Source organism: Symphodus melops (assembly GCF_947650265.1).
Source record: "Symphodus melops genome assembly, chromosome: 8".
In the NCBI taxonomy this organism is placed as follows: domain Eukaryota; kingdom Metazoa; phylum Chordata; class Actinopteri; order Labriformes; family Labridae; genus Symphodus; species Symphodus melops.
In genome coordinates, this window is record NC_136698.1 from 19,327,983 (window position 1) to 19,436,975 (window position 108,993).

General features: G+C 39.2%; 12 protein-coding genes and 2 long non-coding RNA genes across 17 annotated transcripts; 7 read left to right on the top strand and 7 right to left on the bottom strand.

The window, feature by feature from the left end:
- Positions 1-2,490: 2,490 nt before the first annotated feature.
- On the bottom strand, positions 2,491-15,348 carry LOC306828051 (nucleotide sugar transporter SLC35D2-like). 2 transcript variants are annotated; one of them, XR_013779696.1, is made up of 13 exons: positions 15,173-15,348; positions 14,908-14,941; positions 14,742-14,828; positions 13,398-13,465; positions 13,214-13,285; positions 10,729-10,797; positions 10,121-10,223; positions 9,406-9,498; positions 6,643-6,710; positions 6,317-6,395; positions 6,149-6,231; positions 3,601-3,870; positions 2,491-2,879 (listed from the first exon to the last, which is right to left on the bottom strand). XR_013779696.1 is itself a non-coding variant. In XM_079350250.1 (12 exons), the coding sequence occupies exons 1-12, from the start codon at positions 15,280-15,282 to the stop codon at positions 3,765-3,767; spliced, it is 972 nt and encodes a 323-aa protein (XP_079206376.1). In that variant the 5' UTR covers positions 15,283-15,348; the 3' UTR covers positions 2,491-3,764. The 2 variants fall into 2 exon arrangements, 1 of the variants encoding a protein (XP_079206376.1); XM_079350250.1 differs by having other exon boundaries at positions 2,491-3,870.
- A 420-nt stretch (positions 15,349-15,768) lies between these two features.
- Positions 15,769-19,808, top strand: aqp12 (aquaporin 12). Its single transcript, XM_079351352.1, has 3 exons — positions 15,769-17,872; positions 19,114-19,230; positions 19,304-19,808. Exons 1-3 carry the CDS (start codon positions 17,278-17,280, stop codon positions 19,426-19,428), a joined length of 837 nt encoding a protein of 278 aa, XP_079207478.1. The 5' UTR covers positions 15,769-17,277; the 3' UTR covers positions 19,429-19,808.
- A 476-nt stretch (positions 19,809-20,284) lies between these two features.
- On the bottom strand, positions 20,285-23,454 carry rpp21 (ribonuclease P subunit p21). The gene is made up of 5 exons (XM_079351354.1): positions 23,104-23,454; positions 22,923-23,023; positions 22,013-22,095; positions 21,342-21,476; positions 20,285-20,472 (listed from the first exon to the last, which is right to left on the bottom strand). Exons 1-5 carry the CDS (start codon positions 23,158-23,160, stop codon positions 20,354-20,356), a joined length of 495 nt encoding a protein of 164 aa, XP_079207480.1. The 5' UTR covers positions 23,161-23,454; the 3' UTR covers positions 20,285-20,353.
- Positions 23,455-25,685: 2,231 nt separating this feature from the next.
- Positions 25,686-36,577, bottom strand: pak2b (p21 protein (Cdc42/Rac)-activated kinase 2b). The gene is made up of 15 exons (XM_079351493.1): positions 36,294-36,577; positions 33,190-33,564; positions 32,984-33,090; positions 32,730-32,880; positions 32,042-32,073; positions 31,842-31,955; positions 31,612-31,744; positions 30,954-31,017; positions 30,419-30,467; positions 30,084-30,196; positions 29,607-29,724; positions 29,407-29,506; positions 28,566-28,762; positions 26,849-26,986; positions 25,686-26,754 (listed from the first exon to the last, which is right to left on the bottom strand). The coding sequence occupies exons 2-15, from the start codon at positions 33,377-33,379 to the stop codon at positions 26,668-26,670; spliced, it is 1,593 nt and encodes a 530-aa protein (XP_079207619.1). The 5' UTR covers positions 33,380-33,564; positions 36,294-36,577; the 3' UTR covers positions 25,686-26,667.
- Positions 36,578-37,601: 1,024 nt separating this feature from the next.
- Positions 37,602-41,115, bottom strand: pigx (phosphatidylinositol glycan anchor biosynthesis, class X). The gene is made up of 6 exons (XM_079351353.1): positions 40,936-41,115; positions 39,810-39,900; positions 39,594-39,729; positions 39,267-39,477; positions 38,423-38,523; positions 37,602-38,318 (listed from the first exon to the last, which is right to left on the bottom strand). Exons 1-6 carry the CDS (start codon positions 40,997-40,999, stop codon positions 38,181-38,183), a joined length of 741 nt encoding a protein of 246 aa, XP_079207479.1. The 5' UTR covers positions 41,000-41,115; the 3' UTR covers positions 37,602-38,180.
- A 209-nt stretch (positions 41,116-41,324) lies between these two features.
- cep19 (centrosomal protein 19) lies at positions 41,325-43,520 on the top strand. The gene is made up of 2 exons (XM_079351280.1): positions 41,325-41,603; positions 42,638-43,520. Exons 1-2 carry the CDS (start codon positions 41,474-41,476, stop codon positions 42,982-42,984), a joined length of 477 nt encoding a protein of 158 aa, XP_079207406.1. The 5' UTR covers positions 41,325-41,473; the 3' UTR covers positions 42,985-43,520.
- Positions 43,327-49,190, bottom strand: ing5a (inhibitor of growth family, member 5a). The gene is made up of 8 exons (XM_079351278.1): positions 48,922-49,190; positions 47,440-47,511; positions 46,232-46,398; positions 46,003-46,114; positions 45,756-45,855; positions 45,156-45,291; positions 45,004-45,065; positions 43,327-44,467 (listed from the first exon to the last, which is right to left on the bottom strand). The coding sequence occupies exons 1-8, from the start codon at positions 48,956-48,958 to the stop codon at positions 44,428-44,430; spliced, it is 726 nt and encodes a 241-aa protein (XP_079207404.1). The 5' UTR covers positions 48,959-49,190; the 3' UTR covers positions 43,327-44,427.
- Positions 49,191-49,818: 628 nt separating this feature from the next.
- On the top strand, positions 49,819-56,599 carry plekhb2 (pleckstrin homology domain containing, family B (evectins) member 2). The gene is made up of 8 exons (XM_079351279.1): positions 49,819-50,001; positions 51,446-51,493; positions 51,905-52,057; positions 52,153-52,255; positions 52,385-52,424; positions 52,511-52,597; positions 53,461-53,575; positions 55,094-56,599. The coding sequence occupies exons 2-8, from the start codon at positions 51,457-51,459 to the stop codon at positions 55,228-55,230; spliced, it is 672 nt and encodes a 223-aa protein (XP_079207405.1). The 5' UTR covers positions 49,819-50,001; positions 51,446-51,456; the 3' UTR covers positions 55,231-56,599.
- A 2,124-nt stretch (positions 56,600-58,723) lies between these two features.
- On the bottom strand, positions 58,724-66,052 carry LOC306828697 (vacuolar protein sorting-associated protein 4B-like). Its single transcript, XM_079351264.1, has 11 exons — positions 65,894-66,052; positions 65,341-65,452; positions 64,890-65,040; positions 64,365-64,423; positions 64,131-64,250; positions 62,053-62,209; positions 61,831-61,979; positions 61,672-61,753; positions 60,575-60,794; positions 60,271-60,411; positions 58,724-59,693 (listed from the first exon to the last, which is right to left on the bottom strand). Exons 1-11 carry the CDS (start codon positions 65,912-65,914, stop codon positions 59,592-59,594), a joined length of 1,314 nt encoding a protein of 437 aa, XP_079207390.1. The 5' UTR covers positions 65,915-66,052; the 3' UTR covers positions 58,724-59,591.
- Positions 66,053-66,923: 871 nt separating this feature from the next.
- ankrd29 (ankyrin repeat domain 29) lies at positions 66,924-73,678 on the bottom strand. 3 transcript variants are annotated; one of them, XM_079351005.1, is made up of 10 exons: positions 73,479-73,678; positions 72,879-73,001; positions 71,667-71,765; positions 70,420-70,518; positions 70,116-70,214; positions 69,700-69,798; positions 69,271-69,369; positions 67,945-68,040; positions 67,449-67,547; positions 66,924-67,352 (listed from the first exon to the last, which is right to left on the bottom strand). In XM_079351005.1, the coding sequence occupies exons 1-10, from the start codon at positions 73,488-73,490 to the stop codon at positions 67,269-67,271; spliced, it is 909 nt and encodes a 302-aa protein (XP_079207131.1). In that variant the 5' UTR covers positions 73,491-73,678; the 3' UTR covers positions 66,924-67,268. The 3 variants fall into 3 exon arrangements, with proteins under 3 accessions (XP_079207131.1, XP_079207132.1, XP_079207133.1); XM_079351006.1 differs by having other exon boundaries at positions 66,925-67,352; positions 72,932-73,042; positions 73,479-73,677; XM_079351007.1 differs by lacking the exons at positions 72,879-73,001; positions 73,479-73,678 and adding an exon at positions 72,082-72,470 and having other exon boundaries at positions 66,925-67,352.
- A 2,091-nt stretch (positions 73,679-75,769) lies between these two features.
- cts12 (cathepsin 12) lies at positions 75,770-78,490 on the top strand. Its single transcript, XM_079350425.1, has 7 exons — positions 75,770-75,865; positions 75,961-76,080; positions 76,744-76,908; positions 76,985-77,206; positions 77,296-77,464; positions 77,843-77,948; positions 78,074-78,490. Exons 1-7 carry the CDS (start codon positions 75,836-75,838, stop codon positions 78,171-78,173), a joined length of 912 nt encoding a protein of 303 aa, XP_079206551.1. The 5' UTR covers positions 75,770-75,835; the 3' UTR covers positions 78,174-78,490.
- Positions 78,491-79,682: 1,192 nt separating this feature from the next.
- LOC306828755 lies at positions 79,683-86,088 on the top strand. The gene is made up of 3 exons (XR_013779778.1): positions 79,683-79,830; positions 85,668-85,767; positions 86,012-86,088. It is a non-coding gene; the product is annotated as an uncharacterized lncRNA (long non-coding RNA).
- Positions 86,089-86,903: 815 nt separating this feature from the next.
- On the top strand, positions 86,904-87,601 carry LOC306828429. Its single transcript, XR_013779742.1, has 4 exons — positions 86,904-86,940; positions 87,034-87,150; positions 87,233-87,387; positions 87,474-87,601. It is a non-coding gene; the product is annotated as an uncharacterized lncRNA (long non-coding RNA).
- Positions 87,602-92,676: 5,075 nt separating this feature from the next.
- On the top strand, positions 92,677-104,523 carry lama3 (laminin, alpha 3). The gene is made up of 24 exons (XM_079350424.1): positions 92,677-92,701; positions 92,784-92,897; positions 94,324-94,488; positions 94,563-94,714; positions 94,977-95,183; positions 95,306-95,454; positions 95,544-95,706; positions 96,490-96,617; positions 96,704-96,854; positions 96,960-97,064; positions 97,152-97,285; positions 97,373-97,490; positions 97,899-98,033; positions 98,117-98,259; positions 98,356-98,478; positions 98,561-98,705; positions 99,082-99,200; positions 99,347-99,527; positions 99,837-99,986; positions 100,077-100,236; positions 100,966-101,093; positions 103,066-103,159; positions 103,234-103,347; positions 103,867-104,523. The coding sequence occupies exons 1-24, from the start codon at positions 92,689-92,691 to the stop codon at positions 104,007-104,009; spliced, it is 3,234 nt and encodes a 1,077-aa protein (XP_079206550.1). The 5' UTR covers positions 92,677-92,688; the 3' UTR covers positions 104,010-104,523.
- Positions 104,524-108,993: the final 4,470 nt, after the last annotated feature.

Consider the following 108,993-nt stretch of genomic DNA (forward strand, 5'->3'; position numbering starts at 1 on the left):
ATACTGCATATGCCGCTCTGAAAAAACAGCATAAAAGACAGACTCTAATGTGACTGGCTACATCACAAACTTCAGTCATCTGTTACTTTTCAAAGGGCTTCATTCAGTTTAACAGATTGGAAATGTAAAGTTAAATCTAATCACATGGCAGCATCTTACTGCATTTAGACATGTTGACATGGTCAAGACGATCTGAAGTTCAAACCTCTGACCGTGTGTCATGGTTGTTGGTACCAGATGGGCAGGAGTATTTCTGCTGCTGCTAATCTACCAGGGTTTTTTACACACTTGTCTCAAGAATTACAGAGAATGTTTAAAAAAGGAAAAAATGTCCAGTTAGCAGCTATTCTCTGGGTGAAAAAGCCTGGTTGATGAGTTCAGAGAATGGCCACTCTGGTTTGTACTGAATGAAGGGCAACAGTAACTCAAATAACCATGAGGGGTCATTTCTGAACGTACAACACGTCCAGTATTGTTGCTCACTATGTCCATCCCTGTACGACCACAGTGTCACCAGCTTCTGATGGCTACTTCTGGCAGGACAACACACCATGTCACCAAGTTCATCTCAAACTGGTTTCTTGAACATGACAATGACTTCACTATAATCAGATGGCCTCCACAGTCACCAGATCTCAATCCAATAGAACACCTTTGAGATGTATGGGGGATGGGAGATTAGTCTCATGATAAATCTGCAGCAACAGTGTGACGCTATCATGTCAATATCACATCAAAATCTTTGAGGAATGTTTCCAGCACCTTGTTGAATCATTAAGAATAAAGGCAGTTCTAAAGGGGTCCAACCTGGCTCGAGGAAGGTAAACCTAATAAAGTGGCAGATGAGTGTATTTTCACAAAACAAAAACATTTCATAAACACAAAAACAATTCACTGAAAGCAAAAATATTTCACAAAATGCTATGAAAAGAAAAAGCCTTGTGCATAATTATACTTCACTTTTTTTAAGTTGACATTTGAGACACTTTTGCATTGGTTTCCAATATTCAAAATATGTTTTTCCACCCATATTCATACTGTAATTTAGAATATCCAAAAAGAACATTATGAAAAGAAACTACAGGATTGTAGATGTGTCAAATGGGGGCATCTTACCAATGTTTGACAGAGCTTTGACAAGAAATGCTGTTATAGATATATATATATAAATATAAATACTTTTAGAGGCAAGTTTGCTCATATTTTTAAAAGTAAAACATGTTATCCATGAAATGTCAAATTTACAGTTTTACAAAAACAAAATACTGAACAGAAAATATTCATTCAATCGAGGTTCATTGTTATGTTTGATTAATTGTTGACTTCTCAGAGAAGTCCAGTGAGCAGGCTCAAATGTAGGTATAAAAAAGGGGAATTCAGTTTGAAAATTGGGTTCATATACCAACAAGTCAATGAGCCTAAACATATTTCTAAGCTACTCAGAGACTATTGGACCAAGCAATAGGAATGTAGAGGACTGTGGGTAATGGACTGGCCAAGTCAAAGTATGGATTTAAATCCTAGAACACACTTACTGTAGTAGATTCAAAGATGGACTGCACACAGTTAAATCTAAAGCAAGTCTGTGGAAACAGCTAAAAACTATTTGGAGCTCAATAACAACATGGACTGTTGAAAAGTAAAGAAAAACACAATGCCAGTAAGAATGCAAGCTGTTCTTAAGGCCAAAAGAGGCCATATAAAATGTTTCTTGGTTATAGCGTATGAAAAAGGACTACTTAGTTGTTTCAGTTTGTTATTTGGCCAATAATAATAACAAAAACAAGTTTTTGAAATATTTCTAAAATGTGTTTTCTTAACAGGTTGTCTAATAAATGTGTTAAGCACAGTAGGTCTGCACTTTCCTTTTCTCTTTCCAAAATAAATAAAACGGTGATAAAACGCCACAATAAGCTACTAAAGAACTGATGACATCTTTAAGTGTCATCAGTGTTTCTTTGTTGTAAAATGTAGGAAACCCAACATTTGGAGTGATTGACTTGGAGAGACTCAAAATACACCTAAACATACTTTTGTTTCAGGTACTCGTCTCTCCATTAAAACAAGTCTAATTAGAAATATACATTTACATGTGTTAAATAGGCCAGCCTTACAAAGCCTTTTCATGTTCACTATTTTAGATATAGTAAGTTAAACGTGTAGATTACAAACTGTTATAAATCTGCAAATTGCATGAATAAGGCATAAATAGGCCAGAATTATTATGAGTAATGAAGTTTCACCGTGCATGAAGGTGGGTCTGGTGAATTACCTGGTTAGACAGAAGGGGGAGCCACTGCGCCATGAAAGCAACAGCACATGTAGCGCCTCTGGAACAGAACGAAAGATCTAACAATTCATTATACATTTACAGACCGGTCACATCATCAGTGTACAGCAAACAAGAGAAATACACAACAATCTATGAAAATGTTTTTTAACAAGACGCTTCATCTTGAAATGATTCAAGTTAAAAACCACAAAAACACATTGAACAGATTTTCTTTTAATGTAAAAATACATAATTACAAGAAATGCATGGTTACTGTTTTAGACGAGCATCAACAGTTCACGTGCCGCTCCACCTACAAAATGAATATTAGTCTAAAAAAGTAATAAATATAAAACGATGTTGATAAAAATGTAAAAAAAAAAAAAAAAAAAAGAAAAGAAAAGAAAAAACTCTTGTACCTGACTATTAAAAGTTTTGAAATGTTTCTTTTTTATAAATACTTAAAAAACCTGAAATATCACCTCAGGGAAGTTCAATAATCTCAAGCATGAATGAAACAGTAACACAGTCTCACCTTCAACAGGTGTCGCTTTAGTTCAAAGTGCCAGAACATCAAGAAACAAAACTACAGAGACCCTGAAAAGGACTGAAAAAAATAAGAAATAAAAAAAACATCTGGTGCATAAGAAAATACAGCCTGCTCATAACAGACGTTTACGTGCTCACTTGGAACTCTTTGAGATATCCCGGCTCACAGAGGTGACAGAGCATGAAGCTCATCCAATAACACAAAAAGAAACTCTCTGTTGCACTATTTCCTTACAGAGGTTTTCTGTTCCTCAACTGAATTTAATTTTGTCCCCTTAGGACCTCCGTATAAAACAAATGATTCCTCTTATGAGAATTCAACTAAAAGTTCTGTTTGTTCATTCTGCATAAGAGCCACGCTGAGCACCCTGTGAGACTGAGGGAGCAAAACGTAAAATCAGCTCCTGCACAGAGGCAGCAACATTATTAAGGACCTGACAGACCAACACATGTACACTTTGGTTGTTTGAAAGATGAAGTTACATCAAAGTCACAAACTTTTGCAGTGTGCACAAAAATGTAAAGAAACAGACAATGAGCGTGTCAGTGCATCTCTGCTTAAAAGGCATCTAAAGTTTCATTCCCTGTAAACAGCAAACCAGAAAAAGGCCGAAAAATAAGGATTGTGCCTTTAAATAACCTTTATGTTCACTGATTCCAGCTGTTCATTACGTCAGCCCAACCTCAGGCAATGTTGTCGTATAAATACAGTTTCCCCTCATATACAATATCAAAATACAAATATTCATAAAGAAAACATCGGCTAAAAATTCACCCACAATTCCCTCTGGAGGGTTCGTAACCATGGCAGCAGCAGGGGAGGCGGAGTGACGATGACGGTGCAGAGCCGCTCCCATCACGTCCTGCTCAAAGACTCCATAAATAAACTTTAAAATACAGTCTTGCGTTTGACAGAGTGAACGTTGAAAATCCAGTGTCTCTTTCATACGACCACCTTCCCCTTGATGTCCAGCTTTGTGCTCTCGCTCGCTTTGTTGGTCTGCTCCTCGGTCAGAGTGATGTACGAGTACACCAGGCTGCCCGCAATACTGCCCCAGAAACACAAAACAGACACAGGATCTCAAAAATGATCAATACTGTATGATGTTTTAAAACAAACAAATCTGTTTAATGATCAATGATAGCTTGAAAAAACTTCTGGTCCCATATTCACGAAGCCTCTTAAATACTTAGAGTTGCTCTAAGTGACAAAATTCCTAGAAGCTTCTTCGAATCACAACATTTTCCCCTCAAAGTTCAGACTACATTCTGGAAAAGTGATTCCTAAAGTCTCTTCAACCTAAAATGAGCTCCTAAGGTGTCCAACTTTTAGGAGTAGTGAGGAGGACTTCTAACAGGCTCACGCCACATTCACACATGCTGCGTCTGCACTGTGGTTTTGTTCCGTCGGACGGCCTGCGCCTATTCACACTGGACGCCTTTCGGGAACTTGAGCGCACCCATCCAGCTGTGCGCGTCATGAGAGAAATACAAGAACATGCAGACAACATGTCTCTGTCTTTCTGAGGAGGATTTATTGTTCGTTTGGTGCCTTGACGTTCTGTTGATAAAGTGAGGAAAATACGATCGCGAGTAGAATTGACTAGAAGCTGTTTGTGTCTAGCTTGACGCGTCTGCAGCTTACTTTGTCGAAAATAGACTCACAGCTTTTTTTAAACTGAGCAGAGCGACATGGTGCTGGTGGCGTGCTCCAGAGACAGACCGCAGCGACCTCTTGTGTGAACACGACTGACTAGAGAGGCAGCTAATTACCACTTTCCTTTCCTGACCGACTGAATGTGAGAACGCGCCTTGAGAGCTTCTCAAGCTGAGGAGAAAATGAGGAAATTTGTATAAAAACACGACATGGAGTATTTTTGACTCATAGCTGGGCAGAACAGACAAATTATTTGTGCAGACTTTTTAATCCATCTCTTTTTTTGGTGCAAAGTGACACATGCATGTTGTGTTTCTCGATGCGTGGTCAGCTCCTCGGGTCACTTAGTAAGGCTCTTTACCTGCTGATGTAACGATCAGCATGTGAAGAAGCTGCTGCACAAGTCGGCATGTGATTTCAATAATCTTGTAAACTCCATACGTTTAAAGTTCGTCTGACAAGTTATCACACAGATGACAATTTCAAAGTGTTCACAGTTATGCCATGTCTGACTAGATTCTATGTTTGATTTTATTTCTCTCTCTCTTTTTTTCTTTTTTCGGCCAATCACAGTAAAATCCCTCCTGGGCAAAAACTCCTTGCTAGGAACTTTTCGGCTCAGTCTCTCTGAGACGATTCTCTGATTGTTGGTGAATACGGGCCCAGATCTTCAGTCATGTAAGTATGGAAGCGCAATGCATTCACCGAAGAAAACAAAATAGACAATACCTATTAATTATGAGATCTTGTGACTTTATGTTTGAGAGGCTCTAAAAAAAAAATTTAAAAAACACTTCTCAAAGCTGCTGGATGATTCAACGTGCCAAATGTGTGGTTTCATTCAGTCAGGAGCTGAACATGTTGCAGCACATATTAGTGAAAAGATCTATTACATTTCACAACATGATCCAGCAGTTTGAAATTCCTGCAGCTGATTGGCTCTTTAGTATCAGATATGTGTCAGCACTGCTCTTCCTCTTTTGAAGAAAACCCAAGAGTTGATCATTTCAGTGAGGAGCCAAGCTGTGAACTGTGTCCCCCCTCAAACACGCCACGCTTGTATTGAATATGTGATTTATGAGGCTTTTAATGAGCAGCACCGTGGACACCAATAGATCCTCTGCAGCATCTTAACCGCAGGGTGATCATGGCACAGCTGAGTTTATCAAGAAATTAAAAACAGCCCACCAAATTAAAACTGACAAGCTCCTAGTTGTTTACCCCATAAATTATTTTTTCATGTCGGAAAAATGAATCTGACAATTCGCAATCCTATTTTCCCATGTCCCATCAGAGTGGGAGATGTTCCCCTGAGGGAATGTGAAGTTTCAGGAAATAAAAAAGGATATTGCCGAAGTCAAGAGTGTAATGATTCAAACAGAGTTCAGCCTTCATTTCAATGCTACGTGTGACTGGACTTATTCAGTGTGTAACACGAGTGGTTAAGAACACGTAGACGCCATCTCTCCCTCTCGCACACTTTGTAGTGCTTTCACACTTGCACAAAGTTTTCGGTGGCTTTTTCCAGAATTTCTCCGGCTAGCCCTTGGTAGAATTTCCCCGTGAAGTGTGAACGAGTAAGCTGATGTGAGAACGCAGCAGGATATAATCAGGAGAATTCTCCTCGAATGAGTGGGAGGGGGGGGGCGGTGATCATAATGAGTCCATACCTGATATTTAAACCTATGAAGTTTGTCCAGGAGAAGATGTAGTCTCCACTGAACACCATCCCGATGTACGTCACCAGCACATTCTGCATCAAGACAAGACATTCATTAGCCGACTCGTTGGGCGTGTTTGTGTATTCACCTGTTACCTGGCATGACTCTAAGGTTTACCTTGACGCAGCCGACAATCGTTGTTGTTAACGCAGAGTTGTATTGTGTGCAGAGCACAGTGGAGTACATCAGAACAAACCTGCAAAACAAAATTTTTTGTACATGAGCCAACTGGAATAAAGCAGCCGCAGCAGCCAGATTTCACAACATTACACAATGTTAGTAGAATTTTTAACACAAAGAGCAACTGTGAGCCTGAGAGGGTCTAAAAATCTGTGACATCACGAAAAAAACTCCACACAGGCTTCATTTATTCCACGTTCAGTTTTCAGGTTGCGTCTTGACACATGTCACACACACCCAACACAAACAAGACATTCTCTTACCCCATGATGCAGGAGAGGATGAACTGTGCAAGGAAAAACATGTCTGACCAACCGTCATACTCCACCGCCTGAAGGGGGAAACACAAAATCAGAACGCGACAACTTTCACAGAATACACACAAAGATCACACACAGTTGGTTTGGTTGAGTATTTCTTGTCTATGTGTGTGCTCATTCGTAAATCATTCTGGTCATGGTTCTATTTGATCTCCACCCTGCCTTTTAAAAGGAATACGTCACCCATTTGCATCAAGCTTTGTATCAACCTGCTGGTATTTTTTAATGGTCGTGCATCCCGCCCTCATTTTCCCCTGAGACAAGAAAACTCCTTATTTCTTTGCCTGAAAAGGAGCCTCTGATTAAGCAAAAAACGGCATTTTGCGTCATCAGAGGCTGCTGTGGTTAGAGGGAGGCAAACTATATCGGTAGTTCCTCATGTTTTCGGCCCACTGAAGCTACAGACCTATCACAGGTCAGTGGGTGACCTCACTGCCAGAATCTAAACAGACTCTGGGGAGAAAGCTGAGAAGAACCGACAACAGCAAAAAAAAAAAAAAAAAGTATGTTTCAACTTCAAACTGATGTGGATGAAGGGGATTTTGAAGGTCTTGTGCTCAAATCGGATGTTCATGCTTCTTTATACGAGCCGCAATATAGCGACAAGCTGATGGAGGAACAGGAGGCGGCGGTGAGGAAAAGGAGCCCGGGCCGGCTCGAGCTGGGGTGGACTGGTGCCAGGAATTTCTAAGATGCCTCTTCCTGCTGAAACTCAGGAGGAAGTCTTTTGAGTTTTGTGCAAGTGTGAAAGCAGCTATAGAGGGGCGTCATCAAGAGACCGTTTCTTTAAGACTAGTTGTAGTGACTGATTCTTCTTGCCAACTTGTGTTTGTCAGGTTTCAAGCTGTGTGGAAAGAAGCTATGCTAAGGACATTCCTGAAAGTTTAAACCCAAGCAACCTTTTACAAAGGTTCTCAAGAGGACGATTCATAATTAAAGAGTTCAAATATTCCTCCTCATTTCTTGACCACCATGAGCTCAAAATAACTTCAAGCTCCCTGCAGTGGTGATTCAAGTTATCCAATATCATCATCACAATACTGAACACCATAAATCACTATTAAAAGATTTTTATCATCTCATTGAGACCGAGCTCAAAGAGTACTTTAATAAACACTCAGGAAACTATTTATAAACCTTCACATTCAACAGCAGCAGGACTCTGTGTCCATACTGAGGTGCTTCAACCAGCAGAGGCTGTAGTTTCGGCTGTAATAACTCGACTGGGTGTATAAAGGACGCTTTGTGCCCCTGAGGCTGCAGGGCCCCAGCTGGTCCAACCACAGAGTCTCTGCCAACACACACTAACATCACACTTACTGCGCACATACATGCTGCTGCTTACACATTGAAACGCTCGCTGCTTCAGCTGTTCAAACTTTAATACTGCACACAATTACACTTTAATATTACACACAATAAAATCTCTGTTGTTTAATACGCACAGTGTCCACAAGTGTAAAAGCTTACAAAAAAGCCTTCAGATCTTCAGCCATTTCTTCTTCCAAAAAGGAGAAACTGCACTCGTCTCTAATTGGCTAGCAGCTTTTAGTTAACATGATCAAAGGATGACTTTTTTTTAAGTTTATGACGACTTCAATTAAAACATCAGAGAGATCTTTAAAAAATACATGGTCTGAGAAAGTATAAAAAATGTTAACAACTTTAGCACAGAATAGTCCACAGCAGTCTCCTCATCGCCAAACTAAAGGAGCAGTATGTAAGATATCTACTGAATGAATCGTAAAATGACCTCATCATATGATCAGATATTAAGGAAACGTGTTATGTTCTCTGACAACAACGCAGCCACTGTCACCTTCTTAAGTTTCGATTCTTGTGCTGAATGGTTTGTTTTGTTTTGGCCAGAGAAGGTATGCGGTTTTTATGGCACCCCCAAACGGCTTAGATTGCCAGATATGAGAGCCGTTATCAAACCAGCAAACCAGCAGGTGATGCAGTGATGGCCGTGGACTCCTGATCTTTCTAAGAAGCATCATGTTTAGAAACTTGGTAAAACTAGCATAACTATTGGAGATGCTTTTAAAAATGGTGAGGAAAAATGGTTGGAGCGCAGAAAGGTTTCAAGTGTGATGCAGAGCTGGCTAAACACTGAAGCTTCCGTGACACAGGACTGCACTGCATATTTATTTTTCTTCTGAAGTTGGATCACACAAGTTTTTGTGAGATCTCATGACTGTGGAATCTTTCTTTCCCTCGTCTCGTGTGCAGTTCAGAGGATCATAAGGATAAAAATCGGTTGAACCTTTCCTTATGTCGATGGTCTCCCACATTTTGTCCACTGTGTGAGCCATAAACTGTGCTCTCACCCCAGATTGAAAATAAGACAGAAGCTCTGTTGTTTTTTTTCCTTTTTTAAAGACATTAAATTGTTTTTATACTGAAACATTGCAAATGTCTTTGTGCAAAATGAGAACAATGACTTACTCAATATTGGTAGCCCGGGACTTCTACTTTTGTTTGTATTAATATTGTTTTGATTTTTACAACAGTCACATCCGCGTTAAAACATAATGACATCAAGAAAGCCCCTTCTCTCTACCATCTAAAAAAATACACCCTTAATAACGGATCAGTAACATAAAGTAATGAAGAACACCAACCTGATAACTTTAGGATAGAATATTGCTTTTTAGGCTTATTTTACTGATCATAGTGAACACAAGCTAAACTCAAACTTCTTACCTTCTGCACATCTCCAGTCAAATGAGCCAGCAGCAGAGTAGGAAGGATCATAAATAATGCATTATAATACAACAATCCATATTTCCCCAGCTCCTGTATGAGAGAGGGGAGGGGGCATGGAAACAGATGAACAGGAAGGGACAGAAACATGAAACATAAGCAGGACCAGAACAGAGTTATTCACTCAGACTCTCAGTGCATTCCTCACTAACTAACATACAGATGTCATGCAAGGCCACTATTCACTGCACGACCTGGAACCTTGGGGCCGACTGTTGCTGCTGCACGTGCCTCCATCTTTTCTCCCTCACACACAAACACACACACGACTCTGTTCTGATGCATGTGAGGAGCTCTACAGTCGTCACAGACTAAATGTGGACACAGTTCTGCCTCTGCTGTAATGTGAGATCTGAGCAGTTGAGTCATGTGACAGAAAAAAAAACACTAAAATCAGCTACATGCTATAACTGGCTGAACATGACTGGTGAAAATGAAGCTGAGATAAGATCTAATGCCGTTTAGAATTCCAGCAGATTTATAAAATGAAGGTAAAATCCAGTTCAGTTGGAATAAAAGTCACAGTGAGTTCCTTTATGGCAGACTGAAGCTGAGGAAAAGGTTGGGTCCTTGACATTCACCAACATCAGATCAAGGCCAAAAACAGCTTCAACTCAACAATGCTCACTATTCATCCCACTGCCCTGCCACATACCTTCGCATCTAATTTTTGTTTCATGTAGGCGCCGTTCGCTGCAGTCAAGATGTCGTTCATGAAGATGAACACGTAACCTTGCAGGTCGAAGGCCAAGTCAGCACTGTGAACGGAAAGAGGAGCCAGATGAAAGGAAGGTTTTGGCTTTTTGCCACGCGATGATTCGTCAGAAGCTGCAGGAGACGTTGTTCACTAAATCCTGCTTTAACCAACAGCTGAGACAGAAGTTCAATAACTCAGAGATGTTTTAGGTTTTTAAGATCCCCGTTCAAATCATTTCAGGAGTGTAAGAAATATTTAATGTGTCTGTATCTCTACAGTTTAGGATCAATTTGGTTTGTGTTTAAAAAGCAGTATTTGTGGAGTAAATCAGATTTATGACACACATTCAGCTAACACAGGTTAGCGTAGGTTGTTCAGATTTAGGGATGTGAAGTATTTAAAATGTCTCCATGAAATGAAATCAGTGTCAGACTGCAGGGCAGTCATGTGTGTAATGACCCCTCAGACAATTTAACTGTAGTGAGGACATCTCTCAGGGTTGGACAAGCCTTTGTAGTGCAGGTTTGGTTTACAGCCGGGGACACCTGGATGCAGCAGGACTTTACCTTGCAGCTATGAACGCACCGAGGATCATCGTAAACACTGTCAGCTGCACCGGTCGGGAGAACTTCTTCCTGTGAGAGGTCAGAAAACAGCAGAGCAATGAAACTCAATCCAGCTGCTAATAAAAGCTCAAAGGAAGCGGCTCGGTGTCTAAGTGAAGTGACAAAGAAGACTGAGTGATCAATGACGTCGGGCAGGGTGATCAAACTTTCTCTGCAGGGGACGTGTGGGGAATTTTGATGAAGATAAACTTAGGAAAAATGAAATCAATAAACATAAATGAAACAGCTGGCAGCCGGTCAGCCCAGTTTCATGTGTTAGTGCAAAGTACAGAAGTACACGCCCACTTCCCAAAGCTTTGTTTGAGCTGCTGGCTTTAAAACAGAGGGTGAACTCTTTTTTTTTTTTCCTTTCTTTCTTAATCGTTCTAGAAAAGAGCATTTTAAACAGCCTATCATAAAGTAGATCGGTTGGGTCGTGTCCTCTACCCCCATTCCTCATGCTCCGTGTGTTATCAGAGCTGTGATGGCTGAGCTGTCATTGTTAATAAACTCACCGTCCAGACAAAGTAGGAGGAGACGCATCCTCCGTTTCATGCTCATAGTGAAGAAAAAAAAAACCTCAAGTATAAACTTCTGTGGACTAGTTTTCGACATTGATAATACTTCAAAACTGTTCGCTATCATGATACCCCCCCCCCATATCTTCAATTATATTCTTAACAAAGAGCTGCTGAGAGGGAAAGAGAGAGCACTACATTTCTTTTTTAAGTGTGTACGATATAGAGTCATTTTCTTTGAAGAGGACGTGGCTACATGGTATTTTTTAAAACAGGTTTCATAAAAGGAACAAAAAATGATCTTGTCCACACGCTAAGTCTACCAAAAACATCTTTGTCCACATGAAAACACACTTTTCTTTTACAGCTGTCATGAGCACGCCATCGAAACATGTCACCCCTCAACCAACCACCGCCCCGATGACCAGCCTCCCGCCCCCCTGAGTGTCATCCCAATGTCTCCAGATAGCACAAAAAATGATTGATTGACTGAAGTCAAAAACGATGTCCATGACATGCTTTAAAGTTTTTGCTCAGCAATGACCATTTCATTTACAAAGTGGTCCATTCTGGCGTCTCTGCGCGTCAACATAGTCAGAGAGTCACTGTCTACGTATGTGTAACCGTGTAAAAAGTCCAGTTATTAAGACCAACACGAGGTGGTTACGTCTGCTTTGACACTAATCTCATGTAAATAAAAGTGAGTGTTGCAAGATGGATGGATACTTTATTGTTCCCGCCGGAAATTTGAGGCATCTAGCAGCAGTATAAAAGACATACAGGACATAAGACATTTGTGATGGTGACCTCCCTCCTGTTGTTGTTGTACTCGTCCTTTGAGTCAGACCTTTAAGTTCCTCCTGCACACGCTTCAGCTCCAGTGATGTTCTTGACATGTTTGGTTTGGTACGGTTCGTTTTCACATTGCACTTTTCGCAAGAGGCCCAGAATTCGTAAACAAAACCACATGCGCAAAGATTGTTCAATCATTGGACGATAAGGTCTGGGGCGGGGTAAAGCAGTAATCCCAAAATAAAAGTAAACATCATGGAGATCTTGCGTTGGCTGTCCTGGTATTGAACATTTTGAGCAACAGTTACATCCGTTTAGTACAGGTACGAAAATATTCCATTGTGTAAATAAAAATGTCTGTCGATGTGTGAGCAATCAACCGGTGTTCTGAAGAATGTGGCCAAGGTTATCGATGAAGTATGTGGCGCAGGGGAAAGTAGGAGGATCAGACTGCCGCGGGGGAAAATAAGAAGTGAAGCGCCAGGAAAACTCTGCTGCAGCTGCTTTTCTGTTCATAGTCTGTTTGAATTAGAAGTATTGGATAATAAAAGAACAGAGCGATGGAACAGCTGTGAAAGTGTCTGAAAGACAGAAAGAAGATTGCCTCTGCGTCTTATATCAAAGAAGTAGGCGATAGAAACAAACAAGAACACTGTGCTGCTAATCAAACAATTATTCCCTTAATGTGTGTGGCAACGGGAGCCTGTTATGTCCAAATAGGCAAATGATTTTTAGAACTGGGTCTGACTGAGGTCTGGTCGCTTTCACACCTCATACGAACCGTACCAGGGTTCGAACCGTACCATGGTTTGTTTGGAGAGGAACCGAGACCACCTCTTCGGCTGGGTCTGGGTCCGGCTGTTTGGTGCGCACCTGAGTTCGATGGTTTGTATTCACACCAACCCAAAAGGTCAGGGCTTTAGTTCGTTTCAAGCGAACTAAACAAGGAAGGTGTGAATACATCCTAAAAATCTGGCTAAAAATGTGCTACCAACAGATCCAATGAAACGTGTTACCGTTCAACTATGTGACTTCTCACCAACAGTATAACTTTTATTCTGACAGCATCATCTAATTATAGACAGTAATCCTGTTTTTGTTGAATGGTTCGGCCCTAAAGTGATGGAAAGTCTTACTTGAGCAGGAATCCTTCAGCTATCATTGTGAACAAGATGGAGAACCTCCTGAGGACAGTAAACATGGGCAGGCTGGAGGGAGAGGACAGAAATCACATCATTAGCAGTCATGCCCGATGAGCTCATTTCCAAGCTTCACATTGAATCGTCATTCAGCTGAAACGGTTTACAGACGAGGACTTACTTCAGCCTCTTTGTCCCAAAAAGACCAGTGATTTGGTTTCCCACATAGAGGAGAGGTAGAGGAAACGTCTGCAGAACAAAGTAGAAGTACATTTTGTAGATAAAGATCAAGAGGGTTGTCCTAGTTTGACAAAAAAAACGAGACTCCAGGCAGAAATCACTTTGTCATGAAGGTGGTTATTAACTTCCCTTGGCCTTTTTCTTCAGACTTTGTGTTTGCTCACAAAAAAAAAACTGTAATACGACTCTTTTGGCTCAAAAGGGAAGAATCACAGGGAACACCTGCTTCTGTAAATGTTATAATGAATAACAATAAAGAACAATAAAGAACAACAAAGAGTAACAATCTGGAAAAAGAAACACTGCTACCACAAATACGGCCAGAGAATTTCTGCAGGAAAATTATCTTGTTAATGCATAATGTAATGTTTATTTATTCTAACACCTGATGCTGTTTTGGTGCCTCTGTACTCGAGCTCTCAAACTTATGTCAACAGTATCATCTAGATATGCATTCAGCAGGTCTACATCAGATACTTGGAATAACTTTTAGGTCCAAATCTTAGCAAGTAAATATCGATTAGCCATAAGGGTAGTCACAAGACTGGAATTTTCAATTTCAGTACTGTTCTAGTAAAAAAATCAATTGACACAGATAAGTGTTTTTATCCCCCGGCAAATAAAAATAAAAACTCCTAGAGACCCATTACTGGCCAATTTTTTAGTTTTAATCCAAAGAATTACAGGCAAACTCCTGCACATGGTCTAAATTGCAAAAATTGGGAAATCTGGAGGAGATTGTAGTCATACTGATTGTGTGCATACAGTTTATGATTTTAAAACAATCGCAGGGAATGAATGGCACCAGCCCCTCCAACTGGGTTGAGGGGAAATCCCCCTGATTACATCCTGCTCATTCTTACATTAGTGCAAGTGTGACAGAACGATTAGCATCAAAAGAACATCCACAGTGTCTTTAGCGTCTGTTCAACATTTATAAGTGGATTATCTGCAGTGTGACATTTAAAGTGAATTAAATAATGACAGGAGGAGGACAAGGGCTCTGACTTTCTTCAGCACTAACTGAATGCATGTTTGTTCCCATGAAGAAAACCTGCAAACACACAGCTCGTCTCTGTGTCACGATGCACCAGATCAACAAGTTTCCATATAAAACACATCTACTTCATTCACAGACAGGACTGTAAGATCCATATTTGAGCCTAAGAGCTGATTGAAATCTATAAATCTGAACCCATAGAGTAGGCCAGGTGTGCAGGTTTTAACGTATACTGTTCAAACATTAAAATCACTTAGTAGTGCACATCTCTGGTTTATATCTCACCTTACGAGGTATGTTCTCATCACAGTCCGGGAAGCTGATCACCCTCGCAGCCCTGCCCACCCACAGCACGACCACAGTGGCCAACATCTATACACACACACACACACCGTATATAAGTTGATGAATGGATACCTGCACTAAGGTACACATGTGTTTCTTAACTCACCTGTCCAATGCCCACACATATTGAAGAGGGGAACCTGAATAGTAAAGAGGAGCTACTTTAGTCACAGTACAAACAAAGCTAAAATTTATGATGCTAACATGCTAAACTATAACCCTCATTTAGATGACCGATCAGCTAGCCAAAAGTTGTCCGTTAGCTAATGAAGCTCCACCAGTCGCTGACTGAACTTCAGCCGATAGCTTAGCTAACACGTTAGCATCCAAACTAGCGTGAAGCCCGTTAAAGAGGGCACGGGAACAGTTACCTGTAGTTAGTGAGAACGCTCTTGTTCACCACGACAATGAGGAACGAGCTCACACCGTAAAAACCGGCGGCGAAGAGCTTCACGAACAATGTGAGAGGTTTGTCCTCCATCCCCGACCAGAGCTCATTCCTGACTGAGACACTGCTGCTGCTCACCCGCTGCTGCCATCACTGAACACGCACACACTGACACACACATGCGCGCGCGCGCGCAGAGAGAGAGAGAGAGAGAGAGAGAGAGAGAGAGAGAGAGAGAGAGAGAGAGAGAGAGAGAGAGAGAGAGAGAGAGAGAGAGAGAGAGAGAGAGAGAGAGAGAGAGAGAGAGAGAGAGAGAGAGAGAGAGAGAGAGAGAGAGAGAGAGAGAGAGAGAGAGAGAGAGAGAGAGAGAGAGAGGGAAGGACCCTAGTAAAAAAGTTTAAAACAAAAGTCACACTGAGTGGATATAATGCATCATATTGGTAAAGTTTGGTATGTTGATGCAGAACAATTGTGTGTAGTAATGCGTAATAATAATAACTCCATTAAAGTAATATAAATGATACATTTATAATTTTGATTACACTAATCTTAATTATTTCAGCCAGTCAGTCCTTTACTTCACAAAAGAAACAGATGCACGAAATGCTGCTTTAGAAAACTTATTTTTCTGATACAAGCAAGACTTTAATGCAGCCTGCAGCAGGATCCTGAGGCATTATTATTTTTATTTTGCTTTTTAATCCATCTTTTCATTTGCAGTATTATTCCTCTGCCTTGCAGCAAAAATCACCGGCACCACCCAGATCCAACTGTCAGAACTTTACATAGGAGCAGCAGAAAGAAATGCAGTCTGCGTCACTGAGGACTCTTCACACCCCCTTCACCACTAATTTCAGTACCTTTAACTAAAAAGAAAACGCCCTCATTCCCACTGCATTTTTTCTCTGAACATTGTTTGTGGAGTCCCCCAGGGGTCAGTGTTGGGCCTTAAACTGTTTATATTGTATTAATGATACACGTAAAGTGTCAAATGTTTGAAAATTTGCCGATGACAACGACGTTTTTTGTTCTGGAGAGAACTTAGATAAATTATTAATGCGAATCACTTCAGAAATGAGTAAATAAAAAATCTGGTTTGATAAAAACAACTTATCCTTCAAAATAAACAAAACTAAAATGATGTTATTTGGTAACTGTAAAACTAATACTAAGGTTCAAATACAAATAGATGGGATTAACATTGAAAGAGTTCATGAAAAAAAATCTTGGCACTTTAATAGATGAAAAAATTAATTGGAAATCACAAATACAACATATACAAACCAAACTGTCTTGGAGCATTTCAGTATTATTCAAAGTAAAGCAGGTTTTGGATCATCACTCATTCCACATTCTGTACTGTTCACTAGTTTCCCATATTTAAGTTACTGGTCAGAGGTTTGGATCCTCATATACAAGAATTCATATCCACTTTTCACACTTCAAAAAAGAGCTGTAAGGATAATTTACAATGTCAGATATAGGGTTCACACACACTCTTTATTCATACAGTAAAAACTATTAATGTTAGCAGATTTTATTGAATTCGAAACAGCCCAAATAATGTACAAAGCAAAAAACAATAAGCTACCTTGAAACATTCAGACATTGTTCTATGACAGAGAAGGGGGAGACAATTTAAGGGGTAAACTTAACTTCAAAACGGACAACCACAAAAAGTTTTGTATATCAATAAGTGGAGTGAAGCTGTGGAACAGTTTGAGTATGGAACTTAAGCAATGTCCAGACATCAAAAGATTTAAAAAGGGTTATAAAAATATGATTTTCACAACATACAGGCATGAACAGGGGCTTTGAAAGTCACCAGGTTTTTACAGGGATTATTGCTTACATATTTGTTTATTTAAAAAAGTGTTTTTGTCTTCTTCTTCTTTTCTTCATCTGACTGAAAGCCAGCTATCTGACCTGACCTAGCTCAGGCCTGTGTATTTTGGCAGGTGGTTTGAGATAAAAACCTGACGTGTCCCTGATAAGAGATGTGTCTGAGCATGTGCCACGTTGCCTGGACAGACATCCACTAAGTCACTGAGTGAAACTTTCTTTTCTTTTTGTGACTCAGCACCTGACATGTCTGGTCTGAACGCCTCACTTGGATACTTTGTGTCTGTGGTGATCTTTGCAGCCTCAGTGAGAACTCTCCTGAGAAAATGGCCTCGTTTGGGGTTCATGTTGGAATTTGCGTCCTCCTTCATGCTGGTGGCCTGCTGGCTGGAGGTGCAGACCATCGTGGAGGTGGGGGAGTGGGCCGGGGGTCTGGGTCCTGATGTGACCGTGACCATGCTGTTTGTGGTGCTACTGACTTATAGTGTGGTCTGTGGTGGGGCATCAGGTAACCCCACCTTGGTGCTGCTGAAGTTCTTGCAGCTGGAAACCCCCACCCTGCCCACCCTGCTGGCTGTGTTGGCCCAGTTTCTGGGAGCCCACCTGGCCCTGTTGGTAGCCGTGTACTACTGGAGTCTGGAGCTAACAGACATGCACATGATTAAGAACCTGATGGCTCGGGAGTGCAGTTCATCTCTGCTAGTATCTGTGCTGCAGGGCTTCTTCACCGAGTGTGTCTGTACACTCGTCTTCCTTCTTGTCCATCTCAACCTAAGACGCAAGTCTGCTCTGATCAGGATCCCTCTGATCGCTGCCCTCCTCACGTTCCTGTCCCACACTGGTGAGTCTAAGGAAAATAACACTCCTACAGGCTCTATGTCTCAAAGCATGAGATGGTGAATGCATGAACACTGAGCAAAAAAAGAAAGAATTAAACAAAAAAATGATGACCCTATTTTCACCTCTGAAAAGGCAGGCCACTTCCTCAAAAAACAGATTCAGCCAGTAAGTTTACATGCAGTTAAAAAACTGTGCTAGTCTGACTAAAACAAGACTTTACAACTACAAGTCAAGATTTTATAGTGGCCGAAATTGTACTAAAGTCGATTTTCTCAAAGTCGGACTAACGCACCTAAATAAAAAAAATATAGTCAGATTCAAACTGGACAATGCTTTCTGCTCCAGTCTTAGACCCTGAAGTCAAACAGCATAGCAGAAGTCATGTTGTTATCGGACTACAGTATCAACATAAGCCAGAGGGATAGTCTGAATCAAAGTAATGCATAGAGTAGGTACGAAATGTGCAGAGCTGGGAAGTTATCAATGTTTTAACCTTCCATTCACCAACAGTCAGTTTGCTGCATGCTAACATTTTAGCAAAGTCAACTGCAAGAAGGTCCAATAGTTACTGGCTGAAAGGTGGGTTTAACACCAACTACTGCAGAAGAATTGGACATACTTCTCTCATTCAATCATTTCCCCCTCAGCGCTTGTATACTGGGACAAGAGCAGTAGTCCAATTCAATTCCCTAAGGAAGATGTAACTGTAATTTGACTCTTCTGTGCATGTTAATATAAGGACTGTATCTAAACACTACAGTGGGCCCATCCCCCACCCCAATGATCTCAATCCTAAAAAAGTAATAGATCAGCCAAAACAATTTCTCGCAAAAAAAAGGTTTTGAAATAATCAGTTCCTCAAAAACAAAATAAAAGGAGAAATATTTACTGATATCTCATCTTTTTCGCCAACATGCAAATTAAAAACCTATATGATAACTATCATATAGCTCTCTATAACTCTCTTTTGGTGGCACCTACACAAAAAGTCATAGAGGCCAAAACTTAACTTTACTCCCTTTAGCTTGCAGTTTAGTCCTTCAATTTCGTCAGAATTGTTCATGCTCGGTGAAATGTAATTCTCTTTAACTTTTTTTTATGTTGAGACATGCTTCAAGTGTGTGCAATTTACAAACTACATTTATCACCTGGAAAATTTCAACATTGTTTTTAATTCTGAGACACTTCATCAGTTGTGTGAATCAACATAATAAACTTCATTTTCCTCTTTGATTTTTGCAGCCAGAGGTTACACCTCAGCCTACATGAATCCATCTCTGGCTTACGGCCTTACCTTCCACTGTCCCGGATTCACTTCTGTTCAGTACGCAGTTGTTTACTTGCTTGGGCCTCTCACAGGTATGTCCCATTAATATGAATTAAAAGTGCAGCTTTTCAAGTTTACACCGTTAGTAATTCATTTGTTTTACAGGTATGATTCTGGCTCTCCTCCTGTACATGGGTCACATCCCGAGGATTTTTGCAAAGAACCTTTTATACTTTCAGAAGACACGATTCAGAGTGCCCAAAGGAGACAAAGGAGAGAAGAAGAAGTAGTGAAGTTTTCATTTTTATTAAATCAACCTTTTAAATACCTGACAACAGATGGTTAAAAGTCAACATATTCAGCTACAGAAACATGTACACGCATGTACAGAGATGTAAAGTATTCATGATGAGAAATAATTAAATTAATTTAATTTTTTTCCTTCCTTGTTGTGATTTTTAAAGAAATCTTTAACGCTTGTGCTTGCTCCTTCCAAAAATGTGTTTAGAACACCCCCTGCTGGTAGCGTTATGAATAAAATAGAAAAAAAACAGACCTCACAGAGGCCAAAATCTTACTCAAAGGAACACATTCAAGTGCATATTTTCTGCCATCAATGATATGACTGAAAAAATTAAAAAGGTTTAAAATAAACTTCAATCATATTTTTCAAGCCAAAGAAGACAGAGCTGTCTAATCGTCTGCATTGCTAATGTGCGTTTCTAATTTAGAGTGTGTGAATTTTTTGTGTGAACAAATTCAATATTGTTCAACTTAGACTTCTAGTTCTGTAGTCATGGAAACAGGTATCCATATCTTTGGATTTTTACAGGCATCATACGTGTATGCATGTTGTATATTGTGATATCATGACAACTATAACACTTATTTTTACAGACTGATGATTTCAATACTGATATCTTGACAAATTTCTCCATGATTGCAGAGACCATCAAGTCGCTCTGGTGTGGAATCAACAAACGATTATTTCAACTGCATTTGTCTGAAGTGTCATACGGACAGAAAAAAGTTATTCAAATATTCATTCAACAGTCAAATAATCTAAATACTTTAACTAAGAAAGCACGTCAATGTCACAGATTTAAATTCAGCAATCAGCATTTTAAAAAGCAAACCATTTAAGTGTTACAGAGGTCATAGTATCAGCAAAGAAATTAATTCAGGGCTGATGTTTTTAATGTGAGTGTTTGTGGATCAAAAACTTAAGAATGACTTTAAAGCTGCACATTTTCCAGAGGAGGAGAGCTGCTGCTGTGCTGCCCACCTACCAGGCTTTGGGTTTTTGGGCGTCTTTGTAACAGGAGGGGCTGGATCTGAGGGTGAAAAATACTTAAAGTTAACAGTCAGTACAAACAGCTGTCTTCAAGTCATCATGTCTTCAGTGGAGGTTCAATGTCTTAACTCTTTAACCCTCCAAAAGGTTTCTTTGACGGCTGGAGATATACTTGCTTTTAAATTGGAGAGTGAAAACTACTACTTGGAAAAAATTACCTATCATTCATTGATTCCTACTCTAGAATCTGGAAAAGCATCCACTGAACATTTCATTCTTGGCTTCATGAATTTCCATTTCATGACATGACATTTGGTGCTAAAAGGAAGTGTGGCATGTCACACACGTGCGATAGCCTGAGCTCTCTAGTGCGCCCTCTAGAGGTGCAGTGACACGTGTAATGCATCGCAGTGTATGTGAATATTCTATCATTACAAAGCCGGTTGTGTACATAACAAAAGGTTAAAAAAAAGAAAAAGAAAAAAAAAGTATATATTGCAGATAAAACATCCCCTTTAAGCCTTCTCCTGACTTTAACGTATCATGACACACTAGATTAATTAACAAGTAAATGCAGCAGGCCATGCTCACTCCCTTTTTGTTTGTTGCAATATGCAGAGCTGCTGGATATGCTGCTGACTACTCCTTAGTGTTGACTAGAGGTGCATTATTGAGTGAGTAATCGGTTGGTGAACATATATCCTCTTGTGCATATATGAGACTATTAAGAGTATTATTTGATTTATTGGTGAGGCTATCATTAGGCTTTAAAAATCACAAAGACAAAATGAATGCTGAGCTTAGTTATGACGATTTTGTGGTAATGCAGTCTGAAAAGAGGCCACTGATATTATGCTGATAGCTAATAGTCCTCTGTGACATAAACAGTGTGAAGCTAAAGTTCGTCACCTGGCTGTTTCTGATTCTCCAACTGAGCCTCAGGACGATCCACCCACAGGCTGTAATCTGGATTATTCAGCAGCCTCTTGCTTTTCCCACAGTTGAGACACCTCATGACGGTGAAACTCGTCTTTTTGTTTTTCCCTGCAGATACAAAATCAACATAAAGACGGTTTGTGTGTCAGAGACTTTACATTTATTCGATAACAGCTGAGAGACATCATTTTACGCCAAGAGCTGCAGTAGGGAACTTTCAGTTTCTGTCTTTTTTTGGAACCCTCTTCGGACAGAATGTAACATCTATTTATTCTATTTGCTAATCTAGGTTTGTAAGTATGAAAGTAGAAATTTCTGACAAAAAAATCCCTGTTATCCTAAATAACAATCAAATGTACATCAGTTAATATTTACTATGGAAAATGTAAAAAAATAAAAAAAACTAGCTTGTCGTAAATCTCATCTTTAACCAATCCCCTTGCAGCAGTTAAAGGCAGTAAAAATTGTATCACAGAAATAGTCAGTCTTGTTCATTATACACTTGTTTACTTTTCTAGGTCATAAAAAGGCATCACTACTCATTTCAGTCAGTTTCAAACCAGTTGAGAGGAGCTTTAAATGTTTTCTATGTGGTTAGGAAACGGGAAAGATAAAACCCAGGAAGTCTCTTTAAACGGACTCACTTCGTTGTCTTGTTGTCGCCGTCACTCCGGGGATGAGCAGGGAGCTGCAGTTCTTACATATTGTCCTCTTCACTGATGGGTCTCTGCAAAAATAAAATTAACATGTTAGAACATTTAAGAAAATAATATTTCAACAATAAAGCTGCTTTTTGTGCGTTTTTTCTAGCTGTCAACCAAACTTGCTGTGCCATTTCTAAATCAGGGATGTGAATAACATCATCTTAACACAATTAACATGAGCTAATAATTTGCAGTTAATCAGTTGACAACATCAGGTCAGGGAGGTTTGGGGGTCTCCTACAGAAAAAAAAGGAATGTGACAAAAATATGGAATTGCCCAATGACAGCAAACAATTCACTTTACATAAAAGTACATTTTATTCATTAAAATATATGCACCTATATGTTGAGAAAGTAAGTAGTTCAGTAATAAAAACAAGTCTAAAAACTGCAATCAACAACAGAAAAACTCATATTAAATAATATTATGCAGTTGTGAGGATGCAAAATCCAAGTTTATAAAATGTCAAATTATTTTTAGTAGGGTTAAAATTTCAATAGAGGTAAAATACATAGTTTTAAAACAAGGGGTAGGCTTATTGATGAAATTATTTATTCGTAGGCTAGTATTATTTCGCTAAAATTAAAATTAATTGAATCAACTACGATTGACTTGGCATGGAAACTCTCTGACGTCTTTGATTTAATTATCGTAATCTATTTTTAAAATGGGGTTTTCATTTATCCAAGCTAAGCTTCCCATACATACTTTTGTAGCAGGTTTGTAGAAATAACCTAGAACGTGATGAATTGTGCCGAGGAAGGTTTTTAATAAAGTTTTATGTTAAGATAGTAAAAAAATAAAAAAATAAAAACACTTGTTTGTAATATTTAGGTGAATTTCACTTACTGTCTGAGGACCAAACGTCTCGTTATGGTCTTCTGTGTAAAACAGTAGAAACGAGCCAGCTCCGCATTTTCCGGATTTTTGGATAAAACACAATGAGCCGCCTGGCAAGAAGAAATAAATACATCAATAATAATAATATCACCTGCGGAGTACAAATGTTCAGTTATTGTTTATTTATTACCTGATAAAGATAGTTGAGTCTTTCGTAAGCTTCTCGGTCTTTCAAATTACCTGCCATTTCAAAAAAGGTCCAAAACTCACACACTTCTCCTGTAGCTTCTCCTCGTCCCTTTAACGTGCTTACGCTTCTACTTCTACTATTGACTTTAATGGCAGTTGGTATCTACAACACCTGCATTACCGCCTCCTGCTGGATTGTAAAGGTGTTACAGCAAAAATACAGTTCTGGATAAAACTGAGAAACCACTGATTTTCTTGTTGTTGCCTTTCTCTGGTTCCTTTATAGGATGACACAAACCTTTAAATAAAGGAACCAGAGAACCAGGAACCAGAGAATATATATTTACACGGCTCAAAAAAATAAAGGGAATACTGAAACAACACAAATGTAATTCCAAATCAATCACACTCCTGTGAAATCAAACTGTCCACTTAGGGAGCAACACTGATTGACAGTCAATTTCACACGCTGTAGGCAACAGGTGGAAATTATAGGCAATTAGCAAGACACCCCCAATAAAGGAGTGGTTCTGCAGGTGGTGAGCCCAGACCGCTTCTCAGTTCCGATCCTTTCTGGCTGATGTTTTGGTCACCTATGAATGCCAGCGGTGCTTTCACTCTCATGGTAGCATGAGACAGAGTCTACAACCGACACAAGTGGCTCAGGTAATGCAGCTCATCCAGGATGGCACATCAATGCGAGCTGTGGCAGGAAGTTTTGCTGTGTCTGTCAGTATAGTGTCTAGAGCATGGAGGCGCTACCAGGAGACAGGTTAGTAGATCAGGAAACGTGGAGGAGGCTGTAGGAGGGCAACAACCCAGCAGCAAGACCGCTACCTCTGCCTTTGTGCAAGGAGAAACAGGAGGAGCACCGCCAGAGCCCTGCAAAATGACCTCCAGTAGGCCATACATGTGCATGTGTCTGCTTAAACGATCAGAAACAGACTACATGAGGGAGGTATGAGGGCCCGACGTCCACAGTTGGAGATTGTGCTTATAGTCCAACACCGTGCAAGATGTTTGGCATTTGCCAGAGAACACCAAAATTGGCAAATTCGCCACTGGCGCCTTGTGTTCTTCACAGATGAAAGCAGGTTCATACTGAGCACATGTCACAGACATGACAGTCTGGAGACGCCGTAGAAAACGTTCTGCTGCCTGCAACATCCTCCAGAATGACCGGTTTGGCGGTGGGTCAGTAATGGTGTGGGGTGGCATTTCTTAGGGGGGCCGCACAGCCCTCCATGTGCTCGCTAGAGGGAGCCTAACTGCCATTAGGTACCAAGATGAGATCCTTAGACCCCTTCTAAGAACATATGCTGGTGTGGTTGGCCCTGGGTTCCTCCTAATGCAAGACAATGCTAGACCTCATGTGGCTGGAGTGTGTTAGCGGTTCCTGCAAGATGAAGGCATTGATGCTATAGATTGGCCCGCCCGCTCCCCAGACCTGAATTCAATTGAACACATCTGAGACATTATGTCTCGCTCCATCCACAAACGCCACAATGCACCACAGACGGTCCAGGAGTTGGCGGATGCTTTAGTTCAGGTCTGGGAGGAGATCGCTCAGGAGACCATCCACCACCTCATCAGGAGCATGCCCAGGCGTTGTAGACGGGCACGTGGAGGCCACACACATTACTGAGCCTCATTTTGACTTGTTTTAAGGACATTGCATCAAAGTTGGATCTGTCTGTAGTGTGTTTTTTCACTTTATATCACTCACATAGCAGCAAGATGCAGAGTGCAACAGCCTCAATATAAAGCAGAGTCTTCATGATGCTGTTCTGATGATGTTCTTATGTCTTTGCTTTGATCAACTCTGATCACGGCGTTTCATTGGGAATTTGAAATGTGTTAAATCTTTAAAATTCCCCATCAAGTCTCTGTTCCATTAAAAACACTCGCATCCTGTAGGGACTTATACCAGTTGCAAACATTTTCTTCGGTGATTGAGGTCAAAAGATTTTAGTTCCTTTTTTTTTGTTGGGCAGGTTTTCTGAGCTTGGAGAATTTTGTGCATTACAGAGGAATGCCCCCCTGTTTTCTCATAGCTTGAGTTATTTGTGCTTTTGGCTCAAGCTATTTTGTTCTTTCGTTGAGACATCATGCAATGCCAGCCCAAAGAAAAACGTAGCGCTGTATAGACAAAACATAAAATCTTCTCTGACTGCGATAACCTAATGCAGTCTATTATAAACTGAGTTTATGGTCTTATCAGAGTATAAATTAGCTGACAACTTTTTGAACTTTTCAAGCCCCAAACTTTGTTTCCATGGTAGCACTGGACTAGACAAAAAATTGTAGCTCTAATTCATTTACATCATGGTTTTTGGATTTTAAACTAACAAACCTTTAAATGCTGGATGCTTCTGAACACTGAATGCGTTAATCATATTTCTGTTCTTGTTTCTACTGTTTTTTATCTTGGCTGTGATTGCAGCGGCAGTAACAAAGCATGAATCTGAGTAGTTTGTTTTAAATAAGATTCAGAAATCATTATCCAGGTTGATTAGACCTCCAAATCTTAATCTGGTCATTTTTGTTCCATATCGCTACACACAAATCACGTTCACTCCCAAATCGCAACAGTTGTATTTATTCGAATGTGCGACAGGGTTGTTAGTCATCCAGAAGAGACATAAAAAAAAAACAGTCAACAAATTGTCTTTACAGCCTTCAACAGCTAACCACGATGATATGGCATTTTTTTTGTCGAACTAATCATTAAGTACACAATATACACTGGAGAAAAGAGCTTGTTTAGTCCAGAAGAACACAAAGGACAGAGATCAACATACAATACTCATTTTTAATAACAATAGAGAAGAAAGTATAAACCCTGTCATCTAATATCTTCATTTGCCTGTAAGGTGCACCACTGGTATCAGGAGACCAATGACAACAGGAGCTGGTACAGTGGGAGTGTTAGCTCAAACACTGACACCATCACAGCACATGTTCAGAATGAAGAATGTACTGAAAAGTTTCCTATAAAACTGGGAAGAGGAAATGTCCGTAAAAAAAGGTTGAAATAGTGTCGAGAAGAACTACATGACGAGGAGGCGGACATGTATGAAAATTCAAGTATCAAAATAACTAAGACACTGACGAGCTGAAATTACAAAGGTAGTAAAAATCACAGGAAGAGGAACATTGACACAATCAACAATACATTAGGCAACATTTTGCATTTGTTTTTAAGGCAGTTGATTAAAAAAAAAAACTAAACAGAACTAGGCGTCTTCTTCATTCCAAGTTAAATACAAGCCTAGCCCCGACGTGTCAACCGAAGATCTGTTATAGAAAAGAAGTGCGTCGGACTCGAAGCACTTTAGTTTGACTTGTCTTCTGACGTATGACAGAGAGTACAGTTCATGTGGACAGCGGTGGAGTTGTGCTCAAGATTTTTGGTCTTCTTCACAGTGAGGTTTGTCAGGGCTGATAAGGCTGCTGCATCGAGAGTGGAGAGTCACTCTCAGCCTATTGTCTGGCACAGAAATCTAAATGGTTGGCACTTCATCAGCGCACAGCATGGGGAGGCAGGGAGCTCTCGTCTCATCCACTAACGATTGCCCTTCATGGCCTCCTTGGCTGCCAGGATGAGCGGCGTGAGGCTGGATAGCGGCTTAGCCAGCTTTAGGAACGGATGCTGCAAAAAAACAAAACAAAAAAACACACAAGGGAAATGATTTAAAGAAGAGCAGATTTGAATGGATACTGAAGAAACAGTAAGAGTTTCCAACCTGCAGCAGCTCTTTTCCTCCACCTCTTTTCTCTACATCCATCTCCAAGCAACGGTTGAGAAAATCTCTGAAGACCGGAGACAGCTTCTCAGGGTTCTGCAGCTCAGGCGTGCCATTAGTGGCGATCAGGTATAACGCCTGCACAACAGGAAGAGGAACACACAAAAGTGTGAAATATTGTTTTCTGGACATAATCTGAAAAGCTGACAGTAATACTAATAACTTGATTTAGACGGTTATCAAATGGGCGTGCATGGATTTGCAGTATAAATCAGTGTGCATGGACTACACACCAGAGCGCACGCAGACTTAGAAACTGAGGGAATGCATTTTCAAACATTTCTTTTTTTCTTAAGGAAGCCTCGATGGGCTCTGTAGAGAGATGCATTAATATGAGGAAACAGTCTTTTCATTTAACCAACAAATACAATGTGAATTCCACATGAATACATTTGTGAAGTAGAATGTGTATTCCAGCACTTCGTTTCTATGTTGTTTATTCCTTGTTTATTCAACTAGAAAACAAAGAAAGCGACAAGGCAGCAGAAAAACTGGACAGAAATATTTGTTTCGCGACATCCAGTCAACTATTTAGAACCCAACATTTTTATCTGAATGCTGTTGTTGTTGAATGTGGAGGGCAGGACGGCCTCTCATGAGACTCCTGACTCACTGCAGCTGTTAACGTGATCCTGACTCAGACTCAGCAGGGGCATGGATTCTTTAACCACCTGTCACCTGCATACGTTCTCTGATGACTCTGTCATTGTCGACCTCATCACCAATGGGAACGAGGGGGAGTACAGAGAACTCAACCTGGACTTTGTGGACTGGTGCCAGCGGAACAGCCTCCAGATCAACGCAGGTAAAACCAAAGAACTGGTGGTGGACTTTTGCAGGCACAGACCCACTTCCCCCACACCAGTGAACATCCAGAGAAAGGACATTGAGATAGTGGACTCTTATAAGTACCTGCGTGTTCACCTGAACAATAAACTGGACTGGACTGATAACCCACAGGGTCTCTAAAAGAAAGGACTCCTGTCCTTTGGAGTGCAGGGAGCACTCCTGAAGACTTTTTATGACTCAGTGGTAGCATCAGCTATCTTTTACAGAGCTGTCTGCTGGAGCAGCAGCACCACGGCTGCAGACAGGAACAGACTGAACAAACTGGTGAAGAAGGCCAGCTCTATCCTGGGCTGCCCCCTGGACCCTGTGGAGGTGGTGGGAGACAGGATGATGATGAAGAAGCTATCATCCCTGATGGAGAACGTCTCCCGACTCCCTGCATGGTCCTGTAACAGCACTGGGCAGCTCCTTCAGTGACAGGCTCCGCCCCCCGCGGTGTCTGAAGGAGAGACACTGCAGGTCCTTCTTTCCTGCTGCAGTCAGACTGTTTAACCAATCAGCTCCCAGTCGATCACACCCACAAAGCGGACAATTCACTCCTACCTCTTGTGCAAAAATATTGTTATAAGCTGTCACCTGATCTTATTTGTATTTTTAATGTCATTTCATTTCATTTGCATTGCAATGATTATTTATGGGACAAATTGTGCAATAACATGTCCATCCTTATATGCACTGTGTTCATACAGTTTATATAGACTTCCATCCTGAAGTTCCTGGCTCTTTTAAATATTTTTTTATGCATTTTTACATGCTTATATTTAAGAATGGTTTATTTTGACATTTCCCATCGAAGTATTTAACTCACTCGGAGCGGGTTCTCGTTCAGGTATGGAGGTTCTCCTTCCACCATCTCGATGGCCATGATTCCCAGAGACCAGATGTCCACTTTGGGCCCGTATGCCTTCCGGGTCACCACCTCAGGAGCCATCCAGTACGGCGTGCCCACCATGGTGCTGCGTTTGCTCTGCTCAGGAGTGATCTGGGCACAGAAGCCAAAATCGGCTGTGGAGCAGAAAAACACGAGTTCATCATATAAAACTGTCAAAGTTCAAGTGAGGTTTTCCAAATTTTCCATAATTTTTTTACTAGAATGTGTTCTTTAACAGGATACCTTCTCTCATTTTTTATTATCAAATAATTTTAAAAAACTTTTGATTGTCAGTCATATTCAAACAAGCTGCAGCTGGTGAAAGAAAGACAACACAATATGTTGGCAAAGTTTCCGTACCTAAACAATGCTTGTGTTTTTTTTAAATAAAGAAAATGTTGCAGGAGTTTGTCTGCTGTTTTTCGTAACTGAAAACAACAAATTACCCAAAAAGGGTCACAAAGGAAATTTTGTTCTCGTGGTATCAAAACAGATCCAGATATTTTATTGGTTAGCACGCAGGAAGTCCATTTTAAACGTGAGCTGCAAATGGCACAATTTTAAACCCCCGACTTTCTCCAGAAAATGTCATCCCGAGTGAAGTGGGCAGGGTGACTTTTTTCACCTTGGCAAGGATCTAGTTTGTGCACGTGTGCGTGTATTTTAGCCTATGTGGAACAGAGTGTCAGGATGATTCGGCTAATGTGACTGCCCTAGTGGACAGACACAGTAATGACAGTTTAGCGGCTGCACCTGATCACATTACGGCAAGACTCACTCAGCTTGACGGAGCCGTCCATCCCCAACAGCACGTTGTCACTCTTGATGTCTCGGTGGATGACCTGGTTCGCATGCAGAAATTCCAGCGCCTGTAAACACTGCAGACAGAAACACGAGAGCACGCAGGGGAGGATGATGGGAGTTCAGTTTGAGTTTTGACTTTGACAGAAGATGGATTTGATTAGTATAGGAGTTTACCTCTCTGCAGACAGCAGCTATCTGAGCCTCGTCCATACAGGTCTCTGTGACCACGTCTGTCAGAGAGCCTCCAGCGAGATACTCCATCACCACAAACAGCTCCTCCCCCATCAGGAAACTGACACACACACACACACGCACAATGAAACACAGTGTAGCACGTTGAACTACACATGTTGGATTGTAGCTCATACACGTGACAACATTGATGCCACAGATAGCTTAACCTATCAGCAGAAGCTGGCAGTCACTGCAGAAAGTAAAGAATCAGCCGGCGCTTAAAATGTGCGGGTGAATCCACAGCATCGAGCGGGGTTGAGCTTTCGCTGATTTAAATGTGGAGAGATGAAGTGTCAGTGGAGCGCAGAGCGACATGAAACGGTTAGGATCAGAGAGGATAAAACAGCAGAAATGTTCACACTCCGCTCTTCTAACGCCTCCTGGTCTTCGGCCATGTCTGAACATTCACAGTCTCACCTGTCTAAAAAGTTGACGATGTTGGGGTTCTTCAGCTCCTTCATCACCAGAATCTCGTTGATGATCAGCTCCTTCTTCGGCTGCTTCTGCAGGTTGATCTGTTTGATGGCAACCTGCGAACAGAACCAATATGAAGAAGAGTGGAGATTAATGAAAACACGAAAAAGAAAGATCACACATGTCCAAAACAATAATATGAGATTTTTTCAAACTTTCTGTCATCTTTGTAATACTGCTGGGTTGTAAGTATAGTGTGAGCGATAGATTTATTTATCATACAAAGCATCTAAAAACCAGAAGAGAGAGACACACACACACACACACATGCTCTGTACCTCTTGTCCTGTGGCCACATCAATGGCTGTGAAAACGGTTCCTGACGCCCTGCGAGAGGAACGAGAGGAGCATTTTACTTGAGTGATCATTTAAACAAACTTTACACCAAAGTACAGAATAACCGCTCTTAAACTAAATGTGTTCAGATCTGCCTCATGCAAAAGATTTATTGTCGCTGGATTTTAAACTTTTGAAGGTTATGTTGGGAAAAGAAAGGCCATGATTTGATTATGAAAACAAGTAGCACACAAATAAAACACACATTTATTTCTCAAGGTGATGAGGTCATAATGATGCATTTAAAGGAAACATGGTACTCGATTCAGTAAATGAAGCTTGTGGAGGGCTGGTTTGATTGAAAAGACAAAAAGGGAGCAGAGGAAGAGGGCAGAGAGACTCGCAGGCTGAGGGTCTGTACTTCACAACTATCAACGTTACCGTACTGTACGCTCAGAGGTCAGTTAGCATACAGGAAGCTAGCAGGACTACAAACTGAACAGGGTGAAACTTATGGTGTTCTGTGTATAAACTCACCCCTGACCAATTTTTTCGTATCTGGTGTATTTCTTCTTGGGATCTCCGATGCTGACGATGGTTCCTGTGAGACAAAAGACAACAGCACATTTTCAGACTTTAACATGAAGCTTAAACTTTGATGCAAAAAGATCCAATATTAATACCCATTTCTAAACCAAAGTCAAACTCATCTGTATTTTACATTTTTCAACGTGCTGGACATACAAAAAAAAAAAGAAAAGTTTCTCCCTGAGCCACGGTGTAAACTAACAGTAGAAAGATTTTAAGAATGTATACAAAATATAAACAATAAAAATAAAAGTACAGATTTACAAACATTTTAAGATACTGTGCAACAAAGTGCACGTCAAAGTGCATTTTGAAAAAGAGCAACAAGAATATAAGTACAAAACTTCCAATACATGATTCATTTCTTGTTTTCATGCAGACAAACTCCGTGTTGACACATTTTCAATGTTGTTGTACAATTTAGAAAGTGCTTTATCTATTTGGGTTAAAAATATGAATGAAATTGTACTTTTTTTTAAAACTTCATGTGGTTTGAAAACGTGATTTAAAAAAGTATCAAAGCATCGACATTAGTGATCTCTTCAATGGAAAAAAAGTCTGAATTCAAATTGTTGTAACAAAGCTGAATGATTTAAATATAATTTACTCAGTTTGTCCATGATCTCCTCATCCGACATCTTGCCCTTCTTCTTCTGTCTGTCTGCAGCCTTCGAGGCGACGTCTCCGTCCACGGCTGTGCTCGGAGCGGGGAGGGGCTCGATGACAGAGCGGGTGTACACCTGCACGACAAACACATAAGCGCAAATAAATCAACACGTCCTTAATTCTCACACGGCAAAGTACGAGACGAAAATGGGGGGTGGGGGGGGGACTCACGCTCTTTGTGTGTTCTGGTCTGGGAGCCACGATGGGAGGAGGAGCTTCATCATCGTCATCATCATCGATGTCTTTGATGTTCGGAGAGGACGGTTCGGTTCCTTTTTTGACCGGCTGATTCAGAGAAGTCGTCTGTTAGTCGTCATAACAAACAAACATAGAGCTGGGATATAAAAGCATGTGTTTTATAAAGTACTCACAGACTGAGGCCCGGGGCTGAACGCGTCTTTTTCTGTCAACGACAAAAACAAAGAGTCAAAGTTTACAAAAGTCTCCCATCAGAGCGAACACACTGTACTGTCTGTGAGAAGAATTCCAATGTTTCATAAAGTTGACTATTATATACTTGATCCATGAAAAGGGAAAACTTTTTCAATCTTGGGGCTTTACCCAGCTCTAAATGTTGTCAGTCAAATCAGCTAAAACTCTACAAATGTGCTTTTTGGTTTGTTTTTTTTGTTAGGTGCGCTGGTGGGGGTTCGGTGCCTTGCTCAAGGGCACCGAGAAGTGGTCTGGCACCTCTCCAGCTACCAGACCAACTTCCATATCTTGGTCCGCATCGGGAATTGAACTGGCGATCCTTTGATTCCCAAGTCCCTACAGACTGAGCTGCTGCGGCACCCAAACATGGATCCAAAAAAACAAAACAATTACCCGGCATGTTGTCTACATGCCAGAAGGCCAGAAGTCAGCAGAGTGGTGAGGCGTTAAATAAAACGTTACTCCAACTGACCCTAAACTACAAGGTAACATTTCGAGAGAATGTTGACTGGGAGTGACCCGCACAAACAGATGGCTGTTGTCACGTAAACAAACAGCCAACTTTACTTTTTTTCTGAGAGCACTGCTGAGTGATGAGGTCTTTAAGGTCAAAGGTCATTTTCTCACCTGAAGAGGAGAAGCTGAGGTACTTCTGACGGCCGTTGCCAGTAGAGTCGTAGAACTTGAGAACGTCGAGCACTGCCTGTGGGTTCTTCTTCTGCTCCGACTTGGTGATGTTTGAGGTCTGCAGTAGTCGAGCCCATTGCTCCGGCATACCCTGTGTGTGACACACGCAGCATGGTGGCAACAGGGTGAGGAAGAAGACGAGATGAAAGGAACATCTATTAACGTGTGAGACGAAGCAGACGCTGAAAACTCACGGTGAACTCTCCTGTGACAGCATCAAAGCCCACATGTATGGTGTGTTCAAAGTCTGACGGCGGTGAGATCTCTGGTCGTTCTTTGTCTCGGTCTTTCTTTCTGCCACCTGCAAGTTGACAAAACATTATCAAGATTACACATAAGGATTTGCTCGATCGCAAACAGACAAAGATAAAAACACATCATTTTTCGGCCTTTGTGTCACCTTTTTCTGCCCCGGAGAAGATTGAGATGATCTTGTTGCGAGGTTTTCTCTCCTCTGGCACCGATGGCAAAGGTTTGGAGCTGTGATTGGCTGAGAGTGAGTCTTTCCCAGAGCCCGTGCTGAAGATGGTGCTGCTCATCCTAACCGGGGGTGCAGGGGGTTTATCCTCGGGGTCTCCGTTATCACACATCCCTGGAGGTCTCTGTGAGGCTCACAGGGCTGAGAGGGCGGCGGGGCGAGGAAGGAGAGGGAAACAAACAGAGAGAGAGAGAGAGAGAGAGAGCAAGGCAGGGCTCACATCAGCATGAAGCACCGCTGTGCTCATACGCCGCGGGAGGATTAACAGCAGAGCAGAGAGGAAGCACCGAGGGATACCTGCAAGAAAAGAAGACAAACATTTCAGACTACTACGACATCTACATGACTGCATTTCCCATGAACCACTTCCCAAAGCGGAGTGCAGTCAGCACATTGTCATGAGGTGGTCGTTTATATGGTTAATGTAGAAACCTTGATTAACACTGAACTAAGTGATTTCATTATACTGGCAAACCTATATAGGCAAAATACACTACACACAGTAAGTTAGGGATCTTGTGAAGTCCTCACTGGGTTTCATACATAATGTGTTTGTTTCACTTCAGTGATTTTTGGGATAGGGAGGCAATTGTATGAGGATGATAGACACCTCATTTTGTCTTTTCCACCTAATGGTCTCACTGTGTACAATGTGCCTTACATATTGGAGCATATTGTGGCATCAATTTCAACATTCTGGGGTATAAAAAGCTGGTATTGTTAGTAATTCCCAGTTCATCATTCAAGCAGCCATGAACACACGTCGTCACTGAACAGACGAGCAGCAGCACCTGGCCATAGCACGCCTTCAGCTCGGTAGCAGGCTTCACCACCTTGGCTTGAATGCCAGACGACCGTTGCAGGTGACTCCACTGACATCAAGACACTGCCGTGACTGTTAGCAGTGGGTACAAGACCATGGGACCTGGACAAAGGAGCAGTGGTCTACTGTCCTGTTCACTGATGAGTGTCAGGTCACCTTGCATAGAAATCAACATGGTCCCCAGGGTTTGCTTTGGTGGAGGAGGTGCAAAAGTTTGGGCAGGCATCAGTCAGCGCAAAACAGATTTGGTGATAGTCAATGGATCAGTCACTGCATGTTCTTGCCTCAGAGACATCATAGAACCCATCATCATCATCATCATCCCCCAATTCATCAATTACAAGCACACCCCCAACTTTGTGTTCATGGACGATAATGCTCTACCACATCGTGCCAGAATTGTCACTTCAGGAAGTCGGAGTGCCACATATGGTATGACCAGCAATGTCCCCTGACCAGAACCCCATAGAGCACGTCTGGGACCAGCTGAAGCAGTGAATGGATGCTCGTACCCGACCCCAACGTGGCCTCACAGAACTGCACTCGTGGAGGAGTGGAACACATTGCCTCAGACCAACATCATGAGACTAGTTAGAAGCATGAGACGTCGCTGTCCAGCTGTCATTGTGGTAAATGCTGGAAACACCCGCTACTGATTTTGTCAAGTTTGGTTATTTGGGGTGATCTTTGTTATTGTCTAAATTGTTGGGAAATAAATATTGCACTGATGAAAATGGCGCTTCTTGTCATTAATTAATAGTGATATCTAAGGGAACCATTACTTATTTCAGAGCTAATAGGAAAAGCACTCATGTAAATAACAATATCCCAACTTATCTGGTTGTAGTGTGTACACTCTTGGAACACATCTATTTCAGACTCTTTAAACACTGGAAACAACACGAGAGAAATGGTACCACTGAAGCTGTGCAGTATTTGGTAACACAACAGTGAGCTGTGAAAACACAGCAGAGATAAACACAGGCGGTAATGTTTTCAGTCTCTTTATATCATCTATAATTATAACACAGACTCAGCACAACACTGGGCTTGTCAAGATGCCAGCATTTTAAACTTCAATATAGCACTGGTGAAAAAAAAGCAATAGGGACATTTGTTTTGATACCACAGCAACAACAATACAAGTCCGTGACATCAAATATAATTTATTGACTTTAATTTCCAAATATTAAAATCAATTGCAGACAAACTCCTGAATGGATCTATCATGTTGCAGCAAGCCTATTTTTGAAAATACGACTTAAGATCTGAATCTTTATTTAATGATTCAATAATTTTTTGATTATGTTGACCACTAAAACAACTGAGATTGCATCATTTAAAAATGATACAAGAATAGAAAAGTTTTTGCACAACGCTAAAGTACAAACAAACACTCCCCCATACGTTTAGGAACCTTTACACAATTTGACTAATTTACGATGAAAATGAAAACAAAGACTTTTTAGTTTCAAAATAGAAATTACAGGATCAAAACATTACAGCGTATTTGAGCACATTACGTAAACCTCTCAGTCGCCATGGAAACCACTAAGGATGTTACGACTGGATTTTTACCTGCCAACATATTGTCAACTTTTGAATGTGATTGTTTGTCGTTTCTAATTTATTTATACCTCTTACTACCTCCTATCTCATCAAATAAGACGTCATTTTCTCAAAGCTTCGGTTATTTTCGACACCATTAATAACAGTTGGCATCGCTTTAAAACACAACAACCTTACAACAAGTGGAGAGCATTTTCAGCAACCTCAGACTTCTTTTGTGTCACAGCAGAGATTAATAATGAACAAATACGGAACAATACATGTTGATATTAAAACAATAAACAGAGGCTATCACTTCAGTACGCCTTTCCAACATTTAAAATGCTGAGATATTGAGATCTGGCCCTTTACTTGTACTTATAGGAGTCTTTATGTGTCCTTCAAATGAGTAACGGGCGGCTAGCGAGCTAACGTTAGCCAAGTACTTGGCCAACAAGTGTGCTAGCTACGACCTAGCATTAGCAAGACAGACTACACTAACGCTTGAAATATAACGGGACTATTATTTAGCCTCATAATGTTTCCATGGTCTGAACAACATATTAGAATGTTTCACGGGACAGGGAGTGAGTCAAATAGAGAATAGCCTAGAAGAGACAGGCTGACTCTTGTGTTGAAGCTAACACAGGCTCACCGGAGGCTCCACAGCAGCTCAACTTCAACACAACTTTATCAACACTGGACGGTCCTCGACGCTCTGGAAAGTGTTTGTTAATCCGGTAAAAGTACTTCCTGTATTATGTGGGGTCGTGGTGGTCCAACACGAACAAAAGTAACGGAGTAAAAACGTGACTTTAACTATTTACAAAGCAACTTTTCGGGTGTCTCCGCGGCCCCGGGACGATTCCGCTATGGCGGAGGGGAAGCGGAACTAGAGACCCAGCCCAGCCCGCTCACTGATGTCTCCCATCAAGTGTGTTCAAACCATACCATCCCGGTTATCACAATAATAGAAAAGTACACCATCTTATATTTATTAATAATTTATTATTTTAACGGTTTTGACAAAAAAAGTCTACCATTTAACAAGGCAGACACGTGAATTTATATTATCATACATTATTTGAATTTATAGGCTACAGTATAACACTTCAGCAACGAGGCAATTCTAAATGCTTCACGGAAAACATCATAAGAGGATACATCACAAATACAAAGCATTAAAATAAGTACAGACCGAATAAAGCCAGAAAAAAACCTAAAATAAAAGAATGCAATGATACGCAACTGTACAAGTAACAGTGCATAGTCTTAAAGATAACAAATTAAGATCATTTATTCAAAATCTTTCATGACAGCAGCTGTGTTGTCTAAGTCTTCAGCCTTTATTTAAAAGAACTGGGACTTCAGTAATCCTCATGTTATAGAACAGTAGATACATTAAGAAACCAGGGTGCATGGCATGCATGAAAGGAGCCATGCACAGGTCGGATCTTGGACCCAGGCTGTCCACTTGACCACTAAAGTCTCTGTGCACGTAGCATGACCCAATCACTAGGTCATCTGGGTCCCTAATTTACTGGACATGAGACAAGTATGGATTAATGTTATAACTCATTACAGCCGTCTGAGGACAGGACATTTATAACATTTATAAAACGGTTGATGACGGGAATCATCTTCATTTCAACATGATATGTTTGAATTTGGGATAAAGAACACCCAGATAATCTCAAATTCAAACTATGTTAAACTGCTATCTTCATTAATTTTCTCGTTAGTATTCCTATATCTAAACCTTAGACAAACCAAAACAAAGATGTAACTACTAACAAAGTCCTACTTCATGAAAAACCCAATGGCATTTCCTAATGATATAAAAAAGTATTATGTTTTTCTGTTTGAGTCATCTCTGAAAACAGGAGGTTGTCTGTATTTCTACATTTGTCTCACCATCAGTTTTATATAATGGCCAAATGCAAAAAAGTTCTTGAAAAGCAAATACATTTCATAAAATGTAAATAGATTTAATGACACACAAAACATTTTTTGAAATACAAAAACACCAGAACCAAAATATTGTGATGAAAAGTTGTTGCTTTTCTAGAAATACATTTTTCATGTCAACGCACAGTATGTAAAACCCACCACCAGGGGTCTCTTAATCAAAATAATAAGAAAAGATGACGACATGGCTTATGGGGAATCTCTCTGAAAAATTGGTCAGAGTTGGTCATGACAAATCTTGATTGATTAGAAGATGCTGAGTTATTGCTTTTTTAAGATATTTTTTAGGCAATGTTTGCCTTTAATGGATCCGAATCCGACCAGCCCCATTTGCTGCATGTCATCCGCCACTCTGTACTCCCAACGTGTTCCTGTCCTTCGTCAGCTGTCCGATCCATTAAAGGCAAACATTGCCTAAAAAATATCTTAAAAAAGCAATAACTCAGCATCTTCTAATCAATGGTCACTGCAATGAGGACTATAGCTTCTGTACATGGGGCGTATGACATAATCACTAGGCTAGTGGCGCCCCAGATCCTGAGATGTTAACACAACAAACATTGACTGTCCCTAGTTAAACGATCCGATGTGTCCACATGTATTTAAACAGTCCTACACAGCAGATCATTGTGACGAGAATAGTTCCAGCACAAACGGGAATCACCAGGGACTCGTCTCCAACTGGAACCTGTAAACTCACAGAGCCTTGGTCCTGCAGGATACAAGAAGAGAAAAGAACTTTAAACGCCTCTGCTTGTAGGAAGTTGAACTTTTTTCTTAAAATTTAACTTAATGAGAGGATTTATCAGTAACCACCTGCTGATGAAGAAGTTGAAGCCATGCACAGGTGCTATGATTTGTGTGAGTGCACGGAGCTTCAATGACTGTGAGAGATTCAAAGCCGTGGAGCTGCGTGCCTAAACAAAGAAAGAAGTTTCGATCCATCAGGACAAAAGAGCTTTAATATCCAAGTTATTCTTTTAATGTTCCACATTATTCTTATAATCTGATATTTAGTCAAGTAAAAATTAATTGAATAGTTAAATACACAAGTACAACAACATATTTCTTTCACAAACTCTCAATATTAGTATTAGATAGTCCAACAGACAAGTTAAACACTACACAAAAAAGTAAATTTAATTTAATCACAGCAGCATTTATCTGGCAGGTCAGACTACTTTAGTTCACATAATAAATGTGAGGGTCTCTCTTTATGGAGTTTGCATGTTCTCCCTGTGCATGCATGAGTTCTCTCAAAGAACTCTACCTTCCATCCACGGTCCGAAGACTTGCTTGTTAGGTTAATTGGGGACACTAAGTGAATTGTAGTGCATCTGTTTGGAGTGTGCCTTCGTTAAAAGAGCCAAGAAGCCCTATGCTTCACCCTCTGCTACAACAAGAGTTAAGACACCCTACCCCTACATGTGAACGTGCAAAACGTAGGGGTACAGTGGTAGGGCTAAGGGGTAAAATGGGACTGAGCCTAAAATTGCCTGTAGGTGTGAATGTGGCTGGTTGTCTCTATATGTCAGCCCTGTGACTAACTGGTGAACAATCCAGGGTGTACCCTGCCTCTCACCCAATAAAAGCTGGGCTCATCTCAAGCTGATCAAAAATTCTGACAATCTTACCTCAGAATACATTTTTATAAACTCACATTTTTCAGCCCGTAGCAAAAGTTTTGGAGGTTCTATTTCTACAGGTGTAAAAGCCTTCCCATCAAATGATGGCTCGTGGTATCGAGCATGAACGGGGATTGTCACTTTTATCAGTCTGGGAGTTTCCTCAGGGGCAGGATACACATAGGTGATGAATCCTGATGTCTTATGAGCAGGAAGCTCCAGGTCAATGGCTGACTCCATTAATATCTTAAATAATAAAGACATAAATATTTAGGTTATTACACTATGCGCATTCCTGGAGTAAATAAACACTGATTGTAATATTTATTCCTACAAATATGTTGCGTTTCTACGTTTCTTACCTTCCAATCTCTGAGATCACTCAGAGAAGCAAGCTGGTATGGATCGACATAAACCCCCCTGGGCCAACTGTGAACCAGCAGGACTCTGACCCACCTGAAATCATCATGGCTGAGCTCCACTGAGGTCACCAGCTCTCTAAAATACATTACAGATCATGTCTTTATTTGTCTCAGCGAGCCAAGAATACAATTGTTAATCCATGTTTGAACACACACCTGTGAAAGCCGTTCTTTCTGAGCTCCACTGACACAGTGGAGGATTCAAGCAGCTGCTTCAGTACACCACAATGGTTCTCTTTCTTCTCATCTGGAAACATCATCATAAAAACAACCTCATTTATCTTAAAAATGGGTTTACAAAACAGGATTTTCTGATACCAGATCTTTAAACGGATATGGTAGAAGTAACAATATTTATTGTTGTTTTTCCTGGGCCCCTTTGCCTGCTATGGGTGGGGGATTAAAGACTGCTTCTGGGCAGATGCATAGTGAGGAGTTCATCCTTTTTGGACACAGATTATGTTTGTATACTATTGACCCTGAAGTGTTGAGGTTCATGATCTTAAGCCCCTAACTCATCATTGTACTCTTCATGATCGAGTTGGCTGGCCTGCATTTTCTATTCCTATTAGCATTTCCCTATTCATTAGGCTATTGAAGGGAAGGATGGAGCAGGTCACAGATATAAATAGAGGCCTTATCATGCATGGATTTATAAACAACAAAAAAGGTTTTCAAAATGTTTTCTGAACTTTTTTAGAAGCCAACGCAGAAAAACTAAGATGGGTGTAATACGAGTGGACCTGTTGGACCTGCTTAACAATCTTGCAACAGCATTTTAAATTATAAATGGTCAAGTTCGGACTCATTGAGGCAGGTGAAAGGGGAACTGAAATAGTCAAGCCGAGAAGATACAAAAGCATGATTTACAATCTGTGACTCAGCTTTAGAGACTACTGATCCACTCTTTCTTAAATGAATGAAAAATGTAAGAAAAAAATAACCTTGCCAATTCCCTCTATATATCTGACAGGTGCAAATTTAATTCACTGTTCATATGTTACACATTAATTCAAAATAAGAAATAAATATATAAATAAAGAGCTATAAGGTTGCAATTGTGGTTGTTTTAAATGTTTTTTTTTTTTTTAAATAAACGTTGCCTTACAATCAGGTGAATAATCTTACATCCCAAACGTTGTATCAATTAACTACTGACAGGACAAGCAGTAACAAATTACACTTTCCTAAATTTAATTAAACGTTCAGACTAAATCCTGAATCAGAAAAACTCAATACACCTTCATCTATGTCTTCAACATGCAATATTTACCAAACTCACCCTCTTCGACTGAACCACAACATGTCGACAAACAAGCTAAAACTGCAAACAGTGCAAGATACATAAACACAATAAACGTGAGCTAAAACAAACTTGTAACCTCCTATAAGTCTGTTAAACTTGTGTGATGTGTGAATCTGTTGCCGGAAAAGACTCCCGAAGGACCCCTTAGTAGTTTTACGTCGGCTGTTGTAGTGCCTGACTAGAATGATTAATAAACGGAAAATGTGGAAACTGTTCCGACAACAATTTCCATTATAAATGTTTAAACATTTTGACTAAGAGAAGTCATTTTGTGACAACCCGACGTTGAAGGGTAAACAATGGGCTCTTAAGTGTTGGCTCTAAATTCACAAAGGCACGAAGGTTCGACAGCTACGGACGTTAAGCGCCCCGGCAACGGGTGACGTCACTTTCCCCAAGAAAGTCAACTAAACGATGATTTTTTTAATTCAGTTTGATTGTGTCCATACAACGGTAAATAAATGGTAAATAAAGCGAGTAATTGACTGCTGAAGTCAAAAGTAGTGAACAGGAGATGAGTTTCGAGGCGAAGCGATGCGGAGTGCAGTTCAGTCCTCCCTCTGTAGTTTTAATTTATCAACATAAGGAAACCAAACATGTGCGAAAAAGAATCATACCTGTGCGAAACTTCTCCAAATATTCTGGTAAGCCATACTTCTATACATCTGTCCTTATTCAAAATGTATTCATTAGGTTGTTATGCAGCTATGAAACAAGAATCCGACGCGTTGTTTATTTTATTATATTTTTTTCATTATAATTTATGAAAATGTTGCATCGAGGAAAGAAAACAAGGTGGAAAATATGAAGGTGGTATAATGTAATATTTTAATACTGTTAACACTGTGTGAGGGCTAATTGGACTCTTTACTCCTCCATAAGTGGGTCAACAATCTAGTAGTAGAATCAATTTATGTAGAAGCGTTTTTTGTCATTTTGGTTAACAAAAGCCCTTTATATTATATTCAATATTACATTGGGAAAAAATGGGGGAAAAAACAAGAATAGCAGAAGGCCCAAAAGAAAAATGACAACATTTGTGTGTGACTCATCTTCCAGCATCCAGCCATGACACCTTGATGAGAGATCAAGGGAGCAAGGAGGGTGAATTATATCAGTCTGATAAGATCAAATACTTTTTGTGAAAAACAACATAATACTGACATATCAGACCTCGCAGCGTGTGGGTGATACTTCTACATATTGTTTCTGTAGCCGCAGTTAATAAGAATCAAAGTGTTTCCAGATCAGTCATGAAGATTGTTTACGTTAGAAGTTAGAGACCAACACATCTTTTTGGTGTCTAAGCTGCTCTGGGTTGAATTCTGCCTTGAATGTGCCCTGTTTTGTTGCTTTTGGAGCACAGGGCAGGGATAAAGGGATCTAGGGTATTTGTTTAGTGTAGTTTTTGTTGGCTATTGAACATGTACACAATAATGAACAGGTGGAAACTTCTTATTTGGCCCAATCTAATTTTAAAGTTATATGCCATTCCAGGGGAAAAACAATTGTGGTTTATACAACCACCATGTTCAGGAGATATAGGCGTTTTCCAGTTTTATTCACTTGCTGAATTTCATTCTGACAGCTCTAGTAACCAGTGTGCACTCTACCTGAAAAATACAGATAAATGACACATGATGCTCGGGGACTGAACTTTTCATTCCATCTTGTCCAGACTGCAGCCTGGCAGCTGAAGGGCTGAAGAACAACCCCCGGCACAGGGACTACCTGGACTCGGTGTCCCACCGTCAGCTGGAGAAGCTTCTCATCGTCCTGCGAGATCACATGAAAGGCTTCAGCCTGGAGCACAGCCTGGCCTCGTTCCGCCTGGACCCAGAAGAAGACTTGAACAAACTGGATGATAGTGAGCTGAATCGCAGGAAGGAACAAATGGATGAACTGTTTGAGAAGAACCGGAGGCAGAAAAATGATCCTGACTTTGTTTACGACGTGGAAATCGATTTTACAAAGACAAGCCAGGAAAAGTGCAGCTGGGACGAAGAGTCTGATGATGGATTTTAAAACTCAGCGTGTTTTGTTGTAACTTAGAGGCTTTATATCGTAGTTATGTTTTATGATTTGACATCTGTAGTCCCCTCTAAATATTCTCTTTGACAGACTTTGGCAAACTGACAGTTGAAAAAAACAAGTCTTTACTCATTTCTAATTTGATATGGGGAGTAAAGTGTGAAATCAGTGATCAGAGTTCATTTGATGGCTATGTCAGATGATAAACATTTAGTACTAAGGCTGTAATCCACTTAAATAACCAGTAACGCAGAATTAAACTGCAAGCAAGGGGAGCTGTTCGTTTGTGTGAAATCAACATTTTCATTCCAACAGCAAACAATAAAAATGCACTGATACTAGTGAATATTTATTTGTTATAAAATACTGCATTTTACAAAATACAAAGACTTTGGCTCTTTTATTTGTGGCTTAAACCTAAATGAGTGATATTCACAGTCGAGTATGAATGAAGATGCTAAAATCCCATTAAATAAAACTAAGTGTACACACCAATAAGAAAGCAATACAAGTATATCTTTGGAAGAAAATGGTGTCCACAAAATATTGTTTTATATCATACAAAATATATATATATATATATAGATTTTTTAAATATATTTTCATATGGTTCAAAGTGATGGCAAAGTTGAAACAACTTAAAGTTTTCCATAAAACCAAGCCTGCAGGTTTCAAACCTCTTGAGGGGAAAATTTAATTCAAAGTGCAAATAAACCTCATTCAGCTGACAGGAATCACAGACTGACTGACAAGTACCACAATACATTCAAGGATGTCGCAGTTTTTTCTTTTCAAAATCAAATATTAATCGTTTGGTTTGAGATGATTGGAAACGTTTTTTCATTGATAGCAGTCATCCATGCTATGTCATTATTTTCCCCAAGGAGGTAGGTAACTGAAATCTGATATCTAATTCCTTTTATCAGTAAGGATTAAGGTGTTTAAATTAAACTTCTCAGCAGGCTTATCATTTGTTTAAAAAATACATCTTTATAAAATTGACATTTCAAGTATGTTAAAGCCACAATCCAGGATTTCTGAGGATGTCAGTCCTGACAGTATTTACACTATGAGACTGAAAGTGGAAAGGCTCTCTGATTGGTTATAACTTGTGCATCATTTAGACTAATTTACAGAGTACTCAGGTATGACAGGTGAATCCATTATTGTAAAGATATCGGACAAAGACAGCAGTTTGAAATTCTTTGACACAGATAATGAAACGTATAACAAAAGCGTTTGTTGGTGCCACAGATATATCTGAACTCTTGGTCAGCTTCAGGTCTTAAAATATGAGTAGTTATAGGGACAATAACACACACACATATATACACACATATCTATATATATGTATGCATGTGTTTATATATAACACTAATAACCTACATTAAACATAGACACATTATTAGTTGAGTACTTTAAAAAAAAAAAAAGATTTCATTTCTTTTTCCGATCTTGGGTGCACCTGGGACAAAACCTGAAAAAAATTGAAAGAAAGGGGAAAGGATATCAGACATGGATATGTCAAAGGACAAAAAAGCAGAAAAATGATTAAAAGGATTTTAAATATGTCAGATGTATGTTGACGACATCCATAAGTTTGACTGTTTGATGGTCGAAGCGTCTTCGGACGTGAAACATGTTTTAACAGGTCACGTTCTGACTTCTTAGAATGAGCATAGTTGACATATTTATTGAGAGTGTTAAATACTGCAGAGGCTAAGTGAGTTTGTATCAGTGACTCATTCCTATAAAAAAATACAAAAGTCCAGATCGTAGATTGTTTGTAGATTTTTTTTTATACAAAAAAGGTATTTCAAAACAAAATGTCTAAATATAATGATGATCATGATGATAATGACGTTCAACACGATATCAAACCCATATATAGAGCAAAATATAACAAAGTAAAAACACACATTATGGCTCCTACAATATTGATGAGATATGACACTTAACATCCTTTTCTGACCCTCATGTTAACATTCGATAAACTCTTTAAAAAGTTCTTACCATTTTCCTTTGGGTTTGGTGGCGAGATCCACACAAGCAAAGTGAAACCACTCAATTGGACACTGAAGGTAAAAAAAAACAAACACTCAATATTTAAAACAAGAAACCAAATGACTTCTGATGAGAAAGAACTGTAATAAACAAAAACTTACATCTGGGTTATCACATCCGATCATCTCTCCGTACGACACCTGGTGGCACAGACAGTACGTGGGCTCGTTGGGATCCACCGGCATGTCCAGAACGTCTGACGGCTGCATCGGCAGGAGAGCGTCGCTCAGGTCAGGACTAAGAGGAGGGAGATTAACGTTTGTCAAGATTTCATTAGGAGTCGCTTTGCTTCATAATAACAATGGTTTCAGTGATACAATACTTTCAGGTCTGACTAGACTTGTCACAAATTTTTAGTTTAACTATGTTACTAATAAATAGCGATACCTGATGGTTTTAATACCACAGCAACAAATATAGAAGGCCCAGATTCCAATATTGGGTAAATTGTAATTGGAAATACAGAAAATTACTGTCCAAACTGCACAGACCAAATTGACATGCCAATTTTTTTGTGTAATTTAGACAGCACGCTCTCTTAGTTTAAAATGTAATTAAAGATCTAAAGGTTGTAGTTTAGTTTAGTTTAGTTTTTTTTAAACTGCTGTACTTTTTAATACCATTATTAAAATTAAGGTGGTATTGTTATCAAAAAGTGTTGTACATTTTGACAACCTGAGGTCTGACTGAGCCAAAGGTACCTGCTGATCTTTTTTTTCTTTCGAGGAGAATCTTCATCAGAGCCTTTCCTTGCTCTTCCTCGAGAACTCCGCTTTTCTCTCAGCCCCCGCGACTCAGATTCTGTTGGAAATGTTTTAAGATAAATGATTAGCAAAAAAAAAAAAAAGGAACAATCTCAACATCTCTTGTAGAAATACGGCTACATGTATGCATTTTTACACTAAAGACGTATTTCTGTGAATGTCGTCTGTTAGGCAGTGAACTCACTTTTCACACCTCTTCCCTCTGAACTCTCGTGGCCACTCAATTCCAGTTTCTCCTTCAGCTCATTTTCAAACCGAGCCAGATCTGCATCCAGCCTGCGAATGTGTTTGTCCACCTGCAGGACAAGAGGACCGTGACTTAAAACCCTCAAATCAAACGTTTCTCAAACCACAACCTGGTAGCAATGGCAGGAAACTTGAAGGTGACCAGCAGCTGCGTTTGTTCGACTGACCATTTCGTAGGTCTGCATTGCAAGCTGGACTTTGTCGTCGCTGAACTCTTTGCACTTGCTGTAGGCATTCTGGATCTTCTGCAGGTGTTCCACTCTCTGAGCTGAAGCCAGGTTCTTCACATTTGCGATGTACTCTTCAGCCAGTTTGTTGATCTCCCCTTTCTTTTCTGCACATCAACAACATTATTACAGAGCAGGAAAACAATTAGGCTTGTCTGGCAGGTTTCAGTTAGTCAACATTTTGATGCGTCTAAGCAGAAAGCACAGGTGTGACATCAATAACAAGTTAAGTGAGGTAGAGCCAGGGTCCTCCCGATATCAGTGGTGCTGCCCTATTTGGACTTTATTAACACTGGCTATGGGCACATGGACACAAACAATCTGAATAAAAGCCTGATCCGAATAAAAACGCTGCATGTAGACAGAGGGGTGGTTTAGGCCGATTGTTCAGATCAGGATCCATGTACACACTCGATCTGATTGCGTCTGTCTGACTGGGGTCAAACGGTCCTGACTGCGCATGTGTGCCCCAGTAAAGTGATGTGTTTCCATCAGAGCCTGCTTACAGTCTGTGATCAGAGCGCATGACTTCATGAATGATCGCCGTGTATTTTAAAAGTTTAGTCTCCACTCTTGATCCATTAAGGACTACTCTCTCTCACCTGTCTCGTTTGGATCTTATTTGTGTTTTATGCATTAATGTATCGTATAAATGCCTTTAATAGATTTTATAAAAAATCTTACATTGAAGGAAAAAAACCCACTTTGGAGCGATAGTTGGCGTCTCTCCAGCAAGCTACAGTAACATCTCTGATATCAACAGATTCATTGTAAACTGTTCATTCATATGATATCATATTCATACGTTGTCGCGCTAGCATTAAAACTGATTCTGTTCAGTCTGCCTAAAAAACGCCATTTTTGTATCGTCAGCTGAGACAAACGATAATGCAGTGTTAATAAAAGTGAACTCAGAACAGAGAAGAACTAATGCAGCCTGATTTTAAAGTAGGCTTATGTCGAAAAGTGGCAGCAACTCATTCACATTTAATGGCGTGAGAACGGAATGATTTCAATCAGATTGAAGAAATTCTGCACATGTAACTGCAGCCACTGTTTGTTACACCTATGCCTCTGTTGTAAGACCAAACACAAATCAGCATGTGTAAGACTACATTTAACCAGCAATTTACAGATGAAACGTTCACCTTCTGTCCTGTTGTCCAGATCCCTCATCAAAGTGAAGTTCCTCTGTAGCTCACATGGGAGGTTTTCAATACCTGAAGAGGAGACAGTCAGAAAGCAAGAGCAAGATATTTAACCTTACATGCTTTGTTTCATCTATTTAATGAACAAAGAGGGTGTCATTTGGGGAACATTTTCAACTAATGTCCTTGGGTACCACAAATGTAGAATGTTTTATACATTGTTTTGAACAACTCAACTTTATTTGTCCCCAAAGGGCAAATGGTTTTACAGCAAGGCATTAAAAGGACAGAAAAGGAGAAACTTCACTTAAAAAGCTAATGAAGTAAATTTAAGATGTAAACAAATACATTATAACATATACCAAATGTAGCAGTGTTCATTTTGGTAGATATTTTAGATTTATTCTTAAAGTCTTTGCTCGCTGAGACTGTTTTTTCAATCCATAATCTGATCACATAAAAATTATGCACAGAACTCTTGCCAAGTCTGATGGGTTCATTTTTCTTAAACCCAGTATGAGATTACGTAGAGTCATTAAATAGTGAAGATAATGTGGTTCTTTCACTCCTTGAAAAAAAAAAAAAAAACAGAAAGTCTAAACAACCATCTAAACAATTTGGACTGAAAAAAATGCTGAAAATAGATTTCATGTCCTCTTTACAAAGATAAATATAAAAGAGTCCCTTTGGATGTAAGTTACAATAGTGGATGATGAAAAGGAGGTCATGAAAATGCATGTGATTTATGATACTAAATATCCAACGTATGTACCTTGTAAACTTCCACTCTCACAAAAATAACGAACAGGACACAAAACACTAGTTATGTTTTTCAAATCCCCATAAATGTTCACGTTTAGAATTACACCAATAAATTAAAGATCTTTTATTTAGGGGATTAAAGGCAACCAATATGTTAATATATTATATTAATAATACTAGATGTGCAATATAGTTTTGCAGAAAATTTGCTTTAAAAAAAAAACAAAAAAAAAAAATATATATATATATGCCTAATATATATATATTAATCTAACGTGTGTACATTTTTAAACTTTGACGCCTCGATGCGTCACTGTTGACGTAAAACTCGGTCACCAACAGGTTGTCATGAATGCACATCTTTACTGAACACATACTAGTTTGCTACAAATTATAAAATCATTTTAAAAAATGCAGGACACGACTTACATTTTTTTATAAACCCATCATTGATTTCCCTAGTAACAGTTTAATGTGAGATCACAAGGCACAGAAACAGACGGTTCATCTCTGTCAAAAACACCAGAAGTAAACTTCATCAAACTGAAGGGAGGTGCTAATCTGTTAGCCTGGGAGCTAACAACTGACCTCACTGGGCTGTATCTGTCAGTGGCCCGCAAAGCAGAAAAAAGTATTCGACATCAACGTTAAAGCATATCTCCAACATGTGACATGTGTTTGAAATGTTACTAGCAGACTAATATATCCCTAAATACTCACTGTCAAGGTAATGCTCCAAGTAGATTGCCGTCGCCATGTCAGGTTAGCCGTGTTAGCTTCTGCGTTACTCGCGTTAGCTCTCAGATTGTTGAACAGCGAGCTTGTTTTATAATTCCGTGCTGGCCGTCAGTCAGTGGGCTTGGAGATATGTGATCCCGCCTGCTCTAGCAGATTTCTCCGGGCGGCGATGAAGAGGACGCTCGCTGTTGGTTTTCCCTCCAGTTCACATCGTTCACATGCACTTATGTTGCATTCGCGTGCTTCCCACATAATCGGAGTTCCCAAACTTACAACTTAAGACAAAATAAAAATAAAAAGCTTGGTCCCACAGAGAGAAAATAACAATTGACAAATACTTTGCCCACAAGTAATTATGTTGCGGGTATACTAGAGTTATCACATTTTTACTTTTTAGGAATTCAGGGGCTGTATATTTGTGACAACTTTTGGACGAATACACAGAAAAGACATCAGCAACAATAATGGCAGCAGATACAAAGACACCCATTTACAAAAAAAAGAAATTAATTAATACTGGCAATATTAAAATAATAAGTCACAACTTCAGAACACAGACATTAAAGACAGATTCAAAGTGTTGATTGCTTTCTTATTCTTCTTGACTATTAAAACACATTATTGTTTGAAGTAATATCTCCTGCCCATCTGTCTTGTGAAATAGATGTGGGAGTTGGCTTGCAATTTCTTTTAATGGATTCATTTATTTTTTATGAGCATAATTAACATAATTCTCCGATTTTTCCGACATAACGTGAATGCGACGGAGGACACGAACGAGCTCGTCCTCGGTATTTGCCAGCAACAGCGCCGTCAGCTGACAAGTTACGTCATTCACAACAAACACCTCCTTCTCCAAAGATGTCGAAGGCTAGCGATGATGCTGTGTGGGCGGAGCTAATCAGCAGAAACTAACGGCTGTCTTCAGATGGTGACCGCTGGCTTTTTTTGGTCACGGTTTTTCACTCTGAGCAGAGCATCTTCTTTTGCTGAGCAGCTCACTTCCGCGTTCGCTGCATCCTAACGGAGTTTTTAATTTCCTAAATCATAAAAAATAATCAAGTAAGTTCATAAATTATACTGACTTCTTTACCAACAACTGTACCTTTACCATCAGTAATAATGCCTCGTGTTAGCTTCATAGCTTATTATTAACACGGAAATAGTTAGCTCGTAGGTTAGCTCACAAACAGTTGAAGTCAGCTAACTTTCGTTTAATAGGAAAAGATTAAAAAATAAACTTAACATACTGAACATTTTGTCAGTTGAATACTGTGTTTATTTAGCGTAAAAAGCTTTTCCCCTCTCCTCTCAAAGTTACATTAATAAGAAATTAGCATGACCTGTTCACAGCTGGCCTATAATGTCCACATTTACCTTTTTAAACAATCTGTGTTAGTTGAATGTTTAATAACATTTAAAAGTGCCAACGTTTTTTTAAGAAAATACTCATACTTTTTTTCAAAAGACACTATCTTTAAAGAGGAATGTATCGATTAAATAAGAAATATATATTGCACTAAACACGTTAAAAAGCAAAAATACATTGTCAGAAACAAAACAACATATTTCTGCATTTTAGACTGAAGTCCCGAAAAACAACAACAGACAGTATCGGCTATTTATTCTTGTTACTAGGAGTTATCGTCTTAAAAAACAAAACAAAAAAATCTCCAATTGTTAACATAAAGAATGCTCAGTGTTCTTCTTCATTTGAGGAGGAGGACCAGCATTTCCAAGCCCTGCTTTTAGGAGGCAGATCTGAAGTTTGGCTTTGGTTTACTGCAGTTTGGTCAGCTTGATTTGTTCCTCTACCACAATGGTTACACAAGTCAAGTGTAAAATCGCTAAATGATACAAATTATTTGACCAATTTTAAAGTTTTACTAAATTTTCTTCCTGGAATCCACCTTGAAATCCGACCCTCTGTTGGGATCAGGATAATCCTTTTTTTTTAATCAAAGTTATCTGAATACTCCTGGCAAGTTTTGAACAACACAAACTGAAGATTTGATCCTGATTAAAACTAGGATTAGATTCTGTGGTCTAATATGATTTTAGATTCCTTCTTTCCCTTTGAACAACCCATTTTCAAGCTTTGATCCAATCTGATAACCAAGATCCGATCAGTTTACCTGAACAACTGTCCCATAATGAAGTTTGGTTGCAGGCTTTTAGCCACTTTATTACAAACTGTTTGTCTGATGCAGGTCTACAACTGACATGTTGCATTTAAATGTACGTTGAGTTTTTAAAATGTTCTAACACAACCAAATGAAAAAAGAGGCAGTGCAATAAAGCAAGAACATAAAAAGATCATGGCACCAGGATCATATCAGTGAAAAAACTGGAAAAGTAAATAAAAGTAATGAAATAGACAGGTATAAATAAATGTAATGAACAACAAAGTAAGTATGAGAAACTTGAGTCTGATTATAAAGAAAAGACAACATGTGGGGTAGTTTGACTCTCAGAGTAAGAACGTGACATGTTTGTCTGGTTTTAGGTCTTTCCAGGATGGCGATGGTGAAGAGCGGTTGGCTCCATCGACAGAGTGAGTATTCATAATAACCACTGTACTGACATCATGTATTTGTTGTTATTGTTACGTATTCCATTTATCATCATCAGGATTCAAAGTGTTCCGCTTTTAGATCAACATTTAATTACTAAATTCGATTCAGTTTTTCAAAAATTATTTTAAATATTTTTGGCATTATTTTATTCTTTTAAAAATATTTAATGTGTAGTGTTTTTTTCTGATATTTTATTGAATTCATATCGATGTGCAGTAGCTCTGTTATAGCTGCTTCCATGTGAAGCACATTGATTTAAAACTATAACTGATAGGTGGATGAATAAATCCAGTTTCATTGATGAGGTTTAATTATTAAGTATCTATATGATTAGTGACTTTGAGTTACTGTAAACTTGATGGTGGTTGTGTTTGAACTGTTTGTTGCAGGCACCATCCTGCGTCGCTGGAAAAGAAACTGGTTCGACTTGTGGGCCGACGGACGTCTTGTCTTTTACAACGATCAACAGAGGCGTGACATGGAGGACGACATCCACATGAGGGTCGACTGCATCAACATCCGCAACTCTGCCGCTTGTCAAGGTAAAGGTTCACTTCACCTGGTGCATGATGATGTCATCGATGAACCCCATTTGTGTTCATACTTGTAAACGTGGCGTCTCTGCGTCTGCTCTCAGAGCTGAACCCTCCGGAGGGAAAGAACCGGGACGCCCTGCTGCAGATCGTGTGCAGAGATGGACGAGTTATCAGCCTGTGTGCGGACAGCGCTGATGATGCTCTGTGAGACAACACACACATTTTCTGTTTCTTATTTGGTTTTAATAAGGTTAACTCTTATTTAAAGGCATTCAGTGTTTCTGTTTCTAGAATACTATTCTTTTACAGCACAATGTCCTCTTTGTGTTGCAGGGCCTGGACCATGGCGCTGCAGGATGCCAGAATTAATGCGGTGAGTTTCTGCTACATTTATATTAATTTGTACACAATAAAAGTAAAATCACTGTCAGTCCTCATTTTTATTGTTTTACTTTTCAGGTGGTAGCTACTCCTCAAATTGGATTTGCACAGGAAGCAATAGCCTCTGCTCCTCCCCCGTACTCAGAATATGCTCCCCCAGCACAGGTAACACCTATCAACTTCATTTATTTAGTGCAAAACAGATTTATATAAGAGTCTTTCTGTCATAAACCTGACAATTTCAGGTTAAAGCTTTATCCTGTTCTTGTATTTATGAGTCACAAGTTACAAACACGAGACAAGCAGCCAATATATGATGATAAGACACTTTATTCTAGGTCAAAATGAAACGTAAACAGAGAGTAACTAGTGGTGTTCTTTACCGCTTACAAAGCTGAACATTGTAAAATGAACTAAAATGCAGAACAACATTTTTTAAAATAACATAAAAGTTTTTTTAAATATACCTTTGTGTTCAGGTTTAAGTGTTTTTCTGCCAACTTGGAAAAAAATCACCTCTGAATCAGAATATTTTCTTAAGTTTTGCAGACTGAAACATGAGACTAGCAGCCTATGTGCGTCAGCATTATTCTCAATTTTAGGACAATTTAGACCCAGATACATTCATTTTTGTTGATATATTTAGGATGGGCTCTCCACATGGAATAAAGAGGTGTCACATTGAGCCTGGGAATGTGTCTGATTTCCCCCGAGAGGAAAGTCTGGATTGACTTACTTTGAAAACGGATGAATAATGAATTAGAATTCAATATATCAATAGATCAATATATAAAGCTAATAAAACAAAATCCATCTAAAAATCCATCCTTCCATCTAAAAACTGGAATATTAAAAAATCAGAATCAGCTTGATTGGCCAGATATTTGTACACATTCAAGGAAGCACGACCAATCTAACAGGCTAAAACAAACATTTGCTACACCAAAGAAGTTTTAGCCTTGTGCCACTGATCCGTTTAGTAATGAAAGTGAGTTAAAAATTCAGCGTTGTGTGTAATCTTTCTGCAGGTTTATTCCCCAGGCCCATATGGAGAATATGTTCCATCTCCACCTCAGGCCACACAGATCATGTACTCTGCTGACGGACAGCCCTACGCTGTGGCCTATCCTTACCAGTACCAAGGTAAATATTGGCACTTTTCTCTGCTCCGAATAATCGTGAGTGTAGGGTGAAAGTCGCTGACTTGTGAGGAGAAGGTTGTCAAAATGTTCAATACTTGGATACAACGTGTATTAAAACAGTTTACTACGTTAAATGAAAAGACCCAAAGCTTTGAAAGACGTTAGAAATTGTCAAATTTGAACAGTGTGCAGAAGTTTGTGTGAAGCTTGACTGTGGTATCCAAACGGGGAGCAATATTGTTTGACCTTTATCGTATCCAAGTTTAACACTGTGGTTTCCAGACATCCCTTAAACACACAGCTACAAAAGGAAGCACAGTATATCATGTGCTCCCTTCTGTTGATCTCAGTCCTCTTATTAACAGAATACAAACAGGAGGTAGACGACTATCTGATCTGTGAGTGCTGGGTGTGTGTTTGTTCACAGTGACGTCAAACAGGACAGTTAGCAAAAGTGTCAAATTCAGCTTTTTCTCTCCTGATCCACAGCTCAGACAATTAAAGGAACGCTCCATCTTCAAAGTATAACACTACGTGAGTTAAACTTGAGGGGATTCAATCTGTCCATTTAGGAAACACAAGTCATTATGAATCAATGTCACCTGCTATGGTTTGAATAAATGAAAAATAACAATCTGATTGTTATGATTGTTATACAATATTAGGCTGAAGAGGGCAACATTATCCGCATGTCTTACATCAAATTTTATGTGTCTGACATCTCAGTGCAGGACTTTTAAGGAAGTAATATGTCCCCATATCCTGTTGGTGCTTTCAAACTTGCAGAAAACTGCTGATTTTCCCAGGAGAAGCTCTATGTACGAACGCAAGCAGCTGAATTTTTCTCTCTGGCTTCATGTGGAGTTACTCCTACCAGTCTCCTAGTATTTTTTTTTCCCGTGTCAAGTCCAAGTAAGCTGATGTGAATATGAGAACAGGAGAATATTCTGAGCGGTTCACCTGAAATGATCTCGATATTTTGAAGATTGTATATACTGTATACTGATAACAGGTTTAGAAAGCAGATTTTGTTTTTCTCTGTAATTGAATAAATCAGTTTCCCAGGGCTTGTACGGCTGTCTAAATTGTGTGATCATGATTGATACCATGTGTTTTTAAAAGATTTCTGTTCTTTTGGTGGTCGATTAATTGACGCTTTAAAATTTCTTTCCATTTATTTAATTTGACAGGTTCTTTGGAAAGGAATGAATCCATCAAAACTTTCATGCAGACTCCTGCTCACTGTCTCAACTGCTCATATATGTTGTAAAAGAAACATTTCTGTCCCAAAAGACTGCTGATTTATTTGTACAATTTAGACAATGTGCAGGAGTCTGCCTGCAAGTACTTTTTCTGGGGTTAGAGATTACGTTTTTCTCTTTAGTGTCACAGGTCAGTTTATTTATGAATGAAGTGGAGTAACTGGCTGCAGATGGAGAGAAGTTATGCTCATCGCTGGTGCTTTTTAACCATATTTGCAAACTAAACTTTGACACCTCCCTGCTGTTGTCGTGTCCAGGTGGGTACGCCCCTGCCGGAGTGAACCACGTGGTGATCCGGGAGCGTCAGCGTGAGGACGGAGGAGATGTGGCGTTGGGAATGCTTGCCGGAGCAGCGACGGGTTTGGCGCTCGGCTCTCTGTTCTCCGTCTTCTAAAGCTTCTATACCGCTCTTTGGTTTCTGCTTCTTCTTCTCTGTGCCGTCACATGAGCTGGAGTAAAATGTGTCTGTTGGGCTACATCCATCTATGAAGCATGATTGTGATGGGCAGTGAATTACTCCCTCTGTGTCCTATACAGTATATACAAATATTTAAAGTCAATGCTGTTAGCACTTTCTCATCAGCCCCACCCCCTTTGTGTTGTCTGAATATGAGTGTTATTAACCAAAAAACACAACAATTACTCGCCTTTAAACGACAGGAAACACAACTTTCAGATCCTCGCACGTTTGTCCTTCATATCTGCAGATTATTCTCACTTTTTTCTTTTTTTTACTGTTTTGATGTTGCTCCATGTACTGTACCTTCACTTTTTTTTTACTTGTTTTGCAGAATATGCAGTGTTTCTTCAGCTCCTCGGGTTATTTGTGTTTGAGAAAGCCTGAGATATGTGAACAGAAGATTGAACAGTATGTGGAACCCTTTTAACTTTGAACCATTCTCACTCCTGGCCAATAATCGGTCGACCCCTAATGTTAACCGATCGAAGTTAGTTTAAATAAAAGTCAAACAGTAGAAGCTTGTACAATATAGCTGCAGATATCTACTTGGAACAATTTGACAAATTACACATGCATTTTAGATTAGATTGCTTACAGTTAAAATGATAATATGGTGGACATGTCTGCATGGAGTTCTGCCCAGATAAAGAACATTTCATTTTCTACTTTTTCTGCTTCTGATTGAAAGTTAAAAGGGCTGAGCGTACATGCACACACACAAAGCAATAATCAGTCATTTTGTAGCTTTTCTGAGGAGTATGTTGTGTTAAGTCTGATGACATCACAAATAGTTTCATGTTTGAGGACACGCCTACATGTTTACCGAGCTTTAAATTTTAAAGGGATGTTTCTCCTCTTTATAAATGCATGAAGGTAATTATTTGTAATGGCAGCTTTAAATCAGTCTTTGAATTTCAAACACTTTTATTTATTATTTTTATTTTGCCGTCAGTAGATTGATGCAGCACAAAAAGTAATCAGGTTTATTCTTCTGTTGGGTCTGACTACAACTGAAACATCCCACTGTTCCATTATTCCGGGGATTATATTCATTCACACTAGAAATCAGTTTGAATCAGCTTCCAAAGGTACAGCTTATTGATATTTATTGACGCAAATAAACAAGTAGTTCCTATTTATCAAACTGTCAGCTTGGGTGAACAGCGCAACACTGATGTCATTTTTCTAAAACTGTCTAACGTGACATGAACCCGTTTTATTCCTATTAAATGTACTACTACGTAAATATATGAGGTTCAACTGAGAGTATGTATTTTAACAATTAAATATATTCACAAGGTAATCGACTCCTGTTTTTTATTTTTTTTATTTACATTTTTTATTCAACTTTTGGTTCACAGAGTCTTATTAAGGAATTAAAAAGTGCAAATAACCAGCATCAGTTTTCTCATAGTAACCAACAAGTGACCTCAGTAAACACCAAAAGCAAATCAAAATACGAAGACAAAATTCAAACAGAGAAAAAAAAAAAACACTTTCAGCTGCTTGATCGGCTCAATAGTTCATCGATCAGTCACTGTCACTACGAGTGAAGAAAAGATGCAGACATGTTTGCACATGAAAGAATGAGCAGTGCTTAAGAAGTAGTGAATTTATACCATTTAATTTTAAACAAAGAAACCCTGAAGGCACCTTTAGAAGCTGCTTGTCATAAATATATTTAAATAAAAATAACCAGAAAATAATCTCCAAGAGTTTGAGCCTCTATACAACTGACGGTATACATTTTCATTTTTAAAGCTCTAAAAATGATTATTTTAAAGGCAGAATCCCTTCTTACCGTTATATCAGAACACAGTCAGATCGAAATAACCAGAAAACTTTAAATGTTAAAATCCTTTGAGCATTTACCCACTTTATAGCATAAATTCCCATTTTTAAAACCCCCAAATACATTTTGTCAAAGACAAAATAACCTCAGTTATATCAGACAATCAAAAGAGGTATGTTGTGTTTAAAATGTGCATTTAACAACCAGAGCATCACCACCATTTTAAACAAGGATTGAAGTAAATTGTTCCTTAAAATTTTGATTTTAAGGCTCCGACTGAAGGGATAAAAATAAAAAACAGATGAAAGAAAATGGGAACCTTGCAAGTGTGTACACAAAATATATTAGCAATAAAAAAAGTCCTGAAACAGATGATTCATTTGTTGGTATTTTGACAAAAATTATAAACCTGATCAATGATTTTAGTTTAAGATTGCAAAACAAAATACTGAACTGTACCTAACAAGTGGACATAGTTAAAGTGCCTTGAACGTGCATTTGTTTCACTGGCCAGCAGGAGGCAATATACAAAGTCCCACTTTTCAGTTGATTTCATTTTTTTTTTTTCATAAGAGTTTATGTCCTCAATCGCTAGTTTCAAGCCTTATTTAATACAAAATGATGTTCATTTGTGAAATTATGGTCCCATTTAGAGTCAAACAGACCAGAAAGAGGGGAGGGGTCAGGGTGGGGCTACCTGTGATACACAAGCCATTACCAAAGTCACCTAAAAATTGCTGTTGAAGCCTTCAGATATACAAATATCCCTCCGTAGTGTGCTCTTCCAGTAAACTCTGGTGTTGAAAAGCAAAGCCACTGTTAGTTGTTAAAAACATACGTTCTTTTAATGTCCACTTGAGGCTGCTTCCAAAAATGAGTCATTCCTCATTGAGCCTCATGTTAAAATGTCCATCTTTATAGCAAGAAATAAACATGTTTACATCCTGGTAAAAAATACAAACAATTTAGTACAGTGATGAATTTTCTTATAAATCATCTGTTTTGATTTTATTAAGGCTAAGCTGTGTGGCTGATCTGACTAACAGGTGTCTGGTAGCTTGTTTGACAGGAGGCTTTAGGCCGTCCTCAGCTCCATCTCTTTATTTGTTTATATTGAGTCAGCCTTTACAACATGGCAACCTCCACTGTTTGGCGTCAAACATCTCTTCAGGAACCAAAGGGTGTTGTCACTGAGACTAGGTCCATTTTTTATACAGTCTATGGCTCCACCTTCTTAATGCTCTAATACAGTGGTGTCCAAACTTTTTTTCTTGCGGGCCAAAATTGTCGCGTTAGAATCGCTCACGGTCCACAGGGTTTTTTTGTTTGTTTGTTTTTTTAATATTGGAAGGAACCTTTTGTATTTTGACCGCTTCAAAAAATAATGTAAATACACAATAACTAATTGCAGTGGGAAACTGTTGTGTTCTAATTTTTTGGAAAGAATAGTCAGGCTTTTATAGGTCTCCCTCGCTAACATGAAAAAGAAAACAAGAACGAAATATGCCATTTGATGAGGCCTGGGGCCAAAATCTTCTGATTCTTCGATTTGAAGTCAAGGGCCACAAAAAATCCACTCAAGGGCCACAAATGGCCCCCGGGCCGCACTTTGGACAGCCCTGCTCTAATATAAAGATAGCGATGAATGCTTCTCTCGAGCCTTAAAGAAACAAGAGATAGGTCTCTAAAGCCCCGTTTCCACACAGCAGTCCGGTACAGTTTGGTTTGGTAAAACCTGATCCCGTTTGTGTTTCCACAGCCATACGTGCCATATTTGGTAAGCGGCGTCGAAGCTGGATACCGATAACCACGTCAGCTACGTAACAGTGTGACATTATAGCAGCTAACAGCTAACTAATACATTCAACAAAGGAGAAAAACGTGACAAAAACAAAACCAACGCTGGAAGACACCCAGCAGTTTATCTACTCTGTCACTGACATGCGGCTCTTTATTACAAAACTCAATCCTGCTTTATAATCAGAGATGGCTGTGTGCTACGAGGAGAAATAAACAGACGTAAACAATCAGCTGGGTATTTAAACACGGCAGGGTTGCGTTTACCGATGTCACACAAGAAGTGACAATTCTTTCAACCAATCAGCGGACTGCAGTGTTTAGCGCCACCTTTTTGGGTCAGCTCGATATTCTTGGCACCCCAACAGAAGGGTCCCAAAAGGTAGAACGGTACGGATCAGTTATTTGGGAATGTTTCCCAGGATTAGTGTATGGAAACACCGCAAGATGTGTGCCGTACCAAGACGAACCGATCTGCTCGGTGGAAACAGGGCTTATGTCCACTTCTTATATACAGTCTGCTGTATTAGCTTGCTTTTATTTTGTACCACAAATTATTATCTTTAATAATCCAGTAACTTTTCATGGGTATTTGTTTTGACGTTTTAAGGAGAGAAAAAGATGAATCAAATGTGAGAAAAGATGACAGTGAAAGACATCATAAGTTACAGTCCTCATTCCATGAGCTTTGAGTGATCGAATGTTTTCAACCTTCCTGACCAAAATCTTCAGTAAACTTCCTCAGTTTATCCAAGTCTTCGTCGTTCACTGTGGGTTTGGTCTTCATCTGTGATCTCAGCATGTCATCCTGCACAGAAAATATTAGATTTGGGTTGCCACAATACCATCATTTTAAAACGTATGATTTTATCTGTTTCACTACACTACAGTCTCAAGGGGACAATCTGGGAACTGCAGTTTTTAGGTCTAAATTTTCTTCATTTTTCAACACCAGAGGTTAGTTCTTGAAACACTGGATGGTGTCACTGAGACAAATACTATGTTTCATACAGTCTATGGCCAAAATCAGCACTGATATAATGAGATAATTAAAAAAAAAGTAGGGGTGCATACCATCTGTTTTTAACGGAATGGAAACAAGTATTTCTTTTAATTATAAACATAAGTACCTGGTTTTGTTTTGCTTTTCCACCTGGACAACTAAAAGGTGCTGAAACTGCACAAAGCTGGTGATGTTCCTTAATATGTTGGTTTAAATACAAATGAACGCCAGTCCAAAACAAATCTTTAAAGCAAAGAGGATGCTTGTTGAGTCTGAGGCAAAAGGTTGGAGGCGCAGGCTCCGTTTTTCAGGTCTATTTGTTCCTGTAGACTTTTAGTAAAACAATTGTTGCACATTTCTGAGTACAGAGGTCTTTGCTCACCATGCACACGACTGGCTCTAAAAGTTTGTCCCCAGAGACTTCCATCCACGTCATCTCTATGGCGCCGGGATCACCGGGAGAACATGGAGTCAGGAGATCATCAACCACAACGTCGGGATTGTTCCAAGAAGACCCGCGGACCTTCAATAGAATGTTTTAATGTGATCAGGTATAAAATAAATTCCTACACATTTAAAAGTTCAGGATATGTTCAATATTTCTAGAGTACAGAGAGACACATTCTTGATTCTGGATCAATAGCTGGCTGTTGAATTTGAACAGGCTCAGCTATGTGTATTTTTACCTTTTTAAAGTGTGTGGCTGACTGAACCTTCCTGACTGGCTGCATCAGAGCGTCTCTGACAATGACACTGATGTCTGCCCCGGAGTAACCATCTGTCTTTTTGCCCAGAGTGATGAAGTCGGCATCTTTCAGCCCATTGGGGGTGGAGCCAAGGTGGAGTTTGAACATGAATGAGCGAGCATGCTCCTCGGGCAGAGGGATGTAGATCCGTTTCTCAAACCTTAGACAGACATTGTTCACATTTTTACAGACATTTAATCACTTAAAAAGAAGTTGAATCAAAGAGACGTCACTTCATGTCAAGGCTTAGAAAATGTAAGACCGTTTTAGACAATGATGGTTTAATCCCCATACATGTACAGTATAGTCTGAATTTTAAGAGAAAAAAATAGTTACAGTATGACAGATAAACTCATTATTTTAGGCTAAATGCAGTCAATGTTATAATTAGTAAATGGCCAGGGAGCAAGTCTCAAAAAATCCGAACCACCATTGCGCAATAATTTAAGATTTACTCCTATAACTATTTATAGGCCACCTCCTCTATGTGAATTCTGTTCACAAGGCTGCCTAGGTTCTTCTGAGGCGCAGTCTTTTTGGTTACATGTTACAAATTCACTATCAGAAATTCTCAGTAAATAGATTCTACGTTGCCCTTTAATGTGCCTACCAAACAACAATTCCCAATTCGCTGTCTGTCTGTACATGAGAAAAGAATTTGGCTCTCTGGTGTGACTGCTGCAAAGAAAATCCTTGTCGTGCAGTGGAAACCACCACAAACACTCATTAAATCACACATGGAACCTGCTGGCAGACATTTTGCCCTGAGAACTTGTGTTGATCTGAAGTTGTAGAAATTCTTGCCAACAGAAGGAAATGTTAACTGGGGGTGGGATAGGGATGCATTTGTACTTGTGGATACACCACAACCCTTTGGGAATAGGGGAATGACCCCACCCTTTTTTTGGACTTTCTTTGGCTATGTAGCACAAATTAAAACCACTCAATTGAGATTAGTTTATTGACAAATCTATCGTCCCAGCATCAAATCCCCCCTTTCAATGTCTTTAGAAGATATTCATTAAAACTAAGTTCACCTTCTTCTGATGGCAGAGTCAAGAGTCCATGGTATATTTGTGGCTCCCAGCACGAGGATTCCCTCATTATCGTTCCCGACACCTGAGAGGAGAAATGCATCTCTTAACAGATCCTCAAAACAAAACAACAAGTACTTCAGGTTATCTCCTGCTTCTCACCCTGCATCTGCACCAGGAACTCAGTCTTGATTCTTCGCGCCGCCTCACTCTCATTCTCACTGCGGGAGCCACAGAGAGAATCGATCTCGTCGATGAAAATGATTGACGGTTTGTGTTCTCGGGCCATACTGAACAGACTCTTCACCAACCTTAAGAGAACCAACACGTGTTAAATCTGTGTTTACTGTATTTTATCAGTGCATTAGAGAAGCTGGGCCTCACTTTTCACTCTCCCCGAGCCACTTGGACACAAGGTCGGAAGAAGAGATGGAGAAGAAGGTGGAGTTGTTTGCTTCTGTGGCGACCGCCTTAGCCAGGTAGGACTTGCCCGTTCCTGGAGGTCCAAAGAGAAGAATCCCCCGCCAAGGAGTCCTCTTTCCTACACATACAGACACGTCATCATTGAACACTGTTTATTATGAGAAGGGTTACAACTGAAGATTCGATCGAATAGACAGACAGACACTTTATTAAAATCGGTTGATTGTTCATGGCATCCAGTGACAAGACATTAGTTACAATAAACAACCGCTGTTCCCCCTCGCTCTGTATATAATAAACCCGGAATAAAATTTAGAAGCCCTCCTACATGAACAAGCACACATCAAATTAAACCTGTGCAATTAAAAATACACTTATACTTATATAAAGAAATGTACATAACCTGTGCGGGAAAAGAAGTATATATGTGATTTAAGAGAGACTTTTAAACAGTTAAGGAATCTCAGAACAGTTCACAATCAGGCATTAGTGCATAACAGTTAAAGAGTGCTGACCTTCGAAAAGTATGTGTTGTTTATGCATGAACAGTGGTGTTTGAGATGGCTTAGTGCAACAGGTGTGAAGACAGACATTTAACAGTCAATGCAGACATTAAGGGTGCAAATTAAAATGCAGAGGTAAAGTGACATCACATGAGTATTAAGTGTCCAAACAGTGAGGTGCAAAAATGAAGTGATTGTCCAATGCATTAAATAGTCCAACTAGAGGCTGACTCTCAGGACAGCAGTGCAGATGAGAAGTGAGAAAAACTGAGACGTTTGGATTGAGTCACATCTGTAGGAATATGTGGGTATGTGGTTTGAATCAGATTTGGAAAAAAATCAGATCTCATGTGGCTTTTTGTGTTCAGACTGGCAAAAAAAAAAAAAAATAAATCAAACCACATCCAATGTGGATGAGCTAAAAATCAGATTTGGAGGTGCAATGTGAACAAGGTCTGAGAGCCTCCCCTGCCTCAGGAGACGACTTCCTGAAGGTGCGTGTTGTTACTGGTTGTCTCTGGATCTTTGGCTCGTACTGCGGATTAAGAAGGACCAGGTTGTGATCGGACTTCCCCATAGCTGGTAGGGGGCTGGCAGTGTAAGCTTCCTTCACATTTGCATAGAGGTGGTCTATTGTCCTGTTCTTCCTGGTGGGACAGCTTACAAACTGGTAAAAGTCTTGTAGCGTTGAGTCCAATGCAACATGATTAAAGTCCTCTGAGATGGCTATGAAAGCATCAGGGTGCTGTGTTTGTAATCTCGCGATATTGGAGTGGATGACATCATGCTGAGGAATGTAAACACAGATGTAACACAGAAGAACAATGGCGTGGGAGAACTCGTTGGTCAGGTAGTACGGTTGGGGACCTACCGCCTGCTGCTCAATGTCCTTGCTGCACCTTGCCTCCTTTACAATAACATGTCCATGGTGGCACCATCTGGGGTTAATAAACAGCGTGAGTCATCCTCGTTATTAGCGTCCGGGGCGTTTAGTGTCAGCCACGTTTCTGTGAGGCACATTAAACTGCACTCTCTAAATGCCCGGTCATTCATCACAAGGGCAGCCAGCTCGTCTGTCTTGTTGGTTAAACAGTTCATGTTCCCTATAACCAATAGCCTGAACAGAGGCCTTGTATTTCCACCGCTTATCCGCTAGCCTAGCCTTGACCTTAGCGCTGGTCTGCAGCCTCTGTACCTCTGCCTCAGCTCATCAGGTATGGGGCGGTGAGTGATGCTGCTTGTCCCGTTGTTTGGAGCAATTAATAATTCTGGATTAAGCACCACTCCAGAATTGTGTTGATACGAGTCTAGAAAAATCCCATGCCATTGATACCCGTTTCTATACAATGGCAACGAAAAATAGAATTCCTAAGCCCCGTGTAGGGAATTTCTTGTTTTAATCATCAAAAAATTCGGACAAACAAGGTCAAAATTGTACAAATACATATACTATTTATATTTGTGCAATCGAGAAGATAAAGGAGATTTTATCCTGTTAAGACACGTTTACATTTCAACATACTAAGTGTGCTATACCTTTAAACAGGTGGGGGAATTTGATTGGCAGGATCACAGCCTCTTTCAAAGCTTCTTTGGCTCCTTCAAGTCCAGCTACATCGTCCCACTTTATGTTTGGTTTCTCCATAACGATGGCACCTTGAGAAGAGACAGGTTTATGTAAATGTAAACATTACTAATGTGTGACACATTTTACTTCTTGTTCTGCGTATGTGGTCATTCAATGCAGCGAGTTGTGAAACCTTTTTTTACCTGAGAGTTGATTCTGGAACTTTTTCTTTTCTTCATCCCCTTCGTCTGCGTTTTCATCCCTGACAAATCAACAGACACCACTTTGCATTCGGGTTAACTGCTTCTTTAAAGTCTCAGTTTAGCAGTGAGGCTGTCATCATGTCGTTGTTGTTTTAGGGTCAGAAGTGACCATACTCAAAGACAGGTTGGAGCTCAGCAAACATTGAAGTCATCAAAGCTTTAATGTCTCTGCTAGACATTAATCAAGGAAGTTAGTAATGTAGTTTCAATCAATCAATCAATTCACCTAATTTGTTAGACGAGAAAAAAACAAAAAAACAAAAAAAACAATGCTGTTTTTGTCAAAATGACTTATTCATTCCAAAAGGACTAGGATACATATCAGTCCCAGCCAGACCTTTGTCTTTAGTTTCCCACTAATACATAGCAAACTTTAAAAGACCTCCTGGACAAACCTTCCCATTATCCTGAAACATACAACCAGGACCAGACAACTTATCCTACATTGTTACTGTCGAGTCTCACCCTTTATCACCAGACTGCGACTCTTTGACTGGTTTGGATGGAGGATTTTTCTCCTTCTTCCTCAGGTATTCCTTCAGCTGCTCTGCTCGGTCCAGGTAGTCTCCACACTTTGCTCTGATGCTTTGCGCAGCTCGCTCGCCTTGAGCCTCGTCTGTAAGCCAGCATAGAGACACAGCATAAAGCTTAGATTCATTTATGTTGGTTTGAAAACAATTCAAGCTCTAATTTCAATTATCAATAGCATCAAAAAGCACCAAAGATTTAAAATTAATTCAGATCTTCAATTGTATTTTTCAAAAAAAGCTCCTTCAAACCGTTTAAATTACACAAATACATTGGCAACAAAACTTTGCCTGCAAATTTGTGCAATTCAGACAGTGTGCAGGGCTTTGCTAGAAGTGAATGTAAAACAATAACAAACACAAATCAAACACTCATACAGGCTGCTTACATTTGACAACATGCAGAAAGTACTGCACTGCGCTCTCATAATATCGCAGAGCCTCCTCATAGTTTTTGGCTTTGTCCGCCTCTGAAGCTTTGGTGGCGAGATCGATAGCTTTCTGAGAAAACACAACAGAAAGGATAAGAAACCAGCTTATCACAAGTTTTACAAGTAGAATACATTTACACTTGAACTTCAAAAAGAGAACACTTAATTTCTTGTTTTTTGTTTTTTTTCCCTTTCTCATATTAAAAGGTTTAAAACAAATAAAGCACGTTATTCGCTTTCAAATAATTGCAATGAATCAGAAATGTATGTAATGTCTATTTACTTTACCAATTTTAAATGAAAAAGAATAGTTAATTATTTAGGTATGTTATTATTACGTGCCCCTGTTTATGATTTAGAGGCGCTACCGTAAATAAATATCTCACACCCCGACACACCCATTTAAAAATAAATTAGTTTTAAGAAGAAATAATTTGTGGAAACTTATTAGTTGAAACTCATTGTTATATAACAGGACGTTCTGTCAGCGCAGTAAAAGTTGAACACTTACCTGTAAATTACCTCCTGCCATCAGGTGTGTTATTTACTCGCTTTTGACCAAACTTGAAACTGTTTTTCTGCCTCTTTCTACCGCTAAGTTTATCCTACTTTAAGAAAATCACAAAAACATCGTCTCACTTCCGCGTCAATATAAAGGCACTGTCACTTCCGCGATAGTACCGTGACGTCACGTCATTGTCATCTGTCACGGCTGTTGTGAGGCTATAGATTACATTATCTAAGAGGCAAAATATTGGAAATATTTTCCAATTGGCAACATTGGGCAATTGCCAAGCAGCTCGGTGAATATAAATCAACTGTTGCAGCAATTGTTAGAAAATGGAAGAGGCTAAATATGACTGTCAGTCTCCCTCATACTGGGGCTCCATGCAAGATCTCACCTCACCTTTCGAGGATAACAAAGGTGAGGAATCAGCCCAGAACTACACGGGAGGAGTTGGTCAATGACATAAAGAGAGCTGGGACCACAGTTTCAAAGGTTACTGTCGGTAGACCACCACGCCGTCATGGTTTAAAATTAAAAGTTCCCCTGCTCAAGTAATCACATGTCCAGGCACGTCTGAAGTTTGTCAATGACCATCTGGATGATCCAGAGGAGGCATGGGTGAAAGTCATGTGGTCAGATGAGACCAAAATAAACTTTTTGGTCTAAACTTCTAAAAATAGGTTATAGGTTTGAGGATGGAGTCACTTTACGTATAAGAACAAACAATTTAAAAACATTCCTAAACAATTTCTGCACTTTCAGAAACTATTTTTGAAGTGCATGATAGAGAGAAAATCATCATTATTAAATTCTAATGTCTGGCTCTAATCTACTTACATGTCAAAGACTCTTAATTATCAACGTCTTTCTTTTTATGTTCCTAAAATATTGCTTAAGCAATAATTATTTCTAAGAATGTCTATCCTTTACCTAAAATACAACAAAATAAGATTCATCTTCTTGCTGCTCCCAAAGATGGACTTTAAATCTTTTTTTACAAGATATCCATGAGAGCAACACAAAAAATGAAAAATTAAATACACATGCACACGAACAGTTATTTATTGAATATTTAGACTTTATTAATTTACACTTAATGTACATCTATTAGAAAGAAAGACAAAAAAAAGTTTGCAAAATATCTCTAATATTTGACAACACCCGGGGTAAAAATAAGGCATTTATCGTGGAGGGTAAAGATGCAAAGGGAACAAGGAATTCATTTCACATTACGTTGCTCTAGATTTATTTAATCAACATTTTACAGATTTATTTGAATCAACAGGCAAGTACAGTACAGGTTGTAGATTAGTTGTTGTTTACTTCTCCCTCATCAGTGTGCTACAGGCAGGCGTGAAGGCGGGACTTGAAGCGGTCATCAACTGTCTCCGCTCAACATTTTTGGTTGTAAAAGTTTCAGGATGCGGTCGCTTTTTGTAAAATCTGCAGGGAGTTCATTATTCTGCAAAAACACACATGAGAGAAAGTTTACCAGTTCCACTTTTCTGCTTCTGTTCCGTCTGTTCATCTTCTCCTCCTTCAATGCTTTGTGTCTCACCTTGTTTGGCAGCTTTGGGTCTGCATTTGCTCCGAGCAGTAGCAGAACAGATCGTAGATTACCTCCCATAACAGCAGCATGAAGGGCAGTGGATCCATTCTACAGACAACCAAAAAGAAACGGTGTTCTTAATACTTACAGATCTCTAAACCACGTTATCACTAAATATAAACCTTCTCTTTATCCACAGCTGGAAAGTTAGACTTTTCAAAAGACGAGGTAGTTTAAGCAACTCTCATGTCTCTCATGTTCAGTAAACACCTACCTATTCTTACCTAATCTCTTATTATTATGATCGACCAGATATATATATATTTTTTTATAAATGTAAAAAACAGCAAGTGCAAAAATGACGCATTGATGGAATTATATAATTATTGGCTACAAGGGTTACCATGGCAGAGGCTCTATCATAATCCTGCAGAAAAAAGGGCGTTATTTTTTTGTTTAATGAAACTCTTTCGCTTCATAAAAAATAAACTGCAGCATCGTCTACCTTTAAAAGACCGAGTGAAGGGGAAAACTTGAGGAGCTCCTCTATGACGCCACTGTGTCCCTTTAAAGCTGCTTTGAATAACGCTGTGGATCCGTCCTAAAAAGACAACATAGGCATAGCATTGAATTATTTTAAATCATCACTCAAAGGTCCTCTTGCTCACCTGCTCTGTGGCTTTTGACAACATCACATGGCATACATTCAGCCAGGTGATGAAGAAGCATGCATGTGCACAGTCAGGTGAAAGACAAAAAAAAGAAGAAATGTGACTGTTATGAACATGCTGATGTTGTGATTTACTGTAAAGCTTCTGCAAATTGACGCATGTGGATTTTTGATTTTTTTTTTGTATTTAACAGAGTTTTAATTGCAAACTGCAGGACTGTGGGGTAATCACTTTCTGTTCCAAATCAAACTTTGTTTGTACCTCTGCTGGCTTTGATTCAACTTCTAAAATCTCTGTTCACTAATATGACACATTAGTTTTATTTTCATAAACATGGCAGAGCAGATATCCGCACATCAATTCGACTGGACTAAAAAGTCACAAGAAGTCCACAGGCTGAGATTAAGGCAGTCTCTTTAAAAAAAAGACATGCCATCAGGTGCTTACAGCGCATACGGGTAGATAAATACAGTAACAAATGTCAATGTTTGGTTATACTGACGGTAGTCAACGACTGAAATGTTGGCTACTGTTTTTCTTCATCTTTTTTTCACACTGAACACCTGTTGTTTTTGTCTTAATCATAAGAGACGGGGTGCCTGATGGCTTAACGGTTATGTGTTGTCATAACCATAACGAATGTACAGAGGTCATAGTCCTAATCACAGCACCATGGGTTCGAATCCGGCCTCAACCCTTTTCTGCATGTAATCACTCACTCCTCCAAACATCTCCTGTCTGTCTTAGGTGCTTCTTGTTCATGCTTGCATAAAAGTCAAAACAGTTCCATCATAACCATTGACACAAGATTGTTACACAAACATTAACGCTTTGAAGCGCTCAAAATAATTTAAAAAGAAAACCGCTCAATCAAAAGGGACCACACTTTATCTCCTGAAGAAATCCTGAAAAAATGGAAAGCTCAAACTCAGCAGACCTTAAAATTAAACTGTTGCATTACTAAGATCAAATGTAAACTGTTAAACTCTTCCTGCAGTTGCTACATAATAATTTGTAATGAGTTTTAAACAAAAAAATAAGGAAATAGGAAACAGCTTTCTGAAAGGGAATGCTTAAACATTTCTGAAAGACAGTAAAACGATAGAGACAGAGGCACTCAAAGACACCGATCATGTGCCCTAAAAGTAATAAAAGCATACTTGTCTGTCAGCGTCTCGATCTGCTCCACGTAAGAGAAGCACCTTCACAGCCTCACTGTGACCCATCTGAGCCGCCATCCACAGGGGGGCAGTGCCATCCTGCAGAACACATGACAGAGGAGAGGGAGAAAGGGGATATCAGGGCTGATGCAGGATTTAATTAACCTGTCGGGATGTTGAAAAGGAGAAGGACTTCAATGGTTGCTATGTATATTCACCATCACAAGTTACTAATCCCATTTATACACAATACAAGCCCCTGGCAAGCAATTCGGGGTTAAGTGTCTTGACCAAGGACACATCAGACATATTGCTCGCAGGAGCTGAGTATCGAACCCTCGACCTTCCGGTTGAGAGACAACGACTCTACCAACCAGAGCCCCAGCTGCCCAGATGTGAGCTGTGTACATTAAAAAAGGAGTTCATTACCTCTCTGACCTGGTTAACCTTGGCACCGGATGAAAGCAGTTGACGAATCACAGTTATGTGACCCTCCTGGGCAGCGAGAAACAGAGGGGTGGCACCATCCTGAAACACACACACAAAAAGAAGCGTTTTATTTTCTTGGTGGTTAGGGAACCTTTCAATGAAACAAAAATTGTATTTTTAGATCATTAGGTTTGTTGTGTGTATAGTGCGCAGTCTAATTGCTTCCTCCGCCTGAGGTCAGACTACTCCTGCCAAGAGTGAGTCATTTCTGACTCAGCAATCTGCAGAAACCTGAGCGACTGGATTCCTGCTGCTGAGACACTTTGTACAACTAACCTTCCTCTTCTTCACAAAGACACACACACTAACAGACAGGCAGGGCATTTTTAAAAGAGGCTGAAGATGTGTGCGCTCACATATAGCTGGTCGTGAACATTGGCTCCGTTCTTTAGCAGGATGTTTACAACCTTGGAGTGTCCGTACTGAGAGGCAACAGTGAGAGCCGTGCCACCATCCTGAAAAACAAAAACAACAGGAGCTCACATTCATCCCTGTTTGCTTTATGCTGCATGGAGGACATACACAAAATCTATAGAGGTGTAAAAAGCAGACAGAGCAGCAGATCTCACACATAGTTTTTGTCTCCTAGTCTGGCACCAAGCCGATGCAGCTTTCTCTATCACACCCACTCTTATACAGACACACGTCACTGCTGTGTACCTTTGTCTGAAACTCTGTGGAGGCTCCGAACTCAAATAAGAGCTTTGTGATGTCTTGGTGTCCCTGCTGGGAGGCAAAAAACAGAGCAGTGGAACCTGTCTGGAAAAGACAATGAAAAGTATTTATTGTAAGCTTTGGACGACAGCTTGCCACATTTTAATCGGTAGACCGGCTATTGAATTTATAAGTCTATGTCTTGTCTTTCAAAAACAAGCCCTCTACCCTGTGGTTGTCATCATTTTCAATACGCTCAATACCCGTGTTTTAAACAATACATTCTCCATTTGTACGAGCTTTAGAAATAGGGGTTTCTTATATTGCCATGTTGTTGTAGTGTTTAGTATTGACTGTAGGTGTCGCTGCAAGACTACAGCGCAGGTACAGTTCAGGAAGTCAATGTCTAGGTCGGATCTGTGATCCTGGAAGTCCAAAATGTTTTTGACCGCTCAAGTGAGAGAATTGCCATTATTGTAAGGTTTTGCACTTTTTTATTTTGCATTTTGATGGGGGGGGGTTCATTAACTTTTGTTGTTCTTTTGGATCAATAAAGAAAAAAATATAAATGCAATCAGGTCTGGCAGCCAATCATTTGCAAAAGGCTGATTAGAAACTGTGGCAAAGTGTGTCACCTAGGTTGCTCCTGGATTAGGCAGCTCAGTAGTTTGGTACTATACTTACCTGCTTTAATGTCATTATTTTTTATAACAGATAGTATATAAAAAGAGTATGAAAGATTAAGAAAACTCACAAAGCTTGAGTCTTTTTTTTTTTTTAAAGCTGCAGGAAGGGAGAGAGAGCGGTCTAAATCGTACAAATACATTGGCAATGTTTCAGCATTGACAAGTTGCAATGTATTATCCAATTTAAACATTTAAGAACAATCATTTACCCAATACTGGATGACAAAGGCTTTATTTTTGTTGTTATGGTGTCAGCTATCAATATTGTATGATTTTTAGTGGAATCGCATCAAATGTAACAACAATTGCATCCGCCAGGGTTCGGGTACGGCCTGCAACTTCTTTTTAAATGTTATTTCCCACTCTATCTCCTGATTTCCTACTATAGTCCTGTCCAAATAAAAACTATAAGCCTATAATTCTATTTAAAAAAGTGGTCAAATCTCATATCCCTGTTTTTTGATTCAACACAGCTTGAAAACAAATATTCTAACAAATAAGTTAAGTAATATAGTCAAGACAAGTTGTATTGTTGCTACAAGCTATCAAGGCGTTTTCCCATCATACCTCTCTCTGATAGTTGATGTCAGCTCCTTGCATTATCAGTTCTTTGGCACACTCGTAATGGCCGCTGTAAGACGCAACCATCAGCGCTGTGGTCCCATACTAAAACAAATAAAGAGGCAATAAATCTACCGGTAATCATTTTCTGTGTTTCAGCCAAAAGTAACCAGAATAGTTTTTTTGGCTCCCAGTGGCCTCTTTTAAAGGGGAGTAACAGGTTCATATGGCCCACACAAGAGTGCTTTTAGACTTACAAGAAACTTTATAAAATGTCCTTCAAATTGTTTTGATTGAGCTAAATGTATGAATGCAGCAGGAAAAATTCAGGAAAGTGATGACGTTCATATCCTGCATTAAGCCGACAATGGTGTAATCTCCAAGCATGAAATGAAACTGCTTGTTTATGTTTTTTGTTTACCAGTATGTTCTCTTCCATTATTCTGTTAATAACTTGAATATGTTGCGTTGCAGAAAGCTTCATCAGAAACTAGGCATGAACGGTACCAATGAAAGATCCAGTGGCGTAATGCAGTGCTGGAGAAAGAGGAGAGACGCGACCTGCCAAAACTTAGATTCAAAACCAGTCACAGTCGCACTTTTGATCCGAGTTGTATCTGTGCTGGGTTTGGATCCAATCTGGACGGAGCCCAGCTGCCTTTCATTACTTCTAGTTAACATGAGTGTGCTTCCATCAGGGCTCTGCAGCTGACAGAGATCCAGGGCTGGGAAGTTTTGGCAGACAGTATGTTTAAAAATCTCAAAAGTAAAATGTATAGAAAAGTTGAGATTTTTTGTGATATTCTGATTTAGTCCAGCAACACAGACAGCAGCTCAGGTAAGATGTGTGTGAGGTGATGATCAGAGACACGTTCAGCCCTGCCAATCAGCAACCAATTGTCAATGCTTTTAGTCCCACCTGAAGGTCCCTGCACTTTCAGAAAGCACTACGTCTGGAGTAGGGACCTTTTCAAGAGTAAAATAATCACCCTGATGTTTAATTTACATTCTGTTCCCTGCAGTGGAAATGCACAGAGTAACTGTTGCCTGAGAAAAGCTCTTAAAGTGGTAAGTATTTAATCGTGTGGGATCAAAAGATTTATGCAGACTCAATGAATACATGAACATGAATACTTCACATTTTTTTGAAAAAACAAAAATGTGAAGTTGAGATGACACATACACACATGCAGCACAGAGGTGTATGTGTCTCCCTACCACAGGTGAGTTATGGGGAAAGCGTGCAGACAGGACATGCAGGGCATCCGTACACTGTCTCTGCAGTCTGCGTCCACTCGGCCGCTGTTCAGCAGCAGCTGCAGGAGAGCCAGGTTCCCCTTCCTTGCTGCCCAAAACACAGCATTAGACAGGGGTGTGTCCTTCTGCAGGGTGCATAAATACACACAACAGCTTCTGACCTCACACCACCATTATAGTCTTACTCACATTCACAGTAAACAACTCAGATTGTCTGCACATTCACAGTCTGACTTGGTGTGACAGGTGATCCATCATCCAACTAACACCACTATATAAGAAAGGATTATAGTGATCTAAATGATTGTAATGTCAGTGTGATCACATAATAACTTATTATAGCTGCACGTGCCTAGACTGCCAGACTGAAAAAAATAACATTTAAGCTGATAAACATCACATTTTATCCTGCTTTGGTTTCTTGAAGTTAAATCTACTTCGTCGTAAATAGACCTGATAATAAAGAGCTGCAGACTGCAGGAGGAAGCGGCTGTAATCTCATGTCTCATTGAGGCCCTGTCTGCAGCCTGAAGGAGCTGAGGACAGAAAAACACGATTTACCTTAAAAGACATCCTGCAGAGCTCACATGTGACTCATGTTCCTCCTCTGCACGCGGTCATTAGAGGAGCTGCTGGTCTGCAGAGATGAGTCTAGGTGTTGGCGCATCGCGGACATAATAACAGACTGAAAGTCAGCTGAGCTCATCCTCTGCAGTCACAACTGCACCAGAGTGTACCGCTGGGGGGCGCTGAAGGGCGGAAACATATAGGCACTCAGCCACGAGATGCAGCGGCGGAGTCATGCGCGACGATCCTGGTGCATGCCCAAAACAAGACCGAAGTATACGGAGGAATAAACACACTGGGAAGCATCAGTTCCACGTGAACTGGAGCTCTCTTACTCTCCCACAGGAGGGAGACAACTTTATTGACACAGTTCAGTTAACGCATCATTCAACGCACTTTAACTATTAATATGAACGCTGCTGTTACTTGTCATTAACCCCCTGTATAGAACAAGCTTATTACAATTGAGATCATACACATTTCCCTTTACGTAAACACTCCCACTTGATCTGTTGTTATAATTAACAACAAAAATAAACAATGGGTTTTCCACCTAACATCACGTATTTTTCACATGGTTGTTCTCCAAACATAATCTTGTCGAACCTTTCACAAGGTGTCTCTCTAAGTTTACAGTCTTGCATGATAAACCTTTACAGTATCTTTTTCACATTTCTTTTGGGACATTTTCACACATTTTTCACTCTGTTCAATATCAATACCAAGAAAATGTATATATATGTATATATATATATTTTATTTTGCACATTTTCAGTTTTATGAACACAAAATCTGATGACAAAAAAAGTACCCCTAAGAAAAAGAGGGGTTAGAGAAATAAGAAACAGGGCACAGCAAAATAAAACAAAACAACAACAAAGACAAGCTCTTGAAGGATAACTTACAATACAGTAAGTCAACATTTCAAAGGGCAGACATCTTTGACCCCCCTGAATGGAGAAAAGACATCTTTATTAAATCAACCACAAAATTATAGTTTAAAAAAGCTAAATATGTCATCCCAATTTTCCCCAGATATAAAACAGTCCATCCATATTTAATCCACTCCTTATAAACCCACACATCAGGACCTCATCACATCTAAACTAAAAATGTGTTTTCATTTTTTAAATAGTAGGCTACAGTTCAAAATCTGAATGCTCTGAATGCAGATCCAATCATGTATGTGTTAACAAAGTAAGAATCAGATATGAGTCACAAGAGACTTCGTTCAGAATAAGAACTTTTACTTTTCCTGCTGATAGTACGTCTTTAACTTTTAGCTTGAGCGGGATTTAAATGCAGGTCTATTTATGCATTAATGCCCTTATCTTATAAAAGGTGTTGTGTGTACTTGTTCCAGTCCTGATTTGAAGAGTTTGGTGTCAGATGTTATTGCTGGATTATAAACCTGTATTTGAAGGATTAACAATATTGCAGTTTTAGCTCTCTGTAAGTGAGGTATTATTGAGGAAGAGCAGCGAAAGCATCTTATTTTTGTTGACTAATGTCCTGCTCAGCTTTGTGCAGACGTGTTGATTTAGGGATTCAGTAAAATATAGAGGAACCTGCTGAGAAACTATAAAAGGACGCTGGATGCTCAGTCTGAGAGGGAATCTCAGAACATGGGAACAAATCAGAAGCACACACATGCAGGTAAGATAGACAAGAGGGATTTTTCATCTTTAAAATAAACTTAAGGAGCTTTTTTTTTTTTAAATGCTGGAGTTTTCAGATTTGTTATGAGAGAAAACCTTTGGGTAAATTAAACTAATTTTCATTTCCTGATCCTTTTGTGTCCTGATAAACCAATGTCATACTCCCTGCTTACAGCATGTTAGACATGATGTTGCTTGTTTAAATATCTTACATTTTTAGTCATAATAAAAATAATAATATTGTATTTTTCTTTAACTTTAAGCAGATATTCATGTTGACATTGTTTATTGAGTTTGAGAAGAGAATAAATGTGGGACTTTACTGCAAAAACTGTAAATCAAACAATTGTCTAATTTCTTCAACACAAACACTTAAAAATGAATAGATACACTACACTAGAATAGATGTATAAACATCCACAAACTCTTCTCAAAATAAATTAAAAAATAAACTGTTATACAAAATAACTAAAATATCAATATATCAAGAAGGTAGAGGATATTGCTTTGATGCAGACTTAATACCACATGACTTGGTACACACTGATTGTTTGACTTGTATCTTGTTCTCTTGTAGCCCAGCAGGCCAGCTTTTTGCTGAGAGCAGCTCTGCTCTTCGTCCTGCTGCTCGGCCCTCAGGAGGCGGCATCAGACTCAGACGAGGCCATCCTGACTGAGTGGGAGATCTGGAAGATGAGCAATGGGATTAGCTATGATGAACTGGTTAGACTGACTGTACATCTGTGAACTAAAAAGAAACAACGTCAGAGTGAATGCATGATGTAATTCAATGTGATTTGTTGTGTGTTGACATGCAGGAGGAAATGCAGAGGAGAATCATCTGGGAGGAGAACAAACGGATCATTGAGGACAACAATCAGGGCTTCTTTATGGGCAGGAGACCGTTCACCATGCTCATGAATAAATATGGAGACCTGGTAAATATTTAAAACTGCAACAACTAAACCTGACACAAAGCTGCATTTCAAATGTTTTTAAAACAAATATAAAATTGTGTTTCTAATCATCAAACCTATGACTGTAAACGTCAAGTAGACCTGTTGATGAACATGAGAAGGCTCGCATCAGTGAGTTACTAATGTTGGCAGGAGATACAACTGAAAAGATGTTGGGTAGTCATGCTGCCGTTACACTAAATAACTTTTCAAGTGATTTCTAAGTTACAGATACATTTGGAATGAAAGCATGGGTGGTAATAACATCACAAAACAGAGTTTTTCTAGAGTTGGTGCATGCTAGTGATCTTTATCGTTTGTGGTCATAAAACTCAATACGAGCTGGTTTAAATCAGTACGATTGTCACCCTTTTCTGAACAGCAGTCTGAAAAAACTGTATTGTTCAATGATCATTGTCAACAATCAACAGCGGTCTCACCACCACCAAAAAGGAAGCTGCAAATTAGTAAACATGACCTGAAGTTGAAGGAATGTGTGGTTTTCCTGGTTTGTGAATATGCGTAGTTGTACCCTTGCAGTTGAAGTGCAAAAAAAATAATCTGTTTAGATTAATTGACAAAACAAAATAATCCATGAACTACCAGAAAGTATTTACTTAGAATGTGCTTAACTAACCTTTGTAGACCAGACAGGAGTACCAGGTGCTACAGGGTGCTGTGATAGACACTCAGTTTGTAAAGAGAGGAAGGACCATCTCAGCCCGAAAGCTTCGTAACAATGCCAAGATGTTCGACAGCATGTTTGTGGACTACAGGCAGATGGGTTATGTAACCGAGGTGAAGGACCAGGTGAGAATCTCCACCGTAAGTTTACTTCATTCTGTCCGAGTTATGGACACCTATATGTTGGAAATGTTCCTTTCAGGGTTACTGCGGCTCCTGCTGGGCCTTCAGCACTACGGGAGCCATCGAGGGACAAATATACAAGAGGACAGGTCAACTAATATCTCTAAGTGAACAGAACCTGGTGGACTGCTCCAAATCTTATGGTACCTATGGCTGCAGCGGTGCTTGGATGGCCAACGCCTACGACTACGTGGTCAACAACGGGCTGCAGTCGACAAGCACATACCCATACACCTCTGTGGTGAGGCTTGACCTGCAGTCCCTGGATTGATGAACAATTCTTTACTTAGTGACCAGCCTGCCAATAAAATTGTGTGTTTCTTTCTGCAGGATACTCAGCCATGCTACTATGACAACAGACTCGCAGTCGCTCACATCAAAGACTACAGGTTCATCCCTAAAGGAGACGAGCAGGCTCTGGCTGACGCTGTGGCAACGATCGGGCCAATCACAGTGGCTCTTGATGCTGATCATTCAAGCTTCCTATTTTACAGCTCAGGTAAGTTATTTAAAAGTACTTCATACTGCACATGGATCTACAAATACAACTCTGTACAACAATTCTGATTTCAGAGGAATTGCATATTGCCATTTTATGTCTAAAACTGTGCCCTTCACCAATCACTGATGTTTTCAAGGCACCCAAAAGAGTGATCTGTATGTCTGAGTGTGTATGTGGAGCTCACGCTGTGCCATGCTCTCTTATCAGGCAATTTGAATTCACAGACTATGCTGTTGGGGAATCAGAGTGAATGTGTTAAGGCGTGTAAAGCTTCTTTATGGTGGTATTGTGGAATTTCATTTGAAATGGGCTACTGTGTACCAACCCCAAGCTGGCAAAAAACGTAATGTATGCAGGTTCAAATTTATTCTGCAGGAATATACGAAGAACGAAACTGTAACCCAAACAATCTTAGTCATGCTGTGCTGCTGGTGGGATACGGCTCAGAAGGAGGCAAGGACTATTGGATCATCAAAAACAGGTCAGATTAATCCTCCATACGTAGAGAAAAATTGATTAAATTGAAAACATTACTGCTAATACATCACTTTTTCAAGTGTTTCTTTTGTCTTGTTTTAAAAGGAGTCTCTGTTTTTTTCGTTTTAGTTGGGGTTCCAGTTGGGGTGAAGGTGGCTTCATGCGAATCATCCGAGACGGCTCCAACACATGTGGCATCGCGAGCTATGCTTTATATCCTGTTCTGTGATTCTGAGCGTAAATGATAACTCGTAAATGTTGGACTAATATCAGGTCAACCTGTTTCAGTCTTTGACATCTCTGAAGCACTTCTGTCTCACATATTTTCTGAACCCCCCGCTCAATCTTTGTCATCCTGTAATATACATTCAAAGACTCATATCAGCCTTTAACATTGCTTCTCTCAGAGATGTAGTGTGGGTACACCCTGCTCTGTGGCTGTACTTAAAGTAAATCAAATCATGTTACTTTGGACAGAAGCAGAAATACATTTCTCCTTTAAAACAACAAAAAAAAAGTCTATAAACTTACAATGTTGATCTCAGGATACAGACTGACTCTAAAGAGACAGCAGTCCATGGTAATAATGAATCTGTTTTAAATGTTTTTCCTTCAACAAAACAAAAAAGGCCACAGTTTCTGCTGTTCAACATGCTACAAAATCTTGCTTTGAACATTACCATTATCCAATTCCATTGTATCTTTAAATCTTCACATTACATTCAATAAATCAGGGAGTATATTTCATATTGTGGCTCTGGTCTTGGGCGTCCAATGCTGTGATATACATATTCCAGGTTGTAAGTCATATGAATATTGAGATTCTGACAGCTGTTTTTATTTACCTGTTCCTCGTAAAAAGCAACAACAAAGACAATGACAGCTGAAAGTCCAGAGAGATAATGAAACTACATTTTATGTCAACAACCTCTTTGCGATATCTCTTTAGTTTTGCTTTTCAATCAAGAAGCCATAAAATAAAAAAAGAGGTCAGAAACTGTAGGTTTATATGACCAATGACCCAAAATATAAAAGTATAGTAAGATAACTTTTTAATTCTAAACAAATCACTTACGTACTAAAGATACTAAATGAAATGTTCTTTTTTTTAACTCTCAAGACTGCAAAACTTTAGTATTTCTTTACGGGAATGTTTGTTGTTCTTGGCAGATAGCGAATAAATGTCATTTTTAGAGAGATAGTTTTTTTGTTTTGGTTTCACAGATGTACAAAAGAAGGTGCTCTGTATTTTCAATACAAATAAATATTTCTTCTTTTTTTTCCTTGTTGCATATCCTTGCATTGTTTTCTATCTTTAAATACAATGGAATAAAATGATGAACATTTTCTTGTGTACTAGTCACTTGCCCTCCACATTGCATTGTTCGACCAAATATAGCTCACACATTTAGACTTCAGACCATAGACTGTAAATTATAATAATTCGTTGTACTATCTATGCTCCAAGCCACACCTTGTTAAACCTTGAACCCAATTCTGCAGCAGCCCTCAAAGAAAAGCACACTACATGCATGGATTTATGTCATCTTGCTTTTCTTTATGCATGTCACACAAACAGCTCCAAGGTTCACCTGAGTTTACCTCGGGAGAAGGAGGTGGAGCTGTCTGAAAGAGAGGTAGACTTTTTCCACTGATATTGTACACTCACTTCTCTTCCTGAAAAGATTATGAAGCGGAGGAAATCTTTCATTTTTTGCAGTGCAGCTTGGTTGTTATTGCTTTGCCTGCCTTGTGTTTGTCTTTCTGACAAACATAAAACATGTAGGCACATGCATGACAGACTTCATGAGATTGATAAGAAGACTCACAGCACGAGGAAGTTCTGTGACCCTTCATTCAGCAACTGCACAGCAGGTGGAAATCAGGTAATGGAGATCAAGTTTCATACATTTCCCCCAAAAATGTCTTTAAGTGAGGCGATAACTGCACAGAAAACACATTCTATAAATTATTAACTGTTACTCTTAAAACTGGAAAGTCACTCATGTTGATGTGAGTGTATGAAGCTCCAGTTCTTTTACTGGAATAATAAGATGCTATGTCAGTGGAGAAAACGAGATAAAGTGGTTTATGGGTTTACCTTTAATTGTAGAAATTTCCAGGTACAAAACACCACATTGTACCTTCTTCATTGCTTTTGAAATGGAGGAAACATCAAGAACAACCACACCTTTCAGAAGACTACAGGACTAATTACAAGCAACAATGGCTTTATTCAAGAAGCGTAATGTGCATATACAGTCAGTTAACAAAAAACAATATAATAATCAAGTAAAAAAACAGATTCAATTATAAAATAACGTACAGTACATACATGAAAATACAAATGAAAAACAGTAATATTAATGAAATGAACCAATAAAGATGCATTCATAAATATGGAAACCATTATTTAGAGGGGAAAAGGTTTGATAATGATGCAGATGTTTGTTAATTTTTTTTATTGTTCATTAAAAGCATCAATTTTAGTAGAGACTTTAATTCTAGATTAAAAATATATTCAATTTATTAGTACTCATTTGTTTTGATTTGGAAGCGTTTGTGAAGTGGTGTTTTACATTTCATGTTGCACAACATTGTGGGTGGTAAAATACAATTCATTTCCTGAAAGGATGAATCCGATCCATACTGCATAAAACCCGAAAGTTAGTATCCATGTTGAAATGTCCAGTATACTGAGGTGGACCCAAAACATTATTACTGAGTGACAAAAGGGTACAGTCTACTGAAAAGTATACACTGTATACTGAACTGTGGCTATTTGGAAAGGGCCACACACTGCAGTGATCAGATACAGGTGATACTAATGTAATAGGTCAAACAATTAGAGAGGGGTTCACAATCACAAGGGTGTGAATACACAAAGCTAGACATGAAACATGGGGACCAAAAACTACAAAATAAAACAGGGAACCCCAAAAACTAAACTTGGGGAGTGAGAAACTAACTTTTAGCACCCTTTCGAAATCCTTTTTATGAAATAAAACACCATACGGTGCACTTCTGGTAGAAATTGTGATCCATTAAGGAAAACAATATGTCTACTGTATGTCAAGGACGCCCCTCTGGTGGAGAAGAGAGGAACTGCTGTCATGAGTCATGGATTTGGGGAAACATGATTAAATGAGGAAAAATAATGCAGTGCCATCAATGGTGCCATTTTGTCAGAGAAACACATGTATTGATGTAAATAACAAAATACTAAATAAAGTGCTCGTTTTGATTGCCTTATGAGGATCCTAATATCATCTGTTCTGTAACAGGTAACATACAATGTCCGACGTATTCCTCTTCGACTTTATTCATGTCCACGTTTTTTTGCAACATTAGAAATGTTGTGCTGGGGCTCTGAAGGTAAACTATACAAATATTTCATGATTGCAAAAACAATTCACCATGCAGACACCAAAATATGGAAGCTCATTGCATTCACCAAAGAAAAAACAATTCACACATTAGCTTGCAATTATGAGAAAAGAGCTCATAATAAAGAAAACTATTCTGGACCATCAAGCAAGTGACACAACTTAGTTTTCACAGGCATCCCTGAACGCACCACAGATGACCCCAAAAGAGAAGTTAAAAGATTTCATGGCAAAACAACTCAAACTTTCCAACAACATTTAATCGCGTTCACAGTCTGGGTCCGAAAAACAAGAATAATATCCGACTCCGTCCAGTTGTCGCCAAATTCAAACATTTTAAACAAAAAGAATTGGTTCAACGACTGGGCAGGCAGCTGAAAGGAACAGACTTTGGACTGAACTATCATTTCCCCAAAGAAATCATGGACAGGCGCAAGCAGCTTTTCCCCATCCGAAAACAAATGGTTAAAGAAGGGAAAAGGGCAGTATTCTCAGTGTACAAGCTTTAAATTGACGGACAATTATATTGCAATAAGGATATGACCCCCTGGCTATACTAGTTCCCTCCTGTCTCTTTGCCAAATACACACACTTTATCTCCCACAACATGCATACATCCTCACCAAACACACAATCTCTAACACACACATCCACCCAATCACATCTTTTTTTCCTTTCGCTTTAGACATACTCCAGGCATCGGCAGCTCCACTAATACTTACCGTCATAGTCTAACTAACATTATATATCTATTATACACCTGCACCCCCGTCTCGCACGGCTCAGTAGGCTTGGTGGTTTGATATTTGTCAGACTCAGTGTTTTTCTTTCTTTTTTTGCTACCTCAATTTTATTCTGTGAGTCTAAATGTGTTTATTTTCTGTTTTTTGTTCATGCTGCAGGCTGTCTCACTTACACTTACACACACACACATCCATAAGTCTCTCAATATGTCAACACTAAAGTTTGTCTCCTGGAATATCCATGGAATGGGCTCTCAGGCAAAAAAAAAAAAAAATTCAACCACCTTCCAAAACTCCTAACAGATATCTGCCTACTTCAAAAAACACACCGCTTGTCGTGTTTTTTACACCATAGGGAACACATAGTACTGGGACGATTGTAACATGCATGAATTGTTTATTTAGCCTGACTTGAAACCCACAATGCATCTCTGTTTTAAACAACACTGACCTCTAGTGGTCTCTATAACAAACTCTTACTACAGCTATTCAATTATTATCAAATAACAATAACACCACATCTCCCCTTTCTCGAGAACAAAGGGTAGACTGCCTTTGTCTTGACAGACCTTGGAGGATTATGTTGCTTCTTTGATGAAAGGTCTGTTCCTATAACTTCTTTAAGAAGGAGCTTGTTAACATGAGCACTTTCATAGGTTATTTTAATGTAACTTAGTATTACTTATTTCTTAAGCTTTGCTCTTTAGTGCTTATATAGATTATGCAATAAAGATTATCCTTATCCTTACACATTTTCTTGGAACATTTCTATCTTCATTTTTAGCTTTTTTACTTTCTTTGAATTCAGTTCAGTTTCAGTCTTTTTTTCTTCACAAGTTTAACCTTATAGGCTTCACTATAGCTCTCCCAGATCTACTTCCGAGAGGAGTCTCTGTTTGTAAGTCTTTTGGTACCACAGCAGGTGATGTTGTAGCTTACTTGTGTCCCTGACAACAGACATATACCTGGTCAGTTCGCAAAGTCTGAGCCCGACTATCTTTCCCTGAACCCTTTTATACACTAGACAGAGAATGTCTAACCAAATTATGCATTTGAGAATGTGCGGTTTCCTTCCTCCGATTGGGCAGCTTTCCAGATTATGCGCCTCCTGATGTTTGGTTCCGCTTCTCTCATTGGTGCATCATACTCCCGAATCCTTTCTCCAATCTGTAGGGGAAGACACTTCCTACATGTTTCTTATCACAACCTGACAACTCGTCAACTAACTAATTCTTTTTAGAGAAGACAATTTAGGTAATTAAGAATCAAGGCTCACTCAACCTATATAAAAGTGGGTGAGTGATTAACTGTTCAGGGCTTTAAACTAAACCTATGTTTGATTTGGTGAGTGATTCAGTTTAAAGGGCCACATCAAACACATGTTGGAATGTGCACTCACTTCTGCGAGCCCTCTTCACAGAATACCTTTAACCTCTGAACTAAAATCTCAAACAATTAGATTAAAACACTTAGAGTAAAACATGATATAATAACTGATATGATGTAAATGTAAACAAACATCATTCAAACTGTAGATATCAAACCATTCCTTTGGACTGGGTGATGAAATTTTATTGCAGTGAACACATTGATTATAAGCAGAAAAAGGCCTAATATTCTATCAGCCTGTAAATGCTTGTATAATGACATTAACATCCAGTAAATGCCTGTATGCCTATTATTCCTGTAAAATGACATAAACATACAATATTCAAAGATAAATATAAATAAATAGCCAACAACAGAAAGCAATGGTCTGGTCACGACAGCAGTGAAGGGTATATGTACTTCGTACTGTGTTGCTTAACACTCTCAAAGTACAGTCTCGTACCTGTTATTCTCCCTGATGGTAGCTTGTACTCCGGCTCAACAAACACCCTGAGCTCTCTGAAGCTCCTTCTAAAAATTGTTATGGAAGTATATCTCCAGTTATCGTTTTGGTTATTAGCAGGCTGACGTGTGCTAACAGGCCTAGCTAATGACGTGATGCAAGACTGCCTGTTTTGGTCTCCACTGTTTTCCAATTGTGTTTTAAGCATTGAACTAATATTTCTCTCGTATGCAATTTTAACGCCAAAAATTTTGCACTGGACCTTATCTTCATCATTTTGTCATCACACCAAAAGAGGTTAACAAAGGTTTCATAATAGGTCCATTCGTGAAGCCACCTTTTTCGGTGTTCCGAATCACTCCGATAGCCGTGGTCACCTTGAAATACTGGGGGGGGGGGGGGGGGGGGGGGAGGCTAATCGTGGACCTCTCCTTCCCACATGGTTCACACATCTCGAGCATTAACAGTGTCATCCCTTGTCCATATTACTCCATGCAATATGCTACTATAAACCATGCTATCACCCTAATCTGATTAGCAGGCCAAGGAGCTTGGCTCTCAAAGACAGACATCACCAGTGCATTCAAAGTGTTACCTCTTCATCCATCCTTCTTTGGGGTGTACTGGAAAGGGGTCTATTATTTCTCAGTGTGCCCAACATTCAGATGCAGAAGCAGACCAAAAATCTTCGACTCACTTTCAGAAGATCTGGATTGGATCCTAATGAACAACTACAGACTTCCTTAAGTCATGCATCTTCTCGATGATTTTCTAGTCGTCAACTCCACCAAAGTTTGCATTCACTACTCTCACAAGAGCTTTCACCTAACGAGGCGTGCCGCTCGCTAAAGAGAAAACCTTGGGGCCTTCAACTTTCTTCAAGTTCCTAGGAATCACTCTCGATTCAGTTTTATTCCAAGCATCACTGCCTAAAGAGAAAATACACCATATCTTTCTGCTCCTTTCCAAGGATGTTTTGAAGGATAGATGCACCAAATGTCAGCTACTAGCTCTTCTCGGCCACCTCAACTATGCTATCCGTGTCATACCTCAAGCAAAGACTTTTCTTTCCAGCCTCCTGACAAACGCTGCCGCTACTCCCTCTTTGCACGACAGAGTAGACATCGACAACGCATGTAAGATGGAAATGCGCATGTGGTTAAAGTTCTTGTCTTCCTGGAATGGTATTTCTTTTTCTATGGCAACTTCATTACCCAATCCAGGTCTTCACAGACGCAGCTCCTTCCACGGGTTACGGCAGTTACTACAGGGGGAGATGGTTCGCTTCCTCTTGGCCTTCGGAGATAAAATACCGAAACCAGGTCTCCTTCATCAGCACTTCACGAACTCTACCCCATCATCGTAGCTGCCATTCTTTGGGGCACGAATGGTCAAGAAAATCCATTCTCATACACTCGGATAACACAGCAGTCGTCGAAATCATCAAGGGTCGTTCACCTTCACTAGTCATAACGCCATTGTCATGCTCAGACTCACGCTTATCTCCACCGAACATCAGTTCATTATCAGGGCAGCCCACATTCCAGGTCATCACAACGCCATTGCTGACTCTCTGTCTCGTTTCTCTTTTCAGAAATTCAGACGCTTGGCCCCAGAATTGGATCCACATTCTCATCTTGTCCCATCGTTTTCAGCCACGATAATCAATTAACCCCACAGCTCTGAAGCAAATAAGAAAGACGAAGGAGACTCCAATGGTTGAAGTTGTTAACAATATTATCAAACTTTTCTTAATATTTCAGACTCTAAAAACTGTATCAGATGTGGAGAAAGTCTTGCAGATTTTGAATGGGGTAGAGGATTTTCTTTCTGAAGCTGCAGTTTTCTTCACAGCAATAACAGGTACACATATATAGCTATGCAATATGCATGTTTACCCAGAACAACACCGTTCTGTAGGTGTACTTCCAAAGTTTTCTTCATATTATAAATTACAAGAATGAAACATAACATGTTTAATTTATGACACAAATCCAAAAAATTCCTAGAACTGTGTTGAATTTATTAAAGAGCTTAAATAATGATGAAAGTCAGAGTGATCTATAGTCATATGTCTCATCCAGTGTCTCTGTTCTTGCCTTATTAGATTTGAAAAATCAGATCGATGTGAACACCAAGGACTTCACTGCTCTCTCGGAGGAAGAAAGAGTTTTCATGATGGAGGAGGCTGAGCGGATAGTGCAGCGCTTGAAGGAAAGAAGCTGCAGAGCTCACAGAGATGGAACTGACAGAGAGCAGATGCAGGCACACACGTGTAAGAGCTTTTTTGTTTACTGGTCAGACGCTTTTTTAAGGTAAGATCAAATATTCAAATGTATAGCTGGCGAAGAGCACAGTCACGGTTGGTCTGTTTAGTGTAAAAGAAAAAAGGCACACAAAAAAAAAACAGGGGAGGGGAAAAGTTACACAAACTGCAAGTTACAAAAGAGAAATCTACAAAATTGAAGATAGCATATAGTGTAAACAGTTAATAGAACGTGGTATGGGATTAAGTGGTGATTTTAAAGATGATGACCAGAAAAAAAAATCTCAACGGACAGACTGAAAAGTTCTTCACTTTCTAGTTTCTGGGATCCTCTGAGCACTCCATGCGACCCCTTGGGGGGGTCAGTATACCCGCTTTGAAAAAGACTGCTCTTCATCAGCACTCCTTTTGTCTATTCAGATTGCTTTGGTTAAACTGTTTTCTAATTTTACTTTTTTTGTAAGGTGACAACATGAACAGAATAAAAATAAAAATTGATAGTAATGGTCATCGATATAACCCCCTTTTATATCAATGTAACAGTTTAGACTGAGTCAACACTTCTCCCATGTATGTTCTCTTCAGTGTTGGACCTGATCAGGAGCAACATGTCACACCCTGTTGATGTGTTAAATCAGACTGCGGACACTCTGAAGGCCTCATGTTCTTCTCTGAGAGAGACCACTGAGCTGCTGTCAGATGCAGAGGGGAGAGTGAACAGGATAAAAGGACTAAATGTGAAGGGTTATACTCTCCTACAACATCTGGAGGTGATATCATAAAGCTCTGACGAAGTAGAGTCATAAGGGTGTTTTTGTACACAATTGTTTTATTTTTTGTTCATCATTTCTTATTCTATTCAGCATCTTGACACTCAGCTGCAGAAAGATCAAAATACACTCTGTCCTGTGGTGGACACAACTCGAGATCTGCTCAAGAACATTACAACCATCTTTTTAATGCTTGAGGAAATTAAGAAAGTAAGACGTCTTCTTTTACAACTGTGACTCTATCACAAAGCTTCGGAATGTACCAAAAAAAAACATGTTTCTTGTTTTGTAGGATTTTGATTTGAATCATTCAGCTCAAATGGATGGTGCCAAACTGGAACTCTTTAAGAAGTTAAATTACATTCACTTCTTGGGGAAGGTGAGTGTGGTTACAAAGGCTGAGAAACACGCAATGGAGCTCAGCAAAGAGGCAGCAGAGATTCAACAGTGAGTGTGCAGCAGGGGAGGTACAGGACAAAGATCAGTATAGTTTAAACCAGTGCTGAATAAATTGATACATGATGTTTTCACAGAATACTTTGTGATAAAACCAACATCACTGACCTGCTCGGAGTCATGCAAACAGAAGCTTATAACAACATCATCAATGTCTCAGAAAAGGCAGAAATGGAAGCACATCAATCCAAATCATCTACTGATCGAGTCTTACAGGTAACTCACTCGCAAACTCCTTACAGACTCCGTATTACCCTATTTTTCATCTTTCATGCTGTCAGTATGTGAAACCTATAAAGTAGCTTGGATGATTTGCGGCTCAATTATTTATCTTATCAGAAAAAAATACTAAATCAGCCTCTGCCTGAAATGCTGACCTGCTGTCCCTCTAAGGGCCTCCTCACCATGTCTCTGATTGGCCAGCTCTTAGGAAGCCTTCCTGCCAGAGGGCAGTCTTTTTTCTTTTTTTTAACTACAATTACAATTACAATACAATTGATGTATTGGAGCGGAAGGAACAAGCAAACAGAGTCATTGATACAGAATTACAATACTAGCCAGGGAGATTTTCAAATAAATAGGCCCTACATTAAAAATATAGCATAACTGAATGGTTTTAGCAGATTTCTTAGTTTTGGAATCATAGATGGTTTTGATGTACTGTTCTGTTTCCCCACCAAAAGCAATAAAAGAAAGTTTAAAGTAATTAAATTTAATCTTGTGAATATGAAATTTCCCTAAAATGATCGACAAATTAACTAACTTACTATTAATTCTGTTTTCAACCTTTGTTGTCATAGCAAACCATACATCTTTCTAAAACAAAGAAAAATCAGAGACAAGTTTATCAGTAATGTATCAGGATAGATCTTTCCAGAAAGTGGAGGTGACGGGACAATGCCAGAACAAGTGTACCATTGTTCCAGGACACATTTCAGAAAAAGAAAAGTTAACGCATACAGTATAAGCTCAAACCTAAGGAGATATTGTTTAGCAGGATATAATCTATGTATGATTTTGAAAGACACTTCTCTTACTTTATTTGTAAGGAGGTATTTGTAAGGAAGTTTTCCAGATGTTTCCCCAATTCAGGTTGTCAACAAAATTAGACCATTATGGAATAACATTAGGGGTACTGGGGACCTCTCTTTGGAATAAAGAGAGAATGTTAACATTATTATTCCCCGTTGTGGTAGCGAAACATATATCACCAACTGAGGTAAACTTTGGGTCCAAAGAAAGAGTTAAAATACCAGATGGGATGGCATCCATAACAATTGCGAACTCTTTTGGGGTGATTGGAATGCCAAAAGTGTGAAAGAATTCAGAATAATTCAGCAATGTTCCTTTATCATTTAGTAGTTGGGAAACTAGAATTATATTATTATTGAACCACGTTTTGTAAAATAAAGATTTATTCTTGAATTTAATAAACCGACTATTCCAGATGAAGCACCTATGTTTGTAGGTTATCGAACATGCTAAGAGCATTTGTCTGTGGAAATGAGATAAAATTAAGGACATTTTTTCGATTTTATAATCACAGGAGTAGATATTCAACCCCTCCAACCAGATGTAGGATTTTTTAGAAAATGCTTTATCCAACTTATTTTAAAAGTATTATTAAGGGTTGTAAAATCAAGAAAGTGTTAAAAAGTTCAAGTAAATTATCATTGGAATTACAGATCTTTTTGTTGACAAACAAGGGGATAGCTTTGATTAAGCTTTTTCTGTCTTATCACTAATTAAATTAAAGTTTACAGAGTATGTCTCCTCCAAATTTTTCATTATAGTTATCCCCAGAGAAGTATTCTTATCTTTGATTGGTATGTCACAAACCTGGGAGGTATCGCTTTCCTTAAGGGAAAAAAGTTCACACTTCTTCAGATTTAAGCAGAGCCCAGAAGCTGCGGAAAATAATTCTATTGTTTTGATAGCACTTGGCTGGCATTTTTTAAAAATGAAGTAGTATTGCCTGGATAACTTCTCTTTCTGCAATTGAAATGCCTTTTAAAGCATTATTTTTAATACGGTTACAAAGAAGTTGTGTACATAAGATGAATAGATATAGGCAGGGCAGCCCTGCCGGATGCCTCTATACAGCTCAAATCTCCTCGATGTCCCGTTTTTTAATCTGATAGAGCTATTGCCTTTGGAGTACAACGTTAACAGCTTTACAGAAAAAATCACCAAAACCAAATCTCTCAATAGTTAGAAATATAAAGTTATGTGTGTTCTGTGTCAAAGGCTTTATAGAAGTTCAAGAAAAAGAAATAAACTATCATCAGGACATAAAAATGAATAATCAATGAAATCTAAAACAAGCCGGATATTGTTTCAGACATGTCTTTACTCACGAATCCTGATTGGACCTCAACAATAATAGCACATAACACATTTTGTAATCGTTTTGCAATTATTGAGGCAAAGATTTTGGCCAGCCCAATCCCCAGACCATAATCCGATAGAAAACATGTTGGGTGACATCAAAAATGCAGTTTCTGAGGCAAAACCAATAAATGCAGAAGAATGTTGTCAAATCATTGTGGGCTGGAAAACCTGTCGACTCTATGCAACACAGATGTGAAGTAGTTCTCAGAAACCGTGGTTATACAACTAAATAAGAGTTCAGTGAATCACAGGAATGCTAAATCCTCAAGATGTTTTTAGTTTATCAAGTAAATAGTTCAGTTTGTAATGAAAAATTCAGATACTACTTTTTTTTTGAACAGCCCAATATTGATTTTTCTTCGTTCTTTGTAAAGTAATAAAAATGTTGATACATGTTTCTTCATGTGTTGATGTAGAATATAATGTGCAGTGTTTTATGGAAATAAAACTATTTTAAGGATTTAGAATTTTACTCACTTTTCTAAACACTGCTATTATTTTGACCACAACTCTAAATAGATAGATCTACAAAACACTTACAAGAAGATGAGCTTTTGTTATTTTTACAGCATGGGGGTTGTCTCTTGAAGATGGTATTGGACTGATGCAGAATACTGGTATCCCTAGAAAAAAAACAACAATCAAATGGGTATTTAAACATGGCAGCGTTGTGTTTGTCTTTTAATGCCTCTCTGTCGTACCTGCAGTCTGTTGGACTGCAGTGTTTAGCTCCACCTTTTAGGTTTGGATCAATATACTTGACACCCCAACAGAAGGGTACCAAAAACTCACATCTTCAACAACACAACCACTTACAAACTTTGTTTTCATCCTTCTTGTGGACTATTTCTTCGTTGTATTGTTTTTACTGTTTTGCTTTGCTGTTATTCTTTGTTAAGCGTCTTTGAGTACTTAGGAAAGTGCTACAAGGCTAGCGCATTATTTGTGTTAATATTAAGATACGATGAGATGCAATACAATACATTTTATTATAGCCTTGGGGAAATTTGGACTCAAGGGCTGCAACCATTCAAGGCAAGGCAAGGCAAGGCAAGGCAAGTTTATTCATGTAGCACATTTCAACAACAAGGCAATTCAAAGTGCTTTACACAAGACATCAGAAGCATCATGGCAGAGGAAAGAAAAGATACATAAAAAAAATAAAAAATACTGAAATTATTGAATACTTAAAATTTGTAGTAATAATAATTCAAATAAAATTAATTTAAGGAGGAATATAAAAGGATTTAAAAGTTATAGTGCAGAGTAAAAGATTAAAACATTTATTAAAACATTTTAGTTAAAGGCAGCTGTAAACAAGTGGGTCTTTAACCTTGATTTAAAAGAGCTGAGATATTCAGCTGACCTGCAGTTTTCTGATATACGGAGCATAGAAACTAAAGGCTGCTTCTCCATGTTTAGTTCTGACTCTGGGGACAGAGAGCAGACCTGTACCAGACGACCTGAGTGGTCTGAGCGGTTCGTAGTTAATCAGCAGGTCACTTATGTATTTAGGCCCTGAACCATTGCACTTTATACACCAGCAGCAGGATTTTAAAATCGATCCTCTGAGAGAGTGGCAGCCAGTGTAAAGACCTCAGAACTGGACTGATGTGATCCATTTTCTTGGTTTTGGTGAGGACTCTAGCAGCAGCGTTCTGGATCAGCTGCAGTTGTCTGACTGATGTTTTAGGCAGACCTGTAAAGACACTGTTACAGTAATCAAGACGACTGAAGATAAAAGCATGGACAAGTTTTTCCAGGTCCTGCTGGGACATAAGTCCTCTAATTCTTGAAATGTTCTTGTGGTGATAGTAGGCTGATTTTGTAATTGTGTTGATGTGGCTTTTAAAATTGAGTCCATCACTACGCCCAGGTTTCTTGCCTGGTCTGTAGTTTTGAGTTTAACTGACTCTAGCTGTGTGCTGACTCTTTGTCGCTCTTCCTTTGCTCCAAAAACAACAACCTCGGTTTTGTCTTTGTTCAGCTGGACATAGTTTTTGCACATCCACTCATTGATTTGCTTTATGCATGTACCCAGTGTTTTGATAGGACTATGATCTCCTGGCGACATTGTAATATATATTTGTGTCGTCTGCGTAGTTATGATAACTAATTTTATTGTTTTTTATAATCTGAGCTGGAAGCATGTAGACGTTAAACAAAAGAGGCCCCAGGATGGAACCTTGGGGAACTCCACAAGTATTTTTTGTTTGCTCAGATTTGAAGTTACCTATAGACATGAAGAAGTCCCTGTTCTTTAGATAGGACTCAAACCAGTTTAGTGCTGTCCCAGACACTCCAACCAAGTTTTCCAGTCGGTCGAGTAATATATTGTGGTCAACTGTGTCGAACGCGGCACTGAGATCAAGTAAAACTAAGACTGTGGTTCTGCCACTGTCTGTGTTTAAACGGATGTCATTAAACACCTTGACCAGAGCTGTCTCAGTGCTGTGATTTTGTCTAAAACCTGACTGGAAGACATCGAAACAGTTGCTCAATGTCAAAAAGTTGTTTAACTGTTGAAAAACAGAAGATTTGATATTGGCCTGTAGTTGTTTATTACTGACTTGTCTAGATTGTTCTTTTTTAATAGTGGCTTGATGACTGCTGTTTTTAGTGCCTGTGGGGAGACACCTGAGGAAAGAGACATGTTTACAATCTGCAATAGATCTGTGGCCATGACGTGAGAAACTTTTTTGGAAAAACCTGTTTGCAGGATTTCAGCTGTTTCCAATTTCCTTGTAGGGATTCCCTGGTGATTCTAGAAATCATATTTGTAAAACAATAATAATAATGAAAAAGGATTTATTTTCCAATAACTAGGACATGATGGAGGGAGGTCTAACCAACAGGGCTGCAGCTCTCAAAGATAATTCCTCTCATGTATTAAAAGATGCAATGAAGCTCAGCAGTGAGTAAAACCTATCACATCACACTATATATTTTGTTTTAAATGTTGCATGTCTTTACCTTTTTCTTCTTCTTTTGAACAGTGCTCTTGAATACACTACAGAGTCAGCAGGATGTGAATAAGGAAAAGGAAAAAATAAAATTACTGAGAACAGGTATCCTGATCGTCAACAACAACCTGACAAACATCAGAAGAGGTCAGTGGAACAGGTGACAGGTGGCGTGAAGTATCAGATTGTCAGAACGTTATTATTACTGAGTTTGTAGTTGGAAATTAACTAAAGAGACTTTCAAGGAGAAAACTCTAAAATATAGAATTTCTCAAAACTCAAAAATAAAACAAATTTTATGGTTGTTATGTGAATTGTTCTGTTCTCCAGTATGTTCTTTTCTGCTGTTTTGTTTATAATGGAAATAGAAATAGCATTGATATGAAGGCAAATATTTGCATTATAGCGTTGTTTAGTTGACTCGATTTTATCCCTTCGCTTCTGTATGGTTCTTTTTACATCATGTCTTGCCTTTGAAGTCCCCCCGACCCCCCTTCTGAACCTCCTAAGGTGCATGTTCACAGCATCATTAGAAAATCAGTCCTCTTTAAATGTTCTGATATTTTCAGGAGTGCATATGAAAACACCTTATGTTCAACTTAATCTTCATTGTCTACATCAAAATACTGACAACCTGCACTGCTCCTATGAGCTGCTGTCCATTCACTAGTCACTCCAGCATGACAGTATATGGCAGAATCTCGAGATCTATGACCATGGCTTTTTAACAGTTTATGCATACAGGCTAGCGTTAATCTTGATTAATCAAGGTTTGGAAAAATGAATTCATTTTTTTATTGCCTCCAAAGTCTCTGTGTAGTAACAGTGATGGTAAAAACAACACTGCTGCATCTTTGAATGTCCAATTTTACTAAAAAAAACAACCCAACCTGTCAGAAAGTTCGGTTGACAATTTAAGTAAGTAAAACTGTAGCGAGTGCATGTGCTAATGTTAAAACAGTCTCTCTTGAAGTTACATCAAGCTAGCTGAGAGGTGTGTGTTAACGTTAGCTTAGTGAATGACTTCTGACAAAACTTACGAACATTGTATTTTTACATTAACACATTTATTTCATTGTCACACATCAAAATTATATCTTGTTAGTCTTATCAAATTCTTCAACTGTTTAGTTTTTAATCTGTCATAACCTTTGATCTACCAGAAGGTCCTTACCTTATTTCCAAATAGCTACGTTGAAGTAAAACTGACAGTAAAATAGCTGACAGTACAAATATGAATATTTTTAAATGGGGAATAAAGGAATATTAATCATGCAGTTAAAATGTGATTCATGATTTACAGTTGGAATTTAGTGGTTTATTGTGATTTCCTTTTATATCCAATTGACAGCACTATGAATTAGTTTAACCAACTAGTAAGTCTGTGGCAGACTAGAGAGGGAGACTTTATTAATTTAGCTGGCTAATTACGCACATGCTAAGTTCAATCTTTAAATATACAGTATTAGTATTTTTTTAACAATGGAATTAGAATTAACCCTTATTTTTCCAATTAGTGCATCTGAATTGTATCAGATGCAATATTTTGACAATTTAATACTCACGATTTCAGATGACACAGCTGTTCTGATGGAGTCTGCAAAATCAGATGCATCTGCATCAAGATCCACAGTCAGTAACATGACGGAGAGACTGAAGAGAATCAGCCAAGAGGTGCACAGAATCACTTTAACCAAGATCAATGCAGATAACACGTTGACTGATGCTGACCTGACACGTGAGTATTAAATTGTCAAAATATTTTTTTAAACTACTTTTCCATTCATTTAAATAGTTTCCTGTCTGTTCCAGTGAAGAACTTGATCACAGCCCTCCCTGCTTTGAAAGCTAAAATCACAACAGTTGAGGCTTTAAGTGGGACAGCGCCCCCTATTGGCAACATTTCAGGCAATATCAGGAGAATCAAGGAACTCATTGAGGAGACGAGAAACTTTGTAAACAGGGTGAGGAATACCTTTTAAGCATGTATTCCCTACAGTCCTTCGTTTCAGGCTGATAATGTTATCATTCTATACAATAAATAGAAATGATCGATTTTTTAAATATTTTTACTTCTGATTCTTTTAATGAAGAATCATCTGTTGTTTGTTTTGGTATCCAACCCAATATATCCTTGTTTTGGTTCACCCCTTTTGCTTCATTGACCAGCTAGGTTGTCTGTTGTTTTTGGGAAGACTAACTTAGATGGTTCAAAACTTTTAACAGCTCCCAGTTGTGACCACTTTCAACGGCAAGAGCCACGTTGAGCTTCATGCTCCAAGAAACCTTGAAGACATAAGAGCGTTTACAGCCATCGATCTGCTTCTGAATCTCCAACCGCACCATCCCTCACAAGCCGACAAAAGACGTAGACAACGTCGAGACAAACGCAGAGATCACAGCTTCTTTGTTTTATATCTGGGCAGTGAGAATGTGAGTCGACTTTCAACTAAAATAAAGAATTATATTTGTATTTTTCAGTTATAAAACTATTATTTGAAAGGACATAGTATGCCATCTTCAATATATGTGTCATGGTTTTCTGTTTTCCACAGGGTTCTGGAGACTACATTGGGATGGCAATCAGAAACAAAGTGTTGGTTTGTGTCTATCAGTTGGGTGGAGTTGTGCATGAGGTGGAGACCAATCAAATCACAGAAACCACAAATGACAAATCAGAATTTGACCGGGTCATCTTCCACAGGTACTTCAGACTCATTGCAGATATGTGTATGTTATAAATGTTTCTTTTAAGAATTTATAGCCTTCCTATTTCACAAATCATCTCTGCAGAGTTTACCAAGACGCTGAAGTAAACATCACGCAGAAGATCATGTCACAGAAACCTTTAATTGTCTCTCCTAAACGCCACCGTCCAAACACGACAATCGGAGTCCTCCAACTAGATCCTAACAGAGTGGTTTTTTACGTGGGTGGCTATCCTCAGAACTTCACGGTAACCTGTTACTGTCTACCAGATGTATTTCACTTCAAATTAAGGAATAACAAGAAGAAAACTTAAACTGAGAAAGTATTACCAGCATTATTACTAGCTTGGGCTGAGTAGGATACATGGAAATAAAATAAGTACATGTTTCCATGATTTGTCAAGATTTTTCTAACTAGGCCAAAAGAATGTTAAAGCATTTAGTACTAACTTTGTGAGCATGTGGAGAGGTGGGCCTTAAAGAGAAAGGCAGCTGAAAGATATTTCCGGTAGAGGCTTACATGAGGGTTATATTGTATGTGTCAAATGTATTAAGTATTTAATTACAAATTATTATCTGAGTATATTTTTCTGAGACAACAAAATAACTGTATTTTCTCTAACGGTGAAGCTTTTCAAATGTCTGATCACTCTTAATGCATTTAGGGACATTTACTAATGCTTGACCAATTAAAAAGCTTCAGCTTGTGAGCAAAACAAATTCATCTCATCCTGCCTTCATCCTTGTGATTGGTCTGGTTCTATCTCATATCAGTAGGAAATAGATACTGTATGTTTTCATTGGTGATCTCAAGATCATCCCATCAGCTTTTGTCATAATTTTGTGGGACAGATTGCAGAAAGAGGTTGATGGTTGTTGGTCTATTTATTCAAGGATGTGATCCTCAAAAAAAATTGGGACATTCATAACTAAAGCAAAGATCTGAACATACATAGAACTACTCAAATATTCTTATAGCACTTGTGTATTTTTAAAATGTTCTGCATCTTTATATCTCTTGATTCATTCAGCCTCCAGTTGAGCTGCACTACCCCAAGTTCAGAGGAGCGATGAAACTCTCCTACATCAATGACTTTGCTGTTTCTCTGTTTAACTACAAGCGTGCAGTTAATCTCGAAGCAAAGCAATCTGCTGTGAAGTAAGCAGAACTTCAATATACATCTGTTCATAGTTCAAGGACACAAATCAAACCTTTACTGATGAAAACATTCTTTACATGTTTAGGATTCCCCAAGTGGAGGTATCTGATTATTATGAGGGAACAGGTTACCGCCTGGCGTTCATAAAAGAGCCGGACAAGATAAAGAGACGTCTGTTCATATTTCACATAACAAGCAGAGAGACAAACGCCCTGATATTCTACATCGGGAATCAAGTATGATATTTATGAGTTAGACTTCCTAAAACAAATCCTAATGACTGATGTGTCAAAAAAAAAAAAAAGATTGATCAAAGGAGAATTGTGTTTTGTCTGTCCCAGGACTCTTTTTTTAGTGTCTCTGTGGAGAGAGGTTTCCTGGTACTTCAAGGGCAGCAAGCAGGTCAAGAGATCCGAGTTCAGAGTGACGAAAACGTGTCTCTTTTCGTAAGATGTTCTAAAATATATATCAAGCTGTGCAAAGTTTCTGTATTCAAATATGAATTTATATTAATACTGTTTGTCCTCTTTCAGGATAAATCCTTGGCCATCACTATTGATGATAAATTTATCGTGCACTTTGGACTAAAGCAGATCTTGACAGATCATACTCAAACAAACTACAGGAGTTACTACATTGGGGGTTTACCAGATGAGCTCAGGCAGAGGTAAGAGAACAGAAACAAGCAACAGTCACAGATTTGGCTCATCATCTAAGCCTTCTGTTCAGTTTCCTGTCTTTGTTTGAATCTTAGAAACAACATCACAGTCCCCCCACTAAGAGGATGTGTGGATCATCTGTCAGCAGATGCTCAGATTGTTGAGTACAACCGGACGATCGGTGTCAGTATTGGATGTCCAATCGCATTACTGGTAACCTAAGAAACAGAACACATGGCTGATCTTCGCTTCATGCATAAGCTAGAACATTAACTTACATTTTCCCCAGTTTTAGTCCCAGTTTTAATCTGTGTGCCTATCTGTCTTTTATCATCTTAAACACAAAGGTATGCCTCCATTTCAGTGGCATTAATAAGTACTCGTAACAGTACTTGGTATCAGTGAGTGAGTACACAAATGTAAGTACTTATACTCATTTTGCAAAAAAGTGGTATCGGTGCACCTCTATTAGAAAAACAGACAATTGACACATCAGTCATTAGGTAAAACGAATGAACTAATTTTTAATGTCTGCTTACACTCAGCTTTGGAAGAAGAAACAAAAATTAATACCACAGAATTTCAATATATGAAATCTGACACTATGCTTTGTTTGTGTAGGGAGTCCATGCAGCTACATTATTTTCAGCCCTGTCTGCTGACTCTCTGTTCAACTGGGACAAACTGCCGCTTACAGTCTCTGTGGGCTTTAGGACAACAGACAGACATGCTTCTCTTCTCAGGAGCAGCTCTCAGGTGAAACTGCAGGACTCACACCCTGCTTCAAGTAAGAATCAAAACATTAAGATAATGTATTAATAATGTCTGATCTCCTCCAGGGTTCCACCTCTGTCCATGACCTGCAGCTGTCCCTGGGTGATGGTTATGTAGTATTTAGTAGTGATAATTACACCCTGAGGTCAGATAAAATGTATAATGATGGAAAGTGGCACTACCTGTCTGCAGTGAGGAGGACCAATGGGTAAGATGTGCCCTCCTTCTGCAGAGAAATCTGCCTATTTTGCAATTGTATGTAAAAACTGCACACAAGTGGAGCTTCTCTGGTTTCTTTTTTCAGGCTGGAGCTCATCATGGACAATATAAAAGTGATTCCGAGACAATTGACCCATGACAGGGAAGAGGATCAAATTTTGAATGGAGGGAAATTCAAAAGCTGCATAGCTAATCTTTACACACAGAGGTTTGGAAAGTTTTCTTTACATGTTTCATTATGCAACAGATACTCAGATGATTGACCATTGTTGATTATCAACATCTTACAGGTCTGAGAAGAGTTTTATTCCTGCTGATCTGAGCTCACTCTTACTATCTGACGATGTTGTCCTTGGTCGGTGCAATTTCCATCCTCTACCACACACTCAGATCTTCCCAGAACACTTATTGAAAATTCCGCAGAACCACAAATCTGTAAGTGAAAAAGCTATAAACTCCACAGCACAGCAATAATTATCCTGCTGCTTGTATTGTTGTGTACAGTGGATGCATTGGGTAGTCACTGGCCGAGCAGTTAGGTTGCACCCCATGTACAGATGCTAAGTTGCTCCAAGCAGGGGCATCGTATGGGGGAGAAATGGGGTCTGGACGATTCCATGGGTTTAGAGTCGACTTTATACCAGAACTTAAGGCACAACTTACACGTAGCTGGTGCAACAGGTTAAGAACCATGGTTGTTAAGAACAATCATGGCTCCTTTTGTCATCCCCCACTATGCTCTCCCAGATTGCCATCTCTATCAACTGTCCTATGACCTATAGATGCATGACATGTCTCTGTTTTGTGTCAGACTCCAGCTGCAACAGGCAATCGGTGTAGACTTCAGTCTGCACAGTGGGCAGAATATCAGCTCCTCAATGACCATAGCTGGCTTAGCTACAATCTGCCACAACAGGACCTCAACTTTAGGTAACTGTCGTCATTTACAAAGATTGGTCTGTTCCAACATTATGACAGTGTTAGTCTGAAAAAAAAAAAAATTGTTTGTTGGACATTATTGGTTATGAGCATGATTTCTAATTAAAAACTGTCTTACTTGTTCTTGTGTGTCTAAGGCCTCATTTCTCCATTAACATAAAGACAAAGTCATCCAAAGGTCTAATCCTTCATGTAGTGGGGAGAGGAGTTGTCCCTCTGCTGGCTCTGTTTGTATCAAATGGGAAAATCAAGATGTCCCTTGGACATGATAGGATCATTCAGCACAAGCAGAAGAGCAATGATGGGAACTGGCACAGAGTAAGTTTTTATTTCTGCATGTGTCCATCTCACAAGTTTGCAATTATAACCACTTTAAATTTGCATCTTCTATTAACTTAGCAGCTAATTATTCCTGTCGGTGACAACGAACTTCATATAGCTAGCTATGATAAAATGGCACTTAAAGCTACACTGCAGCACTTTTAGATAAAAAAAACTCTAGTCAGTCGGTTGAAACTGTACTGTGGTTACTTTTATAATCAGTTGAGATTTGAATATTGTCTAGTCTAGTCTGTACAGCTTAGTGTATGACAGCTTGTTTATAAATGTTTGTGTGTTTGTGTGTAGGTGGATTTCAGTGTGGAGAGGAGCTCTTTCCACCTTCTGGTCGATGGAGTGCGTGTCACCGATGGACTTCTGTCAAACAATGAGGGATCTTCTTTGGAGCTGATGAACCCTGTTTACCTGGGAGGTGACCCAACCGGCAGAGCCACAAAAGTCTGTATCAAAGCTCAGACAGTTATTTTGCAGCTTTGTTACATGTTTATGTTTATATTATGTCTCTTGTCTCACCTTGTACTCTCTCAGGGTCACAGTATTCCCATGAACAGTGTGATCGGGTGTGTGCGGGATTTTAAAATGCATGAAGAAGCAGTCGCGGAGCCAGAGGGAAGACACAGAACTTTACCTTGCTCTGACATGCTCACAGAAACGGGGGCTTACTTTGGTGGAGGTCATATTGTGAAAGGTTTGAAAGTTTCATAGATCCCGATGCATTGACTCCATGTAAAGTTGGATGACAAGTTTCCATCTCCTTTTTTGTACAAAAATAAATTCAAAACACCCCTCATACGGGCACGGACATATTGCACATTTTGGTTCTATGTAGTATAGAATGTCTGGTGGCCAATGCCCCTCCTCTATCAAAACATACATTTACTTTCCTGATAAAAGGTCAAAGGTCGTTCAGGTGAGTTTAGATTCTTGTGTCTGTTTGAAGCAGATGCTCAAATTTATGTAAAGTTCAATGCCTCTTTGGTTAGTGTTCACCATGTTTCCTCTCACCATCTCTTCGCTAATCTGAAAAACCGCTGCATTTAGAGCTGTCAATCATTGACACATCTGCTCCTTTTTAATGTCTCACATTACAAATTTTAAGAGATATTCTAAGAAAAAATAACACTTGGACATCAGCACAATTAGAATTAACTAAAAACATATAAACTATGTTTAGGATAAATATAATTTAAAAATGTATTTAACGTATGTTTTGATTTTTTTTGATGTCTCATCAGTTAACATGGAAAGAAAATGATGACCTATACTGCAGCCAGTCTGTAGGACAAGCTCCAATACTTTTGACTTCACATTTTCTACAAGCTTGCATCACGTTTATCTTTTTAGTCTGTCAGTTGTGTATTTGAACACAAAGAACAAGCAGGTAACCTAAAAATAATGAGCTATATTTCTGTTACAGACCGTTTCTTCACTTTAAGCTCTCAGTTTGTGTTGAGCTTCGAGCTGCGACCTGAACACCTGACAGGTCTTCTCTTCCATGTTTCCAGTCACAAGTTCAGCTTTGATGTGTTCCTGATCGAAAACAAGGTGAAACTTTATTGTAATCCAACAAAAAAACGAACAGAATGTCTTGCAGAGACAGTGTGTGTTACTGTCTTCAAGTCAAGATTTTTTACTTTGATATATCTTAGATGACTTTTATTCCTCTGACTGCCTTTTCTGTTTATCCAAAACATTTAAACACAAACATCTTTTCTACATCTTTCATTTTAAAATTAGCTCCCACTTATCTACAATTGAGGGAAATGAACAATTTGTCTTTGTGTTGTGGACATTTAAGCAAAATTTACAGTAATATTTTGCTATAATAATATTTATTTACAACATTCTGAATATCAAATATACCCTCTGTAAAAAAACAGTGGAGTGATGACTTCCTAGAAAGAAAATCAATCAATGAACAACTGAAAATCAAAACCAATGACACTTTGCAAAAGGTTAGGCTTCTACAAAGACCCAACATTAATCCGTCACTCACAAGGCACTGAGTAACTTTGAGCAGAATAACAGTGGCCTTTAAGAGTAAAAAAAAAAAAAAAAAACTTAATCCAAACCAGACTCATGGGCCTTGTTCACATTGCATCGCCAAATCAGATTTTTAGTACATCCAGATTTTACGTGGTTTGTCTTTTTTTGCCAGTCTGGACACAAAAAGCCACATGAGTGGAGATATCCGATTTTTCAAAATATGATTCAAATCACACACCCAGGTGGTTTTGAATGCGATTCAAATCGTATCCGACTTAATCTGAACGTCTCGATCGCTTCAATGTCTTCTGCGTCACTCGCAACGCAATGCAACAACATTGACAATAACAACAACGAAGATCCAGCAACTCAGAACTTTGGTCAGTGGAAAAAAACAGCAAAAATAAAAACAAACGTGGAGTAAAACAAGCCTGTGGGGATTGTTTGCGTCAGAAATAATCACACTTCTCTGACGTCCATTTTGCTGTTGTATTTCCTGAGTGTAACTTGTTACCATAGAAATTAATGTGAATCAGACCATGTCAATACGGACAGGCAGATCTGAATTGGCCACTTGCATTTTGTAATACTGACAGTCAGTCAAGATCAGATTCTGATCAGATTTCAGGGAGGATCGGATTTGGATGGCTCAAAAGCCATGTTGAACAGCCATCTGCAGAAACTGTATTGGGGTTGAAATGGGAAAGAGGGAGATGTAGGAAGAGAGAAATGGACAGAGAAAAATTAACAATAATTATGAATTTAAATTTATAGTTACAATGTCAGAAATAAAGGTAGAAAGTAGTGCAGCATTAATAGACTGATCAGTCTAGTAAATCGAGTGAAATCAAACTCCCTCTAGTTTTGTTGTTCTGAGCTCTGTGTTCACTGACGGGACGAGCGCTTCCTCCAGTTTGTTTAATGTTTCACTCAGAGGCTTAAACATGACAACAGACATGTTATTTTATGTGAACCTCTTATTTTTTACCTTAATTATGAAGCGAGTGAATATAGAAAGCCCGGCTCGCACAGGGACAAAGGGCACTATAACAGAGTCATCCCATGACGCAGAATCAACAAACTACAAACCGAAGAAAAGGCTTTCTTTCGCCTATAAAGAAAAACAGATAGTACCAACTGAATGCTTTGTCGTCACTTAAAATTGATCACATAATCTTGTTTTCCTATGTTTATTAGCACATCTGACGTCTCCAATGTAAGACAGAAAAGGAGGGGCAGGGGAAGTGTGAGAGCATTTGTTTTGTTCTAAATATCTGCTTTAAATGTTGCAGAGTAAGTCTTAAATGTTTGCTTTTTTCAGTTTGGAGTTGCAATGATTTTGTATTTTTTATTAGTCTCCAATTGTGTCATGAGCTTCAGTTAGCTTTGCACACAATCAGTCGCTTGAAATGTCCTTCAATGGGATTTTTATTTGTTTTGCTTTTAGCAGTGATTTTTACACACATTTCTGTAATGTACTCTGTGGACTTTTTCATACTCTGATGTTTTATACTTTCAACATTTTTAAAAGGTTGGTGTCAGACTGAAAGCTGGGATGAAAACTGTGAGTTTGTCAGTAACTCCACCTGAAAGCCTCTGTGATGGAAACTTTCACCTGGTGACAGGTAACTTCTTGGTGACATTGTTTCTAAAATCTGATAATAAAAAGATTATACAATATCATGATTTTGTCCTGCAGTGTCCAGACAACATAAAGTGATTCAGCTGGAGGTGGACTCCAGGTTAGAACAGGAAAGAGTACCCTTTGCATCCACCTGGAGCTCAGCTACACCAGAAGATCTTTATATCGGAGGTATGTTCATAAAAAATGTCACATTTAGGAAAATGACTAAGGGTGACTAAGTTTATGAAAACATGTCTGCACACATACATATAGAGGAGGTAATTGCTAAAATAACGCATATATTCAAAAAGCACATTAATATTGGATCAAAATAACCAAAAGTAATATTACTGTAAAAACATTAAATGAAGTACTTAAGGGGTCAATTTTTTATCATTAACTAATATTTCATACATAATTTCATTCATTTTTTAAAATTGCTTTCACTTTCACTATTTATTTATTTAATTTCTCCTTTAATTTATGTTCTAAATAATTTAATTTAACCATTTAACCAGACATGGGAGTATAGTAATTGAAATATTAAATTGAATTTCTATTTACATATCTATATCTATTCACCTCTGATTGTTTGCTCTGTAAACACATTTATAATCAGGATTAATACATAATTGTAATATTTCACATTCAGGAAAAAGCAAGTTTATCAAAAATACTAAACACATGAGATTTTTTTTCTTCTTCTAGGAACAACAAATCACAAACTCTCACTGTCGTCTCCATTTTTTGGCTGTTTGAGAAAAGTGAAGCTGAACGGACTTCTTGTTTCTTTTGAGAACAGATCCAGATCTGTTCATCTGGTGACCATCAAAGGATGCCCGACAGAATAAATACATTAACAATGTATGACATACCAACTTGTTTTTTTCAAAACAACCTTTGTTCTTTTTGCAGTTACAAGAGTTTCAAAAATAACTCCCACATCAACCCTCCACCAGTCACCACCAGTCCCAAAAAAAATAATTAGATACATATGATATGCATCTGTTTATCTCTTTCTGGGACTTATAAACATGACACAAAAGAGATGATTTGGCACGTTTGTCATGGGCACAACCAACATAATCATTTCTGCTGCTCATGCCACAAATGCAGGTTACTTACAAATTTGGCGACATTTAAAAGGGAAATATACAGGCTTTCCAATGGTATAAAAAATTATCGCCAAGAAGCATTGCTAAAACAAAGAAATAATCTAACAAAACCCATTTCCTAATTTTTTACGTTACATTTAATGAAAAAAATAATCAATGTTGATTCCAATTTTGATACTCCTAGGCTCTAATAAATCCACCCCAAATAATCTATGTGGCATATATGGGATAGAACATCATTAACTTGTGTTTGTCGTATTTTAAAATTAAGTTCTAATCACAATTTTTTTACATTGTGTGTTTTGTTCTGCAAATATTGTCTTGTAAAATCAAATAATGATATTTACAACTTTCCTGGGATCAATTAAAAACACTTCTGTTTTATAAAATAAAACACTTTGTCCTTTTTTATTAAAGAAAAGACTTTGTATTTTGGTTTTATAAAATTAAACACACTAAAAGGGAATTTAAAGAAAGAAAGGTGTGCAAAAACTGTGTTATTCTAAGAGCAGCATGAAATGGTCAACATGCAAACTGATTCAAACTGCTGCATTCAGAGAGTGATTCAAAGAGTGTCCGAGTGGTAAAATGCATTCAAACCCTTCTTAAGTTGCAACAACAACTCGGGAACTCGTAGAATAGTTAGGTGCCCAAGTTACTGTCTTGACTTCAGAACTGTCATCACCTGGGGATGATGCAGTTGTTTTGTCAATGTCAACATACTTTTTATTAATTCACATAGGCCACATCAACTTTTGCTTAGTTCAGACAGGAAGCTGGTGTAATTCTTTTATTCATTCACCTCTTTATTCATTAATTTTTTTTGGAATGTTTTATTTTCAAGTTTTTCAAATTAACAGAACATGCAAAATAGAGAACATCCTAAACATGCCTAAATCAGATTCAATTCAAAAGGAGAAAGTCATCTCGACTCGAATGACCTCAGCCCCACGGGCAATGGCAGGACACGCCGGTGCAGGAAGCAGCCTGATCATCCAAAAATCTGTGAAGTTTGGTAATTACCTCTAAGCTGTATATCATCCTTTCCCCTCTCACATAAATATAATTTTTCAGTGACAGGGTTCTCCCTCACAAGACAGCCTGCTTCAAGAATAATGTTCATGCTGCAGTAAATCTACGCAGCTGCTGTTATAATCAGGGTTCCGAGTGGTCCACATCGCCCTCCTTCCATTGTACACAGCGAGATTGAGCTCAGGTGTTCCTGGTCATGTAACATAAGTACCAATCGGGTTTTTTGAGTGCTTGTTGGTTCTTTCCACAAGGAATCAAAGAGCCTCCATCCACGAGGACTGTGCCTGTTTGGCCTTCAGTAAAGGTCAAGTTTTTAACTGTACCTTTAGAGAGATAGTTTACTGGTGTCGGCGAGCCTATGTCCACGTGTCATGGATCTCGTAGGGCAAGTGTGATTCTGGGTCTGTTGGGGCAAATATTCCCATAACAAAAGGAAAGTCAGTACAAGCTATTTAACAGAGGCCATTAAACAGATACTTCCTCTCATCCCGCAGCCCATGTGTCTGAAGGGCTGCCAGGGGCGCTCCATCCTTGTAGGATTTTAGTTAAGTCTTTGAGGGTTTGCCTGACCTCTCTCAGGGTCCTCTCTGTGGGATCAGGAGCCTGTGTGCAGTGGGTCTTATGTACCCACCTGCTCAGCTGTGTGAGTGTGCCTTTGCCACCTTAAAGGGTCCTTTCCACTTTGGTGGAGATACTTTGAGCAACATTGGTTAGCTGTCGCAGGCACGCTGTTCTTCCAATACAGAACTCCTGCAAGGTGTCAACATCTGGTTGTAGGGGTGTGTTCAGTGGTGTCGGTAAGACTCAGCCAGTTAAAGGTTTATGAGGGGAAATCCCAAACTCCCCATGGGGCAGCGCCCTCAACGAAAGCAGAGCGATGGGCAGAGCTTCTACCCCTGTCAACTTTGAGTCAGCACACACCTTACCCGCTTTGTCAAATCATACTTTAAGTCTTTCTGTTGACACACGGGGGTTTGTTTTTTCAACACTTCCCACACCTGCCTGTACAGAGTAGAGTAGAACACCTCTGAGTAGAACGATCACTGCGCCGATGTGACTCACCATCTGTGGGAAAACAAAACACCCTATCGCAGGGGTCACCTACCTTTTTGAGGCTGCCGGCTACTTCATGGGCATTGAGTAGTACCACATGACCTGTTTGCTACGAACTTCCAATTTAACAGATCAGATTGAGTATTGTTGAGGGTTTTTTAAGTCACCTTGTGCATGTTGGTTTTCTTAGAGAAGGAAGAGAAGAGACTTAGGATCAAATTGAACAAACCAGAAGGTTTAATAAAGCAAGGAAATACAGTGCAGATACCGAGGGTGTTGTCCCAGCTGGGGGTCTACCTCACTGACTCACAGGTCAGCTACCAAAACCAGAGAGTGGACCATGAATATCAAAAGTCACAGGATTATATAGTTACAGTAAGGTGCCTCCTCTAAAATGTTCCTGTGCATTGTCAGCAGAAGTTTTAGCAGATGTGGGGTGATGTTTGTGTGTTTCTGATGAACAAAGTGTCCTTGAAATGTTTGCAAACACACAGTACAGAGTCAGTGAATGATGCAGTGGTAGCGTAGAAATTTGAGGAAGTCTGGATCACCTTTGCAGTGCGCAATGAATCCAGCATGCCGGCCCGTCATCACTGATGCCAGCTTCTCTAATGGCACCTTTTTCTCCACAAAGAAACTTGTGTCAATTCTCCTTGTTGTTGTCTTCAGGGGCAGAAGTGCCAGTATTTCTTCTTTTGTCGAGAAATCATCGAACACCATTTGGATAAATATCATCAGCTGAACTGAGCTGGCGCTGCCCACGACTCGTCACACTGGACACTAAACCACCTGCAAGTAGCGAGATCACGGTCAACTTCTCAGATACAAATGACATTCGTCCAGCCATCGTACTTGCTTCAAGTTGTACATCGGAGAGGGCAGAGATGACATCGGGGCCGTATTTCTCACCTTTGAAGACTGTGTCAGCAGCAATCATCATAGCTTCTTTAAAAACCTCCCCATCAGAAAAGGCTTTCTTGTTCTTTATCAAAAAAATGTGCAGCGCTAAATGAAGCTTCGGTTGCTTTTTGTGATTTTTTTCACCGGCCTTGTGAAAAAAGAGGCTGGATTTTTCTCTCCAGGGATGCGTTGCCAGGCGGACAGTTCACATTGAAGCTGCTGTGAACAGGTGCCCGATGTTTCTCTCCACATTGTGCCGCTTTGGTATTGCAACAGTCGTCCCGCAAATAAGACACATTTTTCTTTGAATGATGTAAAACAGAACTGTTCCTCCCACTCATTATGAAAACAGTATGTCCTCTTTTGCTTTTCTGTAAAGATTTTTGGTGGTAAAGCAAAAGTAGGCTAACTCCTCTTTATTGTAGCAGTGGTTCACTGTGTCAGGAAAGCGGGACTTTGACTGTGCGCAATGATGATGTTTGACAATGGATTTTTTGGATTTTTATGTTACGTAACATATTTTTAAAATCTGCAATAATGTGAGCGTTTCTGATTGACAAAAATAGAGCAGCATTTTTTTTTAGACAGAGCTCTACTGTGATCAGTGCTATTTTTAGAACATGCCTCGCGGGCGCCTCAAGTGGTCCTCGCACGCACAGCGTTGATGACCACTGCCCAGTATCGACACACTTTGGCCTTGTTTAAACATCAAAGTCAAAGCTATAGCACAAACCTACGTGGGTATGTGAGACGCTTCTGCTTTGTTATCTGTAACTGTCTCATCAGCATATTTCAACACACACTCTTCTGCCAGAAATATCACTGAAAATCATACACATTAATAATATGATCAACTTTTATGAAAAAGTATACTTAGCATAAGCAAAATCCTTCATACTATAAATGTCAGAACATTTCCTTCGTGCTGGGTGATCTAGCACCTCCTAGGAGTTTCATACCTCTTACATGATACATCCATTAATACACTGCAATGAGCACATTAATAATCATTCTTGAGAATCTGTAAAGGCACTATATGAATCTGTAAAGGCACTATATTCTAACACACTGAATTTATCAGATTGCATTCAATGTCACCACGTCCATTTTTATCACCTAATTTCTGTTACTTTTACCCCTCACACACCATATGTTCAACTGAAACTGTAATATATTATGAGCTAGCTAGCTCGTGTAAGTTTTCTAAACCAGCCTGTGTGTGTGTGAGGGAGAGGAGTCAACAATCAGAAGCAGACACTATTAAAAGTCTGTACAGCATACACACTTTAATGTTAGTCACAACTGGACAACAACATGCTGCAACAGGTTCACATCCTGCATCATAGTTAGCATACAGTAGTGTTAGATGCGCACATATCTGATGGTCAGAGGAAGAGAAGAGGTGTACAGAGGACTGATAGCAGTCTGTGCTTACTGGAGGTGGCTATTTTGTGGTGATTGTGTTGGCAAAAAGTCACAAGGGACCGTGGTGGGGTGGCTGCTGTCGACTGAGACCAGATTCCTGTGGTCTCAGCAGTGAGAGGGTCAGGATGTTGTCCTGCTGCAGTAGACAGGGACTGGATGTGTTCAGTTATATTGCTTCATGGAGATATTTTCACACAGCAACCCTAGCTCAAGCTGAGACCTGCTGGACCATTGTCCACTTGATTATATTATGTTCTAGGATGTTAGGTTGGTGGAAGTGCAGCTAATAAATTCATGTTCTGTGAGTCAT

Excerpts from the sequence above, each read along its gene's own strand:
- LOC306828051 (XM_079350250.1), bottom strand. The coding sequence starts at position 15,282 with ATGGAGGACAAACCTCTCACATTGTTCGTGAAGCTCTTCGCCGCCGGT. Across the intron at positions 13,286-13,397 it reads TTTGGGACAAAGAGGCTGAA|CCTGCCCATGTTTACTGTCC; the intron begins GTAAGTCCTCGT and ends CTCTCCCTCCAG. Across the intron at positions 10,798-13,213 it reads GCTGAAGGATTCCTGCTCAA|GAAGAAGTTCTCCCGACCGG; the intron begins GTAAGACTTTCC and ends GACCTCTCACAG.
- aqp12 (XM_079351352.1), top strand. The coding sequence starts at position 17,278 with ATGTCTGGTCTGAACGCCTCACTTGGATACTTTGTGTCTGTGGTGATC. Across the intron at positions 17,873-19,113 it reads CACGTTCCTGTCCCACACTG|CCAGAGGTTACACCTCAGCC; the intron begins GTGAGTCTAAGG and ends TGATTTTTGCAG. Across the intron at positions 19,231-19,303 it reads CTTGCTTGGGCCTCTCACAG|GTATGATTCTGGCTCTCCTC; the intron begins GTATGTCCCATT and ends TTTGTTTTACAG.
- rpp21 (XM_079351354.1), bottom strand. The coding sequence starts at position 23,160 with ATGGCAGGTAATTTGAAAGACCGAGAAGCTTACGAAAGACTCAACTAT. Across the intron at positions 23,024-23,103 it reads GACTCAACTATCTTTATCAG|GCGGCTCATTGTGTTTTATC; the intron begins GTAATAAATAAA and ends TCTTCTTGCCAG. Across the intron at positions 21,477-22,012 it reads GGCGACAACAAGACAACGAA|GGAAAAACAAAAAGACGAGT; the intron begins GTGAGTCCGTTT and ends TTGTATCTGCAG.
- pak2b (XM_079351493.1), bottom strand. The coding sequence starts at position 33,379 with ATGTGTGATAACGGAGACCCCGAGGATAAACCCCCTGCACCCCCGGTT. Across the intron at positions 29,725-30,083 it reads ATCGTCAACTTTTTAGACAG|TTTCCTGATGGGGGAGGAGC; the intron begins GTGAGACTGTGA and ends TGTGTGTGTCAG. Across the intron at positions 26,987-28,565 it reads TGAACGAGAACCCGCTCCGA|GCGTTATACCTGATCGCCAC; the intron begins GTGAGTTAAATA and ends CCTGTTGTGCAG.
- pigx (XM_079351353.1), bottom strand. The coding sequence starts at position 40,999 with ATGTATCTTGCACTGTTTGCAGTTTTAGCTTGTTTGTCGACATGTTGT. Across the intron at positions 39,901-40,935 it reads TTGTGGTTCAGTCGAAGAGG|ATGAGAAGAAAGAGAACCAT; the intron begins GTGAGTTTGGTA and ends TGATGTTTCCAG. Across the intron at positions 39,478-39,593 it reads GTGATCTCAGAGATTGGAAG|ATATTAATGGAGTCAGCCAT; the intron begins GTAAGAAACGTA and ends TTATTATTTAAG.
- cep19 (XM_079351280.1), top strand. The coding sequence starts at position 41,474 with ATGAGTTTCGAGGCGAAGCGATGCGGAGTGCAGTTCAGTCCTCCCTCT. Across the intron at positions 41,604-42,637 it reads AAACTTCTCCAAATATTCTG|ACTGCAGCCTGGCAGCTGAA; the intron begins GTAAGCCATACT and ends CATCTTGTCCAG.
- ing5a (XM_079351278.1), bottom strand. The coding sequence starts at position 48,958 with ATGGCGACGGCAATCTACTTGGAGCATTACCTTGACA. Across the intron at positions 45,292-45,755 it reads AAGAAAAAAAAGATCAGCAG|TCCTGACCTGAGCGACGCTC; the intron begins GTACCTTTGGCT and ends CCCTCCTCTTAG. Across the intron at positions 44,468-45,003 it reads ACCAAACCCAAAGGAAAATG|GTTTTGTCCCAGGTGCACCC; the intron begins GTAAGAACTTTT and ends AATTTTTTTCAG.
- plekhb2 (XM_079351279.1), top strand. The coding sequence starts at position 51,457 with ATGGCGATGGTGAAGAGCGGTTGGCTCCATCGACAGA. Across the intron at positions 52,256-52,384 it reads GACAGCGCTGATGATGCTCT|GGCCTGGACCATGGCGCTGC; the intron begins GTGAGACAACAC and ends TTTGTGTTGCAG. Across the intron at positions 52,598-53,460 it reads AATATGCTCCCCCAGCACAG|GTTTATTCCCCAGGCCCATA; the intron begins GTAACACCTATC and ends ATCTTTCTGCAG.
- LOC306828697 (XM_079351264.1), bottom strand. The coding sequence starts at position 65,914 with ATGGCAGGAGGTAATTTACAG. Across the intron at positions 61,980-62,052 it reads TGGCTCGGGGAGAGTGAAAA|GTTGGTGAAGAGTCTGTTCA; the intron begins GTGAGGCCCAGC and ends GGTTCTCTTAAG. Across the intron at positions 60,795-61,671 it reads GACTCTGCCATCAGAAGAAG|GTTTGAGAAACGGATCTACA; the intron begins GTGAACTTAGTT and ends TGTCTGTCTAAG.
- ankrd29 (XM_079351005.1), bottom strand. Across the intron at positions 70,215-70,419 it reads CCACAGAGTTTCAGACAAAG|GATGGTGGCACGGCTCTCAC; the intron begins GTACACAGCAGT and ends TTTGTTTTTCAG. Across the intron at positions 67,548-67,944 it reads CTTCACTCGGTCTTTTAAAG|AATGGATCCACTGCCCTTCA; the intron begins GTAGACGATGCT and ends GGTTGTCTGTAG.
- cts12 (XM_079350425.1), top strand. The coding sequence starts at position 75,836 with ATGAGCAATGGGATTAGCTATGATGAACTG. Across the intron at positions 76,081-76,743 it reads TGAATAAATATGGAGACCTG|ACCAGACAGGAGTACCAGGT; the intron begins GTAAATATTTAA and ends TAACCTTTGTAG. Across the intron at positions 76,909-76,984 it reads TAACCGAGGTGAAGGACCAG|GGTTACTGCGGCTCCTGCTG; the intron begins GTGAGAATCTCC and ends TGTTCCTTTCAG.
- lama3 (XM_079350424.1), top strand. Across the intron at positions 94,715-94,976 it reads CGAGAAACTTTGTAAACAGG|CTCCCAGTTGTGACCACTTT; the intron begins GTGAGGAATACC and ends AACTTTTAACAG. Across the intron at positions 97,286-97,372 it reads CCAGATGAGCTCAGGCAGAG|AAACAACATCACAGTCCCCC; the intron begins GTAAGAGAACAG and ends TTTGAATCTTAG.